General features: G+C 49.2%; 1 pseudogene; it reads left to right on the top strand.

Annotated features, from left to right (window-relative positions):
• ORNANAV1R-PS3736 (vomeronasal 1 receptor ornAnaV1R-ps3736 pseudogene) lies at positions 7,734 to 8,158 on the top strand (annotated as a pseudogene).

The following is a 144,179-nucleotide window of genomic DNA, read 5'->3' as shown; positions in this document are numbered from 1 at the left end:
TCACCTTCACAACATTGCCCAGATCTGCCCTTTCCTCTCCATCCAAACTGCTACCTTGCTGGTACAAACTCTCATAATAACCTGACTGGATTATTGCATCAGCCTTCTCTCTAATCTCCCACCCTCCTGTCTCTTCCCGCTTCAGTTCATGCTTCAGTCCTCTGCCCGGATCATCTTCCTACAGAAACACTCTGGGCACATTACTCCCCTCCTCAAAAACCTCCAGTGGTTGCCTATCAACCTTCGCATTAAGCAAAAACTCTTCATTCTTGGCTTCAAAGTTTTCCATCACCTTGTCCACTCCTACCTCACCTCCCTTCTCTCCTTCTACAGCCCACCCCGTACACTCCACTCTTCTACCTTTAACCTCCTCATGGTGCTTTGCTCTTGCCTGTCCCGCTGTCGACCCCTGGCCCATGTCCTACCACTGACCTGGATTGCCTTCCCTTCTCATATCTGCCAAACTAATTCTCTTACCTTCTTCAAAGCTCTACTGAGAGCTCACCTCCTCCAGAGGCCTTCCCCAACTGAGCCCTCCCTTTCCCTCTGCCCCTCCTCCCCTCCCCATTCCCCCTACTCCCACCCTCTGCTCTACCCCCTTCCCCTCCCCACAGCACTTGTGTATATTTGTATATATTATTTATTACTCCATTTATTTTATTAATGATGTGCATATATGATTCTATTTATCTATTTTGATGGTATTGATGCCTGTCTACTTGTTTTGTTTTGCTGTCTCCCCCTTTTTAGACTGTGAGCCTGTTGTTGGGCAGGGATTGTCTCTATCTGTTGCCAAATTGTACATTCCAAGTGCTTAGTACAGTGCTCTACACATAGTAAGCTCTCAATAAATGCGATTGAATGAATGAATGAAAGAGCAAAGGGAGCAAGTCAGGGTGATGCAGAAGGTAGGGTGAGATGAGGGTAGCAGCGTGGCTCCGTGGAAAGAACCTGGGCTTCGGAGTCAGAGGTCATGGGTTCGACTCCCGGATCTGCCACTTGTCAGCTGTGTGACTGTGGGTGAGTCACTTAACTTCTCTGTGCCTTAGTTACCTCATCTGTAAAATGGGGATTAATGGTGAGCCTCACGTGGGACAACCTGATTACTTTGTATCTCCCCCAGTGCTTAGAACAGTGTTCTGCACATAGTAAGCGCTTAACAAATACCAACATTATTATTATTATTATGAGGAAAAATGGGGCTTAATCTGGAAAGTCTATTGGAGGAGATGTGCCTTCAATAAGGCTATGAAGAAGGGGAGAGTAATTGTAGCTTTTGAGGAGGGAGGGTATTACAGGTCAGAGGCAGGATAAGGGCCTAGGGTTGATGACGAGACAGGCAAGATCAAGGCACAGTGGGAAGATTAGCAATAGATGAACAAGATGTGTGGTCCGGGTTGTAGGAGAGTAGCAAATTGAGGTAGGAGGGGTCAAGGTGGTGGAGTGTTTTAAAACCAATGATGAGGAGTTTTTGTTTGATGCAGAGGTTGATAGGCAACCGCTGGAGTTTTTAGAGGAGTGGGGTGACATGTCCCGAACGTTTTTGTAGAAAAATGATCCGGGAAGCAGAGTGAAGTATGGACTTGAGTGGGGAGAGACAGGAGGCTGGGTGGTCAGCAAGGAGAGTGATGCAGTAATCCAGGAGGGGTAGGATGAGTGATTGTATTAACATGGTAGGAGTATGAATGGAGAGGAAAGGACAGATTTTAACAATGTTGTGAAGGTAGGACTGACAGAATTTAATGATGGATTGAATACATGGGTGGAATGAGAGAGAGGACTCAAGGATAATACCAAGTTTATGGGCTTGTGAGATGGGAAGGATGGTGGTGCCATCTACGGTGATGGGAAAGTCTAGGGGAGGACAGGGTTTGGGAGGGAAGATAAGGAGCTCTTTTTTGGACATGTTAATTTTGAGGTTCTGGGAGCACATTCAAGTAGAGATGTCTTGAAGGCAGGAGGAGATGCGAGACTGGAGAGAGGGAGATCAGGGCTGGAGATGTAAATTTGGGTATCATCCACATAGATGTTGTAGTTGAAGCCATGGGAGTGAATAAGTTCTCCAAGGGAGTGGGTGTAGATGGAAAATAGAAGGAGCCCTAGAAATGAAGCTTTCAGGGACCCCCACAGTTAAGAAGTGGGAGGCAGATGAGGAGCCTCTGAAGGAGACTGAGAATCAAAAGAATCAACATCCAGAGAGTTAAGAGGAGAACCAGGAGAGGACAGAGTCAGTGAAATCAAGGTTCTCACACCACCTTGCCCCCCTTCCATACCTGGAGCAGTGTGCTCTTCTCCTAATGGGACAGGGAACAATGGTGCAGGGGAAAAGGGATGGGGTTGACATCCCTTGTCCAAGTCTGGGGGAAGAAGGAGGGAATAATTGCTGTCTCTCTCTTTCTGTTTCTCTCTCACACAAACTCTCTTCTCCCTAGATCCTGGAGTTAAAGGAGTCTTTCTTCCAAATATCTAACAGATAACCAAACCACAGACACGCACATGCACACACACTCACACATCCAAGGTCTGGAGAGCAAACTGTGGTTGTGGGTTTTTCTTCTAACAGGAGAACACTGGTGTTTGAGTCATTTTCTGGATTATACTATCCTCAGATATCCTCCATAAGAAGTATTTACTTTATATTTTTAAATGAACCCTTAGAGTAAGGGCTTTAAGTAGATTCAATCAATCTTTTAGACTGTCTTTACCCTCTGGGTGATCATCTTAGAGAATTTGTTCTCTTTGTATTCTTCTCACTCAGTACTGGTAATTTTCCTATTTCCCCTAGGCTCCAACAGTATATGGAGTATCCTCATTTGTCTTCCTGGAGTGCTGTTCCTTCTAAAACCCTGTTGTCTACTCTCATTGCTATAAGCTTGTTGTGGAAGGGGACTGTGTCTATCAAACAGGAGAGGAGAGTATCAACGAACAGCAGAAATGTAGGCATTTGTGCGTGAGGGAGCTTAAAGTTGCAAGACATAAAATGCTTATGTGTCTTTGGGGAAGGTACTATTGTCTATTAAACACTGGGAGTACAGACTTGGTATGAATCTTATCCAAAGTCAACAATCAATGGCAGACTTGATTAAAACAAACAACTTTAACAAAATAGGCTGGCACAATCACCCCATATAGGAGACTATATGTCATTGTTAGACTGTGAGCCCCATGTGCGACCGTGTTCAACCCGATTTGCCTGTATCCACCCCAGCGCTTAGAACAGTCCCTGGAACATAAGTAAGCACTTAAATACCACAATTTTTTTTTTTCCGGTGGAATAAGTACCTTCCAGTCAGAATTCACGCAAATGTGTGACACAAAACACATGCAATCAGGAAAATAGTAGCCTCAGTTATCTTAATATACTCAAAGTACTATAAGTGCTCTCTTGTTCTTACAACCCATTCTCCTAAAATACGAGGGTGCGTTCTTGCAAGATCTTTTCGTAAGGAGAACTCGTTCGGTAGTGACCACCTATTCCAACACCATCGCCGTGCAGGAATCGCTTCTTCCCATAACAAGACGCACCAAGCCCAAGTAGGCTTTGCCCCACCAGAAAGTCATTTCCTAGTGTGCTGGTGGAAATTAGTGTACTTAATTTTTGTGAAACTAAGAAAAATCATCATTCTTCCCCAGTAAAGATCAAAAAGGGATTCTTTGTAAATAAAATTCATTTTAGAATTAGCCGACTCTCTGCCTGGGAGAAATTGAAACAGAGAAAAATGTTTCTGTGGTTTTTAGTGAACACCAACTTGGTTCTGAGCTACCTTAATTGAGAATCAATTGGATGCAATAGCTATAATGGGATTTCTGACATGAAAACCATCTGGAATTTAATTCAAATGCACACACAAAGACACCCATAAAACTACTTGATCGTCTAACTTTGTGATTCAAGGACCACTCATAGTTTTCAGACATTACTGATTCAAAGCTGAATATCATCCTTAGAAATCATTAAAACTGTTTTGGGTTGCAAACATCTTTCTAATCTTGCTGCACCATATATTTGATGGAAAAATTTAGGAGTCCTTGGGGGACAACAAGTGAGGTTGTTAAAATGCACATAACATAAACCAGATGGTAATATACAGCTATTGTATCGGGGTGAATGGGGAGACATGGATTGAATGGTTTTGTAGAAAAATGATCCAGGCAGCAGTATAAACTCAAGTAGGGAGAGACAGGAGGCAGGCAGGTTAGTTAAGGAAGCTGAAGCAATAATCAAGTTAGGATAAAATAAATGCCCAGAGTAATGTGGAAACAGCTTGGATGGAGAGGACGAATCAGACCACCATTGACGTATACGTTTGGGGGAAACTGAATAATGATAAAATGATTGAATGCTTACTTTGAGCCAAGTGCTGTGCGGAGCACTGAGGTAGATATAAGATCATCAAATTGGACATGGAATGGATTTTACCCCTAATGCTTTTCAACTGCAAAGTCCAAAGAAGAATAGAAGTATCTTAGATAGGGAGTGTAGCTGGAGGTCTATTTTGCTTATTTTTAAACTAGGGTAGAAGCAATTTTGTTTTGTTTTCCCTCTGCGGAAAGGTTTACTTCCTCCATATATTGAACTTTCAGTTTCCATTGTGTTCCACTGTGTTTCATTGAAGGGAGAAACTCTTTGTAATAAAATGGTTACTAAAACAGCTTTAAGATCAAAATAAACAAAAGGAAACATTTCTTCACCCCCGGGGGTAGATAGCAAATGATGTCTGGAAGTTGGTTGAGGCCTCAAATATCCATAGGTTCAAGATGAATTATGATATATTCTGGAATGACTGGAGGGAAACGTAGGTATGTTAAATGATATATTCAAACCATTAAGATGGCTATTAATTATGGTATTTGAGAGCGTACTATGTGCCAAGTACTGGGGCAGATACAGGTTAACAGGTCCCACAAGGGGCTCAAGGTTTAAGTTGGAGGGAGTAGGGTCAAAGCCCCATTTTCAGATGAGGTCACTGAGGCTCCGAGAAGTGAAGTGACCTGCCTAAGTTTATACAGCAGACAAGTGGCAGAGTCAGGATTAGAACCCAGGCTCTCTGAGTCCTAACCCATTCGCTTTCCAATGAGTCATGCTGCTTCTCCACTGTTTCTCCAAGAATCCTGTTGCCACTAGGAAATCCAGACTCCTGGGCTAGAAGGACCATTTTTCCATCTTGGTGATGGCATTGTTAACATTCTTAAGTAGTTCTCCCTCTAATCCCATTTATTTCCCTTTGGTAGCATTATTGATGGGGACCATATTATCTCTGAGGAGCAGAGAAGGTGCAGAGCTAAGCAAGTCGGTAGTAAAGCTGAAAAAACTGCCTGTTCATCAGGCAGGCAGTTATGCCCTGACAGGCAAGGAGGTGGAATTAATTGTGTCTATGAAAAGCAGACCTCCAAAGATATCCATCTGGCACCAACGGGAAGAGTTTTTTGGAAGATTTTTGACAAAAATTAATTTTTCCACAGCCGAAATCTCTTCCCCAAACACTCCTAGAGTGCGCATTCTTGGCCAGCCTTGCTCTTCCCAAACTAATCAATTTGCACAATCAAGGGGATGAGGGGGATGAGGGGAGATATGCACTTTAATGTTGGTATTTGTTAAGCGCTTACTATGTGCAGAACACTGTTCTAAGCGCTGGGGTAGACACAGGGGAATCAGGTTGTCCCACATGGGGCTCACAGTCTTAATCCCCATTTTACAGATGAGGGAACTGAGGCACAGAGAAGTTAAGTGACTTGCCCACAGTCACACAGCTAAGTGGCAGAGCTTGGATTCGAACTCATGAGTCCTGACTCCAAAGCCCGTGCACTTTCCACTGAGCCACGCTGCTTGTCTACCCACTAGTGCTTGGACAGCAGGTGACTTATCTGTGTGGGACACACCATCATTATGGAAGTCAGAAAGACTTGGGCTCAAAGCCCTGCTCTGCTACCCTTCCATTGTGTGTCCTTGGGCGAGTGACCTTATCTCTCTGTGCCTCAGTTCTCCTATCTGCAAAATGGGGATTAACACCCTGATCCTCACCTTGCTCATGAACTGCATCCAACCCCATTTGTTTGCAACCAGCCTAACACTCAGTATGCTGCCTGGAACATAGTAAATGCTGAACAAATAAGCTCACTGTGAGCAGGAAACAACATGTCTGTTTACTATTGTATTGTACTCTCCCAAGCGCTTAGTACAGTGCACTGCACACAGTAAGCACTCAATAAATACGATTGATTGATTGATGGATGATTATGACTTTTGAATGCCTTGGCATCATTATCACATAATGGCCCTGCTGATTTAAGCAGCCCTTGGGCCAGCTCTGAAAACATCCCCTTCCTCCAGCCTTGTTAATTAATGAATTAATTATGGTACTTATTAAGTGCTTACTATGTGTCAGAAACCATACCAAGTACTGGGATAGGTACAAGCCAATCAGGTTGGACACAGTTTGTGTCCCACATGGGGCTCACAGTCCCAATCCCTAATTTACAGTTGAGGTAACTGAAGCCCAGTGAAGTGAAGTGGCCTGTCTAAGGTCATACAGCAGAAAAATGGCAGAATGGGGATCAGAACCCAGGTCTGTCTGACTCTCATCACGATAGCATCCCACTCGAATAAGCCACCTGTTGTCCAAGCACTAATGAGCGTTGGCGAGAGATGGGAGGACCTCCCCTGAGCTGAAGGAGCTGAGAAACGAAATATTTGGTAGCTGTTCTTTCCAGATGTTTTCCCTGGCCTGAAACAATGTCCCAAAGCTCTCCCCTCACCTCCTCAGTGATATCAGCAGTACTTCAGGGGCTGAGGGAAAGAGGATGAATGAGGGGGCAGGGCATAGTGGATAGAGCACAGACCTGGGAGTCAGAAAGTCAGCGACTTGTCTGCTGTGTGATCTTGGACAAGTCATTTAACCTCTGTGCCTCAGTTCTCTCATCTGCAAAATGGGGATTAAGACAGTGAGTCCCACATGGGAGAGGGCACTAACAGGTGCCTACATGCTTACTGACTGTAAGCTCATTGTGGACAGGGAATTTATCTGTTTATTGTTATATTGTACTCTCCCAAGCACTTAGTACAGTGTTTTGCACACAGTAAGAGCTCAATAAATACGATCCAATGAATGAATGAATGAACATAGATTGTGTCCAACCTTATTAGCCCCCTCCTCCCCTTCTCTTCCTCTCCCTCTCACCTCCTTCTTCTTGTTCTCCTTCTCCTCCTTCTCCTCCCTGTTATCTTCATCCTCCTCCTCCCTTTTCATTCTTTCTTCTTTGTCTTCATTCTGTCTTCTCCTTCATCCTGACTTCTTCCTCATTCTGTCCTCTTAAGCACTTGTGTATTTACTCCAGTTCCACAACACTCAGATAAACCTCTTTCTACTCTGTTACTAACCTTACCTGTAATTTATTTTAACACTTGTCTCCCTTACTAGACCATAAGCTTCTTGAAGGCAGGGATCCTGTCTATAATATAATACTGTACATATAATAAGCACCCAACAAATCCCATTAATTTATCACTCACTGATTGATTGATATATATTTTCTGCTCTTAATCACTCCATCAACCCCTGAGAGTTCAGCACACAGAAACTTTAATACCACCTTGATTGTTTGGTCTCTAAATTTATTTTAGATCCTTTGCCTTTTTTTCTTCTGGATTTGATTATGTTTGACTATGCATTGTTTTCCTAGTTCCTGTACTATCCACTTTCCACCAGCCTCACTGCAGAACTTTGTTCCTGGAAATGATGAGCACTGATTTAATCAAAAGCATCTGTTTTCTCTCTCACACTGGATTGGGCATTTTGGCGAACTCCCTCCTCTTCACATTCTATTTTTCCACGTTCCTCCTGGGTCTCAAAGCAAAGCAGATCTGATCGTCATCCACCTAGCCCTGGTCCATATCATGATGCTACTCCCCTGGAGAATCATCACATCTGCTAAGATGTTTGGGTTGCAGCTCATCCACAGCAACGTCGGGTGTGCGATTCTCTCCTATCTGAGCCGCTTTAGCTGTGGCCTCTCCATCTGCAGCAGCTGCTTGCTGAGCGTTGTTCAGGCCATCACCTTCAGTCCCAGCAACTCCCACCTATTCCAGCTCAAAGTTAGCATCCCAAAGTTCATCTTCCCCGTGTCAGTTATCTTGTGGATCTTCAACCTGCTGATAAGCACCAACCTTCTCTTCCAATTAGCCATTTCTGGCAGTGTCACCAGCATTCATGCCAATTGTTTGATTGTGCCCATCAACGCTTTCCTCCAGGGCCGTTTCTCATCCTCATGACTCTCCGTGATGTCCTTTCTATGGGGTTTATGAGCTGCTCCAGCAGTCACATGGTTCTCCACCTCTTCTAACATCACCACCAAGTCCAACATCTCCACTACCCCTGCCTCTCCTCCGAGAACTCCCCATGGAGAGGAGCCACCAGAGCTATCATGCTGCTGGTTACCTGCTTTGTGTCCTTTTACTCTGGAGATTTTATCCTCACTATATTTACAGGGACCCCATGAAAAATGATGCCTCCCTTTCTAATGCTAACACATTTGTGGTCAACAGCTATGCCATTCTCAACCCTTTTGTGCTGCTCACCTGTGACACAAGAGTCATCAAGTTCCTAAGGTAAATTTTTCAGGTAAAAGTCCACATAGACTCTGATACTCTCTGCAAAACCTCTTCTCCACACCAGGAGCCCTTGTGAAGCTCCTGCTTGAATGTAGAAGACTCTGAAAGGCACAGGTTCAAAAACATCTGCCCCTGATTTCTCTCCCTAGCCCTTAAAAGTAACCTGGATGCCCATCCACTTCCGCATCAAGGAAAAACTCCTCACCATTTGCTTTAAAGCAATCACCTTAGCCCTCCCATATAATACAGTGCTTATAACACTTTGCTCTTCAAATGTTAGCCTTCTCACTGTCCCTCGATCTCATCTATCTTGCCACTGACCTCTTTCCCGTGTCCTGCCTCTGCCTGGAACACGATCCCTCCTCATTTCCAACAGACAATTACTCTCCCCACCTTCAAAACCTTACCGAAAACACGTCTCTTTCTGGGAGGTCTTCCCTAACTAAGCTCTCCTTTCCTCTTCTCCCACTCCCTCTGTGTCACCCTGACTTGCTCCCTTTACTTATCTCCCCTTCCAACCTCACAGCACTTATGTACAAATCTGTAATTTATTTATTTATATTAATGTCTGTCTCCCCCTCTAGACTCTAAGCTCACTATGGGCAGGGAATGTGTCTGTTGATTGTTATATTGTATTCTCTCTAGCGCTTAGTACAGTGCTCTGCACACAGTAAGCACTCAATAAATATGATTGACTGACTGACTGATCTGGCTTTCACTGAGGGAGACAGATTGAAGTACTGAGAAACTGACTCTCCTGAATCTAATCCTTCCGTTCAGTCTAGCAAGTCCGAGAACACTTTACTAAATCTCTCTGTGGCCACTGTTGTTTGGCTCTATATGCATAAATAGAAGCAGCATGACTTAGTGGAAAGAACACGGGCTTGGGAGTCAGAGGACTTGGGTTCTAATGCTGACACCGCTGCTTGTCTGCTGTGTAACCTTGGGCAAGTCACTTAACTTCTCTGTGCTTCAGTTACCTCATCTGTAACATGGGGGTTAAAGTGTGAGCCCCACATCGGGCAACCTGATTACCCTGTGTCTACCCTAGCACTTAGAACAGTGCTTGGCACATGTAAGTGCTTAGCAAATACCATAATTATTATTGTTATTATTATTATTGTCTATTTCTGTCTACACAGTTCACTATCAACAAAATTCAGGTGGGACCTATGAAAGTCATCAGATTTTCACCTTCTCCTCGGTCTCCCATTTCCCCAGCTCACATGGCTTTAACTAACACCTTGATGTGGAAGACTCCCAAATCTACTTCTCCAACCCTAACCTCTCACATAATCTACAATCCGGCTTTTCCTCTTGCCTTCATGACATAACTATAGGGCTGTTCCCTAACAACACAACCTCAAATATGAAATCCTCATCTTCCCTCTTAAAATCCTTATTTCTGTTGATAACATCAACGTCATCCCTGTCCTGGGAAATCACTATTTTGACATCATCCTAGATGCTTCCCTGTCTTTTAGCCCTCACATTCAATCACTGATTCTTTCTCCATAACATTTCCCAAGTCGATCTCTTGTTCTCCAGTTAAACACTATCACCCTGGTCCAGACTTCCATCATAACATGATTAGAGTACTGTGCCAGTTTACTCATGAGCATCACTGGTTACAGCTCTTCCCCCTTCAGTCCTGACACAAATAATTTTTCTATAGGAAAGCTTAGCACACGTACTGCACTCCTAAAAAACTTTCAGTGGTGGCCTGTCTCCCTCCTTATGTAGCAAAAACTTCTTCAAAGTTCTCCACTAGCTTTCTCCAGTTAAAATATCTGCTCTCTTTACCTGCTACTACCCCAACCCACAATCCTCACTCTTTTATCAATCAATCTATCCTGAGCTCACATTCTAACTATACCCCTCTCTCAACTCTCCTGTCTCCAATACCTTATCCTGAGCTGTCAGCCTGGAATTGCCTCTCCTGACAAATCTCCCGGGAAACAGATCTCCCAATATTGAAAGCTATCCTGAAATCACACCTTCTCCAAGATGTCTTCCCTGATTAATCTGTAACACTCATATCATCCCAACCCTCAACCTTAGCAACTGGGTATTTTATTCTACCCTCAACAGCTGTGTACATAGACATTATTGGGTGGTGGTATGTAAGATTTGCAGGGAGAAACTCTGTGGGCAATATAACAAATAAGCAGAAAGAAAAGGTGAGGCAGCTGTAAGGGAACAAAGATGAGTGTTTTTGTGGTTAGTAAATTGTGAACAGTGAATACAGACTGAAAGAGTAAGAATAGCGAGAGATTGCCTTAAAGATCAGCAGAAGATTATCCTCAGCAAAAAGGAGGACAGAAGCACAGGACATCAACTACGAAGAATCAAGCAAACAAGCAAAGAGAGGAAGAGAAAGACGTTGGGTAAGGAGGAAACCTCACCTATGAAGGGGTTCCATAAAGGCGATGCTTGATCACAAAGATAAGATACCAGTTGACCGAGGGTGGCCTTGGAGAGGACTGCACAGAGTCCCTGAGAAGGGAGATGGGGAAGATGAAATCACAGCAATTTCCTCCACACGTGATCAACATCCTGAAACCCCCAGGCGATAGGTCAGACGAGAGGATGCCCACCCTGAGGTTGGAACTGGGGAGCAGCGTGGAATCTTGGAGGGGTTAAACCTGGAAAGATTGAGAGTGAAATGAGACAAGAGGCAGGGAGGCTATCAAGGAGGCTGAAAAAATAGTCAGGGCAGGATAGCATAAATACTTGGATCAACTTGGTAGTAGTTTATATGGAGAAGAAAGGAAAGGATTTTTGAGGAGGAGGTGACATTCCCAGAACGTTTCTGTAGAAAGATAATCCAGGCAGTGAAGTATGGACTGAAGTGGAGAGAGACAGGAGGCTGGGACGTCAGAAAGGAGGCTGATGTAATAATAATAATGTTGGTATTTTTTAAGTGCTTACTATGTGCAGAGCACTGTTCTAAGCACTGGGGTAGATACAGGGTAATGAGGTTGTCCCACGTGAGGCTCACAGTCTTAATCCCCATTTTACAGATGAGGTACCTGAGGCCCAGAGAAGTGAAGTGACTTGCCCACAGTCACACAGCTGCCAAGTGGCAGAGCCAGGATTTGAGCACATGACTCCCAAGCCTGTGCTCTTTCCACTGAGCCACACTGCTTCCCTAGGATGAGTGATTGTACTAGCATGGCAGCGGTTTGGATGGAGAGGAAGGGGTGTATCTCAGCGATTTTGTAAAGGTGAGACCCGCAGGCTTTGGTGATGGATTGGATATGTGGGGTGAATGGGAGAGCAGAGTCAAGGATGACACCGAGGTTGCCGGCCTGTGAGATGGGAAGGATGGTCGTGCCATCCACAGTGATGGGAAAGTCAGGGAGAGAACAGGGTTTGGGAGGGAAGATAAGGAGCTCAGTCTTGGACATGTTGAGTTTTAGGTGGCGGGAGGACATCAGTCCCAGAAGAGTTGTGGTCCCTCCCCCTAGTTGTCCCAAAAGAACTGCAGCTCCTTCCCTTTCTACATTCCCAGGAGAGCTGCGGATCCCTCTCCTACATTTTTAAGAGAGGTGGAGTCCTCTCATCATAGAGTTTCTTGAGATACTGGCAGCAGCCATAGCAGCAAGAGCAGCTTTCCATTACAAGCCCGAGCCCCCTGGCTGCAGTGGCCCAGATGGGGTTCCCCTGGCCTCGGGGTTCAATCACACATGTTCAGGCAGTGCAGACCTTCCGGAGGGATGGGAGAACTTCAGGTGGAGTGGCCCATTCTGCTGCCAGAGTCAGCTCCAGCTTCACTCATACGCACTTCTGTTTCAGAGGAAACCGCGTGAGCATCCGGGGTTGCCCTGTTACCTTCCTCCCCATCTTTAGGGAAAGTCCTTCTCCCTCTTTCCTGACACTGCTCCCTGTTCTGTAGATCGGGTCACTTAGTAACTATGAAAAGATCAATGTTAGCTTTGAAAAGGCACTTGTTACTCTAATCAACTTGATGGATTTCATCTGAGTAATTTTTTGTAGAGCAAAATGTCCCAACTTATCGTGGAACCATCCAAAGCCCACCTCCTCCAACTTCCCTTTCCGAATTCCCAAGTTGTAGAAAATCATCAGCCACCTCTCGCACTGCTCAGCGTGGCTCAGTGGAAAGAGCACGGGCTTGGGAGTCAGAGGTCATGGGTTTGAATCCTGGTTCTGCCACTTGGCAGCTGTGTGACTTTGGGCAAGTCACTTAACTTCTCTGTGCCTCAGGTACCTCATCTGTAAAATGAGGATAAAGACTGTGAGCCTCATGTGGGACAATCTGATTACCCGATATCTACCCCAGCGCTTAGAACAGTGCTCCGCACATAGTACCAACATTAAGTTTCTAATTATTCTCATTCTCAGCACCTATGTAACACGGCCATTCAATCCAAAATTCAACTATTTGCATTGATTACTCTGAATATTCTTTATGCCTATCTCCTCCACTAGAGTGGAAGTTTTTTGTTTCCAGGGATTCCGTCACTTGAGTGTTTGTTTCTTCCCAGACACTCAGTCCAATGCATTATACCCAGTGAGTATTCTACAAATGCTACTTCTCCTGCTGAGTGATTTCCTCGTGGCAGAAGGGAATCTGATGGGGTCAGGATGTCAGGGATTGCTTAGGGAGCTGGTCGGGATGGAAAGGGATGAAGCCTCCTTTGAGATTCCCAGTCAAAAAACCAACATGCATCACCATCATTTCCCCCAGCAGGAAGAACCCCACCTCGATTTTCTGCTCTAAAAGAAGTTTTATTGCCGAGGGGAAGAAGAGAAGGCCCCTGTGGCTCAGGGTGACAACTCTGGAGAGGAAAGGAGGGCTATTATTCTCTTCCCTCACCTTGGATGACTGGTCCCCAATTCTCTCCCAGCAAGGGTAAGTCCCCTGCCTCGCTGGTGGGATCCCACGGTTCAAGTTCACAATTCTCTGTCGAGGGCACAGCTGGTCTCATCCATGGGTCCTCTCCTCGGAGTGGTGGGAGAAGTGGGGTGGAGACAGAAGGGCCGAGGGGCAGAAGCAGGGCTTGGGAATGGTCCCTTAGCCCCTCCACCCCCTACTGAGATTCCCCCGTCATTTAGGGGAGCCAGTGTGGGGATTAGGGAGTGGCGATTGTAGCCCGGGGCGGCAGTACTGTGCCTATGTACACCCACAATTCAGAGAATAGAGCCCCATCCATCCGCCTCCTAGAAATGAGTTTTTTTCCTTTCAGGATAGGGTTGGGGTGGGGTGACACGTGGTCAGCATTACTTTCTCTTGGGCGGGCACTTCTGCTGGCAGCAGGGAGGAGGGGGTTGCACTGGTGGGCATTTCGGCTGGCAGGGGGGTGGGCACAGAGATGGGCACTTCAGCCAAAGGAAAGTGGGACGAGAGATGGGCACTTGGGCAGGCATGGGGGCTGGCATGGTGGAGGCTGGCACAGAGGTGGCTGGCATGGCTGCTTACACCGCTGTTGGTTCTGATGAGGCATTTTTTCTGGGGTTAAGGGATAAAGCTGGAAGCCCTGGAGGAGATGGGTTGGGAAGAGGGAAGAATAGTAGTTACAAGCAAGACTGACTCCACTCACAATTTTATTCTCCCATCCCAGGAGTTTAAGCACTTAGTACAGGGCACTGCATTCAGCAGGCACTTAGTAGACACCACCACACCATTACTCCACTTCTCCATTTTAGCTCCAGCTTGTCGTTTGGGAATGCTTTGGGAAGTGTTTCTTATTCTGGGCCAGGGTTAACTACCATACTCCCAGGAGCCTGGAACTTCCCCCAACCCGTACTTTAGGGACATCCCAACTGCTCAACCTGACACCACCTGGGGTTCCTGGGGCCAAGGAGTCACTGCCATTAGCAGAAGCAGCATGGCATAGTGGATAAAGCATGGGCCTGGGAGTCAGAAGGTCATTGGTTCTAATTCCGGCTCTGCCACTTTTCATTCATTCATTCAATAGTATTTATTGAGCGCTTACTATGTGCAGAGCACTGTACTAAGTGCTTGGAATGAACAAGTCGGCAACAGATAGAGACAGTCCCTGCCGTTTGACGGGCTTACAGTCTAATCGGGGGAGACGGACAGACGAGAACAATGGCAATAAACAGAGTCAAGGGGAAGAACATCTCGTAAAAACAATGGCGACTAAATAGAATCGAGGCGATGTACAATTCATTAACAAAATAAATAGGGTAATGAAAATATATACAGTTGAGCAGACGAGTACAGTGCTGTGGGGATGGGAAGGGAGAGGTGGAGGAGCAGAGGGAAAAGGGGAAAATGAGGCTTTAGCTGCGGAGAGGAAAAGGGGGGATGGCAGAGGGAGTAGAGGGAGAAGAGGAGCTCAGTCTGGGAACGCCTCTTGGAGGAGGTGAGTTTTAAGTAGGGTTTTGAAGAGGGAAAGAGAATCAGTTTGGCGGAGGTGAGGAGGGAGGGCGTTCCGGGACCGCGGGAGGATGTGACCCAGGGGTCGACGGCGGGATGGGCGAGACCGAGGGACGGTGAGGAGGTGGGAGGCAGAGGAGCGGAGTGTGCGGGGTGGGCGGTAGAAAGAGAGAAGGGAGGAGAGGTAGGAAGGGGCAAGGTGATGGAGAGACTCGAAGCCTAGAGTGAGGAGTTTTTGTTTGGAGCGGAGGTCGATAGGCAACCACTGGAGTTGTTTAAGAAGGGGAGTGACACGCCCAGATCGTTTCTGCAGGAAGATGAGCCGGGCAGCGGAGTGAAGAATAGACCGGAGCGGGGCGAGAGAGGAAGAAGGGAGGTCAGAGAGAAGGCTGACACAGTAGTCTAGCCGGGATATAACGAGAGCCCGTAACAGTAAGGTAGCCGTTTGAGTGGAGGGGAAAGGGCGGATCTTGGCGATATTGTAGAGGTGAAACCGGCAGGTCTTGGTAACGGATAGGATGTGTGGGGTGAACAAGAGGGAAGAGTCAAGGATGACACCGAGATTGCGGGCCCGAGAGACGGGAAGGATGGTCGTGCCATCCACGGTGATAGAGAAGTCTGGGAGAGGACCGGGTTTGGGAGGGAAGATGAGGAGCTCAGTCTCGCTCATGTTGAGTTTTAGGTGGCGGGCCGACATCCAGGTGGAGACGTCCCGGAGGCGGGAGGAGATGCGAGCCTGAAGGGAGGGGGAGAGGACAGGGGCGGAGATGTAGATCTGCGTGTCATCTGCGTAGAGATGGTAGTCAAAGCCGTGAGAGCGGATGAGTTCACCGAGGGGGTGAGTGTAAATGGAGAACAGAAGAGGGCAAAGAACTGACCCTTGAGGAACTCCAACAGTTAAAGGATGGGAGGGGGAGGAGGCTCCAGCGAAGGAGACCGAGAATGACCGGCCAGAGAGGTAAGAGGAGAACCAGGAGAGGACAGAGTCCGTGAAACCAAGGTGAGATAAGGTATGGAGGAGGAGGGGATGGTTGACAGTGTCAAAGGCAGCAGAGAGGTCAAGGAGGATTAGAATGGAGTAGGAGCCATTAGATTTGGCAAGAAGGAGGTCATGGGTGACCTTAGAGAGAGCAGTCTCGGTAGAGTGGAGGGGACGGAAGCCAGATTGGAGGGGGTCTAGGAGAGAATGGGAGTTAAGGAATTCTAAGCATCGATTGTAGACGATCGTTCTAGGATTTTGGAAAGGAAGGGTAGTAGGGAGATAGGATGATAACTGGAGGGGGAAGTGGGGTCAAGAGCGGGTTTTTTTAGGATGGGGGAGACGTGGGCATGTTTGAAGGCAGAGGGGAAGGAGCCCTTGGAGATTGAGTGGTTAAAAATAGAAGTTAAGGAAGGTAGGAGGGCAGGGGCGATGGTTGTCAGCTGCGTGACTGTGGGCAAGTCACTTCACTTCTCGGTGCCTCAGTTACCTCATCTGTAAAATGGGGATTGACTGTGAGCCTCACGTGGGACAACCTGATGACCCTGTATCTCCCCCAGCGCTTAGAACAGTGCTCTGCACATAGTAAGCGCTTAACAAATACCAACATTATTATTATTATCATTAATCTTGGCTCTGCCGCCTGTCAGCTCTGTGACATTGGGCAAGTCACTTCACTTCTTTGTGCCTCAGTTACCTCATCTGTAAAATGGGGATTGAGACTATGTGCTCCACATGGGACAGGGACTGTGTCCACCTTGATTTACTTCTATCTACCCCAGTTCTTAGTACAGTGCTCGGGACATAAGTGCTTAACAAAAACCATCATTATTATTGTTATTACCCACTCTCCGCAGCCCCAAACCCTCAGAGTCCTGGAGAATCAGTCCTGGTTCCCCCTTCTGAGGTGTCTTCTGAGCCCTAACTCTTGCTTTGGTGGGGATGGTCCTTCTGTGGAAGACAGGGCCCAGGACACACAAACCACCCCCCGTCATACAGGAAGAAATGCCGCATTTCACTCAAGCTAGTGACCAGCGTTCCCTTGTTAAGGCCTCAAAGAGCCTTCCAAAGCAAGTGACTCCCTGTCCCCGTAAACCAAAGGGTAACTAGCAGCCACCAGTCCAAGATGAGAAAGAGCATCCAATTAGAGCTCTTCTCTCCTTCATCTTGTCCCGGTTCCCAAACTGAAGTCCCCAAATCTTTCCCCAATGCAGATCTGTCGTATCGACTCAGCCCTCAACACACCCTTCTTCTGACTCCTTAGGAGTGGCTGTGTCTCCGCATTCGCCAGCTCCTTTCCCTAGGGGCCAGGCATTGGTCTTTTGAAAATGGGAATCCACCTCCCTCTCCTGCCCAGCCAACCGTGATATGTGTAAAGGGGTGGTTCAGGATGGGAGAAAAGTCCGCCAATGATATTAGGATTGAGAACCCTGGAGTGGGATTCAGATGCCCCAGATCTAATCCCAGCTCTGCCTGGGGCCTGCTGCTGTGGGACCCGTGGCAAGTTGCTCAGCTTCTCTGGACCTCATCTGTTTTCTCATCTGGTAAATGGGGATGAGGCCTGCATTTCCTGCCTTTTAGGTTCTGAGCCCCATGGGGGACAGGGTCCATGGCCAGCTTGAGTATTAGCATTACATTAGCATGATACTAGATACACAGTAACCAGTGTGGTCTAGTGGAAGGACCATGGGCCTGTGAATCAGAGGACCTAGATTCTAATCCCGGCTTCGCCAGTTGCCTGTTGTGTGAAATGGGCAAGTCACTTAACACTGTAAGCCCTGTGTGGGACAGGGACTATGTCCAACCAATTATTTTGCACCTACTCCAGCGCTTTGAACAGTGCCTGGCTTAGCAAATACCATAACGATGATCTTCTCAGTTGCCTCAACTGGAAAATGGGGATAATAATAATGTTCATATTTGTTAAGCGCTTACTATGTGCAGAGCACTATTCTAAGCACCGGGGTAGATACAGACTAATTAGGTTGTCCCACTTGAGGCTCACATTCTTAATCCCCATTTTACAGATGAGGTAACTGAGGCATGGAGAAGTTAAGTGACTTGCCCACAGTCACCCAGCTGCCAAGTGGCAGAGCGGGGATTTGAACCCATGACCTCGGACTACCAAGCCCGTGGTCTTTCCACTGAGCCACGCTGCTTCTCAGCCACTCTGGAAATTCTTGTTCTCTCTTCTTCTTGACTGTGAGCCCCATAACGGACAGGGACTTTGTCCTACCTGATTGGCTTGTATCTGCCCTGGTGCTTAGAACAGTGCTTGATACAGAGTACGCACTTAACAAATGAAGCAGCGTGGCTCAGTGGAAAGAGTCCAAATGTGGGAGTCAGAGGTCATGGGTTCGAATGCCGGCTCTGCCACTTGTCAGCTGTGTGATTGTGGGCAAGTCACTTAACTTCTCTGTGCCTCAGTTCCCTCATCTGTAAAATGGGGATCAACTGTGAGCCTCAAGTGGGACAATCTGATTACCCTGTATCTACCCCAGTGCTTAGAACAGTGCTCTGCACATAGTAAGCGCTTAGCAAATACCAACATTATTATTATTAAATACCATTCAAAATAAAAAATTAAAAAATGCACCAGAACTAAACTTAACTCAGACTTTTCTGATGCTTTAGGGACACTGGTGAATGCGTAGGCTCATTCACCACTCTTAAATACACTCATTTCAATACACTCTTAAATACACTCTTAAAGACCTAAGGAGGCTTCCATACTCTTCCTTTCCCCTTCCCTCTACCTTGTCTTCCACTTCTTCTCCATCCCTTCCATCAGAAAGTGTGAGACCCAAGACCAGAGCTGAGCCAGACAAATAAATGAAGCCCGAAGCAAAAACAATGGAAAGAGCAGTGGCTGAGGGAAGGACAGGATGGGAAGGTGGGGCAGGAGAAAGTAGGGATCAATCAGTGAAGTCCCTCCTGGAGGAGGCAGCTTTGTTAGAAGGATTTTGCAGGATTTTGAGGGAGAGGGTGTGAGTGGTAGGGCCGTGATGGAAGAATTCAGAATGATGGATGGTGACAAAAGGGAAAGTCTGGGAAGAGGGCAGAGCCCTGGAAAGGTGGAGAAGGAGGATGAGGACCCTGGCAGCTCTTTCTCTCCCCCTTGAAAAGGTGGACATAACGGAGTGAAGTAGGCTGCCGGAGTGAAAAGGTGGAGGCCAGCAGGGGGCACCTCCACCCAGGCTCTCTGTCCTCTGGGCCCAAGGCAGGGGACTGGACCAAATGACCTTGGAGTGGAGGGGTGAGGCAGATGAGAGACTTCTTGTTCCATCATCATTTGACTTACCTATTCCTGGACCTGGAAGTGCAGCAAGAGAGATGTCGGGGGTCTGTGGGAGTTGTATGGCAGGGGCTCTGTTTATCTGGCCCCAGCTGGGCCCTCCCTCTAGCCCTGAACGACTGTGGCCTGGCCCAACCGGTTCAACCTGCCTGGCTAGGCCCAGCCCCAGGGGTGGAGGTGCTGGATGAATCATGTCTGTGAAATTCCTGCGTCTTCCCAACTGTCAGAGAGACATCCTGCCCATTCCTGCCAGGAGTTGTCAGGGCTCTAACACTCTCCTGGAATCCCCGGAGTCCCCAGGAGGGATGGAGGAGATGAGGGGAGGAAGGGGCTGAAGGGTGGGGGTGGGATGAAGGTGTGCAGGGAGGAATCAGGGTGACTGGCTAAAGGGACTACCTGACCCGGCCCACTCCTTCCATGGACACAGTCTGACTACCAAGAAGATGATGTGGCCCAGTGCCCTGGGGTGGCTCAGGTCAGACACTCTTTCCGCTCTGGAACCTTCGAGGAACACTGAATCCTCTGGCGTGAGTTTCTGGGATTACGCCTCTAAACACAGACACACATACACCCAGACACACACAAACACCCTCACACAGACACAGGCATACAGACGCAACAATACAGTAACACCCACCCACAAACAGACAGACAGAAATACAAATACCTTGATCCAGACACACAAACAATCAAGGGCCCGAGGGTCACAGATACACAGGCACACACATTTCCATACACATGTACACACACACAAACTCTCAGGTAACCCAGAATATATCGACATTCAGATAAACAGATACACAGTTACACCCAGAGCCACACACACAAGGGTTACCGGGCACGTGTTTACATAAGGACAACATGCATGTGCACACACACCCCCACGGATTACCTGGTGCATGCATACATAAGGACACACATGCACTCACACAGGCATAAACAGATATTCAGACACACAGAGTCATGCAGAGAAGCAGTGTTGCCAGTGGAAAGGGTGAGAACATTGGATTCAGGGGACCTGGCTTGTAGTCCTGGCTCCCCCACTTGCTTACATTGTAACATTGGGGAAGTCTTTTAGCTTCTCTGTCCCTCAGTTTCCCCATCTGTAAAATGGGAGTTCAGTACCTGTTCTTTCCTCCCCCTTAAACTATGAACTTCATGAAGGAGGGTCTGTGTTTGATCTAATTTTTTTTGTATATGCCCCAGTGCTTAATTCAGTGCAGATAGTAAGAATGAATATCACCATTAATAATAGTAATAATAATAATAATGGTGGTATGTGTTAAGCACTTACTATGTGCAAAACACCGTTCTAAGCACTGGAGGGGATACAAGGTCATCAGGTTGTCCCATGTGGAGCTCACAGCTTTAATCCCCATTTTATAGATGAGGGAACTGAGGCACAGAGAAGTGAAGTGACTTGCTCAAAGTCACACAGCTGGCCAGCGGCAGAGCTAGGATTAGAACCCATGACCTCTGACTCCCAAACCCAGGCTCTTTTCACTGAGCCACGCTGCTTCAGAGTCAGACACACAGACACATAAGGATACAGGGATAGACACCAACAGGCACGCAGACGTACAGACACATGGAGACACACAGACAAATGCAGATACACAGACATGCAGAGTCAGAGGCTCATAAAGGGAAACTCACAGGCATAGCTGGGTTACCAGATATACATACAAACTGGGGAACACACAGGCACACAGATACACAAGTGCGCACAAACCCAGGTACTCACAGGTTCACAAACACGTAGACACTCACAGACACACATACAAACACACAAGAACACACCCAGGCACTTCTCCAAAATGCAGAAACCACAGATTCATTCATTTGTTCATTCAATCGTATTTATTGAGCGCTTACTGTGTGCAGAACATTGTACTAAGCGCTTGGAAAGTACAATTCGGCAACAGATAGAGACAATCCCTGCCCAACAATGAGCTCACAGATGTAAGGGCTGGGTGATCACACCACTCACCCAAATTCACATGCAGACACACAAAGACATACAAAGTCACATACAAGCACACAGATATACAGACTCACATGCACAAGGAAACACAAGGATGCACACAAAACTTAAAGTCGCACACAAATTCCCACCCTCATTTGTAGAAACGCCAAGACACACAGATTCATAAACACACCCTGCAGTCACAGAGGTACACAGATCCAGAATAATAAAAATAAAGATTCATTATACTAATAGTATAATAATAATATAATATTATAATGTTATAATAATGAATAATAATAATCGTTAAGTGCTTACTAAGAGCTGAGGTAGATACAAGGTAATCAGGTTGTCCCACGTGGGGCTCACAGTCTTCATCCCCATTTTATAGATGAGGCAACTGAGGCACAGAGAAGTGTGTTGCCCAAAGTTGCACAACTGACAAGTGGCAGGGGGGGGATTAGAACCCACAACCTCTGACTTCCAAGCCTGTGCTTTTTCCACTAAGCCACGCTCCTTATGTACCTATATCCATCTGAATCCACAGACATCTAGGCAGACAATGCAGGCAATCCTTAAGCCTATAGCAAAATAGAATACCCAGGCCTACATCGTAAGTGGGAACCAGTTTTCCCCAGGGAGCATCCTATCAGTGGAGGCATGATTCCTAAACCAAGGTCTGATTTCCTGTTTACATCACAGTTTCCCAGAGCTGATGTCTCAGTCCATTATCAATGAGTAGTGAAGCTCCATCAGCATGTTCATACTGAGTCAGAGAAGCTCACACTAGTGGAGTCAGCTTCTACATCATCGGAAATAAATGGACGTCTCGACCCTCCCCGGTGAGTCTTTCTAGAGATCAGGTACCCTTCCCCACCTTACAACCCGCCCCCGAGCTGCTCTCATTCCCTCCCCCATCCCCCCATCTAACACCCTGTTTCAACGTTTCCCCCCCTACTCCCACATGCCGATTTGTGAAATCGCTTCCTCACTTCCCAGTGGCTGCTGTGCCCCCGCCATTCCACCGACACCTATCCTCCACCATCGTCAGCTCTCGAGCTAGAATCATAAAGGAGGTTGGCTTTGGAAAGTCAAAACCAACGTACTGACAAGCTGAAATGGGGGGAAATATAGATATGTTGGAAATCCCCATCACTACATTATCAAGGATTGTCTATATACATACCCAAGTCCCAAGTACACACCGATGCACAGATATTCATATGCAACTATTCCCCCTGCCCTCTCCCTGCCCTGCAACCCACAAAGTGATGTCAGGATCAGAAACGTGAGGGTATTAAGCAATGGAAGGCTTCCTGGAGGAGATGGCTTTGATGGCCCGGACTGAAGGTGTCCCCTCACCCCCAGAGAAGGTTTCTGCTACTGCTCAGGAGATGTGGGAAGGCACTGGTGAGGTCACAGTGAGGTCATGCAACAAAGTGTCCCAGACAGGACTGGAGGGGTGAGGCAGGCAGGTTATTGCAGGGGATGAATTTTTCTTCCTGTACTAATATTATTTATTAAGCATTTACTTTGTACACAGAGCTGGGAAAGAATACACTGGTGAGTCTTAGACATGGTCCCTAGCCCTCATGAGGCTTAAAATATAAGAATAAAGGAGACGAACACATAAAAATGAAACAATAAAAGCACAAAATCAAGGTACAAGATAGGGCCATCAATTAGTGGTATCTATTGAGTGCTTACTAGGTGGAGAACACTGTACTAAACACTTTGGAGAGCACTGTGCAGCAGAATTCGCAGGCATGTTCTCTGCCCATTAGGGACTCACCATCTAGAGGGGGAGGCAGATATTGATACGAATAAATAGGCAATTTATAATATATAATTTAAAAATGCATAAGTGCTGTGAGTTTGGAAGTGGGACGAGTTGTGAATGTCCACAGGTCACAAATCCAAATGCATAGATGACGCAGAAGGGAGAGTGAGCGGGGAAAGAGGTCTTAATTGGGGAAGGCCTCTTGAAGGAGATGTGACCTTGATGTCTCAAAGGTGGAGAGAGTGACGGTCTAGCGAGTATGGAGGGGGAGGGAGTTCCAGGCTAGAAAAGGGGTCAGCGGTGAGATAGACAAGAGTGAGGCAGAGTGAGGAAGATGGAGCTAGAGGAGCGGAGGGTGAAGGTTGGGCTGTAATAGTTCAGTGAGGTGAAGTAGGATGGGGAGAGCAGATAGAGTATTTGAAAGCCAATTACAGGAGTTTCTTTTGGAAGTAGAGATGGATGGGCTCTCATTGGAGGTTCTCGAGGAGCGCAGAGACATGAACTGAACGTTTGTGTTGAAAAATGACCCGGACAGCAGAGTGAAATATGGACTGGAGTGGGGAGAGGCAGGAGGCCCAGAGGGCTGTGAGGAGACAGATGCAATAGTCAAGATGGGATAGGATAAGTGCTGGCTGGATGGAGAGGAAAGGGCAGATTTTTGAAATGTTGTGAAGGTAGAACCAATGGAATTTGGTGACCGATGGACATGTAGGTGGAATGAGAGAGTTGACAAAGCCAAGGTTGCAAAATAAAATGAAAGCTGTAGGGTTGTGCTCTCAGCTGTTCTTCCTGGGAGAGAGGGAGGGGGGATTCTCAGAGACTGAAGATTAGCTTCCTGCTGCCCCAGCCACTCTTCCCTACTTAGCCCACCCTCACACCTTCTGAAATGGCCTTGCGGCATGGCTCAGTGGAAAGAGCCTGGGCTTGGGAGTCAGAGGTCATGGGTTCGAATTCCACTCTGCCGCTTGTCAGCTGTGTGACTAGTGAGCAAGTCACTTCACTTCTCTGGGCCTTAGTTACCTCATCTGTCAAATGGGGATGAAGACTGTGAGCCTCACATGGGACACCCTGTATCTAACCCTGCACTTAAAACAGTGCTCTGCACATAGTAAGCGCTTAACAAATACCAACATTATTATTCTCCGAGTCGTGGCTCCCTAAGGACCCAATTATTCATTCAATAGTATTTATTGAGCGCTTACTATGTGCAGACCACTGTACTAAGTGCTTGGAATGTACAAATCAGCAACAGATAGAGACAGTCCCTGCCCATTGACGGGCTTACAGTCTAATCGATTAAAACCCACTCTGTCACCACCAGGCAGCCTCCCCAGATTGCCCCTATCTAAGTTAAGTGACCAAGGTCACCCTCTGACATCTGTTTCCACAGCTGGGAAATCTTGCTTTCATCCCCCGATTAGACTGTAAGCCCGTCAATGGGAAGGGGTTGTCTCTATCTGTTGCCAAATTGTACATTCCAAGTGCTTAGTATAGTGCTCTGCACATAGTAAGCACTCAATAAATACTATTGAATGAATGAATGAATCTTTACACCTTTGAATGTATAAAAGGTGTCTTCCAGTGGATCGGCAGCCCTCTGTCTCCCTGTCCCTAATTCCCCATAAAATATATGTAGTTGTGTTTATTTCTGTGCGTATGTATGGGTGGATATGTATGTTTTGTCTCCTCCACCAGATCTGCAACCCCTGGAGGGCAGAGAGTGAGTCTCTGCTTCCCTCTGCCTCCGTCCCGAAGAAAGGGGGGCACATATTTTTGATAGATAATATTCAGCATTTTTTAAGCGAGTACTATATGCCAAGGAAAGAAGCAAGTTCTGAGGTAGATATACCATAATCAGGTTCACATGGGCCTCACTGTCTAAGTAGGAGGGACAACAGGTATTGAATCCCCCCTTGGTGAACTCATTTGCTCCCACGGCTTCAACTATCATCTCTATGCAGATGACACCCAAATCTACATCACCTCCCCTGTTCTCTCCTCCTCTCTCTGTGCTCATATCTTCTCCTGCCTCCAGGACATCTCCACCTGGATACCCGCCACCTAAAACTCAACATATCTAAAACTGAGCTCCTTATCTTCCCTCCCAATCTCTCTCCTCTCCCTGACTTCCCTGTCTCTGTGGACGGCACCACCATCCTTCCCGTCTCACAGGCCCGCAACCTTGGTGTCATCCTTGACTCAGCTGTCTCATTCACCCCCCACATCCAATCTGTCACCCACACCTGCCGGTCTCACCTTTACAATATTGCCAAGATCCGCCCTTTCCTCTCCATCCTAACGGTAATCGTGCTGGTACAAGCTCTCATATTATCCCGACTGGATTATTGTGTCAGCCTCCTCTCGGATCTCCCTTCCTCCTGTCTCTCCCCACTCCAATCTATTCTTCATTCCTCTGCCTGGATCATCTTCCTACAGAAATGCTCTGGGCATGTCACTCCCCTCCTCAAAAACCTCCAGTGGTTGCCTATCAACCTTCGCATGAAGCAAAAACCCCTCACTCTTGGCTTTAAAGCTCTCAATCACCTTGCCCCCTCCTTCCTCACCTCCCTTCTCTCTTTCTACTGCCCACCCTATACACTCCGCTCCTCTGCCGCTCACCTCCTCACGGTCCCCCATTCGCATCTGTCCTTCCACAGATCCCCTGGCCCACATCCTACCGCTGTCCCAGAATGCCCTCCCTCCTCACATCTGCCAAACTAACTCTCTTCCCCTCTTCAAAGCCCTACTGAGAGCTCACCTCCTCCAGGAGGCCTTCCCAGACTGAGTCCCCCTTTCCCTCTGCTCTCCCTCCCCTCCCCTCCCCCCTGCCACCCTCTGCTCTTCCCCTTCCCCTCAGCACTGTGCTCATTTGTATATATTATTCGTATATATTATTTACTACCTTATTTATTTTGTTAATGAGGTGTACATCCCCTTGATTCTATTTATCTTGATGATGTTGTTTTTGTTTTGTTCTGTTTTGCTTTGCTGTACGTCCCCCCCCCCCCGTTTAAACTGTGAGCCTGTTATTGGGCAGGGATTGTCTCTGTTGCCGAATTGTACATTCCAAGCGCTTACTACAGTGTTCTGCACATAGTCAGTGCTCCATAAATACTATTGAATGAATGAATGAATTTTGCCAGTGAGGGCACTGATGTACAGAGGAGTCAATGACTTGCCCAAGGCCACACAGCAGTAAGTTGTGGGGCCCCACATCACACTGCCCCTTGTCCCCTGCAAGGGACCCCCGCCTCCTGGTCTCAATTGGTTTCAACTAGAGGCTTGTGGGGCATTCTTTCTTCCACACCTCCTGACTCAGAGACTTCTCTCCTTTGGGTGATCAGTATCCTTTCCTCCACAGCTGATTTTCCACCCATTTCACACATCCATCTCTTCTTCTTCTACCCAGACTTCCAGTTTCAGTTTATTTGCATTCCTGGTTTTTCATCTGGCCCCTTCATTATAATCCATCAATTCCTCTCCATTCAGGCCGCTCCCACATTAATACAATCACTCATCCTATCCCGCCTGCATCAGTCTCCTTGTTGATCTTCCAGCCTCCTGCCTCTCCCCACTCCAGTTCATACTTTACTCTGCTGCTGGGATCATTTTTCTACAAAACGTTCAGGACATTTCATCCCGCTCTTCAAAAACCTCCAGTGGTTGCCCATCCACCTCTGCGCCAAACAAAAAATCCTCACCATTGTTTTCAAAGCACTCCACCACCTTGCCCCCTCCTACCTCACCTCACTACTCTTTCTACAACTCAATCCGCACACTTCGCTCCTCGAATGCTAATCTCACTGTGCCTCCCTCTTGCCTATCTCACTGCCTACCCCTTGTCCACGTCCTGCCTCTGCATTGGAACACCCTCCCTCCTCAAATCTGACAGATAATTACCTTCCCTGCCATTCAAAGTCTTATTGAGGGTACATCTCCTCCAAGAGGCCGTCCCAGACTAAGCCCCTCCTTTCCTCTTCTCCCACTCCCTTCTGCATGACCCTGACTTGTTCCCTTTGCTTGTTGTCCCCTCTCAGCTCCACAACACTTATGTATATATATATATATATGTAATTTGTTTATTTGTATTGATGTCTGTCTCCCCCTCTCTAGACTGTAAGCTCATTTTAGGTAGGGAATGTCTCTGTATTGTACTCTCCCAAAGCAGTTAGTACAGAGCTCTGCACATAGTAAATAATAAATATGATAGAATGAATGAATGAACCTGGCCCTCCACCCTACATTCTATAGTCTTATTCATTCATTCAATAGTATTTATTGAGCACTTACTATGTGCAGAGCACTGTACTAAGTGCTAGTCTTACTGGGCTCATCCAGACCCAGCTCTTATTGTCCCCCCTTTTTTTGTCTGAGACTTTCTTACCACCAGTAACAGAGACCATTGGTTGTTACCACTGCTGGCAGGTCCAAGGCTGCTCCCATATTCCCATACACAGTAGGCTCTGAGTCCAGGAGACACCCACCCCCCACCCACAAGCACAGTTTATCCCCAGGATCAGTGGTTCTAATAGGTTGGTGGCGGGAGGGATGAGGAATCACGTTGAGACCCACCTTTCTGCTCCTCGTGTAAGCATGCTGAGAGGATGGATAAGATCCACATCCCCAGCTCACCTATGAAGATTTGAGTAGCTGGAGGGGATCGGATCCTTTAGAAACTCCCAGGTGAGTGTTTGTGGGGTCAGAGTTCCATTAGAAATATCCAGAAGGGGTGGGACCATTGTATCACTCTGCAGGGGGTGGTGTCAAACCGTGGTCCCCCACAGACCTATAGGAGAGTGACTTTGGGGTTGGGGAGGGTTAGCAGAGGGGATGGGGACCAGGAAAGGGAGGAGGAAGACAAGATGGATGCTCTTGGACCTGGGCAGCCCTGGTACATGGATCATCCCAGATGGGCACGTACTTCCATCTGAGAGCGAGCAGAAAACCCTGCAGGCATAGAAGGGGGATGGGTTGGAGACGAGACAGTCATGGCTGCTTCATAGAGAAGCAGCATCTCTCAGTGGAAAGAGCACGGGCTTGGGAGTCAGAGTTCATGGGTTCTAATCCCTGCTCCACCGCTTGCCAACTGTTAGACTTTGGGCAAGTCACAACTTCTCTGTGCCTCAGGTACCTCATCTGTAAAATGGGGATTAAAATTGTGAGCCCCATGTGGGACAACCTGATCACCTTGTATCCCCCAGCGCTTAGAACAGTACTTTGCACATAGTAATCGCTTAACAAATATCACCATTTATTTTTATTTTATGGCTAGAGGTCAGCGAGTGACAGCCCGAGGGTCCCGGGAGGTGCAGCTGAGGGAGAAGGGATGGGGAGGTGAGGGACTGGAATGGAGAATAAAATGGAGAGAACATTCGGGGGACCGGCTGGGTACTGGTCTCTCCACTGCTGTTCTGGAGGCAGGGGGATGGGAGAAGGATAAAGGGAAGGAGAAGACCTAATCTCTGACCTCAAGGGGATGTCAAGCTAGTCATGGAGACAGGACCCATGCACCCAAATAAATACACACACACACTATGCAGAGCTCTGGAAGAGGGACACAGTCCCTGCCCCCAAAGGGTTGCCAGTTTGGGCAATATTTTGGTACGCAGAGATTTGAAAGCTTGGGCACACAGAGATTGGGACAAAGAACTGAAACGCTCTCAGGGCATCTCATCAGGTCCTCACCATCTCCTGGGGACTCAGTGATGCAGGTTCAGGAGCTGGCAGAGAGGCATAGATCCAGCCCAGCGATGTGTATGCCCTGGTCGTGTGCGGGGGAAATCCCGCCCTCTTCCTCCTGACCCTACTCCATTTGAAACCCTTCTGGACAGCCAAGTGTGGTTCTTCAAGTCTCTCTGCACTCCCTCTGGCTGCAAGTTTAAATTGGCCAAAGTCAAATAGCATTCCAAGGGCAGATCCAGAATCAGCAGGCCAAGGTTTCTGGACTCTGGGTGGTAGGATGTCGTAGCTGGTTCCACTGCCCTGTCTAGTCCAACGTAGTCAGCTCAAAGATCATCCCCTGGCTCAAAGATCATCCCCCGGCCCTAGCCTCGACCCCAGCCTGAGGACAACGCTTGTACAGAGGAGGCGGGCCAGGCCTGACTGGGTTTTGGTGAGGGGTCATGGGTGGGGCACAGGAGCAGGACATGACCCCCTTCACCCAGTTTGGTGGTGATTGAGTGCACAGTTACCCAAGAGGATGTGGCCTCCTTGGTCTGGTGTCCCAGGGCCACTGGGCTGACCACGTGGAACAGGTTGGAAAACAGAGGAACCTGGCCTCATGGGCATTCCCCAGCTTCATGCCCCCACCCCTGCACCTCCCACTGTCCCCCTTGCCCTTCTAGTGACCTCAGGTAAAAGCACTTCACTCCAAGGTGCCCACCACCCGCCTACCCCATCGTCGGAATGCTCGGCTCTTTAACTGAGGCCTGTGATTTTGGATCCCTGTGGGGCCCTGCTCCAACCCCACCAGTCTGGGGGTATGGTTTGGGGGATCCAGCCGGACAAGAGGAGGGACTTAGAAGTTTGTGGATATGGATAAGGTTGGAGCCTGGCACCCTCCTGCCCCCGCCGAGGTTTCTGAATCCGGACGTGGATGGGGAAAGAGTGGGGTCTAGCCTCACCACTCTCCCTCCCACTGCAGCCAGAGGACTTGCTGCCAGTGGGTAGGGATTTGGGGGTGGGGATGTGTGAGTGCAAGACTGCCAGTGGTGGGTGGGCTGTGAGTTTAATTTGGGATGGGTGTTCTCTATTGGTAAAATTGTCATTGAGACTGTGAGCCCCAAGTGGGACAGGGACTGTGTCTGACCAGATTTTCTTCTATCTACCCCTGAATCAATCCCTTTGCTTGGTACATAGTAAGCACTCAACAAATACACAGTTCTCATTCTCTCCCCAAGAGACTGTAAGCTCATAATGGGCAGGGATCACATCGACTAATTCAGTTGTACTTTACTATCCCAAACGCTTAGTAGGCTGTGTTGTACCCTACTAAGTGCTCAATAAATAGGGTTGATTGATTGTGTGATCAGCGCGGCAATAATGAAAGCAGACTGAAGGTTACAGAAAATGGACAAGAAAGCAGGCTGAGGGTAAGGAAAGCAGGCTGAGGGTCAAGAGTGTGTGCTGCAAGTCAAGAGATCAGACTGAGGAAGAAGAAAGCAATCTGAAGATTAAGGAAAGCAGGGTCATGATCCAATAATAATAATAATTATGATTATTATGGTATTTGTTAAGCACTTATTATGTGCTAGGCACTGTACTAAGCCCTGGGGTGGATATAGACAAACTGAGGTGGACACAGTCCCTGTCCCACATGGGGCTCACAGTCTCAGTGACCATTTTACTGATGAGGTAACCAAAGCCTAGAGAAACGAAGTAACTTGCCCAAGGTTAGACCCCAGACAGGGAGTGGAGCTGGGATGACCTTCTGACTCCCAGGCCCATGCTCTATCCACTATGCCACTATCTCCCTACTACCCTTCCTTTCCAAAATCCTAGAACGAGTCGTCTACAATCGATGCCTAGAATTCCTTAACTCCCATTCTCTCCTAGACCCCCTCCAATCTGGCTTCCGTCCCCTCCACTCTACCGAGACTGCTCTCTCTAAGGTCACCCATGACCTCCTTCTTGCCAAATCCAATGGCTCCTACTCCATTCTAATCCTCCTTGACCTCTCTGCTGCCTTTGACACTGTCGACCATCCCCTCCTCCTCCATACCTTATCTCACCTTGGCTTCACGGACTCTGTCCTCTCCTGGTTCTCCTCTTACCTCTCTGGCCGATCATTCTCGGTCTCCTACGCTGGAGCCTCCTCCCCCTCCCATCCTTTAACTGTTGGAGTTCCTCAAGGGTCAGTTCTTGGTCCTCTTCTGTTCTCCATTTACACTCACTCCCTCGGTGAACTCATCCGCTCTCACGGCTTTGACTACCATCTCTACGCAGATGACACGCAGATCTACATCTCCGCCCCTGTCCTCTCCCCCTCCCTTCAGGCTCGCATCTCCTCCTGCCTCCGGGACGTCTCCACCTGGATGTCGGCCCGCCACCTAAAACTCAATATGAGCAAGACTGAGCTCCTCATCTTCCCTCCCAAACCCGGTCCGCTCCCAGACTTCTCTATCACCGTGGATGGCACGACCATCCTTCCCGTCCCGCAGGCCCGCAATCTCGGTGTCATCCTTGACTCGTCCCTCTCGTTCACCCCACGCATCCTATCTGTTACCAAGACCTGCCGGTTTCACCTCTACAATATCGCCAAGATCCGCCCTTTCCTCTCCACCCAAACGGCTACCTTACTATTACGGGCTCTCGTTATATCCCGGCTAGACTACTGTGTCAGCCTTCTCTCTGACCTCCCTTCCTCCTCTCTCGCCCCGCTCCGGTCTATTCTTCACTCCGCTGCCCGGCTCATCTTCCTGCAGAAACGATCTGGGCATGTCACTCCCCTTCTTAAACAACTCCAGTGGTTGCCTATCGACCTCCGCTCCAAACAAAAACTCCTCACTCTAGGCTTCAAGGCTCTCCATCACCTTGCCCCTTCCTACCTCTCCTCCCTTCTCTCTTCTACCGCCCACCCCGCACGCTCCGCTCCTCTGCCGCCCACCTCCTCACCGTCCCTCGGTCTCGCCTATCCCACCGTCGACCCCTGGGTCACGTCCTCCCGCGGTCCTGGAACGCCCTCCCTCCTCACCTCCGCCAAACTGATTCTCTTTCCCTCTTCAAAACCTTACTTAAAAATCACCTCCTCCAAGAGGCATTCCCAGACTGAGCTCCTCTTCCCCCTCTACTCCCTCTGCCATCCCCCCTTTACCTCTCCGCAGCTAAAGCCTCATTTTCCCCTTTTCCCTCTGCTCCTCCACCTCTCCCTTCCCATCCCCACAGCACTGTACTTGTCCGCTCAACTGTATATATTTTCGTTACCCTATTTATTTTGTTAATGAATTGTACATCGCCTCGATTCTATTTAGTTGCCATTGTTTTTACGAGATGTTCTTCCCCTTGACGCTGTTTAGTGCCATTGTTCTCGTCTGTCCGTCTCCCCCGATTAGACTGTAAGCCCGTCAAACGGCAGGGACTGTCTCTATCTGTTGCTGACTTGTTCATCCCAAGCGCTTAGTACAGTGCTCTGCACATAGTAAGCGCTCAATAAGTACTATTGAATGAATGCCATGCTGCTTCTCTGCCGGTAAAGTAGACAGTGGGAACAGGGCCATCTCTAACCACCCCTCAGCCTGGGGTCCCTTTCAGAGTCCATCCATACCAGGAAAATGTTTTTCCAGCAGGACCAGTGCAAAGAGGTGTTCCAGGCTGAAGCCCAAAATCCCTGAACCATGCCAGCCCCCATATCCTGAGTCGTGCCCACCACAAAGCCCAGAACTGTGCTCTTCCAGGCACCAGAACTGGCAACCCAAATGCCTACTGGGGTCATGCCCTTTGCAGAGCTCTAAACTATGCCGACCACCACCTTAGAAGTGGAAGGGCCCTCCCCTGAAGAGAAGTACCTGCAGGAGTATAAATCAAAGAGATCAGACCTGCCCCACCTCCACGTTCAACAGAGTCCCCACCCCACTGAACAAGCCCCTAACCAGTCCCCTGTGTACACTTCTCTTCACCCCCATTTCTCCGAGGGAGACAACACCGTCTCCCCATCCACCTTGGCCCTGTCCAGGTGGCCAGTAGTACAGAGAGGGTGGGAGAAGGGAAAGTTGTGGGCAGGGTGTTGTGTGGAGGTGGGAAGATCACTGAGTCCTGCAGCCTGACACCTCCCCTATTCCTGTTCCCATCACGGCTTCTTTCCCTAACTGTATCCCTGTCTCTCCCCTTATCCCTCTGCTCTGTACTGTCATTAAATCCATTTGAAAGAGAATGCGCTTTCAGAGAGGTGCTTCTTGAGAGACAGATAAACACACACACACACACACACACACACACACACACACACACACAAACTCTGCTGAGAACTGTGGGGAGGGACAGAGAATATTTATTGAGCACTTTCTAAAAAAACAAGCACTGTGATTGGAGCTATGGTAAATAATCAGATTAAACCTAATCTCTGTCTCGCAGTCCAAGAGGTAGGTAGAGCAGAGAGTAGTAGTAATAGAAGTCATAGTAATAAAAGTAATAGAAATAATATTAATGGTACTAATAGCATTAATAGTAATAGAGGTGCTATTAATAGTATTTATTTGATTAATTGTGCCGATTGAGAGCTCACTGCATGCAGATCACTGTAATAATAATAATATTAATGATGGCATTTGTTAAGCGCTTACTATGTGCCAAGCACTGTTCTAAGCACTGGGATAGGTACAAGCTTATCAGGTTGTCTCACATGGGGTTTACAGTCTTAATCCCCATTTTTTTACAGTTGAGGTAACTGAGGCACAGAGGAATGAAGTGACTTGCCCAATGTCACACAGCTGATATGTGGCCAGCCAGGTTTAAAACTCACAACATCTGACTCCCAATCCCGTGCTCCTTCCACTAAGCCACGCTGATTTTCTGTACTAAGCATAGGGGAGACTATAGTATAACGGAGTTGAGAGTCTTGTTTCCTGCTCCAAATGAGTTTACAGTCTGGGGGGGTGTTATAGGCACTAATATAAATAAATAATGGATATAAACATTAGTACTGTGGTGATGAGGGAGGTGTGAATAAAGAGTACAAATCCAAGTGCAAGCGTGATGCAGAAGGGAGTGGGAGAAGAGGAAATGAGGGCCTAGTCAGAAAGGCCTCTTGGAGGGGCTGTACCTTTGATAAGGCTTTGAAAGTGTGGAGAGTGATCCTCTTTCAGCAATGAAAGAGGAAGGGCGTTCCAGGCCAGAGGCAGGACGTGGATGAGAGGTTGGCGGTGAGATTTATTGAGTCTTCACTGAGCACCATACTAAGTGCATGGGAAGTACAGAATAAAGAAGTGGCACATTCCCTGCTCACAAGTATCTTATCCCTATATTATATATGAGCAAATGGAGTTAAGAAGAGGTTAAACGACTTGTCCAATGTCACACAACTGTACGGCAGCTGAGCTGGGACTAGAGTCCATGTCCCTTGATTTCCAGCCCAAGGTTTCTTCCCCTAAACCAGACTGCTTCTCACTTGGGTTGGTAACTTAAGGGGGCATTTAAAAATGGGTGGTGGGGAGAACTAAAAAAAATGAGAGAGGGAAGAGGGAAGGGATAAAGGAAGGGAGTCAAAGGAGAAAAAGGAGGGGAGGAGGGAGGGAGTAAAAGGGAAGATGGAGGAAAAGAAAGATAAAAGCAATTGACAATACTACAATGCTTTTCTCGTTCTCTTCGTTACTATTCCACCCCTCCAATTTACTAGAATATCATTTAGTTTGTTTCCCAGAAGGGTCTGTATAACAGCTTTTCCCTTTCCCTTCCAAATCCATCATTAGCAGTACTAATTAGCAACTGGCCTACTGCCTGGATTTCTTCCAACAGCACCCCACTGCACAAGCTCATGAATGGAGGAGTGATCCAGTGCTGGGGGTCGGTGGTACAAAATCAACAGAGGAACAAAGGTGTCAGGGAGTTAAATTTGGTGGAAGGGGTGGAGTTGAGGGCGTGGATTTGTGCATCAAGATAGGGAAGGGTAAGTAAGCAGTACAAATGCAGCAAGATGGCCTGACAGAGAGGGTCAAGAGACAGAGATCTCTGTAAGGGCAGAGGATATTTTAGGGGGAAATTGATGGATGGGAGGGAAGATAATGGTAAGAGGGTGGTATGGTGAGGTTACGGTGTGCAGTAGCTAGTGATGTGGTGATCCAGCCTGTCTGTGAGTGAAGTGAGCTGGAGCAGATCAGCAGAGTAGAATAGTTTCAGGAAGAAGACACTGAGAGATCATCGGGAACATCCTTGAGGATATTGAAGTCCTAAAGAATCAGTGTAAGGGTGGAGAAGGAGAGAAGCGAACTAATAAGTCAAAATCACTCAAAAAAGTAGAGGGGGAGCAGTAGATGACAGCAACTAGTAATTGAGGTAGGTAGAGGCAGCAACTGAAATGGGCTGTAAAGGAAGAGGAGAGAAGAAGGAGAAGGAGAGGGATGGAAAAGATACAGTGGTGCAAAAGTGGCATTTGAGGGCAAGAAGTAGGCCTATTGAGTTTGGAGGAATGGAAGAAGATGAGACCACCTTGGGAGGGAATGGTAAGAAAAGTAGTCTAGAGTGAGTCAGATTTTGGTGATGGTCAAGTGGGGCAGTGACTGAGACAGGACTAGATCAAGGATGAAGGGGAGTTTGTCACTGACGGAGCAGGAGTTCCACTGGCCCCATTTGAATGGGGTTGTGGGACGGAAACCAGGAGACGGCATGAGGAGATTCAGGATGGAAGTAAGCTGATGGAATGCAGTGCTGGGAATAAGGGTTTTCGGGCAATGTTTTAGAAAGACAGGAAGCAGAATGACCTAGTGAAAAGACCATGGGTCCTCCCTTCCTCGTGTCCCAGAACAACTGCCATCTCTCCCCACCTAGAGTCCCAGTAGACCTGGGGTCCCCTGCCCTCCAACAGTTTTCCAAAGTGCTGTGGCTCAGTCCCCCACTACAGTTTCAGGAGACCTGTGGCTCCCTTCCTTTCTACAGCCCCAGAAGTTCCCTTCTCCCTCTGAAATCCCAAGAGAGCTGCAGGTCCTAATGGTCCCTGGAGAACTTGATCACACTCCCCACCTACAGTCCCAGAAAAGCTGCAACACCCTTCCTTCAAACAGTTTTAGGAGAGCTGTAGCTCCCACCCCTCATACAGTCCCCGGAGAGGTGCCGTGCCTTCCCATGCTATAGTTGCAAGAGAGCTCTAGTCCTTCCCCTACAACAGTCTAAAGAGAGCTGAGACACCCTCTCCTCCTACAGACCTCGGAGAGCTGCAGTTCTTCCTTTCCTACAGAGTCCCAAAGAGGCCACTTACCTCCTACAGTCCCAGGCCAGTTGTGACTCCCTAACCTCCAAAGTCCTAGTAGACCTCTTGTCCCTCCCCACCTACATACTCAGGAGAGCTGTAGATCCCTCCCCTCTACAGTCCGTGGAGCTCTGTAGTGCCTCCCCCTTACAGTTTCCAGGAGAGCTGTGGCTCCCTCCACTTTCTACACTCCCAGCACAGCTAAACTTACCTTTCCTTCTATAGTCACAGAAGAGTTATGGCTTTTTTCCGGCTGTAAAATTCCAAGAAGGCTGCAGGTTCATTCCCTCCTAAAGTGCCTGGAGAACTGCACCACCCTTCCCTAGAACAGTTGAGAAGGGCTGTGGTCAGGAGAACCATGGCTCTCTCCCCTCCTACAGTCCCAAAAGAGCTGTGATTCCTCTTCTACAGTCCCAGGAGAGCTGCAGTTAATAATGTTGGTATTTGTAAAGCGCTTACTATGTGCCGAGCACTGTTCTAAGCGCTGGGGTAGACACAGGGGAATCAGGATGTCCCACGTGGGGCTCACAGTCTTAATCCCCATTTTACAGATGAGGTAACTGAGGCCCAGAGAAGTAAAGTGACTTGCCCACAGTCACACAGCTGACAAGTGGCAGAGCTGGGATTCGAACTCATGAGCCCTGACTCCAAAGCCCGTGCTCTTTCCACTGAGCCACGCTGCAGTTACCTCCCCTCCTATAATTCTGGGAGAGCAGCTGCTCCATTCCTCCCTATAATCCCAGGAGAGCTGCGACTTCCACTGGATCCTACAGTTTCCAGGAGACCTGCAGTTTCCTTCCCTCCTACAGTCCCAGGAGAGCTGTGACTCATTCCTCTCCCAGAATCCAAGGCGAGCTGTGGCTCCCTCCCCTCCTACAGTCCCAGGAGAATTGTGGGTCACTTGATCAATCACTCTTATGTACTGAGTATTTATTTATCGGGCACTTTACTAAATGCTTGGGAGAGTACAACAAAACAGTGTAACAGATGCATTCCCTGTCCAAAGGAGCTTACTGTCCAGAGGGGAAGACAGACATTAATATAAATAAATGAATTACTGTTATATACTCAAGTGCTCTGGGGATGGGTGGAGGTGGGTGGTGAATAAAGGGAGCAAGATGGGAGTGAAATGCCCCTTCAGAAAGGCTTTCTGGGTGAGAAGAGCAATTGTCTGTCGGATTATGAAATGGAACAGCGGTACAGGCCAGTGGCAGGACATGGGCGAAAGGTCAAAAGGAAAATAGACAAAATAGAGGTACTATGATTAGGTTGACATTACAGGAGTGAAGTGTGCGGGCTGGGTTGTAGTGGGAGAGAAGTGAGGTGAGGTAGGAGAGGGCAAAGTGAGTGAGAGCTATAAAGCCAATCATTAAAAGACTGTTTGATATGGAAGAGGATGGCCAACCACTGGAGGTTCTTGAGGAATGGGGAAACCTGGACCAACCTTTTCTTAAAAAAGGATCTGGGCAGCAGAGTGAAGTGTGGACTGGAGTGGGCAGAGACAGGAGGCAGGGAGGTAGCAAGGAGACTAATACAATAATCAAGGCAGGATAAAATAAGTGTTTGGATTGATGTGGTAGCGGTATGGATGGAGAAGGAAGGACTGATTTTAGCCATTCTGTGAAGGTTGAACTGACAGGATTTAGTGATAGATTGAATATTTAGGTTGAATGGGAGAGAAGAGTCTAAGGTACAGCCAAGGTTATGGGGTTGTGACACAGGAAGGATGGTGGTGCTGTCTCTCTTCTCCTCCTACAGTTTCCAGGAGAGCTGCAGATCCCAACCATCCTAAAGTCCCAGGAGAGCAGGGGTCCTTTCCCTCCTACAGTCCCAGGAGAGCTGGGGTCTCCAATCCAACAGTTCCATGACACATTGGCAGCAGTTCTTCATGACCAGTTGGAGACCCCTGCCTTCAGTGGCTCAGGTTGGGGTCCCCCCAGACACATGGTCAGCTTCTGGATCCAACCCCCCAACATGTTTGGTTCCAGAAGAAGCAGTCTGCGCACCCATGATCTCCCGATCTTTATGGAAAGTCCCTCTCCCCCTTCCCAACAGCGCTATCTGCTTGCAAAATCAGGTGACTTAGTAACTATGAATGGATGGATTTTAGCTGTTAAAATGCATGCGCTTCTCTCATCAGTCTTGATGGATTTAATCTGGATAACATTTCATAGAGCAAACCTACTGTGGAACCAGTGAGTGTTCCATAAACCCTACCACTACTGCTGAGTGATTCTCTCTTGGTGGAAGGGACTTGGATGGGATCGGGATGTCAGAGATTGCTCAGGGAGCTGGTTGGAGTGGAAAGGGAAGAGGCCTGGCTTCCCTGTCAAAATCCAACATATTTTGCCACCATTTCCCTCAGCATAAACAACCCAAATCAAATTTCTCCTCCAAAAAGGAGTTTTATTGCAGAGGGAAAGAGGAGAAGCGCCCCCTTGGCTCAGGGCACCAACTCAGGAGAGGAAAAGAAGGCTGTTACTCTTCCCTCATCCAAGATGCCTGGGCCCCAGTTTCCTCCCAGCAGGGGTAAGCCACCTGCCTCCCTGGTGGGTCCCCACAGTCCAAATCCACAATTCTCTGTCAACGGCGCAGCGGGTCATCCAGCGGTCTTCTCCTAGGAGAGGCGGTAGAAGTGAGGTGTGGGCAGGAGAGTGGTGGGGCAGAAGCAGGCCCGGAGAATGGTCCCTTAGCCCATTCATCCACCTACTGAGATGCCCCTGTCAGCCAGGGGAGCCAATGTGTGGTTGGGAGGGAGGGCATAAGGGAAGACATTTTTAAGCAATAATAGTATGGGGAGGATTGCGCTAGGCCTAAACAGTCCCCCAAAACCCCAAGAGAGGGACCCCCTCCTAGAAATGATTTTCTTTCCATTTCTGGGTGGAGGAGGGGATGGGTGGCATTTGGTCAGCATTACTACTTTCTCTTGGGTGGGCACTTCTCCTGGCAGCAGGGAGGAGGGCGTTGAACTGGTGGGCATTTTGGCTGGCAGAGGGGTGGGCATGGGGATGGGCATTTTGGATGGCAAGGGGGAGGGCATGGGGATGGGCATTTTGGCTGGCAAGAGGGAGGGCATGGAGATGGGCATTTCTGCTGACAGGGGGGTGGGACGGGAGATGGGCACTTAGGCAAGCATGGTGGCTGGCAGGGTGGAGGCTGGCACGGAGGTGGTTGGCACAGCTGTTTACACTGCTGTTGGTTCTGGTGCAGCATCTTTCCCAGGCTGAGCGGCAAAGCTGGAAGACTAGAAGGAAATGGGTTGGGGGAAGGAGACAGAAAGCAAGACTCTAAGTTACCTAAAACCAAGACTTCCCTTCCCTTCCCAAAAACAAATTTGTTCCCCCACCCTGAGGTTTTTAGCACTAAATAGAGGACATTGCATTCATTAGGCACTCAGTAGATATCACCACCACCATCTCCGCCACTTCTCCATTTCCAATTCATAGTTTTGGAATGGTCTGAAACCAAATCCCCTCCTTCCTGACAAGATTCTCCAGTCCTGAGCCAGAGTTACCTACCATGTCCGCAGGAATCTGGAACTTCCCCCAATCCATACCTGGGAATGCCCCATCCTCTCACACCTCCACCCCCAGCTAGACCACCCAGGACTCCTGGGGGCAAAGGGCCACTGACATTACCCACTGACCCACTGACCCATGGTCCCAGATCACCTGAGGCCTGGAGAATCAGTCCCTGTTCCCCTGTCTGGCCCCGCTCTATGCCTGTGGGAAGAGGATGTTCTCAGCTCTTCTCTTAATAGAGGTGGCTCCTCTGTGGTAGAAGGGGCCCAAGACACCCAAATCATCCCCCTTCATATAGAAGGAATTGCCATGTTTCACTCAACCTACCCACTAGCAATCCCCTTATCAAGACCTCAAAGGATCTTCCGAACAGGGAGAGCTCCCAGCGGGTAACTGGAACTCACAGTCTAAGATGAAAAGGGCATCAAATCAGAGCTCAACTCTCCCCTATCCTGTCCCACTTCCCAACCTGAGGTCCCCGAGTCTTTTCATTCTTCATTTCCTTCTCTGGCTCAGCTCTGGTTTTTAGTCTTACACTTCCTGCTGGAAGGTACTTGAGAAGAGGTGGAAGTCAAGGTAAGGGGAGAGGGGTTAAGAGAAAGTATGGAAACCTCCTTAGATCTTAAAGAGTGGCTATTCTGCCTACCCATTTACCAGTGTCCTCAACAGACCCTTCTTCTGACTTCTTGGGAGTCAGAACCTTAGTTGTTCTTTCTTGTGGCCTCAGAGTTGTGACCCCAACTCCTGCCAAATCTCTGCCTCCTGGAAGTTTTCTCCTGCACCCAGTTCCTTCACTAACACCCTCCAATGTTTTGTCCCCAAGTGGAACACAATTCCCAGACTGACATTAATTTGGCTGCAGTGGTCTCCCCCCCAATCACCAGCTCCCTTCCCTGGGGCCTGGGCATTGCTCTCCTGAGAACAGGAACACACCACCCTCTCCTGTCTAGCTACCTGTGATATTTGTAGCAGGTTGGACCCGGATGGGAGGAACGTGCACCTTTGAAATTTAGATCAAGAGAATGGGACTAGGAAGCAGGAGATCCAGGTCCTAATCCTAGTTGTGTCCACGGCCTGCTGTGGAACCCAAGGTAAGTTGCTGAACTTCTCTGCTGACTTCATCGATTTTCCCATCTGGTAAATGGAGATGAGGATTCCTGCACTCCTCCCTTTTAGATACTAAGCCCTGTGGAGGACAGGGACCATGTCTGATTTGATTATTGGCCTTGCCCTCACCCTAACATGGTGCTAGGTACACAGTAAGCAATGTGGCCTAGTGGAAAGACCATGGGCTTGGGAGTCAGAAGAGCTGTGTTCTAATCCCAGCTTTGCCAATTGCCTGTTGTGTGACCATGGGCAAGATGCTTATCCTTCTGGTGTCTCAGTTACCTCATCTGAAAAATTGGGATTGGATCCCTGTTCTCTCTCCTCCTTGGACTGGGAGCCACATAAGATATAGGGACTATGTCCCACCTGACTGGATTGCATCTGCCGCAGTGCTTAGAACAGTGCTTGACCCATAGTATACACAATAAATACCATTAAACATTAAAATGGGCACCAGAACTAAACTTAACTCAGACTTTTCTGATGCCTTAAGGACACTGGTGAATGGGTAGGCAGAATAGCCACTCTTTAAGATCTAAGGAGGTTTCCATACTTTTTCTTAACCCCTCTCCCCTTACCTTGCCTTCTACCTCTTCTCCAGTACCTTCCAGCAGGAAGTGTAAGACTAAAAACCAGAGCTGAGCCAGAGAAGGAAATGAAGAATGAAGCAAATACAACTGGGGGAGCAGTGACTGAGGGGAGGACAAGGAGGGAAAGGTGGCAGTAGGGATCAATCATGGAAGGCCCTCCTGGAGGAGACAGCTTTGTTAGCAGATTTTGTAGGAGGGGAAAGATGGAAGCTGAGCTGGGGGGCGAGGGCGAGAGTGATAGGATATTCATTCATTCAATAGTATTTATTGAGCGCTTACTATGTGCAGAGCACTGTACTAAGAGCTTGGGATGAACAAGTCGGCAACAGATAGAGACGGTCTCTGCTGTCTGACGGGCTTACGGTCTAATCGGGGGAGATGGACAGACGAGAACAATGGCGATAAATAGAGTCAAGGGGAAGAACATCTCATAAAAACATTGGCGACTAAATAGAATCGAGGCGATGGACATTTCATTAACAAAATAAATAGGGTGATGAAAATATATACAGTTGAGCAGACGAATACAGTGCTGAGGGGATGGGAAGGTAGAGGGGGAGGAGTAGAGGGAAATGGAGGGAAAAGAGGGTTAAGCTGCAGAGAGGTGAAGGGGGGGGCGGTAGAGGGAGTAGAGGGAGAAGGGGAGCTCCGTCTGGGAAGGCCTCTTGGAGGAGGTGAGTTTTAAGTAGGGTTTCGAAGAGGGGAAGAGAATCAGTCTGGCGGAGGTGAGGAGGGAGGGCGTTCCGGGACCGCGGGAGGATGTGGCCCGGGGGTCGACGGTGGGATAGGCGAGACCGAGGGACAGTGAGGAGGTGGGCAGCAGAGGAGTGCAGCGTGCGGGGTGGGCGGTAGAAAGAGAGAAGGGAGGAAAGGTAGGAAGGGGCAAGGTGATGGAGAGCCTCGAAGCCTAGAGTGAGGAGTTTTTGTTTGGAGCGGAGGTTGATAGGCATGCCCAGAGTGACATGCCCAGATCGTTTCTGCAGGAAGATAAGCTGAGCAGCAGAGTGAAGAATAGACTGGAGTGGGGCGAGAGAGAAGGAAGGGAGATCAGAGAGAAGGCTGACACAGTAGTCTAGCCGGGATATAACGAGAGCCCGTAGCAGTAAGGTGGCTGTTTGGGTGGAGAGGAAAGGGCGGATCTTGGCGATATTGTAAAGGTGAAATCGGCAGGTTTTGGTAACGGATAGGACGTGTGGGGTGAACGAGAGAGACGAGTCAAGGATGACACCGAGATTGCGGGCCCGAGAGACGGGAAGGATGGTCGTGCCATCCACGGTGATAGGGAAGTCTGGGAGAGGACTGGGCTTGGGAGAAGCTCAGTCTTGCTCATGTTGAGTTTTAGGTGGCAGGCAGACATCCAGGTGGAGACGTCCTGGAGGCGGGAGGAGATGTGAGACTGAAGGGAGGGGGAGAGGACAGGGGCAGAGATGTAGATCTGCGTGTCATCTGCGTAGAGATGGTAGTCAAAGCCGTTAGAGCGGATGAGTTCACCGAGGGAGTGAGTGTAAATGGAGAACAGAAGAGGGCCAAGGACTGACCCTCGAGGAACTCCAACAGTTAAAGGATGGGAGGGGGAGGAGGCGCCTGCAAAGGAGACCGAGAATGACCAGCCGGAGAGGTAAGAGGAGAATCGGGAGAGGACGGAGTCCGTGAAGCCAAGGTGAGATAAGGTGTGGAGGAGGAGGGGATGGTCGACAGTGTCAAAGGCAGCAGAGAGGTCGAGGAGGATTAGAATGGAGTAGGAGCCATTGGATTTGGCAAGAAGGAGGTCACGGGTGACCTTAGAGAGAGCAGTCTCAGTAGAGTGAAGGGGACGGAAGCCAGATTGGAGGGGGTCCAGGAGAGAATGGGAGTTAAGGAATTCTAAGCAGCGATTGTGGATGACTCGTTCTAGGATTTTGGAAAGGAAGGGTAGTAGGGAGATAGGGTGCTAACTGGAAGGGGAAGTGGGGTCGAGAGTGGGTTTTTTTAGGATGGGAGAGACGTGGGCATGTTTGAAGGCAGAGGGGAAGGAGCCATTGGAGATTGAGGATAGAGGAGGAAGAGTTCAGAATGAGGGATGGTGAAGAAGGGACTAGTCTGGGAAGAGGGCAGAGGGAGTGTCGGAGCAGAGGGAGGATGGGAGTAGCATCCTGGTAGACCTTTCTCTCCCCTCTAAAAAGGTGGGTCTAACAGAGAAAAGGGGCTGGAGAGAAGAAGTTTGATCTTGCTCTGAATGGAAATTTTTGTACTACTACAACTAATGATAATGGTGAGAAGTAAGCACTGGTGTAGAGACAAGATAATTGGGTTGAACATTGTCCCTGCCCACATAGGGCTCCCAGTTTCAATCTCCATTTTACACTTGAGGTAGCTGAGGCCCAGAGAAGTTAAGGAACTTGCCAAGGTCACAGAGCAGACAAGTGGCAGAGGTAGGATTAGGACCCAGATCCTTCTGACTCTCAGGCCCATACTCTATTGACTAGACCATGCTACTTTTCTCAGATTCACTAAAGTTCACCCCAACCCACATCAACCTCCAACCCCCACTCCTTTGCCAGAGAAGGCCAGCAGGGCCCACCTCCACCCGGGCACGCTGTCTTCTGGCTCCTAGGCAGGAGGATAGACCAAATGACCTTGGCGTGGAGGGGCAGATGAGAGATTTCTCACTCCATCCCCTGGGAGAGGCATTGGACTTACCAATTCCTGGATCTTGGAAGTGCAGCAAAAGTGATGTCGGGTGTCTGTGGGACTTGGGCTTTGGGGCTCCATTTATCTGGCCTCACACACACACACACCCAAACACACAGAGGCACCTAGAGAAGCAAGGTTGCTTAATGGCAAGAGCACGAGCATTAGCGGCAGCTGGGTTGTAATTCCAGCTCCACCACTTGCCTACTCTGTGATACTGGGCAAGTCATTTAACTATCTCTGCCTCAGTTTCCGCATCTGGAAAATGGGATTCATACCCACATTCAGAGAAATGTTTGGACACACAGATGCATAGACACACACTCCAGTCAGAGTTACACAGACACAGAAACACACAGCTATCCATCCATATGCAGACAATTCTTGGGCATAAAGCAAAAAATAATTCCTAGAATTGCATCATAAGTGAGAACCAGTTTCTCCCAAGTAGCATGCCATCAATGGAGACTGCTTCCTGAACCAAGTTTTGATTTCTTGTTTGAGCCACAGTTTTCCAGAGATGGTGTCTCAGTTCATTAATAACAATTAGTGAAGCTCCGTCAGTGTATACTTATTGAGTAAGAGAGGCTCACACTAGTGGATTCCATGTCTGCATCATCAGAGATAAATGGACATCTTGATCCTACCTGGTGACTCCTCCTGGAGATCAAGGGACCACACCTCCTCCCACTTTGCAACACAGAAGCAGCATGACATAGTGGATAGAACACAGGCCTGACAGTCAGAAGGTCATGGGTTCTAATCCAAGCTCCGCCACTTGTCTGCTGTGTGACCTGGGACAAGTCACTTAACTTCTCTGTGCTTCGGTTACCTCATCGGTAAAATGAGGATTGAGACTGTGATACCCAGGTGGTGCCGGGACTGTGTCCACCCCAATTTGCTTGTATCCATCCCAGTGCTTAGTACAGTGCCTGGCACATAATGGCGCATAATGAGTACATCCCACCACCTCACTGCTCCCACTCTGTCCCCTTCCCCAACCCAATTGAACAATCTGCCTCCACATTTCCCCTTTCACCTCCATATGACAATTTGGAAAAGTTTTTCCTCATTTCCCAGTGACTGCTGTGAAGCCTCTACACCACCAACACCTGTTCCCCACCATGGACACCCCTCAGAATAATATCATAAAGGAGGATGGCTTTGGAAAGTCAAAACAGATGTACTATCAAGGTAAAATGCGGGAGGAGATGTGGTCCCTACCCTGGAAAAACTGTCACTCTGGCAGGAAGACAGGCTGCATTAAAATACATGCACAAAAACATACACCCTATGCTGGGTGGTCAGAAAGGGATGGAGGGAGGAGACATGGCTTCTGCCTTCAGGAGAAAGCCGGTCTGGTGGGAGAGACTGGAGTCCAACGCACATATGGCCTAGAGGGTAGAGCCCAGGCCTGAGAGTCAGAAAGTCATGAGTTCTAATCCCAGCTCTGCCACTAGTCTGCTGCGTGATCTTCAACAAGTCACTCCACTTCTCTGGACCTCAGTGACTTCATCTATAAAATGGGGATTAAGGCTGTGAGCATCATGTGGGACATGGACATTATCCAATCTCATTACTTTGTAACTGCCCCAGCGCTTAGAACAATGTGAGAAGCAGTCTGGTTTAGTAGATAGAACATGGATCTGGGAGTCAGAAGGACCTGGGATCAAATCCCAGGACTGTCACATGTCTGCTGTGAGACCTTGAGCGAGTCACTACAGTTCTTTGGGCCTCAGGTATCTCCATTTTGTAATATGGAGATTGATACTGTGAGCCACATGTAGGACAGGGACTGATTAACTTGTATAAAATTAGAACAGTGCTTGACACATAATAAGTGCTTAGTAACATAATTATTTTTTCTAGAAGCAGCGTGCCCCAGGGGATAGAGCATGGACCTGAGAGTCGGAAGGACCCGGCTTCTAATCCCGGGTCCATCACATTTCTGCTGTGTGACTTTGGGCAAATCACTTTACTTCTCTGTGCCTCAGTTACATCATCTGTAAAGTGGAGATTAAGATTGTGAGCCTCATGTGGGACAGGGACTGTGTCCAACCTGATTTAGTTGTATGTATTCCCAACATATAGTACAGTGCCTGGCACATAGTAAGTGCTTAAAAACAATACAACAGTGCCTAGCATATAGGAAGCACTTAACAAATACCATTAAAAACACCCACAGGGATGACAGGACCGATGGAAGGCCTCATGGGGGAGATGGCTATGATGGTGCAGATCAAGGTGACCTCTCGCTCCTAAGGAAGGGTTTCTGCTACTGCCCAGGGGATGCAGAAAGGCACTGGTGATGTCACAGTGAGGTCATGCGACAGACAGTCCCAGCGAGGCCTGGAGGGGTGTGGCAAAAAGGTCATTGCATGGGATGAATTGTTCTTCCTGTACTAATATTTGCTCTTAAGCAAAACACTGTGCAAATCACTGGGAAAGAAAAATCTGGTGAGTCTTAAACATGGTCCCTAGCCCTCATTATACTCAAAATCTCAGAAAAAGAGAGTAAGGGTGTTTGTGAGGGACACACAAGAATAAAAAAAGCAATAAAAACACCAAATCCGTATACCAGGCAGGAACGGGGAAAAATACAAAACAAAATCAAGAGCTACAGGGCTGTGTTCTCAGGAGTCCTTCCTGGGAGATAGGTATGGGGAGATCCTCAGAGGCTGAAGATAGGTTTCCTGCTGCGTCAAACAACTCTTCCCTCCCTAGACCAACCTCATACCATTTCTTCACCCTGAAATCCCCCTCCTTTCTTTGGGTCAGGGTCCCTTAAGGGCTCAGATAAATCCCTACTCTGTCCCCTCTCCAGATTGCCTCTACCTAAGTTAAGTGACCATGGTCACCTTATGATATTCATTTTCACAGCTGGGAAATCTGCTTTTCATTTTTATACCTTGCTATTTGTCCTGTGTCTTCCAGGGGATTGTCAACCCTGTGTCTCCTCTTCCCTCTGTCCCTGCCCCAGTCCCCAGTGAAGTGAATGTTTTTGTTTGTTCATTCAGTAGTATTTATTGAGTGCTTACTATGTGCAGAGGACTGTACTAAGTGCTTGGAATGTACAATTCAGCAACAGATAGGGACAATCCCTGCCCAATGAAGGGCTCACAGTCTAACCGGTGTCTGTGTGTGTGTATGTGAGAGATTGTCTTCTGTCTCCCCAACCAAACTCTCAGCCCCTGAGGAATAGGGACCGATGTGTGCAAAGCAGTGTATAATAAAGTAGCGTGGCTTAGTGGCTTGTACATCAGTGATCATGGGTTCTAACCCAGGCCCTGCCACCTGTCAGCTGTGTGACTTTGGGCAAGTCACTTCACTTCTCTGAGCCTCAATTACCTCATCTGTAAAATGCGTATAAAGACTGTGAGCCCTACGTGGGACAACCTGAGTACCTTGTATCTACCCCAGTGCTTTGAACAGTGCTTGGCACATAATAAGTACCACCTAATAAATACCACTGTTATTCCACCCCATACACTCTGTTCCTCTGCCGCTAACCTTCTCACTGTGCCTCGTTCTTGCCTGTCCAGCCATCGACCCCTGGCCCACATACTACTGCTGTCCTGGAATGCCCTCCATCCTCACATCTGCTGAACTCTCTTCCCCTCTTCAAAGCCCTAATGAGAGCTCAGCTCCTTCAGGAAGCCTTCCCAGACTGAGTCCTCCCTTTCTCTCTGCCTCTCCTCCCCTCCCATTCCCCTGCTTTCCCTCCCTACCCCCAAACAGCTCTTCCCTCCCTAACCCACCCTCACACCATTATCTCACCCTGCCACTTCTTTGTGTCATGGCTCCCAATGGATCCCGATTGAAACCCCTTCTGCCTCATTCAGGCAGCTGCCACAGATAGCTCCTACCTAGGTTAAGTGACCAACATCATCCCCTGACATTCATTTCCACAGCAGAAAAATCAGGTTTTCATTTTTATACCATTATATGTGTCCTGTGTCTTCTAGTGGATTGGCAACCCCATTTCTCCACCACCCTCTGTCCTGCCGTATTTCCCAGTGAAATATATGTAGCTGCTTATATTTCACTCTTTGGGAGTGTGTGTGTATTGTCTCCCCCTCCAGACTCATACCCTGGAGGAATCTCTGCTTCCCTCTGCTTCTCCCCTAGCATAGTGGGTGTACATGTTTTTTATTGGTAATAAATGTTATATTTGTTAAGAGCATACTACAAGCCAAATCTGGTATTAAGAACTGGAGTAGACACTAGATAATCAGGTCCCACTTGGTCCTCACAACCTAGGTAGGAGGAATAAGAGGTATTGAATCCCCATTTTACTGATGAGGGAAATGAAATACAGTAAAGCCTTCAATAAGGCTTTTGATGGCTGGCGGGGAGTGATTCTCTGTCAGATTTGAAGATGGAGGGTGTTCCAGGCCAGAGGCAGGATCTGGACAAAGTGTCCGCAGCGAGATAGGTGAAAGTGAGGTCCAGTGAGAATGTTAGCATTAGTGGAGTGAAGTGTGCAGGCTGGGTTGTAGTAGGAGAGTAGTGAGGTGAGGAAGGAGGGGGCAAGATGATTGACTGCTTTGATGCTAATGGTGAGGAGTTTTTGTCTGATGTGGAGGTGGATGGGCAACCACTGGAGGTTTTTAGGAGTGGAGAGACATGTCCTGAACGTTTTAGAAGGAAAATGATCCAAGCATCAGAGTGAAGCATGGAATGGAGTGAGGAGAGACAGGAGGCTGGGAGATCAGCAAAGAGACTGATGCAGTAATGCAGGAGGAATAAGGTGAGTGATTGTATTACTGTGGTTGCAATTTGGATGGAGAAGAAAGGGCAGATTTTAGCAATGTTGAAAAGGTGGAACGGACAGGATTTAGTGATGGATTGAGCATGTGGGTTGAATGAGAGAGAGGAATCAAGGATAACACAAAGCATAGGGACTTGTGAAACAGGAAGGATGGTGGTGCCGTCTAGAGTGATGGGAAAGTCAAGGGGAGACACGGTTTGGGTGACAAGATAAGAAGTTTTGTTTTGGACATGTTAAGCTTGGATCTGGCTCCTGGAATCCCCACATTTTTTGGCTGAGATCTTCTTACCAAAAGAAACAGAAACCATTGGTTTTTCCCATTACTGGCAGGGTCAAGGCTGCTCCCATATTCCCAAAACACAGTAAGGTCTGAATCCAGGAGACTCTGTCACACAAGCACAGTTTATCACCAGGATCAGTGGCTCTATGCATTAGGGTGGGTGGAGAGTTGGGTTGAGAGCAGACTTTGTGTCCCTAGTGTGAGCAAGCTGATGGGATGAGAAGGGTCTACACAGATTTGCGTAGCTGGAGGGGATAGAATCCTTTACAAATTCCCAGATGTGTGCCTTGGTAGGGACAGAGCACCATTAAAATATACCTGGTCGGGGTGGGGGTGTCAGCCCACTGTATCCCGTCTCTGCAGCGGGTGGTGTCAAACCTTGGTTCCCCACAGGTCTATAGGAGAGTGACTTTGGGGCTGGAGAGGGGTCAGCTGGGAGGAGGCTGAGGAGATGGGGACTAGGTCAGGGAAAAGAGAGACGTGACAGAGGCCCTCACATGTCATCCCCAATTGACTGGCCTTCAGCTCAGCAAGCAGAAATCAGTCCAGGCATGGAAGGGGGATGGGTTGGAGCTGAGGCAGCCAAGGGAGCAGGAAAGGATGAGTGGTCATGTGCTGTGTGATGGTGGACAAGTCACCTAGCCCCTCTGTGTCTCATGACCTCATCTGTAAAAATGGGGATTAACACTTTGAGCGATCTGAGGAGGGTCTTGGGAGATGTGGCTAAGGGAGAGGGTGGGCGAGGGGTTGGACTGGGTAACTGGGAGAGGGAGAGAGAAAGCATTCAGGGGGACAGGTTGGGGTCCCCATGACTCCACTGCAGGCCTGGAGGGAGGGGGGTTAGAGGAGGGAGGAGAGGGAAAGGGAGGGCTCAGTCTGGGAAGGCTTCTTGGAGGAGGTGACCTCTCAGTAGGACTTTGAAGAGGGGAAGAGAGTTAGTTTGTCAGAGGTGAGGAGGGAGGACATTCTAGGATAGCAGTAGGATGTGGGCCAGGGGTCAACTGAGAGATAGGCGTGAACGGGGGACATTGAGGAGGTGAGAGGCAGAGAAGTGAAGTGTACAGGGTGGCCAGTAGAAAGAGAGAAGGGAGGTGAGGTAGGAGGGGACAAGGTGATGGAGACCTTTGAAGCCAAGAGTGAAGTGTTTTCGTTTTGTGTGAAGGTTTATAGGCAACCACTGCAGGTTTTTGAGGAGGCGAGTAACATGCTCAGAGCGTTTCTGTAGGAAGATGATCCGGGCAGCGGAATGAAGAATAGACTGGAGTGGGAAGAGACAGGACTAAGGGAGATCAGAGAGGAGGCTGACACAGTAATCCAGTCGGGATATTATGAGAGCTTGTACCAGCAAGGTAGCAGTTTGGATGGAGAGAAAAGGGCGGATCTTGGCGATATTGTAAAGGTGAGATAGGTAGGCATTGGTGACGGATTAGATATGTGGGGTTAATGAGAGAGCTGAGTCAAGGATGACACCCAAGTTGTGGGCCTGTAAGACGGGAAGGATGGTCATGCCGTCCAGAGTGACAGGGAAGTCAGGGAGAAGGCAGGGTTTGGGAGGGAAGATAAGGAGCTTCGTTTTAAACCATGCTCTGAAGATGGGGTGACTTAGTAACAATGAGAACATCAATGTTATCCATTTAAAAGCACGTATTTGTTAATCATGTATATCATCTTGACAGATTTCACTGGAATAATGTCTCATAAAACAAACCTGCTGCGGAACCACCCATACAAGTTCCAACAAGTCGTTCCAGATTCACTCCCAGCATCCCAAGTCATAGAAAATCATCAGCCATCTCTAGCCCTTGCGTCCCTGCTCATACACATTCTCAGGACCGATGTAGACATGATTATTTCACTGAACATTCAATGATTTACTTTGATTACTCTGTAAATATTTTTATGCCTATGTCTTGCACTAGAGTGGAAGTTTTGGTGGAAGGGATTCGGTCACTTGCTTGATTGTGTCTTCCCAGTCACTAACTACAGTGCATTATACCCGTAGAGTGCTGCATAAATGCCAATACTACTGCTGAGTGATTCCCTCAGGGCAGAAGGGATTCTGATGGGGTCAGGATGTCAGGGATTGTTTAGGGACCTGGTTGGAGTGGAAAGGGATGAGACCTCACTTGACTTTCTCTGTCTAAAGCCACCATGCGTCACCACTATTTCCACCAGAATAAACAACCCCACATCAATTTTCTGCTCTGAGAGAAGTTTTATTGCAGAGGGAAGAAGAGAAACATCCCATGGCTCTGGGGAGGAAAGGCGGCCTGTTATTCTCTTCCATCAACCCAGATGCCCGGGCCCCAGGGGTGAGCCCCCTGCTGCTCTGGCAGGACTCCACAATTCAAGTCCGCAGTTCTCTGTTAAGGGCACAGTTGGTCAGATCCAGAGATCTTCACCTCCATGCGGTGGTAGAAAGGGGTGGGGGCAGGATGGTCGTAGGGTAAGAGCAGGCCCGGAGAATCATCCCTTAGCCCATTCTTCCCCCCTACTGAGATTCCCCATCACCCAGAGGAGTCAATGTGGGATTTGAAGGTGACAGGGGAAGAAACTCTGAAGTGAAAACAGTGTGGAAGGGGTTTTGCAAGGCCCGCACATACCCACCAAACACCAAGAGTGGAGCCTGTGAGACAGGAGGATGGTGTTTCCAGCAGAGGTGCAGCTCCCAACCCTCCTACAATTCCAGAACAGCTGGGGTCCCTCCCATCCAACAGTTCCATGAGGCATTGGTGCCCTGGCAGCAGATCTCTATGACCAGGCTGGAGACCCCTGACTCTAATCACCTGGATCGGGGTCCCCCCCCAGCCTCAAGGTCAGCTCCTGGATCCCCTCCACATTTTCGAGCAGCACAAACTATGCAGAGGGATCAGGAGAACTTCAGGTGCAGCAACCCACAATGGGCACTCCCTGATGCCAGGGTCAGCTCCACCTTTACACGCACGTACTTCTCTTCCAGAAGAAACTGTCTACATGCCCATGATCTCCCCGATCTTTTTTGAAAGTCTCTCTCCCACTTCCCCAACAGCGTTCTCTGCCTGGAAAATAGGGTGACAGTAACTATGAATGGATGGATTTTAGCCATTGAAATGCATGCACTTTTTTCATCAGTCTTGATGGATTTCATCTGAATAACGTTTCATAGAGCAAGCCCACTGTGGAACCAGTGAGTCTTCCACAAATGCTACCAATACTGCTGAGTGATTCCCTCTTGGTGGAAGGGACTCCGATGGGATCGGGATGTCAGGGATTGCTCAGGGAGCTGGTTGGAGTGGAAAGGGAAGAGGCCTCACCTGAGCTTCCATGTTAAGAACCAACATGTTTTGCCACCATTTCCCCCAGCATAAACAACCCAAATGAAAGTTCTGCTCTGAAAGGAGTTTTATTGCAGAGGGAAAGAGGAGAAGCCCCACGTTAGCTCAGAGCACCAACTCAGGGGAGGAAAGGAAGGCTGTTACTCTTCCCACACCTTGATGCCTGGGCTCCAGTTTCCTCCCAGCAGGGGTAAGCCACCTGCCTCCCTGGTGGGTCCCCACAGTCCAAATCCACAATTCTCTGTCGACGGCACAGCGGGTCATCCAGCGGTCTTCTCCTTGGAGTGGTGGTAGCTGTGTAGTGGGGGCAGGAGAGTCGTGGGGCAGGAGCAGGCCTGGAGAATGTTCCCTCAGCCCATTCATCCACCTACTGAGATGCCCTGTCAGCCAGGGGAGCCAATGTGGGGTTGGGAGGGAAGGCATAAGGGAAGACATTTTGAAGCGATAATAGTGTGGGGAGGATTGCGCTAGGCCTAAACAGTCCCCCAAAACCTCAAGAGAGGGGCCCCCTCCTAGAAATGATTTTCTTTCCATTTCCGGGTGGAGGAGGGGATGGGTGGCATTTAGTCAACATTACTACTTTCTCTTGGGTGGGCACTTCTCCTGGCAGCAGGGAGGAGGGCGTTGAACTGGTGGGCATTTTGGCTGGCAGAGGGGTGGGCATGAGGATGGGCATTTTGGTTGGCAAGGGGGAGGGCATGGGGATGGGCATTTTGGCTGGCAAGGGGGAGGGCATGGCGATGAGCATTTTGGCTGGCAAGGGGGAGGGCATGGGGATGGGCATTTTGGCTGGCAAGGGGAACGGCATTGGGATGGGCATTTTGGTTGGCAAGGGGGAGGGCATGGGGATGGGCATTTTGGCTGGCAAGGGGGAGGCATGGGGATGGGCATTTTGGCTCGCAAGGGGGAGGGCATGGGGATGGGTATTTTGGCTGGCAAGGGGGAGGGCATGGAGATGGGCATTTCCAGTGACGGGGGTGGGATGGGTGATGGGCACTTAGATAGGCATGGTGGCTGGCAGGGTGGAGGCTGGCACGGAGGTGGCTGGCACGGCTGTTTACACTGCTGTCGGTTCTGGTGCAGCATCTTTCCCAGGCTGAGCAGCAGAGGTGGAGGAAATGGGTTGGGGGAAGGAGAGAGAAAGCAAGACTCTAGGTTACCTGAAACAAGACTGCCCCCCTTCCCTTCTCCCCGCAAAAATATGTTCCCCCACCCCGGGGGTTTTAGCACTTAACAGAGGGCATTGATATAGGTAGGCACTCAGAAGATATCACCACCACCATCTCCTCCACTTCTCCATTTCCAATTCATAGTTTTGGAATGGTCTGAGACCAAAGCCCCTCCTTCCTGACAAGATTCTCCAGTCCTGAGCCAGAGTTACCTACCATGTCCACAGGAATCTGGAACTTTCCCCAACCCACACCCGGGAACGGCCCATCCTCTCACATCTCCACCTCCAGCTAGACCACCCAGGATTCCTAGTGGCAAAGAGCCACTGACATTACCCAACTGACCCACGGTCTCAGATCTCCAGAGGCCTAGAGAATCAGTCCCTGTTCCTCTGTCTGGCCCCATTCTATGCCTGTGGGAGAGGGATGTTCTGAGCCCTTGCCTTAATTGGGGTGGCTCCTCTGTGGAAGAGGAGCCCCAGGACCCACAAACCATCACCCTTCATCTAGAGGAATAGCCATGTTTCACTCAACCTACCCACCAACGATCCCCTTATCAAGACCTCAAAGGGTCTTGCAAACAAGGAGAGCTCCCAGCGGGTTACTGGCGCCCACAGTCCAAGACAAAAAAGGCATCGAATCAGAGCTCACCTCTCCCCATCCGGTACCAATTCCCCACCTGAGGTTCCCGAGTCTTTTCTGGTTCCCATTCTGTTCATTGGCTCAGTCCTCAACAGACTCTTCTTCCGACTCCTTGGGAGTGGACGGCCTTAGTGGTTTTTTCTTATGGCCTCAGAGTTGTGACCCCAACGCCTGCCAAAACATGTACAAAGAGTTAGTCGGTCAGTCAGTCAATCACATTTACTGAGCGCTTACTGTGTCCAGAGCACTGTACTAAAAACCTGGGAGAGTACAATCCAACAATATATCAGAAACCTTCTCTGCCCACAAAGAGCTTACAATTGAGAGGAGGAGATGGGTTTAATATAAATGAATTAATTAGAGATATGGACATAAGTGTCATGGGACTGGGGGGGGGATAAATAAAGGAAGAAAGTCGGGGCGACGCAGAAAGGAGTGGGAGAAGTGGAAAGGAGGGGTTAGTCAGGAAGGCCTCTTAGAGGAGATGTACCTTCAATAAGGCGTTGAAGGTGGGGAGAATAATTGCCTGTCGGGTATGAGGAGGGAGGGAGTTCCAGGCCAGAAGCAGGACATGGGCGAGAGGCCGGTAGCGAGATAGACAAGATCGAGGTGCAGTGAGAAGGTTGGCATTAGTGGAGGAAATTTTGCAGGCTGGGTTGTAGAAGGAGCGCAGTGAGAGGAGGTAGGAGAAGGCAAGGTGATTGATTGCTTTAAGCCCATGGTAAGGAGTTTCTGTTTGATGCAGAGGTTGTTGGGCAACCCCTGGAGATGGCTGAGGAGAAGCTAAGCATGGCCAGAATGATTTTGTACAAAAATGATCCTAGCAGCAGAGTCAAGTATGGACTGGAGAGGGGAGAGACAGGAGGCTGGGGGCCCAGCAAGGTGGCTGATACAGTAATCAAGGTAAGATAAGGATAACTTATTGAATTAACCTGATAGGAGTTTGGATGGAGAGGAAGGGAAGGATTTTAGTGATTTTAGTTAAGATCGATTGACAGGAATCAGTGATGGACTGAATATTTGGGTTGAATGAGAGAGAGGATTCAAGGATAATGCCAAGGTTAGGGGCTTGAGAGGTAGGAAGGATGGTGGTGACCAGACATATCCACAGTCCGGGGTCCTGAGGATCACAGATACATAGGCACACACAGATACACAGAGAAATAACACACAAATGCAGATATAAAGACACACACATAGAACCCCACAGATTCACACAGAAATGAAGACCCAGACACACCCAGACACATGGAGGCCGCTAGAGAAGTGGTGTTGCCTAATGGCAAGAGCACGAGCAATAGCGGGAGCTGGGTTGTAATTCCAGCACCACCATTTGCTTACTCTGTGATACTGGGCAAGTTATTTAACTTATCTCTGCCTCAGTCTTCACATCGGGAAAATGAGATTCATACCCACATTCAGAGAAATGTTTGGACACACAGATGCATAGACACACACTGGAGTCAGTTACACAGACACAGAAACACATAGCTACCCATCCATATGCATATTTGGGCATGCACCTGCAGACAATTCTTGGGCATACAGCAAAAGAGAACCCCTAGAATTGCATCATAAGTGAGAACCAGTTTCTCCCAAGTAGCATGTCGTCAATGGAGTCTGTGTCCTGAACCAAGGTTTGATTTCCTGTTTAAGTCATGGTTTTCCAGAGTTGGTGTCACAGTTCATTAATAACAGTTAGTGGAGCTCCATCAGTGTGTACTTTTTGAGAAAGAGAGGGTCACACTAGTTGAGTCCGCATCTGCATCATCAGAGATAAATGGGCATCTTGATGCTCCCTGGTGACTTCTTCTGGAGATCAGGTCACCAAACCCTTCCCACTGTAGAACAGAGAAGCAGCATGGCAGTATAGAAATAACGCAGGCCTGGCAGTCAGAAGGTCATGGGTTCTAATCCCAGCTCCACCACTTGTCTGCTGTGTGACCTTGGGCTAGTCACTTTAATTCTTTATTCTTCAGTTACCTTGTCTGTAAAATGAGGATTGAGACTGTGGACCCCAGGAGGGACAGAGACTGTGTCCAACCCAGTTTACTTGTATCAGCCCCAATGCTTAGTACAGTGCCTGGCACAGAATGAGTACTTAACAAATACCATAATCATCATTATTATTATCATCCTTACACCTGGCCACTCCCACTCTGCCCCTGTCTCCAATCCAATCTAACACCCTGCCTCCACATATGCCCCTTCACCCCGATATGACAATTTGGAAAATTGTTTCCTCATTTCCCAGTGACTGCTGTGACCCCTCTACCCCACCAACATCTGTTCCCCTCCATCAACAGCCCTCAGAATACTATCATAAAGGAGGATGGCTTTGGAAAGTCCAAACAGATGTACTGTCAAGGTAAAATGGGGGAGGAGGTGACATGGACCCTACCCTCAAAAGGCTGTGTCTCTGGTGGGAAGACAGGACCCATAAAAAAACATGCATAAAAACATACACCCTATGCTGGGTGGTCAGGAAGGGATGGAGGGAGGAGACATGGTTTCTGCCTTCAGGAGAATGCTGGTCTGGTGGGGGAGACTGGAGTCAAATGCACATATGGCTTAGTGGATAGAGCCCAGGCCTGAGAGTCAGAAAGTCATGTGTTCTAATCCCACTTCTGCCACTTGTCTGCTGCGTGACTTTGGACAAGTCACTGACTTTTCTGGGCCTCAGTGATCCCATCTCTAAAATGGGGATTAAGACTGTGAGCCACATGCGACCCGTGGACATTATCCAATCTCATTACTTTGTAACTCCCCCAGTGCTTAGAACAATGTGAGAAGCAGTCTGGTTTAGAGGACATAACACGGATCTGGGAGTCAGAAGGACCTGGGATCTAATCCCAGGACTGTCACATGTCTGCTGTGAGACTTTGAGTGAGTCGCTACACTTTTTTGGACCTCACTTACCTCATCTGTAAAAAGGAGATTAAAACTGTGAGCCACTTTTAGGACAGGGACTGTGGCCAATCCGATTAACTTGCCTTAACTTAGAACAATGCTTGGCACATAATAAACGTTTAACGAGTACCATAATTATTTTTTATAGAAGCAGCGTGGCCCAGTGAATACAGCATGGACCTGAGAGTCGGAAGGACCCGGCTTCTAATCCTGGGTCCATCACATGTCTGCTGTGTGACTCTGGGCAAGTCACTTTACTTCTCTGGGCCTCAGTTACCTCACGTGTAAAATGGGGATTAAGACTATGAGCCCCATGTAGGACAGGGATTGTGTCTAACCTGATTTACTGGTACATATCCCAAGATTTAGTACACTGCCTGGCACATAGTATGTGCTTAAAATATAACACAACAGTGCCTAGCATATAGAAAGCATTTAAAAAATACCATTAAAAACACACACAGGGATGACAGGACCAATGGAAGGCCTCATGGAGGAGATGGGTTTGATGGCGCAGATTGATGGTGACCTCTCGCTCCTGAGCAAGGGTTTCTGCTATTGCCCAGGGGATGCAGGAAGACACTGGTGAGGTCACAGTGAGGTCATGCGACAGTCCCACAGAGGTCTGGAGGGGTGTGGCAAAAATGTCATTGCAGGGGATGAATTGTTCTTCCTGTACTAATAGTATTTATTAAGCAAAGCATTGTGCCAAGCACTGGGAAAGAAAAAGCTGATGAGTCTTAGACATGGTCCCTAGCCCTCATTAGACTCAAAATCTCAGAAAAACAGAGTAAGGGTGCTTGTGAGGAACACACAAGAATTAAAAAAGCAATAAAAAACACCAAATCCGTATACTACGCAGGGATGGGCATAAATACAAAATCAAAACAAGAGCTACAGGGCTGTACTTTCAGGTGTCCTTCCTGGGGATTCTCTGGATATGGGGGGATTCTCAGAGGCTGAAGATTGATTTCCTACTGCGTCAAACAACTCTTCCCTCCCTAGCCCACCCTCATACCATTTCTACACCCTGAAATGCCCCTCCTTTCTTTGGGTAAGGGTTTTTTAAGGGCTCAGATTAAAACCCATTCTGCCCCCTCTCCAGATTTCCTCTACCTAAGATAAGTGACCATGGTCATCTTCTGCTATTCATTTCCACAGCTGTGAAATCTGGTTTTCATTTTTATACCTTGGTATTTGTCCTGTGTCTTCCAGGGCATTGTCAATCCTGTGTCTCCACTTTCCTCTGTCCCTGCGCCAGTCCCCAGTGAAGTGTATGTTTGTGTCTCTGTGTGTGTGAGAGAGATTGTCTCCTGTCTCCCCTACCATACTCTCAGCCCCTGAAGGGTAGGGACTGATGTGTGTGAAGCACTATAAACAGAGCTGGGAAAGAATTCATTGGTGAGTTTTAGACATGAGGCTCAAAATCTAAGAATAAAGGAGAAAGGAGGAGGCTTGTGAGGAATCGATAAGAATAAAACAAACATCAAAAACGGAAAATCAACCTACAATATAGGATCTTGGATAAATACAAAATCAGTCAATGGTATTTATCAAGGAATTACTATGTGCAGAGCACTGTACTAAGCACTTTTGGAGACTACAACAGAATTAGCCACACGTTCCCTCCCCATAACCAGCTCACAGTCCAGAGTGGGGACAGATCTTGATCTGACTAAATAAGCAATTTATAAATTGTAATTTAAAGATACACAACTGCTGTGAGTTTGGGGGTTGGGCAAATATCAAATGTCCTAAGATCACAGATGCAGATGTAGAGATCAGCAGAGAAAAGAGGTTAATTAGTGAATACCTCTGAGAAAATGGGACTTTAATGTCTGGAGTGTGGAAAGAGTGATGGTCTGGTGTTATATGGATGGGGAGGGAGTTCCAGGCTAGGAAAGGGTCCTTCGGTGATATAGACAAGACCAGGGTACCGTGAGAAAACTGGCTTTAGAGAAACAAAGGGTGAGGGCTGGGCTGTAGTAAGAAATCAATGAGGTGAGGAAGGCTGGGGAGAGCTGATGGACTACTTTAAATAATGAGGAGTTTCTGTTTGAAGGGGAGATGGATGGGCAGCCATTGGAGGTTCTTGAAAAGTGAGAAGATATGGACTGAAAGTTTTTGCTGAAAAATGATCCATGCAGCAGAGTGAAGTATGGACTGGAGTGGGGAGAGTAAGCTGGGAAGTAAGCGAGGAGGCAGATTCAGCAGTCAAGGCTTGGATCAGCATGGCAACAGTTTGGTTGGCGAGGAAAAGGTGGATTTGCACAATCTTGTGAAGGTAGAACAGACAGAATTTCGTGACAGACCAAATATGCGGATGGAATGAGAGAGATGAGTCAAGGACAACACCAAGCTTTCAAAATAAAATAAAAGCTGTAGGGCTGTGCTTTCAGCTGTTCTTCCTGGGGGAGAGGTATGGAGGGATTCTCAGAGCCTGAAGATTAGTTTCTGCTGTCCCTCCCCGCCCACAAACAACTCTTCTCTCCTTAGCCCACCCTCACACCATTTCCTCATCCTGAAATGCCCTCCCTGCCACTTCTTTATGGACCTCAATTTAAGCCCATTCTATCTCCTTCAGGCAGCTGCCCCAGATTTCCCTTCCCCAAGTTAAATGATCAAGGTTATCCCCAGAAATCTGGTTTCCATTTTTATATCATCGTATGTTTCCTGTGTCTTCCAGTGCATTGGAAACCCCATTTGTCCACCACCCTCTGTCCCCCCCTTATTTCCCAGTGAAATATACATAGCTGCTTATATTTGCTCTGTGTGTGTGTGTGTGTGTGTGTGTGTGTGTGTGTGCCTCGTCTCCCCCACCAGACTTAGCCCCTGGAGGAGTCTCTGCTTCCCTCTGCTTCTCCCCTATCATAATGGGTATGCATATTTTTTATTGATAATAATCCTTGTATTTGGTAAGAGCATACTACAAGCCAAATCTGGTACTAAGAGCTGGAGTAGATACAAGGTAATCAGGTCCCAATTTGTCCTCACAACCTAGGTAGGAGGAAGAAGAGGTATGGAATCCCCATTTTACTGATGAGGGAACTGAGGTACCGTAAAGCCTTCAGTAAGGCTTTTGATGGCAGGGACCGAGTGATTCTCTGTCAGATTTGAGGTTGGAGGGTGTTCCAGGCCAGAGGCCGGCTGTGGACAAAGTGTCCACAGTGACATAGGAGAGAGTGATGCACAGTGAGAATGTTAGCATTAGAAGAGCGAAATGTGTGGGATGGGTTGTAGTAGGAGAGTAGTGAGGTGGGGGGGGAGGGGCAAGATGATTGACTTCTTTGATGCCAGTGGTGAGGAGTTTTTGTTTGATGTGGAAGTGGATGGGTAACCACGGGAGGTTTGTAGGAGTGGAGAGACATGCCCTGAACATTTTAGAAGGAAAATGATCCAGGCATCAGAGTGAAGCATGGACTGGAGTGAGGAGAGACAGGAGGCTGGGCGATCAGCAAGGAGGCTGATGCAGTAATGCAGGTAGGATAGGATGAGAGATTGTATTAACGTGGTTGCAATTTGGATGGAGTTGAAAGGGCAGATTTTAGCGATGTTGTGAAGGTGGAGCCAACAAGATTTAGTGATGGATTAAGCATTTTGGTTGAATGAGAGAGAGGAGTCAAGGATATCACCAAGGTTATGGATTTGTGAGACAGAAAGGATGGTGGTGCCATCTAGACTGATGGGAAAGTCAAGAGGAGGACAGGGTTTGGGTGACAAGATTAGAAGTTCTGTTTGGGTCACGTTAAGCTTGGACCTGGCTCCTGGAGTCCCCTGATTTTTTGGCTGAGACCTTCTTACCCACAGTAACAGAGACCACTGGTTTTTACTGGCAGGTCCAAGGCTTCTTCCATATTCCCAAAACACAGTAAGGTCTGAATCCCGGAGACTCTGTCACACAAGCACAGTGTATCACCAGGAACAGCAGATCTATGCATTAGGGTGGGTGGGGAATTGGGTTGAGAGCCACCTTTGTATCCCTAATGTGGGCAAGCTGAGGGAATGAGAAGGGTCTCACTTGGAAAGATTTGGGTAGCTGGAGGGGATAGCATCCTTTACAGATTCCCAGGCATGTGTTGGTAGGGAAAGAGCACCGTTAAAGCATACCTGGGAGGGGTGAGGGTGTCAGCCCACTGGATTCCATCTCTGCAGGGGGTGGTGTCAAACCATGGCTCCCCACAGGTCTATAGGAGAGTGACTTTGGGGCTGGAGAGGGGTCAGCCGGGAGGAGGCTGAGGAGTTGGGGACCAGGTCAGGGAATAGGGAGACATGACAGAGGCCCTCGCATGTCATACCAAATGGGCAGACCTCCAGCTCAGCAAGAAGAAACTGGTCCATGCATGGAAAGGGAATGGGTTGGAGCTGAGGCAGCCAAGGGAGCAGGAAAGGAGGAGTGGCCATGTGCTGTGACAGTGAGCAAGTCACCTAGCCTCTCTGTGTCTCAGGACCTCATCTGTAAAAATGGGGATTAACACTATGAGCGATCTGAGGAGGGTCCTGGGAGATGAGGCTAAGGGAGAGGGTGGGGGAGGGGTTGGACTGGGGAACTGGGAGGGAGAGAGAAAGCTTTCAGGGGGACAGGTTGGGGTCCCCATGAATCCACTGCAGGCCTGGAGGGAGGAGGATGAGAGGAGGGTCAGGGGAAGGAGGAGATCTGATCTCTGCCCTCAAGAGGATGACAGGCTATGGGGGAGACAGGAAACACTCGAACACGCACTCACACACACACACACACACACACAATGCTGGGCTCTGGGTCAAGGACATGGTCCCTCCCCCAAAGACTTGCCAAGTTGAAGTCTTGGACCCACAGAAATAGCGATAAAGAACTGAAACTCCCTCAGTGAAGCTGGCCAGGTCCTGAGCGTCTCCCAGGAGCTTTGAGACTCGGGTTCGGGTGCTGGAAATGCATAGATCCAGCCCAGACACGTGTGGGCCCTGCTCCTTTATGGGGGACGTCCTGCCCTCTTCCTCCTGGCATTATTCCATTAAAATTCCATTTGGAAAGCCAAATCCAGATCTTTATGCCTAACTGCAGTTCCTCCTGCTGTTGCGTAAAAGTTCCTGGCATGGCAGCTCAGTGAAAAGAACATGGGCTTGGGAGTCGGAGATCATGGGTTCTAATCCCGGCTCTGCCGCTTGCCAGCTGTATGACCTTGGGCAAGTCACTTAATTTCTCTGTGGCTCAGTTCCCTCATCTGGAAAATGGGGATGAAGACTGTGAGCCCTACGTGGGACAACCTGATTACCTTGTATCTACCCCAGCGCTTAGAATAGTGCTTGGCACATAGTAAGCGCTTTACAAATACCGACATTATTATCATTATTATTATTATTACCATTATTCAGACTGGGCTCTGAGGTGCACAGCCCTAACTACTCCTGTCTTCAACCCCCCGGTCCTTGATTGGACGGATTATGGGGACTCCCCCACCCCCACAGAACACACCTAAACCTTCTCCTCTCAGGTTCACCAACCCTTACCCTTGTTCTCCCTCCTCACCATCCTGGAATCAATGATGTTAAACCAGCTCCAGACCCCAGACCTTGGTGTATGGTGGAGGGGGTCTTGTCTGGCTGACTGGCCCCTAGGCAGGTCTGAAGCTTGGGGCACTGGATCCCAGACAAGTTAAGCAAATTAACCCAAGTCACACAGCATGCCAAGGACAGAGCCAGAACCAGCAGGCCGAGGTTTCCGGACTGTGGACAACAGGATACCATTCCTGGATGCACTGCCCTGTCCAGTCCAATGGGGACAGTTCTGAGTCTCAAAGATCATCTTCTTAGCCCCAGACCCGACCCTAGCCTAATAAAAACACTCATAGGAGGGGGCGGGCCAGGCGGGGCCGGACTAGGGTCTTGTGAGGGGTCATAGGCTGGGTACAAGTGCAGAAGAGGACAACATGTCCCCTGGCTTTGCAGTGTGTCAGAAGCCACAGTCGCCCCAGAGGATGTGGCCTCCTGAGTCTCATCTCCCTGGGCAGCCCTGAGGTGTCTGCATTGATCAGGTTGGGAAACAGATGCCAACACATTCAATAGTATTTTATTTATTGAGCGCTTACTATGTGCAGAGCACTGTACTAAGTGCTTGGGATGAACAAGTCAGCAACAGAGACAGTCCCTGCCGTTTGACGGGCCGGTGTCCATTCACCGGGCTTAGGCCCCCACCCCTGCACCTCCTGGGGGAGCCCTTCCCTTCTAGTGCCATCAGATAAAATCACTTCACTCCAAGATGGCGGCCAACTGTCCACTCCATTGCCCAGAACATACCACCCCTTCTCTGAGGCTGGTGAGTTTGGATCCCTGAGGGGCCCTATCCCACACACCACTAATCTGGGGATCTGGTTTTGGAGGTCAGATATGGATTGGGGGAGGGACTTAGAAGATCGTGGATGTGGATCTGGATCTGCCCCCTCCCCGGTTTCTGAACCTGGAGATGGATGGAGGACAAGCGGGGAATCAGAATCCAGCTTCACCACTCTCCCTCTCGCTGCAACTCGAAGAAATTGCTGCCAGTGGGTTAGGGATTTGGGTGTGGTGTGGGGAGGTATGAGTGAGAGAGTGCTTGTGGTTGGGTGAGCTTTGATCTTAATTTGGGAGTGGTTTTCTCTCTATGTTGGTGGTGAGTGTGTTGAGAGTTATTTGACAAGTGGTCTTCATAGTATGAAGGGGGAGGTGTTGAATTCTTGAAGCGGGATGGGAGTCAAAGAAAACAGGCTGAGGGTCCTAATAGCAGGCTGACTGTCAGGAGAGGGAGTGAGAGTCAAGGGATCAGGGTGAGGACAAAGACTGCAGCCTGAAGGTCACAGAAAAAGGGCCAGATTAACAAGAAAGCAGTTTGAGGGTCAAGAGAGAGGGCTGCAAGTGAAGAGATCTGGCTGAGCAGGAAAAAATGCATTTGAGGATTAAGGAAACAGGATGAGGGTCCAATAAAGCAGACAGGGGGGGACTCTATGCACTCTCAAGCCTGGCTGCCTTTCAGAGTCTGTCCACACCAGGAAAGATGTCTTCCCAGCAGTACCAGTGCAATCAGGTGTGCCAGTCTTCATCTTTGGGCCAAGAAGCAATCTCTGAGCCTTGCCAGCCATGCTTCCCCGAGCCCTGCCTACCACAGTACCCTGATCCAGGCCAATGGCCATATCCAGAACCATGGCAGCCAAGACACCTGGAGCCATCCCTGGTCTGATACCCAGAGCTATGCTCACCAAGAAGCCCAGAACCATTCCACCTCCCCCATCCCTTTCTTTCCCTTCCTTTGAAGCCCATATCATCAACCTCTACCTCCCACTCCAGATTCTAGTAACTGTCACCTACTGCCCCCACGTCTCACCTCCATTATCTTTAACCATTTTGATCCCTTTCTCACATTTCTTCTTTCTCCAAGCCCACATTGATCCTTGGGGACTTCAATACCCACATAGCTGTTCCTGATGACCCTGTTGCTCACCTCCTTTTATCGCTCCTCAACTCCAGTGACTTCCTGCTCCACCCCAACTCACCCACTCACTAATGTGGGTATATATCATCTCATCAACTCATCATCTCATCATCTCAAACCACTGCATAATCTCTACCCTCACCAACTCTGAAATCCCTCTATCTGACCAGCACCTCTTGACTTGCTTTCTCTCCCACACACCTCTGTCCCATAAATCTGTACTATTCCCTCACCTAGACCTCCATTCCTTTGACCCCATCCAATTTTCTCAGCTCATCATGCCTCACGTAGCCTCCATACGCAAACTACGCTCCCTTGATGATAAAATAGACATTCTCAACACCACTCTCTCTTCTGAACTCAACTCATTCACTCCCCTATCCCTTCATCGATCTTTGTACTATTAACACACAGCCCAGGATCACCTGCACAGTCCACCTTCTTTGCTCTTGTACTCGAGCCGCTGTACGGTGCTGGCAGAAATCCTGAGCTCTGACTCAGTCAATCAATCAATCGATTAATCAATCATATTTATTGAGTGTTTACTGTGTCAAGGGCGGTATATTAAGTTCTTGAGAGAATACAACACAACAATTCGAAAGACACATTCCCTGTCCAAAATGAGCTTGCAGTCTAGAGGGGGAGACAGACATTCATATAAATGAAGAAGTTACAAATAGGCACATTAGTTCTGTGTGTCTGGGTGAGGGTGGGTGGTGATTAAAGGGAACAAGGCAGGGCAACACAGAAGGCAGAGGGGAAGAGAGGAATAAGGGCTTAATCAGGGAAGGCCTCTTGGAGGAGATGACCCTTCACTAAGGCTTTGAAGATGAGGAGAGTAATTGTCCGTGGGATATGAAATGAGAAGGCGTTCCAGGCCGGAGGCAGCATGTGAGCCAGAGGTCGGCAGCGAGATGGACAAGATCGAGGTACAAGTGAGTTGGTTGGCATGAAAGAGCGAAATGTGCCGACTGGATTGTAGTAGGAGAATAGCTAAGTGAAGTAGGAGGGGGCAAGGAGATTGAGTGCTTTAAAGCCTAAGGTGGAGAGTTTTTGTTTGATGAGGACGAGGACGGGCAACTATTGGAGGTACTTTGAGGAGAGGGGAAACGTGGACAGAATGTTTCTGTCGAAAAATGATCCAGGCATCCAGGGTGAAATGCTAACTGGAGTGAGGAGAGAAAGGAAGAAGGGAGTTAAGCAAGGAGGCAGAGCACTGTACTAAGAGCTTGGAATGTACAATTTGGCAACAGACAGAGACCATCCCTGCCCAATGATGGGCTGACAGTCTTAACAACGGAGACAGACAGCAGAGCAAAACAGAACAAACAAAAAGACAACATTATCAGCCTATATAGAATCAAGGGGATGTACACCTCATTAACAAAATGAATAGGGTAATAAATGATATATACAAATGAGCACAGTGGTAGGAGTAGAGGGTGCTTGGGAGGGGAACAGGAGGAGAGGGAAAGGGAGAGGTCCATCTGGGAAGGCTTCTTGGACGAGGTGACCTCTCAGTAGGACTTTGAAGAGGGGAAGAGAGTTAGTTTGGCAGAGGTGAGGAGGTAGGACATTCTAGGATAGCAGTAGGATGTGGGGCAGGGGTCAACTGCGAGATAGGCATGAACAGGGGACAGTGAGGAGGTAAGTGGCAGAGAAGTGAAGTGTACAGGGTGGCCAGTAGAAAGAGAGAAGGGAGGTGAGGTAGGAGGGGTGATGGAGACCTTTGAAGCCAATAGTGAAGTGTTTTTGTTTTGTGTGAAGGTTAATAGGCAACCACTGCAGGTTTTTGAGGAGGGGAGTATCATGCCCAGAGCGTTTCTGTAGGAAGATGATCCAGGCAGCGGAATGAAGAATAGACTGGAATGGGGAGAGACAGGATGAAGGGAGATCAGAGAGGAGGCTGACACAATAATCCATTCGGGATATTATGAGAGCTTGTACCAGCAAGGTAGCAGTTTGGATGGAGAGGAAAGGGCGGATCTTGGCAATATTGTAAAGGTGAGATAGGTAGGCATTGGTGACGGATTAGATGTTTGGGGTGGATGAAAGAGCTGAGTCAAGGATGACACCCAGGTTGTGGGCCTGTAAGACGGAAAGGATGGTCATGCCGTCCAGAGTGACAGGGAAGTCAGGGAGAGGGCAGGGTTTGGGAGGGAAGATAAGGAGCTTAGTTTTAGACATGCTCTGAAGAGGGGGTAACTTAGTAACTATGAGAAGTATGAACAGATTTCACCGGAATAATGTCTCATAAAAGAAACCTGCTGCGGAACCACCCATAGCCCATTTCCTCCAACAAGTCTTTCCAGATTCACTCTCAGCATCCCAAGTCATAGAAAATCATCAGCCATCTCTAGCCCTTCTGTCCCTGCTCATACACATTCTCAGGACCGATGTAGACATGATCAGTCAGTCATAATGTTCAGTTATTTCACTGAACATTCAACGATTTACTTTGCTTACTCTGTGAATATTTTTATGCCTATGTCTTTCACTAGAGTGGAAGTTTTGGTGGAAGGGATTCGGTCACTTGCTTGATTGTGTCTTCCCAGTCACTAACTACAGTGCATTATACCCGTAGAGTGCTGCATAAATGCCAATACTACTGCTGAGTGATTCCCTCAGGGCAGAAGGGATTCTGATGGGGTCAGGATGTCAGGGATTGTTTAGGGACCTGGTTGGAGTGGAAAGGGATGAGACCTCACCTGACCTTCTCTGTCTAAAGCCACCATGCGTCGCCACTATTTCCCCGAGAATTAACGACCCCACATCAATTTTCTGCTCTGAGAGAAGTTTTATTGCAGAGGGGAAGAAGAGAAACGTCCCATGGCTCTGGGGAGGAAAGACAGACCCAGATGCCTGGGCCCCACGGGTGAGCCCCCTGCCTCTCTGGCAGGACACCACAATTCAAGTCCACACTTCTCTGTTAAGGACACAGTTGGTCAGATTCAGAGGTTTGCACCTCGGAGCGGTGGTAGAAAAGGGTGGGGGCAGGATGGTCGTAGGGTAGGAACAGGCCCGGAGAATCGTCCCTTATCCCATTCATCCTCCCTACTGAGATTCCCTGTCACCCAGAGGAGTCAATGTGGGATTTGAAGGTGACAGGGGAAGAAACTCTGAAATGAAAAGAGTGTGGAGGGGGTTTTTAAAGGCCCACACGTCCCCATTAAACACCAAGAGTGGAGCCTGTGAGACAGGAAGGATGGTGTTTCCAGCAGAGGTGCAGGTCCCAACCCTCCTACAGTCCCAGGACAGCTGGGGTCCCTCCCATCCAACAGTTCCATGAAGGATTGGTGCCCCGGCAGCAGATCTCTATGACCGGGCTGGAGAGCCCTGCCTCCACTCTCCTGGATCGGGGTCCCCCCAGCCTCATGGTCAGCTCCTGAATCCCCTCCACATTTTCGGGCAGCACAAACTATGCAGAGGGATCAGGAAAACGTCAGGTGCAGCGACCCACAGTGGGCCCTCCCTGCTGCTAGGGTCAGCTCCAGCTTCACGCGCACATACTTCTCTTCCAGAAGAAACTGTCTACACACCCATGATCTCCTCGATCATTTTTGAAAGTCTCTCTCCCACTTCCCCAACAGCGTTCTCTGCCTGGAAAATCAGGTGACTTAGTAACTGTGAATGGATGGATTTTAGCCATTGAAATGCATGCACTTTTCTCATCAGTCTTGATGGATTTCATCTGAATAACATTTCATAGAGCAAAGCCACTGTGGAACCAGTGAGTGTTCCACAAACGCCACCACTACTGCTGAGTGATTCCCTTTGGTGGAAGGGACTCCGATGGGATCGGGATGTCAGGGATTGCTCAGGGAGCTGGTTGGAGTGGAAAGGGAAGAGGCCTCACCTGAGCTTCCATGTTAAGAACCAACATGTTTTGCCACCATTTCCCCCAGCATAAACAACCCAAATGAAAGTTCTGCTCTGAAAGGAGTTTTATTGCAGAGGGAAAGAGGAGAAGCCCCACGTTAGCTCAGAGCACCAACTCAGGGGAGGAAAGGAAGGCTGTTACTCTTCCCACACCTTGATGCCTGGGCTCCAGTTTCCTCCCAGCAGGGGTAAGCCACCTGCCTCCCTGGTGGGTCCCCACAGTCCAAATCCACAATTCTCTGTCGACGGCACAGCGGGTCATCCAGCGGTCTTCTCCTTGGAGTGGTGGTAGCTGTGTAGTGGGGCAGGAGAGTCGTGGGGCAGGAGCAGGCCTGGAGAATGTTCCCTCAGCCCATTCATCCACCTACTGAGATGCCCTGTCAGCCAGGGGAGCCAATGTGGGGTTGGGAGGGAAGGCATAAGGGAAGACATTTTGAAGCGATAATAGTGTGGGGAGGATTGCGCTAGGCCTAAGCAGTCCCCCAAAACCCCAAGATAGGGGCCCCCTCCTAGAAATGATTTTCTTTCCATTTCTGGGTGGAGGAGGGGATGGGTGGCATTTGGTCAACATTACTACTTTCTCTTGGGTAGGCACTTCTCCTGACAGGAGGGAGGAGGGCGTTGAACTGGTGGGCATTTTGGCTGGCAGAGGGGTGGGCATGGGGATGGGCATTTTGGTTGGCAAGGGGGAGGGCATGGGGATGGGCATTTTGGCTGGCAAGGGGGGGCATGGGGATGGACATTTTGGCTGGCAAGGAGGAGGGCATGGAGCTGGCCATTTTGGTTGACAAAGAGGACGGCATGGGGATGGGTATTTTGGCTGGCAAGGGGGAGGGTATGGGGATGGGCATTTTGGCTGGCAAGGGGGAGGGCATGGGGATGGGCATTTCCGATGACAGGGGTGTGGGATGGGTGACGGGCACTTAGGTAGGCATGGTGGCTGGCAAGGTGGAAGCTGGCACGGAGGTGGCTGGCACGGCTGTTTACACTGCTGTTGGTTCTGGTGCAGCATCTTTCCCAGGCTGAGCAGCAGAGGTGGAGGAAATGGGTTGGGGGAAGGAGAGAGAAAGCAAGACTCTAGGTTACCTAAAACCAAGACTGCCCCCCTTTCCTTCCCCCCCAAAAAAGATGTTCCCCCACCCCGGGGTTTTAGGACTTAACAGAGAGCATTGCATTAGGTAGGCACTCAGAAGATAACACCACCACCATCTCCTCCACTTCTCCATTTCCAATTCATAGTTTTGGAATGGTCTGAGACCAAATCCCCTCATTCCTGACAAGATTCTCCAGTCCTGAGCCAGAGTTACCTACCATGTCCACAGGAATCTGGAACTTCCCCCAACCCACACCCGGGAACGGCCCATTCTCTCACATCTCCACCTCCAGCTAGACCACCCAGGACTCCTAGTGGCAAAGGGCCACTGACATTACCCAAACTGACCCACGGTCTCAGATCTCCAGAGGCCTAGAGAATCAGTCCCTGTTTCCCTGTCTGGCCCCGCTCTATGCCTGTGGGAGAGGGATGTTCTGAGCCCTTGCCTTAATTGGGGTAGCTCCTCTGTGGAAGAGGAGCCCCAGGACCCACAAACCATCACCCTTCATCTAGAGGAATGGCCATGTTTCACTCAACCTACCCACCAGCGATCCCCTTATCAAGACCTCAAAGGGTCTTGCAAACAGGGAGAGCTCCCAGCGGGTAACTGGCGCCCACAGTCCAAGATGAAAAAGGCATCGAATCAGAGCTCACCTCTCCCCATCCTGTCCCACTTCCCAACCTGAGGTCCCCGAGTCTTTTCTGGTTCCCAGTCTGTTCATTGGCTCAGTCCGCAACAGACCCTTCTTCCGACTCCTTGGGAGTGGACGGCCTTAGTGGTTTTTTCTTATGGCCTCAGAGTTGTGACCCCAACCCCTGCCAAATCTCCGCCTCCCGGATGTTTTCTCCTGCACCCAGTTCCTTCACTACCACCCTCTAATGTTCCATCCCCAAGAGGAACACAATTCCCAGACTGATATTAATTTGGCTGCAGACCTCTCCACCCGAATTGCCAGCTCCCATACCTGAGGGTTGGGCATTACACTCCTGAGAACGGAAATCCACCTCCCTCTCCTGTCTAGCTAACCGTAATATGTGTAGAAAGTTGGGCCCAGATGGGAGGAACGTGCACCCTTGAAATTTAGATCAAGAGCATAGGACTAGGAATCAGGAGATCCAGGTCCTAGTCCTAGTTGTGCCCATGGCCTGCTGTGTGACCCAAGGTAGGTTGCTGAACTTCTCTGGACCTCATTGATTTTCCCATCTGGTAAATGGGGATCATATGCCTGCACTCCTCCCCTTTAGATACTAAGCCCCGTGGGGCAGAAAGACCTTGTCTGATTTGATTATTGGCCTTGCCCTCACCCTTAACATGGTGCTAGGTACATAGTAAGCAGTGTGGCCTCGTGGAAAGACCATGGGCCTGGGAGTCAGAGGACCTGGGTTCTAATCCCAGCTTTGCCAATTGCCTGTTGTGTGACCTTGGGCACGACATTTATTCATTTGGTGTCTCAGTTGCCTCCTCTGAAAAATTGGGATTGGATCCCTGTTCTCTCTCCTCCTTGGACCGGGAGCCCCATAAGATATAGGGACTGTATCCCACCTGATTGGTTTCCAACTGCCATAGTGGTTAGAACAGTGCTCAACCCATAGTATACACTTTAAAGACCATTAAACATAAAAATGGACACCAGAACTAAACTTTAACTCAGACTTTTCTGATGCTTTAAAGACACTGGTGAATGGGAAGGCAGAATAGCCGCTCTTTAAGATCTAAGGAGGTTTCCATACTTTCTCTTAACCCCTCTCCCCTTACCTTGTCTTCCACCTCTTCTCCAGTGCCTTCCAGCAGGAAGTGTAAGACTAAAAACCAGAGCTGAGCCAGAGAAGGAAATGAAGAATGAAGCAAAAGCAACTGGGGGAGCAGTGGCTGTGGGGAGGAGAGGGAATGGAAGGTGGGGCAGAGGGAGTAGGGAACAATCATGGAAGGCCCTCCTGGAGGAGACAGCTTTGTTAGCATGATTTTGTAGGAGGTGAAGGATGGAAGCTGTATTGGGGTCGAGGGTGTGAGTGATAGGATAGAGGAAAAACAGTTCAGAATGAGGGATGGTGAAGAAGGGGCTAGTCTGGGAAGAGGGCAGAGGGAGTGTCTGAGCAGAGGGAGGATGGGAGTAGCATCTTGGTAGACCTTTCTCTCCCCTCTAAAAAGGTGGGTCTAACAGAGAAAAGTAGCGGGCTGGAGTGAAGAGGTTTGATCTTGCTCTGAATGGAAATTTTAGTAATAATAATAATAATAATAATAATGGTAAGAATAATGTGTAGATACAAGATAATTAGGTTAAACACTGTCCCTGTCCCACACAGGGCAAACAGTATCAATCTCCAGTTTACAGATGAGGTAGCTGAGGGCCAGAGAAGTTAAGTGACTTGCCAAGGTCACAGAACAAACAAGTGGCAGAGGCAGGATTAGAACCCAGATCCTTCTGATTCTCAGGCCCATACTCTATTGACTAGACCAGGCTACTTTTCTCAGATACACTAAAAACCAACCATACCCTCAGCCATACCCAACTTCCACTCCTTTGCCAGTGAAGGCCAGCAGGGCCCACCTCTGCCCGGGCACACTGTCCTCTGGCCCCTAGGCAGGAGGCTAGACCAAATGACCTTGCGGTGGAGGGGCAGATGAGAGATTTCTCACTCCTTCCCCAGGGAGAGGCATTGGACTTACCTATTCCTGGATCTGGTAGTGCGGCAAGAGCAAAGTTGGGCGTCTGTGCGAGTCATGCTCTGGGCCTTCATTTATCTGGCCTCCTTGGCCCGGCCCTCCCTCAAGCCCCGCCCCCAAATGGTCTAGCATGACTAGCTAGCGGGAGGCGGGGGGGGGGCGGAGGAGTGGAAGGAGGAAGCAGGGTGACTGGCTAATGGGACTACCCGGCTGGGCCCAACCCCTTCGTGACTACCAAGAGGAGGGAGTGTCCCAGCGCCCCATGGCCGGATCAGATCAGATGCACCTCCAGTCTAGTGCCTTTGAGGAACACGGAAATCCTCTGGCATAAGGTCCCGGGACTACAATCCACACACACAAACATGCACCACTGAGACCCACATAGACACACAGGGACACCCAGATGCAACCAGATAAGAACACATACCCACAAACAGGTACACGTACCGACAAACCTATAGGAAAACCAGTACAAAGAGTCAGTCGGTGAGTCGATCAATCTCATTTACTGAGCGCTTACTGTGTCCAGAGCACAGTACTGAGAGCCTGGGAGTACAGTCCAACAATATAACAGACACATTCTCTGCCCACAAAGAGCTTACACTCAAGAGGGGGAGACGGCTTAGTACAAATGAATTAATTATAGATACATAAGTGTCATTGGGCTGGGAGGGGGAATAAATAAAGGAGGGATGTCGGGGCGACCTAGAAAGAAGTGGGAGTATGGAAAGGAGGACTTAGTCAGGGAAGGTTTCTTAGAGGTAATGTACCTTCAATAAGACTTTGAAGCTGGGGATAGTCGGTTATGAGGTGGGAGGGCGTTCCAGGCCGGAAGCAGGACGTGGGCGATAGGCCGGCAGCGAGATAGACAAGATCGTGGTGCAGTGAGAAGGTTGGCATTAGTGGAGTGAATTTTGCAGGCTTGGTTGTAGAAGTAGAGCAGCGAGAGAAGGTAAGAGGGGGCAAGGTGATTGATTGCTTTAAAGCCCATGGTAAGGAGGTTCAGTTTGATGCAGAGGTGGATGGGCAACCACTGGAGATGGCTCAAGGCATGAGCATGGCCAGAATGCTTTTGTACCAAAATGATCCTGGCAGCAGAGTGAAGTATGGACTGGAGTGGGGAGAGATGGGAGGCTGGGGGCCCGGCCAGGAGGCCGATACAGTAATCAAGTCCCCTCCCCTCAGCTGAGCCGCCTTTCCCTCTGCTCCCCCTCCCCCTACCCCATCCACCGTACCCTCTACTCTTCCCCTAGGCACTGTGCTCATTTTTATATATTATTTATTACTCTATTTACTTTGTTAATGAGGTGTACATCCCCTTGATTCTATTTATCGTGATAATGTTGTCCTGTTTTTGTTTCGTTCTGTTTTGCTCTGCTGTCTGTCTCCCCCGATTAGATTGTCAGCCTGTCCCTGGGCAGGGATTGTCTCTCTCTGTTGCCGAATTATACATTCCAAGCACTGAGTACAGTGCTCTGCACATAGTAAGCGCTCAATGAATACTATTGAATGAATGGATTGATAAGGATAAGTAATTGAACTAACGTGGTAGCAGTTTGGCTGGAGAGGAAAGGAAGGATTTTAGTGATGTCGTGGAGGTCGAACTAACGGGAATTAATGATAGATTAAATATTTGGGTTGAATGAGAGAGAAGATTCAAGGATAATGCCAAGGTTAGGGGCTTGAGAGGTGGGAAGGATGGTGGTGACCAGCGGCATCCACTATCCGGGGCCCTGAGGATCACCGAAACGCAGGCACACACAGATACACAGAGAAATAACACACAAATGCAGATATAAAGACACACCCATAGAAGCCCCCAGATTCACGCAGAAACAAAGACTCACACACACCCAGACTCAGAGAGGCAGCTAGAGAAGTGGTGTGGCCTAATGGCAAGAGCATGAGTAGTAGCGGGAGCTGGGTTGTACTTCCAGCACCACCACTTGCCTACTCTGTGATACTGGGCAAGTCATTTAACTTATCTCTGCCTCAGTTTCCGCAGATTCATACCCACATTCAGAGAAATGTTAGGACACACAGATGCATAGACACACACAGGAGTCAGAGTTACACAGACACAGAAACACATAGCTACCCATCCATAGGCACATTTGGGCACACACATGCAGGCAATTCTTGGGCATTCAGCAAAATAGAACCCCTAGAATTGCATCATAAGTGAGAACCAGTATCTCCCGAGTAGCATGTCATCAATGGAGACTGTTTCCTGAAGCAAGGTTTTATTTCCTATTTAAGTCACGGTTTTCCAGAGTTGGTGTCTCTGTTCATTAATAACGATTACTGAAGCTCCATCAGTGTGTACTTATTGAGTAAGAGAGGCTCACACTGGTGGAGTCAATGTTTGCATCATCATAGATAAATGGCCATTTTGATCCTTCCTGGTGACTCCTCCTGGAGATCAAGGGCCCACACCCCTCCCACTTTACAACAGAGAAGCAGCATGGCATAGTGGATAGAAAACAGGCCTGGCAGTCAGAATGTCATGGGTTCTAATCCCAGCTCCACCACTTGTCTGCTGTGTGACCTGGGACAAACCTGGGACAAGTCACTTAACTTCTCTGTGCTTCGGTTACCTCATCTGTACAAGGGGGATTGAGACTGTGAACCCCAGGTGGGACAGGGACTGTGTCTACCCCAATATGCTTGTATCCACCTCTGTGCCTAGTACAGTGCCTGGCACATAATGAGTACTTAACAAATACCATAATCATTACTATTATTATCATCCCACAACCTCGCCTCTCCCACTCTGCCCCCTTCCCCAACCCAATCGAGCAACCTGCCTCCACATTTCCCCCTTCACCCCCATATGACAATTGGGACAATTGTTTCCCCATTTCCCAGTGACTTCTGTGACCCCTCTACCCCACCAACACCTGTTCCCCGCCATCGACACCCCTCAGAATAGTATCATAAAGGAAGATGGCTTTGGAAAGTGAAAATAGATGTACTGTCATGGTAAAATGGGGGAGGAGAAGATGTGGTCCCTACCCAAGAAAGGCTGTCACTCTGGCGGGAAGACAGGCTGCATTAAAATACATGCACAAAACATACACCCTATGCTGGGTGGTCAGAAAGGGATGGAGGGAGGAGACATGGCTTCTGCCTTCAGGAGAACGCCAGTCTGGTGGGGGAGACTGGAGTCAAACGCACATATGACCTAGAGGGTAGAGCCCAGGCCTGAGAGTCAGAAAGTCATGAGTTCTAATCCCAGCTCTGCCACTAGTCTGCTATGTGAGTTTGGAGCAGTCACTCCACCTCTCTGGGCCTCAGTGACTTCATCTATAAAATGGGGATTAAGGCTGTGAGCATCATGTGGGACATGGACATTATCCAATCTCATTACTTTGTAACTGCCCCAGTGCTTAGAACAATGTGAGAAGCAGTCTGGTTTAGTGGATAGAACATGGATCTGGGAGTCAGAAGGACCTGGGATCGAATCCCAGGACTGTCACGTGTCTGCTGTGAGACCTTGAGCGAGTCACTACATTTCTTTGGGCCTCAGGTATCTCCATTTTGTAATATGGAGATTGATACTCTGAGCCACATGTAGGACAGGGACTGATTAACTTGTATTAAATTAGAACAGTGCTTGACACATAGTAAGTGCTTAGTGAGTAACATAATTATTTTTTCTAGAAGCAGCATGCCCCAGGGGATAGAGCATGGACCTGAGAGTCGGAAATATCCGGCTTCTAATCCGGGTCCATCACATTTCTGCTGTGTGACCTTGGGCAAATCACTTTACTTCTCTGTGCCTCAGTTACCTCATCTGTAAAGTGGGGATTAAGGTTGTGAGCCCCATGTGGGACAGGGACTGTGTCTAACCTGATTTAGTTGTATGTATTCCCAACATGTAGTACAGTGCCTGGCACATAGTAAATGCTTAAAAAATAATACATCAGTGCCTAGCATATAGGAAGCACTTAACAAATACCATTAAAAACACCCACATGGATGACAGGACCAATGGAAGGCCTCATGGAGGAGATGGCTGCTACGGCACAGATCAAGGTGACCTTTCGCTCCTAAGGAAGGGTTTCTGCTACTGCCCAGGGGATGCAGAAAGGCACTGGTGATGTCACAGTGAGGTCATGCGACAGACAGTCCCAGGGAGGCCTGGAGGGGTGTGGCAAAAAGGTCATTGCATGGGATGAATTGTTCTTCCTGTACTACTTGAGAAGCAGCGTGGCTCAGTGGAAAGAGCATGGGCTTTGGAGTCAGAGGTCATGAGTTCGAATCCCAGCTCTGCCACTTGTCAGCTGTGTGACTGTGGGCAAGTCACTTAACTTCTCTGTGCCTCAGTTACCTCATCTGTAAAAGGGGGACTAAGACTGTGAGCCCCATGTGGGACAACCTGATTCCCCTGTGTCTACCCCAGCGCTTAGAACAGTGCTCTGCACATAGTAAGCGCTTAACAAATACCAACATTATTATTATTATTATTATTACTAATATTTTCTATTAAGCAAAACACTGTGCAAATCACTGGGAAAGAAAAATCTGTTGAGTCTTAAACACGGTCCCTAGCCCTCATTAGACTCAAAATCTCAGAAAAACAGAGTAAGGGTGCTTGAGAAGGACACACAAGGATAAAAAAAGCAATAAAAACACCAAATCCGTATACTAGGCAGGAACGGGGAAATATACAAAACAAAATCAAGAGCTACAGGGCTGTGCTCTCAGGAGTCCTTCCTGGGAGATGGGTATGGGGAGATTCTCAGAGGCTGAAGATAAGTTTCCTGCTGCGTCAAACAACTCTTCCCTCCCTAGACCAACCTCATACCATTTCTTCACCCTGAAATCCCCCTCCTTTCTTTGGGTCAGGGTCCCTTAAGGGCTCAGATAAATCCCTACTCTGTCCCCTCTCCAGATTGCCTCTACCTAAGTTAAGTGACCATGGTCACCTTATGGTATTCATTTTCACAGCTGGGAAATCTGCTTTTCATTTTATACCTTGCTATTTGTCCTGTGTCTTCCAGGGGATTGTCAACCCTGTGTCTCCTCTTCCCTCTGTCCCTGCCCCAGTCCCCAGTGAAGTGAATGTTTTTGTTTGTTCATTCAGTAGTATTTATTGAGTGCTTACCTGCCCAATGAAGGGCTCGCAGTCTAACCGGTGTCTGTGTGTGTGCGTGTGTGAGAGTGTCTTCTGTCTCCCCCACCAGACTCTCAGCCCCTGAGGGGTAGGGACCCATGTGTGCAAAGGAGTGTATAATAAAGCAGCGTGGCTTAGTGCCTTGTACATCAGTGGTCATGGGTTCTAATCCAGATCCCCGCCACTTGTCAGCTGTGTGACTTTGGGCAAGTCACTTCACTTCTCTGAGCCTCAGTTACCTCATCTGTAAAATGGGGATAAAGACTGTGAGTTCCATGTGGGATAACCTGAGTACTTTGTACCTACCCCAGGGCTTCGAACAGTGCTTGGCACATAGTAAGTGCTTAATAAATACCACTGTTATCCCACCCCATACACTCCATTCCTCTGCCACTAACCTTCTCACTGTGCCTCGTTTTTGCCTGTCCAGCCGTCGACCTCTGGCCCACGTCCTACCGCTGTCCTGGAATGCCCTCCATCTGCACATCTGCCAAACTAACTCTCTTCCTCTCTTCAAAGCCCCCACTGAGAGCTCAGCTCCTCCAGGAAGCCTTCCTAGACTGAGTCCTTCCTTTTCCTCTGCCCCTCCTCCTGTCCCCATTCCCCAGCTTTCCCTCCCTACCCACACACAACTCTTCTCTCCCTAACCCACCCTCACACCATTTCCTCATCCTGAAAGACCCTCCCTGCCACTTCTTTGTGTCTTAGCTCCCTATGGATCCCGATTAAAACCTGCTCTGTCTCGTATAGGCAGCTGCCCCAGATTGCTCCTAACTAAGTTAAGTCATCAACATCATCCCCTGACATTCATTTCCACCGCAGAAAAATCAGGTTTTCATTTTTATACCATTATAAGTGTCCTGTGTCTTCTAGTGGATTGGCAACCCCATTTCTCTACCACCCTGTGTCCCTGCCTTATTTCCCTGTGAAATATATGTAGCTGCTTATATTTCACTCTTTGGCCGTGTGTGTGTATTGTCCCCCACCAGACACAGACCCTGGAGGAGTCTCTGCTTCCCTCTGCTTCTCCCTTATCATAGTCGGTGTGCATATTTTTTATTGATAATGATCGTTGTATTTGTTAAGAGCATACTACAAGCCAAATCTGGTACTAAGAGCTGGAGGAGATACAAGATAATAAGGTCCCACTTGGTCCTCACAGTTTAGGTAGGAGGAAGAACACTCATTGAATCCCCATTTTACTGATGAGGGAAAGGTACAGTAAAGCCTTCATTAAGGCTTTTGATGGCTGGGGGGGAGTAATTCTCTGTCAGATTTGAGGTTGGAGGGTGTTCCAGGCCAGAGGCAGGTTGTGGACAAAGTGTCCACGCGTGATAGGTGAGAGTGATGACCAGTGAGAATGTTAGCATTAGTGGAGTGAAGTGTGCGGGCTGGGTTGTAGTAGGAGAGTAGTGAGGTGAGGTAAGAGGGGCCAAGATGATTGACAGCTTTGATGCCAATGGTGAGTTTTTGTTTGATACGGAGGTGGATGGGCAACCATTGGAGATTTTTAGGAAAAAACCTGTCCTGAAAATTTTAGAAGGAAAATGATCCAAGCTTCAGAGTGAAGTGTGGACTGGAGAGAGGAGAGAGAGGAGGCTGGGAGATCAGCAAGGAGGCTGATGCAGTAATACGGGGGGGGGGAGGGTAGGATGAATGATTGTATTAACGTGGTTGGAATTTGGATGGAGAGGAAAGGGCAGATTTTAGCGATGTTGTGAAGGTGGAATCGACAGGATTTAGAGTTGGACTTTGTGGGTTGAATGAGAGGAGTCATGGATAAAGCCAAGGTTATGGACTTGTGAGACAGGAAGGACGGAGGTGTCGTCTAGAATGATGGGATAGTCAAAGGGAGGACAGGGTTTGGATGACAAGATAAGAAGTTCTGTTTTGGACATGTTTAGCTTGGATCTGGCTCCTGTAGTCCCCCAATTTTTAGGCTGAGATCTTCTTACCACCAGAGACAGAGACCATTGGTTTTTCCCATTACTGGCAGGGCCAAGGCTGCTCCCATATTCCCATACACAGTATGGTCTGAATCCAGGAGACTGTGTCACACAAGCACAGTTTATCACCAGGATCAGTGGGTCAATGCATTAGGGTGGGTGGGGAGTTGGGTTGAGAGCCGCCTTTGTGTCCCTAGTGTGAGCAAGCTGAGGGAATGAGAACGGTCTCACTTGGGAAGATTTGGGTACCTGGGGGGAATAGGATCGTTTACAGTTTCTCAGATGTGTGTGTTGGTAGAGACAGAGCACCATTAAAGCATACCTGGAAGGGGTGGGGGTGTCAGCCTATCTGTATCCCATCTCTGCAGGGGGTGGTGTCAAACCATGGTTCTGCACAGGTCTATAGGAGAGTGACTTTGGGGCTGGAGAGGGGTGGCTGGGAGGAGGTAGAGAAGATGGGGACCAGGTCAGGGAAGAGGGAGACAAGACGGAGGCCCTCGCACATCATCCCAAAGGGGCAGGACTCCTGCTCATTAAGCAGAAACTAGTCCAGGCATGGAGGGCGATGGGTTGGAGCTGAGGCAGCCAAGGGAGCAGGAAAGGAGGAGTGGTTATGTGCTGTGTGATGGTGGGCAAGTTACCTAACCTCTCTGTGTCTCATGACCTCATCTGTAAAAATGGGGATTAAGACTATGAGTGATCTGAGGAGGGTCCTGGGAGGTGTGGCTAAGGGAGAGGGTGGGGAAGGGGTTGGACTGGGGAACTGAGAGAGAGAGAAAGCATTCACGGGACAGGTTGGGGTCCCCATGACTCCACTGCAGGCCTGGAGGGAGGGGGATTGAAGGAGGGTCAGGGGAAGGAGGAGACCTGATCTCTGCCCTCAAGGGGATGAAAAGGTATGGGAGAGACAGCACACAACACACACACACACACACACACACACACACACACACACTGTGCTGGGCACTTGGACAAGGACACAGTCCCTCACCCGAAGAGTTGCCAGGTTGAAGGCTTGGTCACACAGAAATCGAACTGAAACATCCTCAGTGCAGCTGATCAGGTCCTGAGCGTCTCCCAGGAGCTTTGAGACTTGGGTTCGGGAGCTGGAAGTGCATAGATTCAGCTCAGACATGTGTGCACCTTGCTTCCTTGTGGAATCTATTATTCCATTAGAATGCCATTTGGAAAGCCAAATGCCTATATCCTCCTGCTGTTGCGTATAAGTTCCCTGGCCTTCAGTCTGGGCTCTGAGGCACACAGCCCTAACTGCTTCTGTCTTCAACCTCCAGGTCCTTAATGGGAGGGATCATGGGGACTACCTCCCCTCTCCCCTGAGAACGCACCTAAACCTTCTCCTCTCAGGGTCACCCACCCTTACCTCTGTTCTCCCTCCTCACCATCCTGGAATCAATCGTGTTAAACCAGCTGCAGACTCCAGATCTTGGTGTATGGTGGAGGGAGGGGGTCTTGTCTGGCTGTCTGGCCCCTAGGAAGGTCTGAAGCCTGGGGCACTGGATCCCAGAGAGGTTAAGCAAATTGACCCAAGTCAAACAGCATGCCAAGGACAAAGCCAGAACCAGCAGGCCGAGGTTTCTGGACTGCGGACAGCAGGATACCATTCCTGGATGCACTGCCCTGTCCAGTCCAATGTGGATAGTTCTGAGACTCAAAGATCGTCCCCGTAGCCCCAGACCCGACTTCAGCCTGATAAAAACACTCCTAGGAGGGGGCGGGCCAGGCGGGGCTGCACTAACGTCTGGTGAGGGGTCATAAGCGGGGTCCAAGGGCAGAACAGGACAACATGTCCCCCGGCTTTGCAGCTTGTTATTACACAGTTGCCCAAGAGGAAGTGGGCTACTGGGCCTGGTCTCCCTGGTCGGCCTTGAGGTGTCCGCATGAACAGGATGGGAGACAGAGGCAAACACAGCCCGATGCCCATTCACCGGCTTTGGCCCCCACCCCTGCACCTCCTGGGGGCCCCCTTCCCTTCTAGTGCCATCAGACAAAATCACTTCACTCCAAGATGGTGGCCAACTGTCCACTCCATTGTCCGGAACATTCCACCCCTTCTCTGAGGCTGGTGAGTTTGGATCCCTGTGGGGCCCTATCCCACACCCCACTAGTCTGGGGGTCTGGTTTTGGAGGTCGGGTACGGATTGGGGGAAGGACTTAGAGGATCATGGATCGGGATCTGGATTTGCGCCCTCCCCGATATCTGAACCTGGAGATAGATGGAGGACAAGCGGAGAATCAGAATCCAGCTTCACCACTCTCCCTCTCGCTGCAGCTTGAAGGAATTGCTGCCAGTGGGCTACAGATTTGAGGGTGATGGGGGGAGATATGAGTGAGAGAGTGCTTGTGGTGGGAGGGCTTTGAGGTTATTTTGGGAGTGGTGTCCTGTGTATGTTTGGTGGTGGGTGTGCTGAGAGTTAATTGGAGAGTGGTCTTCACAATACGAAGGGGGAGGTGTTGAAATCTGAAAGGATAGCTGTCAAAGAAAACCTGTTGAAGGTCCTAATAGCAAGTTGACTGTCAGGAGAAGGGGCTGAGAGTCAAGGGATCAGGGTGAGGACAAAGAAAGCAGCCTGAAGGTTACAGAAAAAGGGCCAGGTTGACAAGATAGCAGGCTGAGGGTCAAGAGGGGGGCTGCAAGTCAAGAGATCTGGCAGAGGAGGAAAAAGCAAACTGAGGATTAAGGAAAACAGGATGAGGGTCCAATAATGCAGGCAGAGGGGACTCTAGCCACTCTATCCCCAGCCTGGTCTCCCTTTCAGAGTCTGTCCACACCAGGAAAGATGTCTTCCCAGCATTACTAGTGCAATCAGATGTGCCAGGCTTCATTTCAGGGCCAGCCAAAAATCTCTGAGCCATGCCAGTCATGCTTCCCTGAGCCCTGCCTACCACAGTGCCCACCAAGAAGCCCAGAACCATTCCACTTCCTCCAACCCTTTCTTTCCCTTCCTTTGAGGCCTATATCATCTACCTCTACCTCCCGCTCCAGATTCTAGTGACTGTCACCTACTGCCCCTCAGGTCTCACCTCCAATTTCTTTAACCATTTTGATCCCTTTCTCACATTCCTTCTATCTTTCTCCAAGCCCACATTGATCCTTGGGGACTTCCATATCCACATAGTTGTTCCTGATGACCCTGTTGCTCACCTCCTTTTATCATTCCTCAACTCCAGTGACCTCCTGCTCCACCCCAACTCACCCACTCACTAATGTGGATGCACATCATCTCATCAACTCATCATCTCGTCATCTCTTCATCTCAAATCACTGCATAATCTCTACCTCACCAACTCTGAAATCACTCTATCTGGCCACAACTTCTTCACTTGCTTCCTCTCCCACACATCTTTGTCCCATACATCTGTACAATTCCCTCACCTAGACCTCCATTCTTTTGACCCATTCCATTTTCTCAACTCATCTTGCCTCACTTAGCCTTCATATGCCAACTATGCTCCCTTGATGATGAAATAGACGTTGTCAACACCACCTTCTCTACTGAACTCAACTCATTCACTCCCCTATCCCTTCATTGGTATTGTATCACTAGCACACAGCCCTGGATTACCTGCACAGTCCACCTTCTTTGCTCTTGAACTCAAGCTGCTGAATGCTGCTGGCAGAAATCCTGAGCTATGACTCAGTCAATCAATCATATTTATTGAGTGTTTACTGTGTCGAGGGCACTGTATTAAGTTCATGGGAAAGTGCAACACAACAATTTGTAAGACACATTCCCTGTCCAAAATGAGCTTGCAGTCTAGGGGGGAGACAGACATTTATATAAATGAAGAAAATTACAGATAGGCACATTAGTTCTGTGTGGCTGGGTGAGGGTGGGTGGTGAATAAAGGGAACAAGGCAGGGCAACGCAGAAGGGGGTCCCATCATCTCACACCTCCACCCCTATCTAGACCACCCAGCACACCTGGGAGCAAAGGGCCACTGACATTACCCACATTGACCCACGGTCCCAGATCTCCAGAGTCCTGGAGAATCAGTCCCTGTTCCCCTGCTTGGCCCCACTCTAAGCCTGTGGGAGAGGGATGTTCTGAGCCCTTGCCTTAATGGGGGTGCCTCCTCTGTGGAAGAGGGGCCCCAGGACCCGCAAACCATCACCCTTCATCTAGAGGAGTGGCCATGTTGCACTCAACCTACCCACCAGCAATCCCCTTATCAAGACCTCATAGGGTCTTGCAAACAGGGAGAGCTCCCAGTGGGTAACTGGCACCCATAGTCCAAGATGAAAAGGGCATCAAATCGGAGCTCACCTCTCCCCTATCCGGTCCCACTTCCCACCCTGAGGTCCCCGAGTCTTTTCTGGTTCCCAGCCTGTCCATTAGCTCAGTCCTCAACAGACCCTTCTCCCACCTCCTTGGGAGTGGAAGGCTTTAGTGGGTCTTTCTTGTGGTCCCAGACTTGTGGACCCAACGCCTGCCAAATCTCTGCCTCTCGGAGGTTTTCTCCTGCACCCGGTTCCTTCACTCTCATCCTCTAATGTTCCATCACCAAGTAGAACACCAATTCCCAGACTGACATTAATTTGGCTGCAGTGGTCTCCCCTGCATTGCCAGCTCCCTTCCCTGGGGGCTGGGCATTGCTCTCCTGAGAATGAGAACCCACCTCCCTCTCCTGTCCAGCTAACTGTGATATGTGTAGCAGGTTGGACCCAGAGGGGACAAATGTGCACCTTTGAAATTTAGATCAAGAGAATGGGACTAGGAATCAGGAGATCCAGGTCCTAATCCTAGTTTGCCCATGGCCTGCTGTGAGACCCAAGGCAAAGGGCTGAACTTCTCTGCACCTCATCGATTTTTGCATCTGTTAAATGGGGATGCGATGCCTGCACTCCCTGCCATTTAGACATTAATCCCTGTGGGGGACAGGGACCATGTCTGATTTGATTATTGGCCTTGCCCTCACCCTAACATGGTGTTAGGTACACAGTAAGCAATGTGGCCTAGTGGAAGGACCATGGGCCTGGGAGTCAGAGGACCTGGGTTCTAATCCCAGCTTTGCCTATTGCCTGTTGTGTGACCATGGGCAAGATGCTTATCCTTTTGGTGTCTCAGTTGCCTCATCTGAAAAATCGGGATTGGATCCCTGTTCTCTCTCCGACTTGGACCGCGAGTCCCATAGGATATAGGGACTGTGTCCCACCTGATTGGTTTGTATCTGCCGTAGTGCTTAGAACAGTGCTCGACCATAGTACACACTTAATAAATACCATTAAACAGTGAATTAGTTTAGTTCTGGTGCCCATTTTTATGTTTAATGGTATTTAATGACTTTTCTGATGCTTCAAAGACACTGGTGAATGGGTACACAGAATAGCCAGTCTTTAAGATCTAAGGAAGTTTCCATACTTTCTCTTAACCCCTCTCCCCTTACCTTGCCTTCCACCTCTTCTCAAGTACCTTCCAGCAGGAGGTGTAAGACTAAAAACCAGAGCTTAGCCAGAGAAGGAAATGAAGAATGAAGCAAAAACAAGTGGGGGAGCAGTGACTGAGGAGAAGACAAGGAGGGGAAGGTGGCAGTAGGGATCAATCATGGAAGACTCTCTTGTGGGAGACAGCTTTGTTAGTAGGATTTTGTAGGGGAGGAGGATGGAAGCTGCGTTGGAGGGCGAGGGCGGGAGTGATAGGATAGAGGAGGAAGAGTTCAGAATGAGGGATGGTGAAGAAGGGGCTAGTCTGGGAAGAGGGAAGAGGGCAGAGGGAGTGTCGGCGCAGATGGAGGTTGGGAGCAGCATCCTGGTAGATCTTTCTCTCCCCTCTAAAAAGGTGGGTCTAACCGAGAAATGTAGGGGGCTGGAGTGAAGAGGTTTGATCTTGCTCTGAATGGAAATTTTAGTAATGATAATAATAATGATGATGGTAAGAACTAAGCACTGGTGTGGATACAAGGTAATGGGGTTGAACACTGTCCCTGCCCCACATAGGGCTCCCAGTCTCAATCTCCATTTTACAGATGAGGTAGCTGAGGCCCAGAGAAGTTAAGTGACTTGCCAAGGTCACAGAGCAGACAAGTGGCAGAGGCAGGATTAGAACCCAGATCCTTCTGACTCACAGGGCCTTTCTCAGTAGACTAAACCATCCTACTTTTCTCAGATACACTAAAGTTCAACCCAATCCACATCAACCTTCAACCCCCACTCCTTTGCTAGTGGAGGCCAACAGGGCCCACCTCCTCCCAGGCACGCTTTCCTCTGGCCCCTAGTCAGGAGGCTAGACCAGTTGACCTTGGAGTGGAGGGGCAGATGAGAAATTCCTTGCTCCATCCCCCGGGAGAGGCAGTGGATTTACCCAATCCCGGATCTGGAAGTGCAGCAAGAGCGACGTCGGGTGTCTGTGGGAGTCTTGCTCTGGGGCTCCATTTATCTGGCCTCCCTGGCCCGGCCCTCCCTCAAGCCCTGTCCCAAAGTGGTCCAGCCTGACTAGCTCGGCCCGCCTGGTCCAGCCTAACCCTGGGGTGGTGGAGGTGATGGATGAAATTCCTGTGTTTTCCCAACCGGTGGAAAACTGTCCTGTCCAATCCCACCAGGAGCTGCTGAGGTGCCAACACTCACCCAGAGTCCCAGGAATCCCCATGGGGGATGGGGAATAGGAAGTGGGAGGGAGGAAGAGAGCGGGGGCGGTGGGGGGAGGGCAAGTGGAAGGAGGAAGCAGGGTGCTGGCTAATGGGACTACCCGGTTGGACCCAGCCCCTTTGTGACTACCAAGAGGAGGGAGTGTCCCAGAGCCCCATGGTCGAATCAGGCCAGACACAGATCCAGTCTAGGGCCTTCGAGGAACACGGAAATCCTCTGGTGTAAGGCCCTGGGATTACAATCCACACACACAAACACATACCCTTGAGACCCACATCACAGAGGCACCCAGATGCAACCAGATATGAACACATACCCACAGACAGGTACAAGTACTGACAAACATATATGAAAACATGTACAAAGAGTCAGTCGGTCAGTCAGTCAATCACATTTACTGAGCGCTTACTGTGTCCAGAGTACTGTACTAAAAACCTGGGAGAGTACAATCCAACAATATAACAGAAAACTTCTCTGCCCACAAAGAGCTTACAGTTGAGAGGAGGAGATGGGTTTAATATAAATGAATTAATTAGAGATATGGACATAAGTGTCGTGGGACTGGGAGGGGGGATAAATAAAGGAAGCAAGTCGGGGCGACGCAGAAAGGAGTGGGAGAAGTGGAAAGGAGGGTTTAGTCAGGGAAGGTCTCTTAGAGGAAATGTACCTTCAATAAGGCGTTGAAGGTGGGGAGAATAATTGCCTGTCGGGTATGAGGAGGGAGGGAGTTCCAGGCCAGAAGCAGGACATGGGCGAGAGGCCGGCAGCGAGATAGACAAGATGGAGGTGCAGTGAGAAGGTTGGCATTAATGGAGGAAATTTTGCAGGCTGGGTTGTAGAAGGAGCGCAGCGAGAGGAGGTAGGAGAAGGCAAGGTGATTGATTGCTTTAAAGCCCATGGTAAGAAGTTTCTGTTTGATGCAGAGGTGGTTGGGCAACCCCTGGAGATGGCTGAGGAGAAGCTAAGCATGGCCAGAATGATTTTGTACAAAAATGATCCTAGCAGCAGAGTCAAGTATGGACTGGAGAGGGGAGAGACAGGAGGCTGGGGGCCCAGCAAGGTGGCTGATACAGTAATCAAGGTAAGATAAGGATAACTAATTGAATTAACCTGACAGAAGTTTGGATGGAGAGGAAGGGAATGATTTTAGTGATTTTAGTTAAGATTGATTGACAGGAATCAGTGATGGACTGAATATTTGGGTTGAATGAGAGAGAAGATTCAAGGATAATGCCAAGGTTAGGGGCTTGAGAGGTAGGAAGGATGGTGGTGACCAGACATATCCACAGTCCGGGGTCCTGAGGATCACAGATACATAGGCACACACAGATACACAGAGAAATAACACACAAATGCAGATATAAAGACACACGCATAGAACCCCACAGATTCACACAGAAATGAAGACCCAGACACACCCAGACACATGGAGGCCGCTAGAGAAGTGGTGTTGCCTAATGGCAAGAGCACGAGCAATAGCGGGAGCTGGGTTGCAATTCCAGCACCACCACTTGCTTACTCTGTGATACTGGGCAAGTCATTTAACTTATCTCTGCCTCAGTCTTCACATCTGGAAAATGAGATTCATACCCACATTCAGAGAAATGTTTGGACACACAGATGCATAGACACACACTGGAGTCAGTTACACAGACACAGAAACACATAGCTACTCATCCATATGCATATTTGGGCATGCACCTGCAGACAATTCTTGGGCATACAGCAAAAGAGAACCCCTAGAATTGCATCATAAGTGAGAACCAGTTTCTCCCAAGTAGCATGTCGTCAATGGAGGCTGTGTCCTGAACCAAAGTTTGATTTCCTGTTTAAGTCATGGTTTTCCAGAGTTGGTGTCTCAGTTCATTCATAGCAGTTAGTGGAGCTCCATCAGTGTGTACTTCTTGAGAAAGAGAGGGTCACACTAGTGGAGTCCGCATCTGCATCATCAGAGATAAATGGGCATCTTGATCCTCCCTGGTGACTTCTTCTGGAGATCAGGTCACCAAACCCTTCCCACTGTAGAACAGAGAAGCAGCATGGCAGTATAGAAATAACACAGGCCTGGCAGTCAGAAGGTCATGGGTTCTAATCCCAGCTCCACCACTTGTCTGCTGTTTGACCTTCTGCTAGTCACTTAAATTCTTTATTCTTCAGTTACCTTGTCTGTAAAATGAGGATTGAGACTGTGAACCCCAGGAGGGACAGAGACAGTGTCCAACCCAGTTTACTTGTATCAGCCCCAATGCTTAGTACAGTGTTTGGCACATAATGAGTACTTAACAAATACCATAATCATTATTATTATTACCATCCTAACACCTGGCCACTCCCACTCTGCCCCTGTCCCCAAACCAATCTAACACCCTGCCTCCACATATGCCTCTTCACCCCGATATGACAATTTGGAAAATTGTTTCCTCATTTCCCAGTGACTGCTGTGATCCCTCTACCCCACCAACACCTGTTCCCCGCCATCAACAGCCCTCAGAATACTATCATGAAGGAGGATGGCTTTGGAAAGTCAAAACAGATGTACTGTCAAGGTAAAATGGGGGAGGAGGTGACGTGGCCCCTACTCTCAAAAGGCTGTGTCTCTGGTGGGAAGACAGAACCCATAAAAAAACATGCACAAAAACATACACCCTATGCTTGGTGGTCAGGAAGGGATGGAGGGAGGAGACATGGTTTCTGCCTTCAGGAGAATGCCGGTCTGGTTGGGAAGACTGGAGTCAAACGCACATATGACTTAGTGGATAGAACCCAGGCCTGAGAGTCAGAAAGTAATTTGTTCTAATCCCACCTCTGCTGCTTGTCTGCTGCGGGACTTTGGACAAGTCACTGACTTCTCTGGGCCTCAGTGACCCCATCTCTAAAATGGGGATTAAGACTGTGAGCCTCATGTGGCCCATGGTCATTGTCCAATCTCATTACTTTGTAAACTGCCCCAGTGCTTAGAACAATGTGAGAAGCAGTCTGGTTTAGAGGACAGAACACGGATCTGGGAGTCAGAAGGACCTGGGATCTAATCCCAGGACTGTCACATGTCTGCTGTGAGACCTTGAACGAGTTACTACGCTTTTTTGGACTTCAGTTACCTCATCTGTAAAATGGAGATTAAAACTGTGAGCCACTTTTAGGACAGGGACTGTGGCCAATCCGATTAATTTGCCTTAACTTAGAACAGTGCTTGGCAGATAATAAATGCTTAATGAGTACCATAATTATTTTTTATAGAAGCAGCGTGGCACAGTGTATACAGCATGGACCTGAGAGTCAGAAGAACCCGGCTTCTAATCCTGGGTCCATCACATGTCTGCTGTGTGACTCCGGGCAAGTCATTTTACTTCTCTGGGCCTCGGTTACCTCATGTGTAAAATGGGGAGTAAGACTGTGAGCCCCATGTGGGACAGGGACTGTGTCCAACCTGATTTAGTGGTACATATCCCAAGACTTAGTACACTGCCTGGCACATAGTATGTGCTTAAAATATAACACAACAGTGCCTAGCATATAGAAAGCATTTAAAAAATGCCATTAAAAACACACATAGGGATGACAGGACCAATGGAAAGCCTCATGGAGGAGATGGGTTTGATGGCGCAGATTGAAGGTGACCTCTCCTTCCTGAGCAAGGGTTTCTGCTATTGCCCAGGGGATGCAGGAAGGCACTGGTGAGGTCACAGTGAGGTCATGCGACAGTCCCACAGAGGTCTGGAGGGGTGTGGCAAAAATGTCATTGCAGGGGATGAATTGTTCTTCCTGTACTAATAGTATTTATTAAGCAAAGCATTGTGCCAAGCACTGGGAAAGAAAAAGCTGGTGAGTCTTAGACATGGTTCCTAGCCCTCATTAGACTCAAAATCTCAGAAAAACAGAGTAAGGGTGCTTGTGAGGAACACACAAGAATTAAAAAAGCAATAAAAACACCAAATCTGTATACTAGGCAAGGATGGGCATAAATACAAAATCAAAACAAGAGCTACAGGGCTGCACTTTCAGGTGTCCTTCCTGGGGATTCTCTGGATATGGGGGGATTTTCAGAGGCTGAAGATTGATTTCCTACTGCGTCAAACAAGTTTTCCCTCCCTAGCCCACCCTCATACCATTTCTTCACCCTGAAATGCCCCTCCTTTCTTTGGGTCAGGGTTCCTTATGGGCTCAGATTAAAACCCACTCTGTCCCCTTTCCAGATTGCCTCTACCTAAGATAAGTGACCATGGTCACCTTCTGCTATTCATTTCCACAGCTGAGAAATCTGGTTTTCATTTTTATACCTTGGTATTTGTCCTGTGTCTTTCGGAGCATTGTCAAGCCTGCGTTGCCACTTTCCTCTGTCCCTGCCCCAGTCCCCAGTGAAGTGTATCTTTGTGTCTGTGTGTATGTGTGTGAGAGATTGTCTCCTGTCTCTCCCACCAGACATTCAGCCCCTGAAGGGTAGGGACTGATGTGTGCGAAGCACTATAAACAGAGCTGGGAAAGAATTCATTGGTGAGTTTTAGACACGAAGCTCAAAATCTAAGAATAAAGGAGAATGGAGGCTCATGAGGAATAGATAAGAATAAAACCATCAAAAATGGAAAATCAACCTACAATATAGGATCTTGGATAAATACAAAATCAATCAATGGCATTTATCAAGTAATTACTATGTGCAGAGCACTGTACTAAGCCCTTTTGGAGACTACAACAGAATTAGCCATACGTTCCCTCCCCATAACCAGCTCACAGTCCAGAGTGGGCACAGATCTTGATCTGACTAAATAAGCAATTTATAAATTGTAATTTAAAGATACACAACTGCTGTGAGTTTGGGGGTGGGGCAAATATCAAATGTCCCAAGATCACAGATGCAGATGTAGAGATCAGCAGAGAAAAGAGAGCTTAATTAGTGAATACCTCTGAGAAAATGGGAGCTTAATGCCTGGAATGAGGACGGAGTGATGGTCCGGAGTTATATGGAGGGGGAGGGAGTTCCAGGCTAGGAAAGGGTCCATTGGTGATATAGACAAGACCAGGGTACCGTGAGAAAGCTGGCTTTAGAGAAACAGAGGGTGAGGGCTGGGCTGTAGTAAGAAATCAATGAGGTGAGGAAGGCTGGGTAGAGCTGATGGACTACTTTAAAGCGAATAACGAGGAGTTTCTGTTTGAAGGGGAGATGGATGGGCAGCCATTGGAGGTTCTTGAAGAGTGGAGAGATATGGACTGAAAGTTTTTGTTGAAAAATGATCCATGCAGCAGAGTCAAGTATGGACTGGAATGGGGAGAGTAAGCTGGGAAGTAAGCGAGGAGGCAGATTCAGCAGTCAAGGCTTGGATCAGCATGGCAACAGTTTGGTTGGAGAGGAAAAGGTGGATTTGCACAATCTTGTGAAGGTAGAACGGACAGAATTTTGTGACAGACCAAATATGCGGATGGAATGAGAGAGATGAGTCAAGGACAACACCAAGCTTTCAAAATAAAATAAAAGCTGTAGGGCTGTGCTTTCAGCTGTTCTTCCTGGGGGAGAGGTATGGAGGGATTCTCAGAGCCTGAAGATTAGTTTCTGCTGTCCCTCCCCACCCACAAACAACTCTTTTCTCCTTAGCCCACCCTCACACCATTTCCTCATCCTGAAAGACCCTCCCTGCCACTTCTTTATGGACCCCAATTTAAGCCCACTCTGTCTCCTTCAGGCAGCTGCCCCAGATTGCCCCTCCCCAAGTTAAATGATCGAGATTATCCCCTCTCATTCATTTCCACAGCTGAGAAATCTGGTTTCCATTTTTATACAATCGTTTGTTTCCTGTGTCTTCCAGTGCATTGGAAACCCCATTTGTCCACCACCCTCTGTCCCACCCTTATTTCCCAGTGAAATATACGTAGCTGCTTATATTTTGCTCTGTGTGTGTGTGTGTGTCTCTGTGTGTGTGTTTGTGTGTGTGTCTTGTCTCCCTCACCAGACTTAGCCCCTGTAGATATCTCTGCTTCCCTCTGCTTCTCCCTTATCATAGTGGCTGTGCATATTTTTTATTGATAGTAATCCTTGTATTTGTTAAGAGCATACTACAAGCCAAATCTGGTACTAAGAGCTGGAGTAGATACAAGGTAATCAGGTCCCAATTTGTCCTCACAACCTAGGTAGGAGGAAGAAGAGGTATGGAATCCCCATTTTACTGATGAGGGAACTGAGGTACCGTAAAGCCTTCAGTAAGGCTTTTAATGGCAGGGGCCGAGTAATTCTCTGTCAGATTTGAGGTTGGAGGGTGTTCCAGGCCAAAGGCAGGCTGTGGACAAAGTATCCACAGTGACATAGGAGAGAGTGATGCACAGTGAGAATGTTAGCATTAGAAGAGTGAAATGTGTGGGATGGGTTGTAGTAGGAAAGTAGTGAGGTGGGTGGGGGGGAGGGGCAAGATGATTGACTTCTTTGATGCCAGTGGTGAGGAGTTTTTGTTTGATGTGGAGGTGGATGTGTAACTACTGGAGGTTTTTAGGAGTAGAGAGACATGCCCTGAACGTTTTAGAAGGAAAATGATCCAGGCATCAGAGTGAAGCATGGACTGGAGTGAGGAGAGACAAAAGGCTGGGTGATTGGCAAGGAGGCTGATACAGTAATGCAGGCGGGATAGGATGAGTTATTGTATTAATGTGGTTGCAATTTGGATGGAGTTGAAAGGACAGATTTTGGTGATTTTGTGAAGGTGGAGCCAACAAGATTTAATGATAGATTGAGCATTTGGGTTGAAAGAAAGAGAGGAGTCAAGGATATCACCAAAGTATGGACCTGTGAGACAGAAAGGATGGTGGTGCCATCTAGACTGATGGGAAAGGACAGGATTTGGGTGACAAGAGGAGGACAGGGTTTGGGTGACAAGATGAGAAGTTCTGTTTGGGTCACGTTAAGCTTGGACCTGGCTCCTGGAGTCCCCTGATTTTTTGGCTGAGACCTTCTTACCCACAGTAACAGAGACCATTGGTTTTTACTGGCAGGTCCAAGGCTTCTTCCATATTCCCAAAACACAGTAAGGTCTGAATCTAGGAGATTCTGTCAAACAAGCACAGTGTATCACCAGGAACAGCAGATCTATGCATTAGGGTGGGTGGGGAATTGGGTTGAGAGCCACCTTTGTATCCCTAATGTGGGCAAGCTGAGGGAATGAGAAGGGTCTCACTTGGAAAGATTTGGGTAGCTGGAGGGGATAGCATCCTTTACAGATTCCCAGGCATGTGATGGTAGGGAAAGAGCACCGTTAAAGCATACCTGGGAGGGGTGGGGGTGTCAGCCCACTGGATTCCATCTCTGCAGGGGGTGGTGTCAAACCATGGCTCCCCACAGGTCTATAGGAGAGTGACTTTGGGGCTGGAGAGGGGTCAGCGGGAGGAGGCTGAGGAGTTGGGGCCAGGTCAGGGAATAGGGAGACATGACAGAGGCCCTCTCATGTCATACCAAATGGGCGGACCTCCAGCTCAGCAAGAAGAAACTGGTCCATGCATGGAAGGGGAATGGGTTGGAGCTGAGGCAGCCAAGGGAGCAGGAAAGGAGGAGTGGCCATGTGCTGTGACAGTGAGCAAGTCACCTAGCCTCTCTGTGTCTCAGGACCTCATCTGTAAAAATGGGGATTAACACTATGAGCGATCTGAGGAGGGTCCTGGGAGATGAGGCTAAGGGAGAGTGTGGGGGAGGGGTTGGACTGGGGAACTGGGAGGGAGAGAGAAAGCTTTCAGGGGGACAGGTTGGCGTCCCCATGACTCCACTGCAGGCCTGGAGGGAGGAGGATGAGAGGAGGGTCAGGGGAAGGAGGAGATCTGATCTCTGCCCTCAAGAGGATGACAGGCTATGGGGGAGACAGGAAACACTCGAACACGCACTCACACACACACACACACACACAATGCTGGGCTCTGGGTCAAGGACATGGTCCCTCCCCCAAAGACTTGCCAGGTTGAAGTCTTGGACCCACAGAAATCGCGATAAAGAACTGAAACTCCGTCACTGCAGCTGGCCAGGTCCTGAGCGTCTCCCAGGAGATTTGAGACTCGGGTTCGGGTGCTGGAAATGCATAGATCCAGCCCAGACACGTGTGGGCCCTGCTCCTTTATGGGGGACGTCCCGCCCTCTTCCTCCTGGCATTATTCCATTAAAATTCCATTTGGAAAGCCAAATCCAGATCTTTACGCCTAACCGCAGTTCCTCCTGCTGTTGTGTAAAAGTTCTTGGCATCGCAGCTCAGTGAAAAGAGCGTGGGTTTGGGTGTCGGAGGTCATGAGTTCTAATCCCGGCTCTGCCGTTTGCCAGCTGTATGACCTTGGGCAAGTCACTTAACTTCTCTGTGACTCAGTTCCCTCATCTGGAAAATGGGGATGAAGACTGTGAGCCCTACGTGGGACAACCTGATTACCTTGTATCTACCCCAGCACTTAGAATAGGGCTTGGCACATAGTAAGCGCTTTACAAATACCAACATTATTATCATTATTATTATTATTATTATTGTTATCATTATTCAGACTGGGCTCTGAGGTGCACAGCCCTAACTGCTCCTGTCTTCAACCCCCTGGTCCTTAATTGGATGGATGATGGGTATAATAATGTTGGTATTTGTTAAGCGCTTACTATGTGCCCAGCACTGTTCTAAGCGCTGGGGTAGTCACAAGGGAATCAGGTTGTCCCACGTGGGGCTCACAGTCTTAATCCCCATTTTACAGATAAGGTAACTGAGGCACCGAGAAGTTAAGTGACTTGCCCAAAGTCACACAGCTGACAAGTGCCCGAGCCGGGATTTGAACCCATGACCTCTGACTCCAAAGCCCGTGCTCTTTCCACTAAGCCACGCTGCATTCCCCCAACCCCCCAGAACACCCCTAAACCTTCTCCTCTCAGGGTCACCCACCCTTACCCTTGTTCTCCCTCCTCACCATCCTGGAATCAATGATGTTAAACCAACTCCAGACCCCAGATCTTGGTGTATGGTGGAGGGGGTCTTGTCTGGCTGACTGGCCCCTAGGCAGGTCTGAAGCTTGGGGCACTGGGTTCCGGACAGGTTAAGCAAATTAACTCAAGTCACACTGCATGCCAAGGACAGAGCCAGAACAAGCAGGCCGAAGTTTCTGGACTGTGGACAAGAGGATTCCATTCCTGGATGCACTGCCCAGTCCAATCCAATATGGACAGTTCTGAGACTCAAAGATGGTCCCCGTAGCCCCAGACCCGACCCTAGCCTGAAAAAATACTCATAGGAGGGGGCGGGCCAGGCGGGGCCAGACTAGGGTCTGGTGAGGGGTCATAGGCTGGGTCCAAGGGCAGAAGAGGACAACATGTCGCCCGGCTTTGCAGTGTGTCAGGAAGCCACAGACGCCCCAGAGGATGTGGCCTCCTGAGTCTCGTCTCCCTGGGTGGCCCTGAGGTGTCTGCATTGATCAGGTTGGGAAACAGAGGCTAACACAGCCCGGGGTCCATTCAACGGCCTTAGGACCCCACCCCTGCACCTCCTGGGGGCCCCCTTCCCTTCTAGTGCCATCAGATAAAATCACTTCACTCCAAGATGGCGGCCAACTGTCCACTCCATTGCCCAGAACATACCACCCCTTCTCTGAGGCTGGTGAGTTTGGATCCCTGAGGGGCCCTATCCCACACACCACTAATCTGGGGATCTGGTTTTGGAGGTCAGATATGGATTGGGGGAGGGACTTAGAAGATCGTGGATGTGGATCTGGATCTGCCCCCTCCCCGGTTTCTGAACCTGGAGATGGATGGAGGACAAGCGGGGAATCAGAATCCAGCTTCACCACTCTCCCTCTCGCTGCAACTCGAAGAAATTGCTGCCAGTGGGTTAGGGATTTGGGTGTGGTGTGGGGAGGTATGAGTGAGAGAGTGCTTGTGGTTGGGTGAGCTTTGATCTTAATTTGGGAGTGGTTTTCTCTCTATGTTGGTGGTGAGTGTGTTGAGAGTTATTTGACAAGTGGTCTTCATAGTATGAAGGGGGAGGTGTTGAATTCTTGAAGCGGGATGGGAGTCAAAGAAAACAGGCTGAGGGTCCTAATAGCAGGCTGACTGTCAGGAGAGGGAGTGAGAGTCAAGGGATCAGGGTGAGGACAAAGACTGCAGCCTGAAGGTCACAGAAAAAGGGCCAGATTAACAAGAAAGCAGTTTGAGGGTCAAGAGAGAGGGCTGCAAGTGAAGAGATCTGGCTGAGCAGGAAAAAATGCATTTGAGGATTAAGGAAAACAGGATGAGGGTCCAATAAAGCAGACAGGGGGGGACTCTATGCACTCTCAAGCCTGGCTGCCTTTCAGAGTCTGTCCACACCAGGAAAGATGTCTTCCCAGCAGTACCAGTGCAATCAGGTGTGCCAGTCTTCATCTTTGGGCCAAGAAGCAATCTCTGAGCCTTGCCAGCCATGCTTCCCCGAGCCCTGCCTACCACAGTACCCTGATCCAGGCCAATGGCCATATCCAGAACCATGGCAGCCAAGACACCTGGAGCCATCCCTGGTCTGATACCCAGAGCTATGCTCACCAAGAAGCCCAGAACCATTCCACCTCCCCCATCCCTTTCTTTCCCTTCCTTTGAAGCCCATATCATCAACCTCTACCTCCCACTCCAGATTCTAGTAACTGTCACCTACTGCCCCCCACGTCTCACCTCCATTATCTTTAACCATTTTGATCCCTTTCTCACATTTCTTCTTTCTCCAAGCCCACATTGATCCTTGGGGACTTCAATACCCACATAGCTGTTCCTGATGACCCTGTTGCTCACCTCCTTTTATCGCTCCTCAACTCCAGTGACTTCCTGCTCCACCCCAACTCACCCACTCACTAATGTGGGTATATATCATCTCATCAACTCATCATCTCATCATCTCAAACCACTGCATAATCTCTACCCTCACCAACTCTGAAATCCCTCTATCTGACCAGCACCTCTTGACTTGCTTTCTCTCCCACACACCTCTGTCCCATAAATCTGTACTATTCCCTCACCTAGACCTCCATTCCTTTGACCCCATCCAATTTTCTCAGCTCATCATGCCTCACGTAGCCTCCATACGCAAACTACGCTCCCTTGATGATAAAATAGACATTCTCAACACCACTCTCTCTTCTGAACTCAACTCATTCACTCCCCTATCCCTTCATCGATCTTTGTACTATTAACACACAGCCCAGGATCACCTGCACAGTCCACCTTCTTTGCTCTTGTACTCGAGCCGCTGTACGGTGCTGGCAGAAATCCTGAGCTCTGACTCAGTCAATCAATCAATCGATTAATCAATCATATTTATTGAGTGTTTACTGTGTCAAGGGCGGTATATTAAGTTCTTGAGAGAATACAACACAACAATTCGAAAGACACATTCCCTGTCCAAAATGAGCTTGCAGTCTAGAGGGGGAGACAGACATTCATATAAATGAAGAAGTTACAAATAGGCACATTAGTTCTGTGTGTCTGGGTGAGGGTGGGTGGTGATTAAAGGGAACAAGGCAGGGCAACACAGAAGGCAGAGGGGAAGAGAGGAATAAGGGCTTAATCAGGGAAGGCCTCTTGGAGGAGATGACCCTTCACTAAGGCTTTGAAGATGAGGAGAGTAATTGTCCGTGGGATATGAAATGAGAAGGCGTTCCAGGCCGGAGGCAGCATGTGAGCCAGAGGTCGGCAGCGAGATGGACAAGATCGAGGTACAAGTGAGTTGGTTGGCATGAAAGAGCGAAATGTGCCGACTGGATTGTAGTAGGAGAATAGCTAAGTGAAGTAGGAGGGGGCAAGGAGATTGAGTGCTTTAAAGCCTAAGGTGGAGAGTTTTTGTTTGATGAGGACGAGGACGGGCAACTATTGGAGGTACTTTGAGGAGAGGGGAAACGTGGACAGAATGTTTCTGTCGAAAAATGATCCAGGCATCCAGGGTGAAATGCTAACTGGAGTGAGGAGAGAAAGGAAGAAGGGAGTTAAGCAAGGAGGCAGAGCACTGTACTAAGAGCTTGGAATGTACAATTTGGCAACAGACAGAGACCATCCCTGCCCAATGATGGGCTGACAGTCTTAACAACGGAGACAGACAGCAGAGCAAAACAGAACAAAACAAAAAGACAACATTATCAGCCTATATAGAATCAAGGGGATGTACACCTCATTAACAAAATGAATAGGGTAATAAATGATATATACAAATGAGCACAGTGGTAGGAGTAGAGGGTGCTTGGGAGGGGAACAGGAGGAGAGGGAAAGGGAGAGGTCCATCTGGGAAGGCTTCTTGGACGAGGTGACCTCTCAGTAGGACTTTGAAGAGGGGAAGAGAGTTAGTTTGGCAGAGGTGAGGAGGTAGGACATTCTAGGATAGCAGTAGGATGTGGGGCAGGGGTCAACTGCGAGATAGGCATGAACAGGGGACAGTGAGGAGGTAAGTGGCAGAGAAGTGAAGTGTACAGGGTGGCCAGTAGAAAGAGAGAAGGGAGGTGAGGTAGGAGGGGTGATGGAGACCTTTGAAGCCAATAGTGAAGTGTTTTTGTTTTGTGTGAAGGTTAATAGGCAACCACTGCAGGTTTTTGAGGAGGGGAGTATCATGCCCAGAGCGTTTCTGTAGGAAGATGATCCAGGCAGCGGAATGAAGAATAGACTGGAATGGGGAGAGACAGGATGAAGGGAGATCAGAGAGGAGGCTGACACAATAATCCATTCGGGATATTATGAGAGCTTGTACCAGCAAGGTAGCAGTTTGGATGGAGAGGAAAGGGCGGATCTTGGCAATATTGTAAAGGTGAGATAGGTAGGCATTGGTGACGGATTAGATGTTTGGGGTGGATGAAAGAGCTGAGTCAAGGATGACACCCAGGTTGTGGGCCTGTAAGACGGAAAGGATGGTCATGCCGTCCAGAGTGACAGGGAAGTCAGGGAGAGGGCAGGGTTTGGGAGGGAAGATAAGGAGCTTAGTTTTAGACATGCTCTGAAGAGGGGGTAACTTAGTAACTATGAGAAGTATGAACAGATTTCACCGGAATAATGTCTCATAAAAGAAACCTGCTGCGGAACCACCCATAGCCCATTTCCTCCAACAAGTCTTTCCAGATTCACTCTCAGCATCCCAAGTCATAGAAAATCATCAGCCATCTCTAGCCCTTCTGTCCCTGCTCATACACATTCTCAGGACCGATGTAGACATGATCAGTCAGTCATAATGTTCAGTTATTTCACTGAACATTCAACGATTTACTTTGCTTACTCTGTGAATATTTTTATGCCTATGTCTTTCACTAGAGTGGAAGTTTTGGTGGAAGGGATTCGGTCACTTGCTTGATTGTGTCTTCCCAGTCACTAACTACAGTGCATTATACCCGTAGAGTGCTGCATAAATGCCAATACTACTGCTGAGTGATTCCCTCAGGGCAGAAGGGATTCTGATGGGGTCAGGATGTCAGGGATTGTTTAGGGACCTGGTTGGAGTGGAAAGGGATGAGACCTCACCTGACCTTCTCTGTCTAAAGCCACCATGCGTCGCCACTATTTCCCCGAGAATTAACGACCCCACATCAATTTTCTGCTCTGAGAGAAGTTTTATTGCAGAGGGGAAGAAGAGAAACGTCCCATGGCTCTGGGGAGGAAAGACAGACCCAGATGCCTGGGCCCCACGGGTGAGCCCCCTGCCTCTCTGGCAGGACACCACAATTCAAGTCCACACTTCTCTGTTAAGGACACAGTTGGTCAGATTCAGAGGTTTGCACCTCGGAGCGGTGGTAGAAAAGGGTGGGGGCAGGATGGTCGTAGGGTAGGAACAGGCCCGGAGAATCGTCCCTTATCCCATTCATCCTCCCTACTGAGATTCCCTGTCACCCAGAGGAGTCAATGTGGGATTTGAAGGTGACAGGGGAAGAAACTCTGAAATGAAAAGAGTGTGGAGGGGGTTTTTAAAGGCCCACACGTCCCCATTAAACACCAAGAGTGGAGCCTGTGAGACAGGAAGGATGGTGTTTCCAGCAGAGGTGCAGGTCCCAACCCTCCTACAGTCCCAGGACAGCTGGGGTCCCTCCCATCCAACAGTTCCATGAAGGATTGGTGCCCCGGCAGCAGATCTCTATGACCGGGCTGGAGAGCCCTGCCTCCACTCTCCTGGATCGGGGTCCCCCCCAGCCTCATGGTCAGCTCCTGAATCCCCTCCACATTTTCGGGCAGCACAAACTATGCAGAGGGATCAGGAAAACGTCAGGTGCAGCGACCCACAGTGGGCCCTCCCTGCTGCTAGGGTCAGCTCCAGCTTCACGCGCACATACTTCTCTTCCAGAAGAAACTGTCTACACACCCATGATCTCCTCGATCATTTTTGAAAGTCTCTCTCCCACTTCCCCAACAGCGTTCTCTGCCTGGAAAATCAGGTGACTTAGTAACTGTGAATGGATGGATTTTAGCCATTGAAATGCATGCACTTTTCTCATCAGTCTTGATGGATTTCATCTGAATAACATTTCATAGAGCAAAGCCACTGTGGAACCAGTGAGTGTTCCACAAACGCCACCACTACTGCTGAGTGATTCCCTTTGGTGGAAGGGACTCCGATGGGATCGGGATGTCAGGGATTGCTCAGGGAGCTGGTTGGAGTGGAAAGGGAAGAGGCCTCACCTGAGCTTCCATGTTAAGAACCAACATGTTTTGCCACCATTTCCCCCAGCATAAACAACCCAAATGAAAGTTCTGCTCTGAAAGGAGTTTTATTGCAGAGGGAAAGAGGAGAAGCCCCACGTTAGCTCAGAGCACCAACTCAGGGGAGGAAAGGAAGGCTGTTACTCTTCCCACACCTTGATGCCTGGGCTCCAGTTTCCTCCCAGCAGGGGTAAGCCACCTGCCTCCCTGGTGGGTCCCCACAGTCCAAATCCACAATTCTCTGTCGACGGCACAGCGGGTCATCCAGCGGTCTTCTCCTTGGAGTGGTGGTAGCTGTGTAGTGGGGGCAGGAGAGTCGTGGGGCAGGAGCAGGCCTGGAGAATGTTCCCTCAGCCCATTCATCCACCTACTGAGATGCCCTGTCAGCCAGGGGAGCCAATGTGGGGTTGGGAGGGAAGGCATAAGGGAAGACATTTTGAAGCGATAATAGTGTGGGGAGGATTGCGCTAGGCCTAAGCAGTCCCCCAAAACCCCAAGATAGGGGCCCCCTCCTAGAAATGATTTTCTTTCCATTTCTGGGTGGAGGAGGGGATGGGTGGCATTTGGTCAACATTACTACTTTCTCTTGGGTAGGCACTTCTCCTGACAGGAGGGAGGAGGGCGTTGAACTGGTGGGCATTTTGGCTGGCAGAGGGGTGGGCATGGGGATGGGCATTTTGGTTGGCAAGGGGGAGGGCATGGGGATGGGCATTTTGGCTGGCAAGGGGGGGGCATGGGGATGGACATTTTGGCTGGCAAGGAGGAGGGCATGGAGCTGGCCATTTTGGTTGACAAAGAGGACGGCATGGGGATGGGTATTTTGGCTGGCAAGGGGGAGGGTATGGGGATGGGCATTTTGGCTGGCAAGGGGGAGGGCATGGGGATGGGCATTTCCGATGACAGGGGTGTGGGATGGGTGACGGGCACTTAGGTAGGCATGGTGGCTGGCAAGGTGGAAGCTGGCACGGAGGTGGCTGGCACGGCTGTTTACACTGCTGTTGGTTCTGGTGCAGCATCTTTCCCAGGCTGAGCAGCAGAGGTGGAGGAAATGGGTTGGGGGAAGGAGAGAGAAAGCAAGACTCTAGGTTACCTAAAACCAAGACTGCCCCCCTTTCCTTCCCCCCCAAAAAAGATGTTCCCCCACCCCGGGGGTTTTAGGACTTAACAGAGAGCATTGCATTAGGTAGGCACTCAGAAGATAACACCACCACCATCTCCTCCACTTCTCCATTTCCAATTCATAGTTTTGGAATGGTCTGAGACCAAATCCCCTCATTCCTGACAAGATTCTCCAGTCCTGAGCCAGAGTTACCTACCATGTCCACAGGAATCTGGAACTTCCCCCAACCCACACCCGGGAACGGCCCATTCTCTCACATCTCCACCTCCAGCTAGACCACCCAGGACTCCTAGTGGCAAAGGGCCACTGACATTACCCAAACTGACCCACGGTCTCAGATCTCCAGAGGCCTAGAGAATCAGTCCCTGTTTCCCTGTCTGGCCCCCGCTCTATGCCTGGGGAGAGGGATGTTCTGAGCCCTTGCCTTAATTGGGGTAGCTCCTCTGAGGAAGAGGAGCCCCAGGACCCACAAACCATCACCCTTCATCTAGAGGAATGGCCATGTTTCACTCAACCTACCCACCAGCGATCCCCTTATCAAGACCTCAAAGGGTCTTGCAAACAGGGAGAGCTCCCAGCGGGTAACTGGCGCCCACAGTCCAAGATGAAAAAGGCATCGAATCAGAGCTCACCTCTCCCCATCCTGTCCCACTTCCCAACCTGAGGTCCCCGAGTCTTTTCTGGTTCCCAGTCTGTTCATTGGCTCAGTCCGCAACAGACCCTTCTTCCGACTCCTTGGGAGTGGACGGCCTTAGTGGTTTTTTCTTATGGCCTCAGAGTTGTGACCCCAACCCCTGCCAAATCTCCGCCTCCCGGATGTTTTCTCTTGCACCCAGTTCCTTCACTACCACCCTCTAATGTTCCATCCCCAAGAGGAACACAATTCCCAGACTGATATTAATTTGGCTGCAGACCTCTCCACCCGAATTGCCAGCTCCCATACCTGAGGGTTGGGCATTACACTCCTGAGAACGGAAATCCACCTCCCTCTCCTGTCTAGCTAACCGTAATATGTGTAGAAAGTTGGGCCCAGATGGGAGGAACGTGCACCCTTGAAATTTAGATCAAGAGCATAGGACTAGGAATCAGGAGATCCAGGTCCTAGTCCTAGTTGTGCCCATGGCCTGCTGTGTGACCCAAGGTAGGTTGCTGAACTTCTCTGGACCTCATTGATTTTCCCATCTGGTAAATGGGGATCATATGCCTGCACTCCTCCCCTTTAGATACTAAGCCCCGTGGGGCAGAAAGACCTTGTCTGATTTGATTATTGGCCTTGCCCTCACCCTTAACATGGTGCTAGGTACATAGTAAGCAGTGTGGCCTCGTGGAAAGACCATGGGCCTGGGAGTCAGAGGACCTGGGTTCTAATCCCAGCTTTGCCAATTGCCTGTTGTGTGACCTTGGGCACGACATTTATTCATTTGGTGTCTCAGTTGCCTCCTCTGAAAAATTGGGATTGGATCCCTGTTCTCTCTCCTCCTTGGACCGGGAGCCCCATAAGATATAGGGACTGTATCCCACCTGATTGGTTTCCAACTGCCATAGTGGTTAGAACAGTGCTCAACCCATAGTATACACTTTAAAGACCATTAAACATAAAAATGGACACCAGAACTAAACTTTAACTCAGACTTTTCTGATGCTTTAAAGACACTGGTGAATGGGAAGGCAGAATAGCCGCTCTTTAAGATCTAAGGAGGTTTCCATACTTTCTCTTACCCCTCTCCCCTTACCTTGTCTTCCACCTCTTCTCCAGTGCCTTCCAGCAGGAAGTGTAAGACTAAAAACCAGAGCTGAGCCAGAGAAGGAAATGAAGAATGAAGCAAAAGCAACTGGGGGAGCAGTGGCTGTGGGGAGGAGAGGGAATGGAAGGTGGGGCAGAGGGAGTAGGGAACAATCATGGAAGGCCCTCCTGGAGGAGACAGCTTTGTTAGCATGATTTTGTAGGAGGTGAAGGATGGAAGCTGTATTGGGGTCGAGGGTGTGAGTGATAGGATAGAGGAAAAACAGTTCAGAATGAGGGATGGTGAAGAAGGGGCTAGTCTGGGAAGAGGGCAGAGGGAGTGTCTGAGCAGAGGGAGGATGGGAGTAGCATCTTGGTAGACCTTTCTCTCCCCTCTAAAAAGGTGGGTCTAACAGAGAAAAGTAGCGGGCTGGAGTGAAGAGGTTTGATCTTGCTCTGAATGGAAATTTTAGTAATAATAATAATAATAATAATAATGGTAAGAATAATGTGTAGATACAAGATAATTAGGTTAAACACTGTCCCTGTCCCACACAGGGCAAACAGTATCAATCTCCAGTTTACAGATGAGGTAGCTGAGGGCCAGAGAAGTTAAGTGACTTGCCAAGGTCACAGAACAAACAAGTGGCAGAGGCAGGATTAGAACCCAGATCCTTCTGATTCTCAGGCCCATACTCTATTGACTAGACCAGGCTACTTTTCTCAGATACACTAAAAACCAACCATACCCTCAGCCATACCCAACTTCCACTCCTTTGCCAGTGAAGGCCAGCAGGGCCCACCTCTGCCCGGGCACACTGTCCTCTGGCCCTAGGCAGGAGGCTAGACCAAATGACCTTGCGGTGGAGGGGCAGATGAGAGATTTCTCACTCCTTCCCCAGGGAGAGGCATTGGACTTACCTATTCCTGGATCTGGTAGTGCGGCAAGAGCAAAGTTGGGCGTCTGTGCGAGTCATGCTCTGGGCCTTCATTTATCTGGCCTCCCTTGGCCCGGCCCTCCCTCAAGCCCCGCCCCCAAATGGTCTAGCATGACTAGCTAGCGGGAGGCGGGGGGGGGCGGAGGAGTGGAAGGAGGAAGCAGGGTGACTGGCTAATGGGACTACCCGGCTGGGCCCAACCCCTTCGTGACTACCAAGAGGAGGGAGTGTCCCAGCGCCCCATGGCCGGATCAGATCAGATGCACCTCCAGTCTAGTGCCTTTGAGGAACACGGAAATCCTCTGGCATAAGGTCCCGGGACTACAATCCACACACACAAACATGCACCACTGAGACCCACATAGACACACAGGGACACCCAGATGCAACCAGATAAGAACACATACCCACAAACAGGTACACGTACCGACAAACCTATAGAAAACCAGTACAAAGAGTCAGTCGGTGAGTCGATCAATCTCATTTACTGAGCGCTTACTGTGTCCAGAGCACAGTACTGAGAGCCTGGGAGTACAGTCCAACAATATAACAGACACATTCTCTGCCCACAAAGAGCTTACACTCAAGAGGGGGAGACGGCTTAGTACAAATGAATTAATTATAGATACATAAGTGTCATTGGGCTGGGAGGGGGAATAAATAAAGGAGGGATGTCGGGGCGACCTAGAAAGAAGTGGGAGTATGGAAAGGAGGACTTAGTCAGGGAAGGTTTCTTAGAGGTAATGTACCTTCAATAAGACTTTGAAGCTGGGGATAGTCGGTTATGAGGTGGGAGGGCGTTCCAGGCCGGAAGCAGGACGTGGGCGATAGGCCGGCAGCGAGATAGACAAGATCGTGGTGCAGTGAGAAGGTTGGCATTAGTGGAGTGAATTTTGCAGGCTTGGTTGTAGAAGTAGAGCAGCGAGAGAAGGTAAGAGGGGGCAAGGTGATTGATTGCTTTAAAGCCCATGGTAAGGAGGTTCAGTTTGATGCAGAGGTGGATGGGCAACCACTGGAGATGGCTCAAGGCATGAGCATGGCCAGAATGCTTTTGTACCAAAATGATCCTGGCAGCAGAGTGAAGTATGGACTGGAGTGGGGAGAGATGGGAGGCTGGGGGCCCGGCCAGGAGGCCGATACAGTAATCAAGTCCCCTCCCCTCAGCTGAGCCGCCTTTCCCTCTGCTCCCCCTCCCCCTACCCCATCCCACCGTACCCTCTACTCTTCCCCTAGGCACTGTGCTCATTTTTATATATTATTTATTACTCTATTTACTTTGTTAATGAGGTGTACATCCCCTTGATTCTATTTATCGTGATAATGTTGTCCTGTTTTTGTTTCGTTCTGTTTTGCTCTGCTGTCTGTCTCCCCCGATTAGATTGTCAGCCTGTCCCTGGGCAGGGATTGTCTCTCTCTGTTGCCGAATTATACATTCCAAGCACTGAGTACAGTGCTCTGCACATAGTAAGCGCTCAATGAATACTATTGAATGAATGGATTGATAAGGATAAGTAATTGAACTAACGTGGTAGCAGTTTGGCTGGAGAGGAAAGGAAGGATTTTAGTGATGTCGTGGAGGTCGAACTAACGGGAATTAATGATAGATTAAATATTTGGGTTGAATGAGAGAGAAGATTCAAGGATAATGCCAAGGTTAGGGGCTTGAGAGGTGGGAAGGATGGTGGTGACCAGCGGCATCCACTATCCGGGGCCCTGAGGATCACCGAAACGCAGGCACACACAGATACACAGAGAAATAACACACAAATGCAGATATAAAGACACACCCATAGAAGCCCCCAGATTCACGCAGAAACAAAGACTCACACACACCCAGACTCAGAGAGGCAGCTAGAGAAGTGGTGTGGCCTAATGGCAAGAGCATGAGTAGTAGCGGGAGCTGGGTTGTACTTCCAGCACCACCACTTGCCTACTCTGTGATACTGGCAAGTCATTTAACTTATCTCTGCCTCAGTTTCCGCAGATTCATACCCACATTCAGAGAAATGTTAGGACACACAGATGCATAGACACACACAGGAGTCAGAGTTACACAGACACAGAAACACATAGCTACCCATCCATAGGCACATTTGGGCACACACATGCAGGCAATTCTTGGGCATTCAGCAAAATAGAACCCCTAGAATTGCATCATAAGTGAGAACCAGTATCTCCCGAGTAGCATGTCATCAATGGAGACTGTTTCCTGAAGCAAGGTTTTATTTCCTATTTAAGTCACGGTTTTTCCAGAGTTGGTGTCTCTGTTCATTAATAACGATTACTGAAGCTCCATCAGTGTGTACTTATTGAGTAAGAGAGGCTCACACTGGTGGAGTCAATGTTTGCATCATCATAGATAAATGGCCATTTTGATCCTTCCTGGTGACTCCTCCTGGAGATCAAGGGCCCACACCCCTCCCACTTTACAACAGAGAAGCAGCATGGCATAGTGGATAGAAAACAGGCCTGGCAGTCAGAATGTCATGGGTTCTAATCCCAGCTCCACCACTTGTCTGCTGTGTGACCTGGGACAAACCTGGGACAAGTCACTTAACTTCTCTGTGCTTCGGTTACCTCATCTGTACAAGGGGGATTGAGACTGTGAACCCCAGGTGGGACAGGGACTGTGTCTACCCCAATATGCTTGTATCCACCTCTGTGCCTAGTACAGTGCCTGGCACATAATGAGTACTTAACAAATACCATAATCATTACTATTATTATCATCCCACAACCTCGCCTCTCCCACTCTGCCCCCTTCCCCAACCCAATCGAGCAACCTGCCTCCACATTTCCCCCTTCACCCCCATATGACAATTGGGACAATTGTTTCCCCATTTCCCAGTGACTTCTGTGACCCCTCTACCCACCAACACCTGTTCCCCGCCATCGACACCCCTCAGAATAGTATCATAAAGGAAGATGGCTTTGGAAAGTGAAAATAGATGTACTGTCATGGTAAAATGGGGGAGGAGAAGATGTGGTCCCTACCCAAGAAAGGCTGTCACTCTGGCGGGAAGACAGGCTGCATTAAAATACATGCACAAACATACACCCTATGCTGGGTGGTCAGAAAGGGATGGAGGGAGGAGACATGGCTTCTGCCTTCAGGAGAACGCCAGTCTGGTGGGGGAGACTGGAGTCAAACGCACATATGACCTAGAGGGTAGAGCCCAGGCCTGAGAGTCAGAAAGTCATGAGTTCTAATCCCAGCTCTGCCACTAGTCTGCTATGTGAGTTTGGAGCAGTCACTCCACCTCTCTGGGCCTCAGTGACTTCATCTATAAAATGGGGATTAAGGCTGTGAGCATCATGTGGGACATGGACATTATCCAATCTCATTACTTTGTAACTGCCCAGTGCTTAGAACAATGTGAGAAGCAGTCTGGTTTAGTGGATAGAACATGGATCTGGGAGTCAGAAGGACCTGGGATCGAATCCCAGGACTGTCACGTGTCTGCTGTGAGACCTTGAGCGAGTCACTACATTTCTTTGGGCCTCAGGTATCTCCATTTTGTAATATGGAGATTGATACTCTGAGCCACATGTAGGACAGGGACTGATTAACTTGTATTAAATTAGAACAGTGCTTGACACATAGTAAGTGCTTAGTGAGTAACATAATTATTTTTTCTAGAAGCAGCATGCCCCAGGGGATAGAGCATGGACCTGAGAGTCGGAAATATCCGGCTTCTAATCCGGGTCCATCACATTTCTGCTGTGTGACCTTGGGCAAATCACTTTACTTCTCTGTGCCTCAGTTACCTCATCTGTAAAGTGGGGATTAAGGTTGTGAGCCCCATGTGGGACAGGGACTGTGTCTAACCTGATTTAGTTGTATGTATTCCCAACATGTAGTACAGTGCCTGGCACATAGTAAATGCTTAAAAAATAATACATCAGTGCCTAGCATATAGGAAGCACTTAACAAATACCATTAAAAACACCCACATGGATGACAGGACCAATGGAAGGCCTCATGGAGGAGATGGCTGCTACGGCACAGATCAAGGTGACCTTTCGCTCCTAAGGAAGGGTTTCTGCTACTGCCCAGGGGATGCAGAAAGGCACTGGTGATGTCACAGTGAGGTCATGCGACAGACAGTCCCAGGGAGGCCTGGAGGGGTGTGGCAAAAAGGTCATTGCATGGGATGAATTGTTCTTCCTGTACTACTTGAGAAGCAGCGTGGCTCAGTGGAAAGAGCATGGGCTTTGGAGTCAGAGGTCATGAGTTCGAATCCCAGCTCTGCCACTTGTCAGCTGTGTGACTGTGGGCAAGTCACTTAACTTCTCTGTGCCTCAGTTACCTCATCTGTAAAAGGGGGACTAAGACTGTGAGCCCCATGTGGGACAACCTGATTCCCCTGTGTCTACCCCAGCGCTTAGAACAGTGCTCTGCACATAGTAAGCGCTTAACAAATACCAACATTATTATTATTATTATTATTACTAATATTTTCTATTAAGCAAAACACTGTGCAAATCACTGGGAAAGAAAAATCTGTTGAGTCTTAAACACGGTCCCTAGCCCTCATTAGACTCAAAATCTCAGAAAAACAGAGTAAGGGTGCTTGAGAAGGACACACAAGGATAAAAAAAGCAATAAAAACACCAAATCCGTATACTAGGCAGGAACGGGGAAATATACAAAACAAAATCAAGAGCTACAGGGCTGTGCTCTCAGGAGTCCTTCCTGGGAGATGGGTATGGGGAGATTCTCAGAGGCTGAAGATAAGTTTCCTGCTGCGTCAAACAACTCTTCCCTCCCTAGACCAACCTCATACCATTTCTTCACCCTGAAATCCCCCTCCTTTCTTTGGGTCAGGGTCCCTTAAGGGCTCAGATAAATCCCTACTCTGTCCCCTCTCCAGATTGCCTCTACCTAAGTTAAGTGACCATGGTCACCTTATGGTATTCATTTTCACAGCTGGGAAATCTGCTTTTCATTTTTATACCTTGCTATTTGTCCTGTGTCTTCCAGGGGATTGTCAACCCTGTGTCTCCTCTTCCCTCTGTCCCTGCCCCAGTCCCCAGTGAAGTGAATGTTTTTGTTTGTTCATTCAGTAGTATTTATTGAGTGCTTACCTGCCCAATGAAGGGCTCGCAGTCTAACCGGTGTCTGTGTGTGTGCGTGTGTGAGAGTGTCTTCTGTCTCCCCCACCAGACTCTCAGCCCCTGAGGGGTAGGGACCCATGTGTGCAAAGGAGTGTATAATAAAGCAGCGTGGCTTAGTGCCTTGTACATCAGTGGTCATGGGTTCTAATCCAGATCCCCGCCACTTGTCAGCTGTGTGACTTTGGGCAAGTCACTTCACTTCTCTGAGCCTCAGTTACCTCATCTGTAAAATGGGGATAAAGACTGTGAGTTCCATGTGGGATAACCTGAGTACTTTGTACCTACCCCAGGGCTTCGAACAGTGCTTGGCACATAGTAAGTGCTTAATAAATACCACTGTTATCCCACCCCATACACTCCATTCCTCTGCCACTAACCTTCTCACTGTGCCTCGTTTTTGCCTGTCCAGCCGTCGACCTCTGGCCCACGTCCTACCGCTGTCCTGGAATGCCCTCCATCCGCACATCTGCCAAACTAACTCTCTTCCTCTCTTCAAAGCCCCCACTGAGAGCTCAGCTCCTCCAGGAAGCCTTCCTAGACTGAGTCCTTCCTTTTCCTCTGCCCCTCCTCCTGTCCCCATTCCCCAGCTTTCCCTCCCTACCCCCACACAACTCTTCTCTCCCTAACCCACCCTCACACCATTTCCTCATCCTGAAAGACCCTCCCTGCCACTTCTTTGTGTCTTAGCTCCCTATGGATCCCGATTAAAACCTGCTCTGTCTCGTATAGGCAGCTGCCCCAGATTGCTCCTAACTAAGTTAAGTCATCAACATCATCCCCTGACATTCATTTCCACCGCAGAAAAATCAGGTTTTCATTTTTATACCATTATAAGTGTCCTGTGTCTTCTAGTGGATTGGCAACCCCATTTCTCTACCACCCTGTGTCCCTGCCTTATTTCCCTGTGAAATATATGTAGCTGCTTATATTTCACTCTTTGGCCGTGTGTGTGTATTGTCCCCCACCAGACACAGACCCTGGAGGAGTCTCTGCTTCCCTCTGCTTCTCCCTTATCATAGTCGGTGTGCATATTTTTTATTGATAATGATCGTTGTATTTGTTAAGAGCATACTACAAGCCAAATCTGGTACTAAGAGCTGGAGGAGATACAAGATAATAAGGTCCCACTTGGTCCTCACAGTTTAGGTAGGAGGAAGAACACTCATTGAATCCCCATTTTACTGATGAGGGAAAGGTACAGTAAAGCCTTCATTAAGGCTTTTGATGGCTGGGGGGGAGTAATTCTCTGTCAGATTTGAGGTTGGAGGGTGTTCCAGGCCAGAGGCAGGTTGTGGACAAAGTGTCCACGCGTGATAGGTGAGAGTGATGACCAGTGAGAATGTTAGCATTAGTGGAGTGAAGTGTGCGGGCTGGGTTGTAGTAGGAGAGTAGTGAGGTGAGGTAAGAGGGGCCAAGATGATTGACAGCTTTGATGCCAATGGTGAGTTTTTGTTTGATACGGAGGTGGATGGGCAACCATTGGAGATTTTTAGGAAAAAACCTGTCCTGAAAATTTTAGAAGGAAAATGATCCAAGCTTCAGAGTGAAGTGTGGACTGGAGAGAGGAGAGAGAGGAGGCTGGGAGATCAGCAAGGAGGCTGATGCAGTAATACGGGGGGCAGGGGGTAGGATGAATGATTGTATTAACGTGGTTGGAATTTGGATGGAGAGGAAAGGGCAGATTTTAGCGATGTTGTGAAGGTGGAATCGACAGGATTTAGAGTTGGACTTTGTGGGTTGAATGAGAGGACTCATGGATAAAGCCAAGGTTATGGACTTGTGAGACAGGAAGGACGGAGGTGTCGTCTAGAATGATGGGATAGTCAAAGGGGGGACAGGGTTTGGATGACAAGATAAGAAGTTCTGTTTTGGACATGTTTAGCTTGGATCTGGCTCCTGTAGTCCCCCAATTTTTAGGCTGAGATCTTCTTACCACCAGAGACAGAGACCATTGGTTTTTCCCATTACTGGCAGGGCCAAGGCTGCTCCCATATTCCCATACACAGTATGGTCTGAATCCAGGAGACTGTGTCACACAAGCACAGTTTATCACCAGGATCAGTGGGTCAATGCATTAGGGTGGGTGGGGAGTTGGGTTGAGAGCCGCCTTTGTGTCCCTAGTGTGAGCAAGCTGAGGGAATGAGAACGGTCTCACTTGGGAAGATTTGGGTACCTGGGGGGAATAGGATCGTTTACAGTTTCTCAGATGTGTGTGTTGGTAGAGACAGAGCACCATTAAAGCATACCTGGAAGGGGTGGGGGTGTCAGCCTATCTGTATCCCATCTCTGCAGGGGGTGGTGTCAAACCATGGTTCTCCACAGGTCTGTAGGAGAGTGACTTTGGGGCTGGAGAGGGGTCGGCTGGGAGGAGGTAGAGAAGATGGGGACCAGGTCAGGGAAGAGGGAGACAAGACGGAGGCCCTCGCACATCATCCCAAAGGGGCAGGACTCCTGCTCATTAAGCAGAAACTAGTCCAGGCATGGAGGGCGATGGGTTGGAGCTGAGGCAGCCAAGGGAGCAGGAAAGGAGGAGTGGTTATGTGCTGTGTGATGGTGGGCAAGTTACCTAACCTCTCTGTGTCTCATGACCTCATCTGTAAAAATGGGGATTAAGACTATGAGTGATCTGAGGAGGGTCCTGGGAGGTGTGGCTAAGGGAGAGGGTGGGGAAGGGGTTGGACTGGGGAACTGAGAGAGAGAGAAAGCATTCACGGGGCAGGTTGGGGTCCCCATGACTCCACTGCAGGCCTGGAGGGAGGGGGATTGAAGGAGGGTCAGGGGAAGGAGGAGTCCTGATCTCTGCCCTCAAGGGGATGAAAAGGTATGGGAGAGACAGCACACAACACACACACACACACACACACACACACACACTGTGCTGGGCACTTGGACAAGGACACAGTCCCTCACCCGAAGAGTTGCCAGGTTGAAGGCTTGGTCACACAGAAATCGAACTGAAACATCCTCAGTGCAGCTGATCAGGTCCTGAGCGTCTCCCAGGAGCTTTGAGACTTGGGTTCGGGAGCTGGAAGTGCATAGATTCAGCTCAGACATGTGTGCACCTTGCTTCCTTGTGGAATCTATTATTCCATTAGAATGCCATTTGGAAAGCCAAATGCCTATATCCTCCTGCTGTTGCGTATAAGTTCCCTGGCCTTCAGTCTGGGCTCTGAGGCACACAGCCCTAACTGCTTCTGTCTTCAACCTCCAGGTCCTTAATGGGAGGGATCATGGGGACTACCTCCCCTCTCCCCTGAGAACGCACCTAAACCTTCTCCTCTCAGGGTCACCCACCCTTACCTCTGTTCTCCCTCCTCACCATCCTGGAATCAATCGTGTTAAACCAGCTGCAGACTCCAGATCTTGGTGTATGGTGGAGGGAGGGGGTCTTGTCTGGCTGTCTGGCCCCTAGGAAGGTCTGAAGCCTGGGGCACTGGATCCCAGAGAGGTTAAGCAAATTGACCCAAGTCAAACAGCATGCCAAGGACAAAGCCAGAACCAGCAGGCCGAGGTTTCTGGACTGCGGACAGCAGGATACCATTCCTGGATGCACTGCCCTGTCCAGTCAAATGTGGACAGTTCTGAGACTCAAAGATCATCCCCGTAGCCCCAGACCCGACTTCAGCCTGATAAAAACACTCCAATGAGGGGGCGGGCCAAGCGGGGCTGCACTAACGTCTGGTGAGGGGTCATAAGCGGGGTCCAAGGGCAGAACAGGACAACATGTCCCCCGGCTTTGCAGCTTGTTATTACACAGTTGCCCAAGAGGAAGTGGGCTACTGGGCCTGGTCTCCCTGGTCGGCCTTGAGGTGTCCGCATGAACAGGATGGGAGACAGAGGCAAACACAGCCCGATGCCCATTCACCGGCTTTGGCCCCCACCCCTGCACCTCCTGGGGGCCCCCTTCCCTTCTAGTGTCATCAGATAAAATCACTTCACTCCAAGATGATGGCCAACTGTCCACTGCATTTCCTGGAACGTTCTACCCCTTCTCTGAGGCTGGTGAGTTTGGATCCCTATCCCACACCCCACTAGTCTGGGGGTCTGGTTTTGGAGGTTGGGTACAGATTGGGGGAAGGACTTAGAGGATCATGGATCGGGATCTGGATTTACGCCCTCCCCGATATCTGAACCTGGAGATGGATGGAGGACAAGCGGAGAATCAGAATCCAGCTTCATCACTCTCCCTCTCGCTGCAGCTTTGAAGGAATTACTGCCAGTGGGGTAGGGATTTGGGGGTGATGTGGGGAGGTATGAGTGAGAGAGTGCTTGTGGTGGGAGGGCTTTGAGGTTATTTTGGGAGTGGTGTCCTGTGTATGTTTGGTGGTGGGTGTGCTGAGAGTTAATTGGAGAGTGGTCTTCACAATACGAAGGGGGAGGTGTTGAAATCTGAAAGGATAGCTGTCAAAGAAAACCTGTTGAAGGTCCTAATAGCAAGTTGACTGTCAGGAGAAGGGGCTGAGAGTCAAGGGATCAGGGTGAGGACAAAGAAAGCAGCCTGAAGGTTACAGAAAAAGGGCCAGGTTGACAAGATAGCAGGCTGAGGGTCAAGAGGGGGGCTGCAAGTCAAGAGATCTGGCAGAGGAGGAAAAAGCAAACTGAGGATTAAGGAAAACAGGATGAGGGTCCAATAATGCAGGCAGAGGGGACTCTAGCCACTCTATCCCCAGCCTGACGTCCCTTTCAGAGTCTGTCCACACCAGGAAAGATGTCTTCCCAGCAGTACCAGTGCAATCAGATGTGCCAGGCTTCATTTCAGGGCCAGCCAAAAATCTCTGAGCCATGCCAGTCATGCTTCCCTGAGCCCTGCCTACCACAGTACCCTGATCCAGGCCAATGGCCATACCTAGAACCATGGCAAATAAGACACCTGGAGCCATCCCTAGTTGGATACCCAGAGCTATGCCCACCAAGAAGCCCAGAACCATTCCACTTCCTCCAACCCTTTCTTTCCCTTCCTTTGAAGCCCATATCACCTACCTCTACCTCCCGCTCCAGATTCTAGTGACTGTCACCTACTGCCCCTCAGGTCTCACCTCCAATTTCTTTAACCATTTTGATCCCTTTCTCACATTCCTTCTATCTTTCTCCAAGCCCACATTGATCCTTGGGGACTTCCATATCCACATAGTTGTTCCTGATGACCCTGTTGCTCACCTCCTTTTATCATTCCTCAACTCCAGTGACCTCCTGCTCCACCCCAACTCACCCACTCACTAATGTGGATGCACATCATCTCATCAACTCATCATCTCATCATCTCTTCATCTCAAATCACTGCATAATCTCTACCTCACCAACTCTGAAATCACTCTATCTGGCCACAACTTCTTCACTTGCTTCCTCTCCCACACATCTCTGTCCCATACATCTGTACAATTCCCTCACCTAGACCTCCATTCTTTTGACCCCATTCCATTTTCTCAACTCATCTTGCCTCACTTAGCCTCCATATGCCAACTACGCTCCCTTGATGATGAAATAGACGTTGTCAACACCACCCTCTCTACTGAACTCAACTCATTCACTCCCCTATCCCTTCATTGGTATTGTATCACTAACACACAGCCCTGGATTACCTGCACAGTCCACCTTCTTTGCTCTTGAACTCGAGCTGCTGAATGCTGGGGCAGAAATCCTGAGCTTTGACTCAGTCAATCAATCAATTATATTTATTGAGTGTTTACTGTGTCGAGGGCGCTGTATTAAGTTCATGGGAGAGTACAACACAACAATTTGAAAGACACATTCCCTGTCCAAAATGAGCTTGCAGTCTAGAGGGGAGACAGACATTTATATAAATGAAGAAATTACAGTTAGGCACATTAGTTCTGTGTGGCTGGGTGAGGGTGGGTGATGAATAAAGGGAACAAGGCAGGGCAACGCAGAAGGGGGGCGGGGAAAGAAAAAATAAGGACTTAATCAGGGCCTCTTGGAGGAGATGACCTTTCAGTAAGGCTTTGAAGATGAGGAGAGTAATTGTCTAGGCCGGAGGCAGCATGTGAGCCAGAAGTTGGCAGCGAGATAGACAAGATCGAGGAACAGTGAGTTTGTTGGCACGAAAGGAGTGAAGTGTGCCAAGTGGGTCGTAGTAGGAGAGTTGCCAGGTGAAGTAGGATGGGGCAAGGAGATTGAGTGCTTTAGGGCCTACGGTAAAGAGTTTTTGTTTGATGAGTATGAGGATGGGCAACCACTGGAGGTACTTTGCGGAGAGAGGAAACACGGCCATAACGTTTCTGTCAAAAAAAGATCCAGGCAACAGAGTGAAATGCTAACTGGAGTGGGGAGAAACAGGAAGAAGGGAATTGATCAAGGAGGCTGATAAAAGTCATCAAGGCAGGCTAGGATAATTGCTTAGACTAATGTGGTAATAGTTTGGATGGAGAGGAAAGGATGGATTTTAGTGTTGTAAATTTTGTCCCTACAGGATTGAGTGATAGATTGAATACGTGGGTTGAATGAAAGAGAAGAGTCAAAGATAACACAAAGGTTCCGGCTTGTGAGTCAAGAAGGATAGTGGTGTTGTCACTCTTTTTCTCCTATGGTTTCCAGGAGAGCTGCAACTCCCAACCCTCCTGCAGTCCCAGGAGAAGCGGGGTCCCTCCCAAACGACATTCCCATGCAACATTGTAAGCAGCAGTGGCTGCGGCATGATCTCTTTACAGCCAGCTGTATATCCCTGGCTGTGGTAGCCCGGTCTGGGGTCCCCCAGATTTGGGGTCAGCTCCAGGTTCACCCACTCACATTCAGGTAGCAAGAATCCCCCCGAGGGGCTTGGAAAACCTCAGGTGCAGCAACCCAGGATGGCCCTTCCCTCCTGCCAGGGTCAGCTCCAGCTTCACTCACACACACTTCGGTTCCAGAAGAAACTGCATGTGCACCCATGGTCCCCCTGATGGGAAGTCCCTCTCCCTCTTCCCTGACACCTCTCCCTGCTCATTCATTGGTTCATTCAATAGTATTTATTGAGCGCTTACTATTTGCAGAGCACTGTACTAAACGCTTGAAATGTACAATTCAGCAACAGACAGAAACCATCCCTGCCCAGTGATGGGCTGACAGTCTAAACAGCGGAGACAGACAGCAGAGCAAAACAGAGCAAAACAAAAAGACAATATTATCACGATAAATAGAATCAAGGGGATGTACACTTCATTAACAAAATAAATAGGGTAATAAATAATATGTATAAATGAGCACAGTGGTAGGAGCAGAGGGTGTTTGGGAGGTGAACAGGAGGAGAGGGAAAGGGATAGCTCCATCTGGGAAGGCTTCTTGGAGGAGGTGACCTCTCAGTAGGACTTTGAAGAGGGGAAGAGAGTTAGTTTGGCATAGGTGAGGAGGGAGGACATTCCAGGATAGCGGTAGGATGTGGGCCAGGGGTCGAAGGCGGGATAGGCATCAACGGGAGACAGTGAGGAGGTGAGTGGCAGAGAAGTGAAGTGTACGGGGTGGGCAGTAGAAAGAAAGAAGAGAGATGAGGTAGGAGAGGGCAAGGTGAAGCAGACCTTTGAAGCCAAGAGTGAAGAGTTTTTGTTTTGTGCAAAGGTTAATAGGCAACCACTGGAGGTTTTTGAGGAGGGGAGTAACGTGCCCAGAGCGTTTCTGTAGGAAGATGATCTGGGCAGCGGAATGAAGAATAGACTGGAGTGGGGAGAGTCAGGAGGAAGGGAGATCCGAGAGGAGGCTGACACAATAATCCATTCGGGATATTATGAGAGCTTGTATCAACAAGGTAGCAGTTTGGATGGAGAGGAAAGGGCGGATCTTGGCGATAATGTAAAGGTGAGATCGGTAGGCAATGGTGACGGACTGAATGTGTGGTGTTAATGAGAGAGCTGAGTCAAGGATGACTCATCCTTGACTCGTCCCTCTCGTTCACCCCACACATCCTATCCGTTACCAAGACCTGCCGGTTTCACCTCTACAATATCGCCAAGATCCGCCCTTTCCTCTCCACCCAAACGGCTACCTTACTATTACGGGCTCTCGTTATATCCCGGCTAGACTACTGTGTCAGCCTTCTCTCTGACCTCCCTTCCTCCTCTCTCGCCCCGCTCCGGTCTATTCTTCACTCCGCTGCCCGGCTCATCTTCCTGCAGAAACGATCTGGGCATGTCACTCCCCTTCTTAAACAACTCCAGTGGTTGCCTATCGACCTCCGCTCCAAACAAAAACTCCTCACTCTAGGCTTCAAGGCTCTCCATCACCTTGCCCCTTCCTACCTCTCCTCCCTTCTCTCTTTCTACCGCCCACCCCGCACGCTCCGCTCCTCTGCCGCCCACCTCCTCGCCGTCCCTCGGTCTCGCCTATCCCGCCGTCGACCCCTGGGTCACGTCCTCCCGCGGTCCTGGAACGCCCTCCCTCCTCACCTCCGCCAAACTGATTCTCTTTCCCTCTTCAAAACCTTACTTAAAAATCACCTCCTCCAAGAGGCCTTCCCAGACTGAGCTCCTCTTCCCCCTCTACTCCCTCTGCCATCCCCCCTTTACCTCTCCGCAGCTAAAGCCTCATTTTCCCCTTTTCCCTCTGCTCCTCCACCTCTCCCTTCCCATCCCCACAGCACTGTACCCGTCCGCTCAACTGTATATATTTTCGTTACCCTATTTATTTTGTTAATGAATTGTACATCGCCTTGATTCTATTTAGTTGCCATTGTTTTTACGAGATGTTCTTCCCCTTGACGCTGTTTAGTGCCATCGTTCTTGTCTGTCCGTCTCCCCCGATTAGACTGTAAGCCCGTCAAACGGCAGGGACTGTCTCTATCTGTTGCCGACTTGTTCATCCCAAGCGCTTAGTACAGTGCTCTGCACATAGTAAGCGCTCAATAAATACTATTGAATGAAAGGATGACACCCAGGTTGTGGGCCTGTAAGAAGGGAAGGACGGTCGTGCCGTCCACAGTGACAGGGAAGTCAGGGAGAGGGCAGGGTTTGGGAGGGAAGAAAAGGAGCTCAGTTTTGGACATGCTATGAAGATGAGGTGACTTAGTAACTATGGGAACATCAATGTTATCCATTTAAAAGCACGTATTTGTTAGTCACGTATATCATCTTGGCAGATTTCACCGGAACAATGTCTCGTAAAACAAACCTGCTGCAGAACCACCCATAGCCCATTTCCTCCAACAAGTCTTTCCAGATTCACTCCCAGCATCCCAAGTCATAGAAAATCATCAGCCATCTCTAGCACTTATGTCCCTGCTCATACACATTCTCAGGACCGATGTAGATGTGATTATTTCACTGAACATTCAACGATTTACTTTGATTACTCTGTGAATATTTTTATGCCTACATCTTTCACTAGAGTGGAAGTTTTGGTGGAAGGGATTCGGTCACTTGCTTGGTTATGTCTTCCCAGTCACTTACTACAGTGCATTATACGTGGAGAGTGCTCCATAAATGGCACTACTATTGCTGAGTGATTCCCTAAAGGCAGAAGGGATTCTGATGGGGTCAGGATGTCAGGGATTGTTTAGGGACCTGGTTGGAGTGGAAAGGGATGAGACCTCACCTGACCTTCTCAGTGTAAAGGCACCATGCGTCGCCACTATTTCCCCCAGAATAAACAACCCCACATCAATTTTCTGCTTTGAAAGAAGCTTTATTACAGAGGGGAAGGTGAGAGTGGCTCAGGTTACTATTGATGGGGAGGAAAGGTGGCCTGTTATTCTCTTCCCTCAAACCAGATGTCCGGGCCCCCTGAGTAAGCCCCCGGCTACTCTGGCAGGACTCCGCAATTCAAGTCCACAATTCTCTAAGGGCACAGTTATTCACATCCAGAAATCTTCACCTCATAGCAGTGGTAGAAAGGGATGGGAGCATGAAGGTCGTGGGTTAGGAGCAGGCCCGGAGAATCATCCCTTAGCCTTTTCATTCCCCCTATGAGATTCCCCATCAGCCCGAGGAGTCAATGTGGGATTTGAAGGTGACAGGAGAAGAAACTCTGAAAGGAAAACAGTGTGGACGGAGTTTTGCGAGGTCCACACACCCCCACCAAACACCGAGAGTGGAGCCTATGAGACAGGAAGGATGGTGGTGGTGTCTCTCTCTCCTCTTCCAGTTTCCAGGAGAGCTGGGATCCCTCCCATCCAACAGTTCCCTGAGGTATTGGTGCCGTGGCAGCAGCTCCTGCCTCCAGTCATCCAGATCGAGGTTCCCCCCAGCTTTAAGGTCGGCTCCTGGATCTCCCCCAACATGTTCGGGCAGCACAGACTATCCTGAGAGATCAGGAGAACTTCAGGTGCAATGACCCAGAATGGGCCCTCTCTGCTGCTAGGATTGGCTCCAACTTCACTCACACATACAAGAGAAACTATAGGTGCACCCATGGTTGCCCGGATCTTTATGGAAAGTTCCTCTCCCTCTTCCCCAACAGTGCTCTCTGCTTGCAAAATCAGGTGACTTAGTAACTATGAACGGATGGATTTTAGCCGTTGAAATGCATGCACCTCTCTCATCAGTCTTGGTGGATTTCATCTGAATAACATTTCATAGAGCGAACCTACTGTGGAACCCGTGAGTGTTCCATAAACACTACCACTACTGATGAGTGATTCCCTCTTGGTGGAAGGGACTCCCATGGGATCGGGATGTCAGGGATTGCTCATGGAGCTGGTTGGAGTGGAAAGGGAAGAGCCTTCACCTGGGCTTCCCTGTCAAACCCCAACCTGTTTTGCCACCATTTTCCCCAGCATAAGCAACCCAAATCAAATTTCTCCTCCAAAAAGGAGTTTTGTTGCAGAGGGAAAAAGGAGAAGCGCCCCCCCACCCTTTAGCTCAGGGCACCAACTCATGGGAGGAAAGGAAGGCTGTTACTCTTCCCACACCTTGATGCCTGGGCCCCAGTTTCCTCCCAGCAGGGATAAGCCACCTGCCTCCCTACTGGGTCCCCACAGTCCAAATCCACAATTCTCTGTCGACAGCACCACGGGTCGTCCAGTGGTCTTCTCCTAGGAGAGGTGGTAGAAGTGTGGTGTGGTCAGGAAAGTGGTGGGGCAGGAGCAGGCCCAGAGAATGGTCCCTTAGACCATTCATCCACCTACTGAGATACCCCTGTCAGCCAGGGGAGGCAATGTGGGTTTGGGAGAGAGGGCACAACGGAAGACATTTTGAAGCGATAATAATGCGGAGAGGATTGTGCTAGGCCTACACACACCTGAGAGAGGGGCCCCCTCCTAAAAATGATTTTCTTTCCATTTCCGGATGGAGAAGGGGATGGGTGGCATATGGTCAGCATTACTACTTTCTCTAGGGTGGGCACTTCTCCTGGCAGCAGGGAGGAGGGGGTTGAACTGGTGGGAATTTTGGCTGGCCGGGAGGTGGGCATTGGAATGGACATTTTAGCTGGCCAGGGGGAGGGCATGGGGACGGGTATTTTGGCTGGCAAGGGGGAGAGGATGGAGATAGGTATTTTGGCTGGCAAGGGGGAGGGCATGGGGATGGGTATTTTGGCTGGCAAGGGGGAGGGCATGGGGATGGGCATGTCTGCTGACGGGGGGTGGGATGCGATATGCGCACTTAGGCAGGCATGGCGGCTGGCAGGGTGGAGGCTGGCACGGAGGTGGTTGGCACGGCTGTTTACACTGCTGTTGGTTCTGGTGCGGCATCTTTCCCAGGCTGAGCAGAAAAGCTGGAAGACTGGGAGGAAATGGGGTGGGGGAAGGAGACAGAAAGCAAGACTCTAGGTTACCTAAAACCAAGACTGACCCCCTTCCCTTCCACCCCAAAAAATATGTTCCCCCACCCCGGGGGTTTTAGCACTTAACAGAGGGCATTGCATTCACTAGGCTTTCAGTAGATATCCCCAACACCATCTCCTGCACTTTTCCATTTCCCATTCATAGTTTTGGAATGGTCTGAGCCCAAGTCCCCTCCTTCCTGACAAGATTCTCCAGTCCTGAGCCAGAGTTACCTACCATGTCCGCAGGAATCTGGAACTTCCCCCAACCCATACCCAGGAACGTCCCATCCTCTCACACCTCCACCCCTATCTAGACCACCCAGCACACCTGGGAGCAAAGGGCCACTGACATTACCCACACTGACCCACGGTCCCAGATCTCCAGAGTCCTGGAGAATCAGTCCCTGTTCCCCTGCTTGGCCCCACTCTAAGCCTGTGGGAGAGGGTTGTTCTGAGCCCTTGCCTTAATGGGGTGCCTCCTCTGTGGAAGAGGGGCCCCAGGACCCACAAACCATAACCCTTCATCTAGAGGAGTGGCCATGTTGCACTCAACCTACCCACCAGCAATCCCCTTATCAAGACCTCATAGGGTCTTGCAAACAGGGAGAGCTCCCAGTGGGTAACTGGCACCCATAGTCCAAGATGAAAAGGGCATCAAATCGGAGCTCACCTCTCCCCTATCCGGTCCCACTTCCCACCCTGAGGTCCCCGAGTCTTTTCTGGTTCCCAGCCTGTCCATTAGCTCAGTCCTCAACAGACCCTTCTCCCACCTCCTTGGGAGTGGAAGGCCTTAGTGGGTCTTTCTTGTGGTCCCAGACTTGAGACCCCAACCTCTGCCAAATCTCTGCCTCCCGGAAGTTTTCTCCTGCACCCGGTTCCTTCACTCTCATCCTCTAATGTTCCATCACCAAGTAGAACACAATTCCCAGACTGACATTAATTTGGCTGCAGTGGTCTCCCCCGCATTGCCAGCTCCCTTCCCTGAGAACCCACCTCCCTCTCCTGTCCAGCTAACTGTGATATGTGTAGCAGGTTGGACCCAGAGGGGACAAACGTGCACCTTTGAAATTTAGATCAAGAGAATGGGACTAGGAATCAGGAGATCCAGGTCCTAATCCTAGTTTGCCCATGGCCTGCTGTGAGACCCAAGGCACCTCATCGATTTTCACATCTGTTAAATGGGTATGCGATGCCTGCACTCCCTGCCATTTAGACATTAATCCCTGTGGGGGACAGGGACCATGTCTGATTTGATTATTGGCCTTGCCCTCACCCTAACATGGTGTTAGGTACACAGTAAGCAATGTGGCCTAGTGGAAGGACCATGGGCCTGGGAGTCAGAGGACCTGGGTTCTAATCCCAGCTTTGCCTATTGCCTGTTGTGTGACCATGGGCAAGATGCTTATCCTTTTGGTGTCTCAGTTGCCTCATCTGAAAAATCGGGATTGGATCCCTGTTCTCTCTCCGACTTGGACCGCGAGTCCCATAGGATATAGGGACTGTGTCCCACCTGATTGGTTTGTATCTGCCGTAGTGCTTAGAACAGTGCTCGACCATAGTACACACTTAATAAATACCATTAAACAGTGAATTAGTTTAGTTCTGGTGCCCATTTTTATGTTTAATGGTATTTAATGACTTTTCTGATGCTTCAAAGACACTGGTGAATGGGTACACAGAATAGCCAGTCTTTAAGATCTAAGGAAGTTTCCATACTTTCTCTTAACCCCTCTCCCCTTACCTTGCCTTCCACCTCTTCTCAAGTACCTTCCAGCAGGAGGTGTAAGACTAAAAACCAGAGCTTAGCCAGAGAAGGAAATGAAGAATGAAGCAAAAACAAGTGGGGGAGCAGTGACTGAGGAGAAGACAAGGAGGGGAAGGTGGCAGTAGGGATCAATCATGGAAGACTCTCTTGTGGGAGACAGCTTTGTTAGTAGGATTTTGTAGGGGAGGAGGATGGAAGCTGCGTTGGAGGGCGAGGGCGGGAGTGATAGGATAGAGGAGGAAGAGTTCAGAATGAGGGATGGTGAAGAAGGGGCTAGTCTGGGAAGAGGGAAGAGGGCAGAGGGAGTGTCGGAGCAGATGGAGGATGGGAGCAGCTTCCTGGTAGATCTTTCTCTCCCCTCTAAAAAGGTGGGTCTAACCGAGAAATGTAGGGGGCTGGAGTGAAGAGGTTTGATCTTGCTCTGAATGGAAATTTTAGTAATGATAATAATAATGATGATGGTAAGAACTAAGCACTGGTGTGGATACAAGGTAATGGGGTTGAACACTGTCCCTGCCCCACATAGGGCTCCCAGTCTCAATCTCCATTTTACAGATGAGGTAGCTGAGGCCCAGAGAAGTTAAGTGACTTGCAGACAAGTGGCAGAGGCAGGATTAGAACCCAGATCCTTAATAATAATGTTGGTATTTGTTAAGCGCTTACTATGTGCCGAGCACTGTTCTAAGCGCTGGGGTAGACATAGGGGAATCAGGTTGTCCCACGTGGGGCTCACAGTCTTCATCCCCATTTTACAGATGAGGGAACTGAGGCACAGAGAAGTTAAGTGACTTGCCCACAGTCACACAGCCGACACTCACAGGCCCTTTCTCAGTAGACTAAACCACGCTACTTTTCTCAGATACACTAAAGTTCAACCCGACTCACATCAGCCTTCAACCCCCACTCCTTTGCTAGTGGAGGCCAACAGGGCCCACCTCCTCCCAGGCACGCTTTCCTCTGGCCCCTAGTCAGGAGGCTAGACCAGTTGACCTTGGAGTGGAGGGGCAGATGAGAGATTCCTTGCTCCATCCCCCGGGAGAGGCAGTGGATTTACCAAATCCCGGATCTGGAAGTGCAGCAAGAGCGATGTCGGGTGTCTGTGGGAGTCTTGCTTTGGGGCTCCATTTATCTGGCCTCCCTGGCCCGGCCCTCCCTCAAGCCCTGTCCCAAAGTGGTCCAGCCTGACTAGCTCGGCCCGTCTGGTCCAGCCTAACCCTGGGGTGGTGGAGGTGATGGATGAAATTCCTGTGTTTTCCCAACCGGTGGAAAACTGTCCTGTCCATTCCCACCAGGAGCTGCTGAGGTGCCAACACTCACCCAGAGTCCCAGGAATCCCCATGGGGGATGGGGAATAGGAAGTGGGAGGGAGGAAGAGAGCGGGGGCGGTGGGGGCAGGGCAAGTGGAAGGAGGAAGCAGGGTGCTGGCTAATGGGACTACCCTGTTGGACCCAACCCCTTTGTGACTACCAAGAGGAGGGAGTGTCCCAGAGCCCCATGGTCGAATCAGGCCAGACACAGATCCAGTCTAGGGCCTTTGAGGAACACGGAAATCCTCTGGTGTAAGGCCCTGGGATTACAATCCACACACACAAACACATACCCTTGAGACCCACATCACAGAGGCACCCAGATGCAACCAGATATGAACACATACCCACAGACAGGTACACGTACTGACAAACATATATGAAAACATGTACAAAGAGTCAGTCGGTCAGTCAGTCAATCACATTTACTGAGCGCTTACTGTGTCCAGAGCACTGTACTAAAAACCTGGGAGAGTACAATCCAACAATATAACAGAAAACTTCTCTGCCCACAAAGAGCTTACAGTTGAGAGGAGGAGATGGGTTTAATATAAATGAATTAATTAGAGATATGGACATAAGTGTCGTGGGACTGGGAGGGGGGATAAATAAAGGAAGCAAGTCGGGGCGATGCAGAAAGGAGTGGGAGAAATGGAAAGGAGGGGTTAGTCAGGGAAGGTCTCTTAGAGGAGATGTATCTTCAATAAGGCATTGAAGGTGGGGAGAATAATTGCCTGTCGGGTATGAGAAGGGAGAAGTTCCAGGCCATAAGCATGACATGGGCAAGAGGCCGGCAGCGAGATAGACAAGATGGAGGTACAGTGAGAAGGTTGGCATTAGTGGAGGAAATTTTGCAGGCTGGGTTGTAGAAGGAGCGCAGCGAGAGGAGGTAGGAGAAGGCAAGGTGATTGATTGCTTTAAAGCCCATGGTAAGGAGTTTCTGTTTGATGCAGAGGTGGTTGGGCAACCACTGGAGATGACTGAGGAGAAGCTAAGCATGGCCAGAATGATTTTGTACATAAATGATCCTGGCAGCAGAGTCATGTATGGACTGGAGAGGGGAGAGACAGGAGGCTGGGGGCCCAGCAAGGTGGCTGATACAGTAATCAAGGTAAGATAAGGATAACTCTGCCACTTGTCAGCTGTGTGACTGTGGGCAAGTCACTTAACTTCTCTGGGCCTCAGTTCCCTCATCTGTAAAATGGGGATTAAGACTGTGAGCCCCACGTGGGACAACCTGATTCCCCTGTGTTTACCCCAGCGCTTAGAACAGTGCTCTGCACATAGTAAGCGCTTAACAAATACCAACATTATTATTATTAACATTATTATAACTAATTGAATTAACCTGATAACAGTTTGGATGGAGAGGAAGGGAAGGATTTTAGTGATTTTAGTTAAGATCGATTGACAGGAATCAGTGATGGACTGAATATTTGGGTTGAATGAGAGAGAAGATTCAAGGATAATGCCAAGGTTAGGGGATTGAGAGGTAGGAAGGATGGTGGTGACCAGACATATCCACAATCTGGGGCCCTGAGGATCACAGATACACAGGTGCACACAGATACACAGAGAAATAACACACAAATGCAGATATAAAGACACACACATAGAACTCAACAGATTCACACAGAAATGAAGACCCAGACACACCCAGACACATAGACGCCGCTAGAGAAGTGGTGTTGCCTAATGGCAAGAGCACGAGCAGTAGCGGGAGCTGGGTTGCAATTCCAGCACCACCACTTGCTTACTCTGTGATACTGGGCAAATCATTTAACTTATCTCTGCCTCAGTCTCCACATCTGGAAAATGAGATTCATACCCACATTCAGAGAAATGTTTGGACACACAGATGCATAGACACACACTGGAGTCAGAGTTACTCAGACACATAAACACATAGCTACCCATGCATATGCATATTTGGGCATGCACCTGCAGACAATTCTTGGGCATACAGCAAAAGAGAACCCCTAGAATTGCATCATAATTGAGGACCAGTTTCTCCCAAGTAGCATGTCGTCAATGGAGGCTGTGTCCTGAACCAAGGTTTGATTTCCTGTTTAAGTCATGGCTTTCCAGAGTTGGTGTCTCAGTTCATTCATAGCAGTTAGTGGAGCTCCATCAGTGTGTACTTCTTGAGAAAGAGGGGGTCACACTAGTGGAGTCCGCATCTTCATCATCAGAGATAAATGGGCATCTTGATCCTCCCTGGTGACTTCTTCTGGAGATCAGGTCACCAAACCCTTCCCACTGTAGAACAGAGAAGCAGCATGGCAGTATAGAAATAACACAGGCCTGGCAGTCAGAAGGTCATGGGTTCTAATCCCAGCTCCACCACTTGTCTGCTGTTTGACCTTCTGCTAGTCACTTAAATTCTTTATTCTTCAGTTACCTTGTCTGTAAAATGAGGATTGAGACTGTGAACCCCAGGAGGGACAGAGACAGTGTCCAACCCAGTTTACTTGTATCAGCCCCAATGCTTAGTACAGTGTTTGGCACATAATGAGTACTTAACAAATACCATAATCATTATTATTATTACCATCCTAACACCTGGCCACTCCCACTCTGCCCCTGTCCCCAATCCAATCTAACACCCTGCCTCCACATATGCCCCTTCACCCCGATATGACAATTTGGAAAATTGTTTCCTCATTTCCCAGTGACTGCTGTGATCCCTCTACCCCACCAACACCTGTTCCCCGCCATCAACAGCCCTCAGAATACTATCATGAAGGAGGATGGCTTTGGAAAGTCAAAACAGATGTACTGTCAAGGTAAAATGGAGGAGGAGGTGATGTGGCCCCTACTCTCAAAAGGCTGTGTCTCTGGTGGGAAGACAGGACCCATTAAAAAACACGCACAAAAACATACACCCTATGCTTGGTGGTCATAAAGGGATGGAGGGAGGAGACATGGTTTCTGCCTTCAGGAGAATGCTGGTCTGGTGGGGGAGACTGGAGTCAAATGCACATATGACTTAGTGGATAGAGCCCAGGCCTGAGAGTCAGAAAGTAATTTGTTCTAATCCCACCTCTGCTGCTTGTCTGCTGCGTGACTTTGGACAAGTCACTGACTTCTCTGGGCCTCAGTGACCCCATCTCTAAAATGGGGATTAAGACTGTGAGCCTCATGTGGACCATGGACATTATCCAATCACATTACTTTGTAACTGCCCCAGTGCTTAGAACAATGTGAGAAGCAGTCTGGTTTAGAGGACAGAACACGGATCTGGGAGTCAGAAGGACCTGGGATCTAATCCCAGGACTGTCACATGTCTGCTGTGAGACCTTGAGCGAGTCACTACACTTTTTTGGACCTCAGTTACCTCATCTGTAAAATGGAGATTAAAACTGTGAGCCACTTTTAGGACAGGGACTGTGGCCAATCTGATTAATTTGCCTTGATTTAGAACAGTGCTTGGCAGATAATAAATGCTTAACGAGTACCATAATTATTTTTTATAGAAGCAGCATGACTCAGTGGATACAGCATGGACCTGAGAGTCGGAAGAACCCGGCTTCTAATCCTGGGTCCATCACATGTCTGCTGTGTGACTCTGGGCAAGTCACTTTACTTCTCTGGGCCTCGGTTACCTCATGTGTAAAATGGGGATTAAAACTGTGAGCCCCATGAGGAACAGGGACTGTGTCCAACCTGATTTAGTGGTACATATCCCAAGACTTAGTACACTGCCTGGCACATAGTATGTGCTTAAAATATAACACAACAGTGCCTAGCATATAGAAAGCATTTAAAAAATGCCATTAAAAACACACATAGGGATGACAGGACCAATGGAAAGCCTCATGGAGGTGATGGGTTTGATGGCGCAGATTGAAGGTGACCTCTCGCTCCTGAGCAAGGGTTCCTGCTATTGCCCAGGGGATGCAGGAAGGCACTGGTGAGGTCACAGTGAGGTCATGCGACAGTCCCACAGAGGTCTGGAGGGGTGTGGCAAAAATGTCATTGCAGGGGATGAATTGTTCTTCCTGTACTAATAGTATTTATTAAGCAAAGCATTGTGCCAAGTACTGGGAAAGAAAAAGCTGGTGAGTTTAGACATGGTCCCTAGCCCTCATTAGACTCAAAATCTCAGAAAAACAGAGTAAGGGTGCTTGTGAGGAACACACAAGAATTAAAAAAGCAATAAGAACACCAAATCCGTATACTAGGCAAGGATGGGCATAAATACAAAATCAAAACAAGAGCTACAGGGCTGCACTTTCAGGTGTCCTTCCTGGGGATTCTCTGGATATGGGGGGATTTTCAGAGGCTGAAGATTGATTTCCTACTGCGTCAAACAAGTTTTCCCTCCCTAGCCCACCCTCATACCATTTCTTCACCCTGAAATGCCCCTCCTTTCTTTGGGTCAGGGTTCCTTATGGGCTCAGATTAAAACCCACTCTGTCCCCTTTCCAGATTGCCTCTACCTAAGATAAGTGACCATGGTCACCTTCTGCTATTCATTTCCACAGCTGAGAAATCTGGCTTTCATTTTTATACCTTGGTATTTGTCCTGTGTCTTCCAGAGCATTGTCAAGCCTGCGTCGCCACTTTCCTCTGTCCCTGCCCCAGTCCCCAGTGAAGTGCATCTTTGTGTCTGTGTGTGTGTGTGTGAGAGATTGTCTCCTGTCTCTCCCACCAGACATTCAGCCCCTGAAGGGTAGGGACTGATGTGTGCGAAGCACTATAAACAGAGCTGGGAAAGAATTCATTGGTGAGTTTTAGACACGAGGCTCAAAATCTAAGAATAAAGGAGAATGGAGGCTCATGAGGAATAGATAAGAATAAAACCATCAAAAATGGAAAATCAACCTACAATATAGGATCTTGGATAAATACAAAATCAATCAATGGCATTTATCAAGTAATTACTATGTGCAGAGCACTGTACTAAGCCCTTTTGGAGACTACAACAGAATTAGCCATACGTTCCCTCCCCATAACCAGCTCACAGTCCAGAGTGGGGACAGATCTTGATCTGACTAAATAAGCAATTTATAAATTGTAATTTAAAGATACACAACTGCTGTGAGTTTGGGGGTGGGGCAAATATCAAATGTCCCAAGATCACAGATGCAGATGTAGAGATCAGCAGAGAAAAGAGAGCTTAATTAGTGAATACCTCTGAGAAAATGGGAGCTTAATGCTTAAGCCTGGAATGAGGATGGAGTGATGGTCCGGCTTTATATGGAGGGGGAAGGAGTTCCAGGCTAGGAAAGGGTCCATTGGTGATATAGACAAGACCAGGGTACCGTGAGAAAGCTGGCTTTAGAGAAACAGAGGGTGAGGGCTGGGCTGTAGTAAGAAATCAATGAGGTGAGGAAGGCTGGGGAGAGCTGATGGACTACTTTAAAGCGAATAACGAGGAGTTTCTGTTTGAAGGGGAGATGGATGGGCAGCCATTGGAGGTTCTTGAAGAGTGGAGAGATATGGACTGAAAGTTTTTGTTGAAAAATGATCCATGCAGCAGAGTCAAGTATGGACTGGAATGGGGAGAGTAAGCTGGGAAGTAAGCGAGGAGGCAGATTCAGCAGTCAAGGCTTGGATCAGCATGGCAACAGTTTGGTTGGCGAGGAAAAGGTGGATTTGCACAATCTTGTGAAGGTAGAACGGACAGAATTTTGTGACAGACCAAATATGCGGATGGAATGAGAGAGATGAGTCAAGGACAACACCAAGCTTTCAAAATAAAATAAAAGCTGTAGGGCTGTGCTTTCAGCTGTTCTTCCTGGGGGAGAGGTATGGAGGGATTCTCAGAGCCTGAAGATTAGTTTCTGCTGTCCCTCCCCACCCACAAACAACTCTTCTCTCCTTAGCCCACCCTCACACCATTTCCTCATCCTGAAAGGCCCTCCCTGCCACTTCTTTATGGACCCCAATTTAAGCCCACTCTGTCTCCTTCAGGCAGCTGCCCCAGATTGCCCCTCCCCAAGTTAAATGATCGAGATTATCCCCTGACATTCATTTCCACAGCTGAGAAATCTGGTTTCCATTTTTATACAATCGTTTGTTTCCTGTGTCTTCCAGTGCATTGGAAACCCCATTTGTCCACCACCCTCTGTCCCCCCCCTTATTTCCCAGTGAAATATACGTAGCTGCTTATATTTTGCTCTGTGTGTGTGTCTGTGTGTGCGTGTGTGTGTGCCTTGTCTCCCCCACCAGACTTAGCCCCTGCAGGTATCACTGCTTCCCTCTGCTTCTCCCTTATCATAGTGGCTGTGCATATTTTTTATTGATAGTAATCCTTGTATTTGTTAAGAGCATACTACAAGCCAAATCTGGTACTAAGAGTTGGAGTAGATACAAGGTAATCAGGTCCCAATTTGTCCTCACAACCTAGGTAGGAGGAAGAAGAGGTATTGAATCCCCATTTTACTGATGAGGGAACTGAGGTACAGTAAAGCCTTCGGTAAGGCTTTTGATGGCAGGGGGCGAGTAATTCTCTGTCAGATGTGAGGTTGGAGGGTGTTCCAGGCCAGAGGCAGGCTGTGGACAAAGTGTCCACAGTGACATAGGAGAGAGTGATGCACAGTGAGAATGTTAGCATTAGAAGAGCGAAATGTGTGGGATGGGTTGTAGTAGGAGAGTAGTGAGGTGGGGGGAGGGGGAGGGGCAAGATGATTGACTTCTTTGATGCCAGTGGTGAGGAGTTTTTGTTTGATGTGGAGGTGGATGGGTAACTACTGGAGGTTTTTAGGAGTAGAGAGACATGCCCTGAACGTTTTAGAAGGAAAATGATCCAGGCATCAGAGTGAAGCATGGACTGGAGTGAGGAGAGACAAAAGGCTGGTTGATCGGCAAGGAGGCTGATGCAGTAATGCAGGCGGGATAGGATGAGTGATTGTATTAACGTGGTTGCAATTTGGATGGAGTTGAAAGGACAGATTTTAGCGATGTTGTGAAGGTGGAGCCAACAATATTTAGTGATAGATTGAGCATTTGGGTTGAATGAAAGAGAGGAGTCAAGGATATCACCAAAGTTATGGACTTGTGAGACAGAAAGGATGGTGGTGCCATCTAGACTTATGGGAAAGGACAAGGTTTGGGTGACAAGAGGAGGACAGGGTTTGGGTGACAAGATTAGAAGTTCTGTTTGGGTCACGTTAAGCTTGGACCCGGCTCCTGGAGTCCCCTGATTTTTTGGCTGAGACCTTCTTACCCACAGTAACAGAGACCATTGGTTTTTACTGGCAGGTCCAAGGCTTCTTCCATATTCCCAAAACACAGTAAGGTCTGAATCTAGGAGATTCTGTCAAACAAGCACAGTGCATCACCAGGATCAGCAGATCTACACATTAGGGTGGGTGGGGAATTGGGTTGAGAGCCACCTTTGTATCCCTAGTGTGGGCAAGCTGAGGGAATGAGAAGGGTCTCACTTGGGAAGATTTGGGTAGCTGGAGGGGATAGGATCCTTTACGGATTCCCAGGCATGTGCTGGTAGGGAAAGAGCACCGTTAAAGCATACCTGGGAGGGGTGGGGGTGTCAGCCCACACTGGATTCCATCTCTGCAGGGGGTGGTGTCAAACCATGGCTCCCCACAGATCTATAGGAGAGTGACTTTGGGGCTGGAGAGGGGTCAGCCGGGAGGAGGCTGAGGAGTTGGGGACCAGGTCAGGGAATAGGGAGACATGACAGAGGCCCTCGCATGTCATACCAAATGGGCAGACCTCCAGCTCAGCAAGAAGAAACTGGTCTATGCATGGAAGGGGAATGGGTTGGAGCTGAGGCAGCCAAGGTAGCAGGAAAGGAAGAGTGGCCATGTGCTGTGACAGTGAGCAAGTCACCTAGCCTCTCTGTGTCTCAGGACCTCATCTGTAAAAATGGGGATTAACACTATGAGCGATCTGAGGAGGGTCCTGGGAGATGTGGCTAAGGGAGAGGGTGGGGGAGGGGTTGGACTGGGGAACTGGGAGGGAGAGAGAAAGCTTTCAGGGGGACAGGTTGGCGTCCCCATGACTCCACTGCAGGCCTGGAGGGAGGAGGATGAGAGGGGGGTCAGGGGAAGGAGGAGATCTGATCTCTGCCCTCAAGAGGATGACAGGCTATGGGGGAGACAGGAAACACTCGAACACGCACTCACACACACACACACACACACACACACAATGCTGGGCTCTGGGTCAAGGACATGGTCCCTCCCCCAAAGACTTGCCAAGTTGAAGTCTTGGACCCACAGAAATAGCGATAAAGAACTGAAACTCCCTCAGTGAAGCTGGCCAGGTCCTGAGCGTCTCCCAGGAGCTTTGAGACTCGGGCTCGGGTGCTGGAAATGCATAGATCCAGCCCAGACACGTGTGGGCCCTGCTCCTTTATGGAGGACGTCCTGCCCTCTTCCTCCTGGCATTATTCCATTAAAATTCCATTTGGAAAGCCAAATCCAGATCTTTATGCCTAACCGCAGTTCCTCCTGCTGTTGCGTTAAAGTTCCTGGCATCGCAGCTCAGTGAAAAGAGCGTGGGTTTGGGAGTCGGAGGTCATGAGTTCTAATCCCGGCTCTGCCGTTTGCCAGCTGTATGACCTTGGGCAAGTCACTTAATTTCTCTGTGACTCAGTTCCCTCATCTGGAAAATGGGGATGAAGACTGTGAGCCCTACGTGGGACAACCTGATTACCTTGTATCTACCCCAGCACTTAGAATAGGGCTTGGCACATAGTAAGCACTTTACAAATACCAACATTATTATCATTATTATTATTATTATTATTATTGTTATCATTATTCAGACTGGGCTCTGAGGTGCACAGCCCTAACTGCTCCTGTCTTCAACCCCCTGGTCCTTAATTGGATGGATGATGAGTACTCCCCCACCCCCCCCAGAACACCCCTAAACCTTCTCCTCTCAGGGTCACCCACCCTTACCCTTGTTCTCCCTCCTCACCATCCTGGAATCAATGATGTTAAACCAACTCCAGACCCCAGATCTTGGTGTATGGTGGAGGGGGTCTTGTCTGGCTGACTGGCCCCTAGGCAGGTCTGAAGCTTGGGGCACTGGGTTCCGGACAGGTTAAGCAAATTAACTCAAGTCACACTGCATGCCAAGGACAGAGCCAGAACAAGCAGGCCGAAGTTTCTGGACTGTGGACAACAGGATTCCATTCCTGGATGCACTGCCCTGTCCAATCCAATATGGACAGTTCTGAGACACAAAGATGGTCCCCGTAGCCCCAGACCCGACCCTAGCCTGAAAAAACACTCATAGGAGGGGGCAGGTCAGGCGGGGCCAGACTAGGGTCTTATGAGGGGTCATAGGCTGGGTCCAAGGGCAGAAGAGGACAACATGTCCCCCGGTTTTGCAGTGTATCAGGAAGCCACAGTCGCCCAAGAGGATGTGGCCTCCTGAGTCTCGTCTCCCTGGGTGGCCCTGAGGTGTCTGCGTAGATCAGGTTGGGAAACAGAGGCTAACACAGCCTGGGGTGCATTCACCGGCCTTAGGCTCCCACCCCTGCACCTCCTGGGGGCCCCCTTCCCTTCTAGTGCCATCAGTTAAAATCACTTCACTCCAAGATGGTGGCCAACTGTCCACTCCATTGCCTGGAACGTTCGACCCCTACTCTGAGGCTGGTGAGTTTGGAACCCTGAGGGGTACTATCCCACACACCACTAATCTGGGGGTCTGGTTTTGGAGGTCAGATATGGAATGGGGGAGGGACATAGAAGATCGTGGATATGGATCTGGATCTGCCCCCTCCCCGGTTTCTGAACCTGGAGATGGATGGAGGACAAGCGGGGAATCAGAATCCAGCTTCACCACTCTCCCTCTCGCTGCAACTCAAAGAAATTGCTGCCAGTGGGTTAGGGATTTGGGTGTGGTGTGGGGAGGTATGAGTGAGAGAGTGCTTGTGGTGGGTGAGCTTTGATCTTAATTTGGGGTGGTTTTCTCAGTATGTTGGTGGTGAGTGTGTTGAGAGTTATTTGACAGGTGGTCTTCATAGTATGAAGGGGGAGGTGTTGAATTCTTGAAGCGGGACGGGAGTCAAAGAAAACAGGCTGAGGGTCCTAATAGCAGGCTCGCTGTCAGGAGAGGGAGTGAGAGTCAAGGGATCAGGGTGAGGACAAAGACTGCAGCCTGAAGGTTACAGAAAAAGGGCCAGGTTAATAAGAAAGCAGTTTGAGGGTCAAGAGAGGGGGCTGCAAGTCAAGAGATCTGGCTGAGCAGGAAAAAATGCATTTGAGGATTAAGGAAAATAGGATGAGGGTCCAATAAAGCAGGCAGGGGGGACTCTATGCACTCCCAAGCCTGGCTCCCTTTCAGAGTCTGTCCACACCAGGAAAGATGTCTTCCCAGCAGTACCAGTGCAATCAGGTGTGCCAGTCTTCATCTTTGGGCCAAGAAGCAATCTCTGAGCCTTGCCAGCCATGCTTCCCCGAGCCCTGCCTACCACAGTACCCTGATCCAGGCCAATGGCCATATCCAGAACCATGGCAGCCAAGACACCTGGAGCCATCCCTGGTCTGATACCCGGAGCTATGCTCACCAAGAAGCCCAGAACCATTCCACCTCCCCCATCCCTTTCTTTCCCTTCCTTTGAAGCCCATATCATCAACCTCTACCTCCCACTCCAAATTCTAGTAACTGTCACCTACTGGCCCCCATGTCTCACCTCCAATATCTTTAACCATTTTGATCCCTTTCTCACATTCCTTCTATCTTTCTCCAAGCCCACATTAATCCTTGGGGACTTCAGTACCCACATAGCTGTTCCTGATGACCCTGTTGCTCACCTCCTTTTATCGCTCCTCAACTCCAGCGACTTCCTGCTCCACCCCAACTCACCCACTCACTAATGTGGATGCATATCATCTCATCAACTCATCATCTCATCATCTCTCTCTACTGAACCACCCTCTACACCACCCTCTCTACTGAACTCAACTCATTCACTCCCCATCCCTTCATCAATCTTGTACTATTAGCACACAGCCCAGGATCACCTGCACAGTCCAACTTCTTTGCTCTTGTATTCTAGTCGCTGTACGGTGCTGGCAGAAATCCTGAGCTCTGACTCAGTCAATCAATCAATCGATTAATCAATCATATTTATTGAGTGTTTACTGTGTCGAGGGTGGTATATTAAGTTCTTGAGAGAGTACAGCAGAACAATTGAAAAGACACATTCCCTGTCCAAAATGAGCTTGCAGTCTAGAGGGGTAGACAGACAGTTATATAAAGGAATAAATTACAAATAGGCACATTAGTTCTGTGTGTCTGGGTGAGGGTGGGTGGTGAATCAAGGGAACAAGGCAGGGCAACTCAGAAGGCAGAGGGGAAGCGAGGCATAAGGGCTTAATCAGGGAAGGCCTCTTGGAGGAGATGACCCTTCAGTAAGGCTTTGAAGATGAGGAGAGTGATTGTCCATCAGATATGAAATGGGAAGGCATTCCAGGCCGGAGGCAGCATGTGAGCCAGAGGTTGGCAGCGAGATGGACAAGATCGAGGTACAAGTGAGTTGGTTGGCATGAAAGAGCAAAATGTGCTGACTGGATTGTAGTAGGAGAATAGCTAGGTGAAGTAGGAGGGGGCAAGGAGATTGAGTGCTTTAAAGTCTATGGTAAAGACTTTTTGTTTGATGAGGACAAGGACGGGCAACCACTGGAGGTACTTTGAGGAGAGAGGAAACATGGACAGAACTTTTCTGTTGAAAAAAGATCTCAGCAACAGAGTGAAATGCTAACTGGAGTGGGAAGAGACAGGAAGAAGGGAGTTAAGCAAGGAGGCTGATAAAAGTCATCAAGGCAGTGTAAGATAACTGCTTAGATTAATGTGGTAACAGTTTGGATGGAGAGGAAAGGATGGATTTTAGTATTGTAAATTTTGTACCTACAGGGTTGAGTGATAGATTGAATATGTGGTTTGAATGAGAGAGAAGAGTCAAAGATAACACGAAGGTTCCGGCTTGTGAGTCAGGAAGGATAGTGGTGTTGTCTCTCTTTTTCTCCTATGGTTTCCAGGAGAGCTGCAACTCCCAACCCTCCTGCAGTCCCAGGAGAAGCGGGGTCCCTCAAAAATGACATTCCCACACAACATTGTCAACAGCAGTGGCTGTGGCGTGATCTCTCTATAGCCAGTTGTATATCCCTGGCTGTGATACCCCGGTCTGGGGTCCCCCAGATTTGAGGTCAGCTCCAGGTTTACCAACTCGCGTTCAGGTAGCAAGAATCTCCCCGAGGGCCTTGAAAAACCTCAGGGGTAGCAACCCAGGATGGCCCTTCCCTTCTGCCAGGGTCAGCTCCAGCTTCACTTAAACACACACTTCACTTCCAGAAGAAACTGCATGTGCACCCATGGTCGCCTTGGTCTTTATGGGAAGTCCCTCTCCCTCTTCCCTGACACCTTTCCCTGTTCATTCATTGGTTCATTCAATAGTATTTATTGAGCGCTTACTATGTGCAGAGCACTCTACTAAGCGCTTGGAATGTACAATTGGGCAACAGACAGAGACCATCCCTGCCCAATGATGGACTGACAATCTAAACAACAGAGACAGCAGAGCAAAACAGAACAAAACAAATACACAACATTATCAGGATAAATGGAATCAAGGGGATGTACACCTCATTAACAAAATAAATAATATGTACAAATGAGCACAGTGGTAGGAGCAGAGGGTGTTTGGGAGGGGAACAGGAGCAGAGTGAAAGGGGGAGATCAGTCTGGGAAGGCTTCTTGGAGGAGGTGACCTCTCAGTAGGACTTTGAAGAGGGGAAGAGAGTTAGTTTGGTGGAGGTGAGGAGGGAGGGCATTCCAGGATAGAGGTAGGATGTGGGCCAGGGGTCGACGGTGGGATAGGCGTGAAGGGGGACAGTGAGAAGGTGAGCCACAGAGAAGCGAAGTGTACGGGGTGGGCAGTAGAAAGAAAGAAGGGAGGAGAGGTAGGAGGGGGCACGGTGATGGAGATCTTTGAAGCCAAGAGTGAAGAGCTTTTGTTTTGTGCGAAGGTTAATAGGCAACCACTGCAGGTTTCTGAGGAGGGGAGTAACATGCCCAGAGCGTTTCTGTAGGAAGATGATCCAGGCAGCGGAATGAAGAATAGACTGGAGTGGGGAGAGACACGACAAAGGGAGATCAGAGAGGAGGCTGACACAATAATCCATTCGGGATATTATGAGAGCTTGTACCAGCAAGGTAGCAGTTTGGATGGAGAGCAAAGGGCAGATCTTGGTGATATTGTAAAGGTGAGATAGGTAGGCATTGGTGATGGATTAGATGTGTGGGGTGAATGAAAGAGCTGAGTCAAGGATGACACCCAGATTGTGGGCCTGTAAGACGGGAAGGATGGTCATGCCGTCCAGAGTGACAGGGAAGTCAGGGAGAGGACAGGGTTTGGGAGGGAAGATAAGGAGCTTAGTTTTAGACATGCTCTGAAGATGGGGTGACTTAGTAACTATGAGAAATATGAGCAGATTTCAACGGAATAATGTCTCATAAAACAAACCTGCTGCGGAACCACCCATAGCCCATTTCCTCCAACAAGTCTTTCCAGATTCACTCCCAGCATCCCAAGTCATAGAAAATCATCAGCCATCTCTAGCCCTTCTGTCCCTGCTCATACACATTCTCAGACCGATGTAGACATGATTATTTCACTGAACATTCAACGATTTACTTTGCTTACTCTGTGAATATTTTTATGCCTATGTCTTTCACTAGAGTGGAAGTTTTGGTGGAAGGGATTCGGTCACTTGCTTGATTGTGTCTTCCCAGTCACTAACTACAGTGTATTATACCCATAGAGTGCTCCATAAATTCCACTACTACTGCTGAGTGGTTCCCTCAGGGCAGAAGGGATTCTGATGGGGTCAGGATGTCAGGGATTGTTTAGGGACCTGGTTGGAGTGGAAAGGGATGAGACCTCACCTGACCTTCTCTGTCTAAAGCCACCATGCCTCGTCACTATTTCCCCCAGAATTAACAACCCCACATCAATTTTCTGCTCTGAGAGACGTTTTATTGCAGAGGGGAAGAAGAGAAACGTCCCATGGCTCTGGGGAGGAAAGGCGGCCTCTTATTCTCTTCCATCAACCCAGATGCCTGGGCCCCAGGGGTGAGCCCCCTGCCGCTCTGGCAGGACACCACAATTCAAGTCCACAATTCTCTGTTAAGGACACAGTTGGTCAGATCCAGAGGTTTGCACCTCGGAGCGGTGGTAGAAAAGGGTGGGGGCAGGATGGTTGTAGGGTAGGAACAGGCCTGGAGAATCGTCCCTTAGCCCATTCATCCCCCCTACTGAGATTCCTCGTCACCCAGAGGAGTCAATGTGGGATTTGAAGGTGACAGGGGAAGAAACTCTGAAATGAAAAGAGTGTGGAGGGGGTTTTTCAAGGCCCACACGTCCCCACCAAACACCAAGAGTGGAGCCTCTGAGACAGGAGGATGGTGTTTCCAGCAGAGGTGCAGCTCCCAACCCTCCTACAGTCCCAGGACAGCTGGAGTCCCTCCCATCCAACAGTTCCATGAGGCATTGGTGCCCTGGCAGCAGATCTCTATGACCGGGTTGGAGACCCGGGTTGCCAGGGTCAGCTCCAGCCTCACTCACACATACTTCTCTTCCAGGAGAAACTGTCTGCGTACCCATGATCTCCTCGATCTTTATGGAAAGTCTCTCTCCCTGTTCCCCAACAGTGCTCTCTGCTTGGCAAATCGGGTGAGGTAACTATGAATGGATGGATTTTAGCCAATAAAATGCATGCGCTTCTCTCATCAGTCTTGATGGATTTCATCTGAATAACGTTTCATAGAGCAAACCTACTGGAACTAGTGAGTGTTCCACAAGCGCTACCACTACTGCTGAGTGATTCCTTCTTGGTGGAAGGGACTCCGATGGGATCGGGATGTCAGGGATTGCTCAGGGAGCTGGTTGGAGTGGAAAGGGAAGAGGCCTCACCTGAGCTTCCATGTCAAAAACCAACATGTTTTGCCACCATTTCCCCCAGCATAAACAACCCAAATGAAAGTTCTGCTCTGAAAGGAGTTTTATTGCAGAGGGAAAGAGGAGAAACACCCCCTTGTCTCAGGACACCAACTCAGGTGAGGAAAAGAAGGCTGTTACTCTTCCCACACCCCAGATGCCTGGGCCTCAGTTCCATCCCAGCAGGGGTAAACCCCCTGCCTCCCTGGTGGTTCCCCACAGTCCAAATCCACATTTCTCTGTCGACGGCACAGCGGGTCGTCCAGGGGTCTTCTCCTTGGAGTGGTGGTAGAACTGTGGTATGGGCAGGAGAGTCGTGGGGCAGGAGCAGGCCTGGAGAGTGGTTCCTTAGCCCATTCATTCACCTACTGACATGCCCCTGTCAGCCAGGGGAGCCAATGTGGAGTTGGGAAGGAGGGCACAAGGGAAGACACTTTGAAGCGATAATAGTGTGGGGAGGATTGTGCTAGGCCTACACACACCCCCAAAACCCCGAGACAGGGGCCCCTCCTAGAAACGATTTTCTTTCAATTTCCGGATGGAGGAGGGGATGGGGATGGGTGGCATTTGGTCAGCATTACTACTTTCTCTTGGGTAGGCACTTCTCCTGGCAGCAGGGAGGAGGGCATTGAACTGGTGGGCATTTTGGCTGGCAGGGGGGTGGGCATGGGGATGGGCATTTTGGCTGGCAAGGGGGACGGCAGGGGGATGGGTATTTTGGCTGGCAAGGGGAAGGGCATGGGGATGGGCATTTTGGCTGGCAAGGAGGAGGGCATGGAGATGGGCATTTCTGCTGACAGGGGGGTGGGATGGGAGATGGGCACTTAGGCAGGCATGGGGGCTGGCAGGGTGGAGGCTGGCACAGAGGTGGTTGGCACGGCTGTTTATACTGCTGTTGGTTCTGGTGTGGCATTTTTCCCAGGCTGAGCAGCAAATGTGGAAGACTGGGAGGAAATGGGTTGGAGGAAGGAGAGAGAAAGCAAGACTAGGTTACCTAAAACTTAGACTGACCCCCTTCCCTTCCAAAAAAAATATTTTCCCCCACCCCGGGGATTTTGCCACTTATTAGAGGGCATTGCATTTATTAGGCACTCAATAGTTATCACCACCACCAACTCCTCCACTTTTCCATTTCCCATTCATAGTTTTGGAATGCTCTGAGCCCAAATCCCCTCCTTCCTGACAAGTCTCTCCTATCCCCAGCCAGAGCTAGCTACCATGTTGCCAGAAATCTGGAACTTTCCGCAGCCCATACACAGAAGTGCTCCAGCGCCTCACACTACCACTCCCAGCTAGACCACCCAAGACTCCTGGGGGAAAGGGGCCACTGACATGACCCACTGACCCACGGTCCCAGATCTCCAGAGGCCTGGAGAATCAGTCCCGGTTTCCCTATCTGGCCCCGTTCTATGCTTGTGGGAGAAGGATGTTCTGAGCCCTTGCCTTAATGGGGGTGGCTCCTCTGTGGAAGAGGGGCCCCAGGACACACAAACCATCCCCCTTCATAAAGGAGGAATTGCCATGTTTCACTCAGCCTACCACCTAGCCATCCCCTTATCAAGACCTCTAAGGGTCTTCCAAACAGAGACAGCTCCCACCGGGTAACTGGCATCCACATCCAAGATGAAAAGGGCATCAAATCAGAGCTCACCTCTCCCTATCCTATCCCACTTCCCAACCTGAGATCCCCAAGTCTTTTCTGGTTCCCAGTCTGTTCATTGGCTCAGTCCTCAACAGGACCTTCTTCCGACTCCTTGGGAGTGGATGGCCTTAGTGTTCCCCTGCGAAATCTCTGCCTCCCAGAAGTTTTCTCCTGCACCCAGGTCCTTCACTACCACCCTCTAATGTTCCATCCCCAAGTGGAACACAATTCCCAGACTGACAATTTGGCTGCAGATGTCTCCCCCTGCATTGCTAGCTCCCATCCCTGAGGGTTGGGCATTGCTCTCCTGAGAACGGGAACCCACCTCCCTCTTCTGTCCAGCTAACTGTGACATGTGTAGAAGGTTGGGCCCGGATGGAAGGAATGTGTACTCTTGAAATTTAGATCAAGAGCATGGGACTAGGAATCAGGAGATCCACGTTCTATCCTAGTTGTGCCCATGGCCTGCTGTGTGACCCAGGGTAGGGTCTATGGGAAGCAGCGTGGCTCAGTGGAAAGAGCCTGGGCTTCGGAGTCAGAGGTCATGGGTTCGACTCCCAGCTCTGCCACTTGTCAGCTGTGTGACTGTGGGCAAGTCACTTCACTTCTCTGTGCCTCAGTTACCTAATCTGTAAAATGGGGATCAACTGTGAGCCCCACGTGGGACAACTTGATTACCCTGTTTCTATCCCAACACTTAGAACAGTGCTCTGCACATAGTAAGCGCTTAACAAATACCAACATTATTATTATTATAGGTTGCTGAACTTCTCTGGACCTCATCAGTTTTCCCATCTGGTAAATGGGGATGATATGCCTGCACTCCTCCCTTTTAGATACTAAGCCCTGTGGGGGTAGCGACCATGTTTGATTTGTTTATTGACCTTGCCCTCACCCTTAACATGGTACTAGGTACATAGTAAGCAATGTGGCCTAGTGGAAAGACCATGGACCTGGGAGTCAAAGGACCTGGGTTCTAATCCCAGCTTTGCCAACTGCCTGTTGTGTGACCTTGAGTAAGACACATTCATTTGGTGTCTCAGTTGCCTAATCTGAAAAATCAGGATTGGATCCCTGTTCTCTCTCCTCCTTGGACTGGGAGCCCCATAAGATATAGGGACTGTGTCCCACCTGATTGGATTGCATCTGCCACAGTGCTTAGAACAGTGCTCAACCCATAGTATACACTTAAAATACCATTAAACATAAAAATGGGCACCAGAACTAAACAACTCAGACTTTTCTGATGCTTTAAAGACACTGGTGAATGAGTAGGCAGAATAGCCACTCTTTAAGATCTAAGAAGGTTTCCATACTTTCTCATGACCCATTTCCCCTTACCTTGTCTTCCACCTCTTCTCCAGTACCTTTCAGCAGGAAGTATAACACTAAAAACCAGAGCTGAGTCAGAGAAGGAAATGAAGAATGAAGCAAAAGCAATTGGGGGAGCAGTGGCTGTGGGGAGGAGAGGGAATGGAAACTGGGGCAGAGGGAGTAGGGAACAATCATGGAAGGCCCTCCTGGAGGAGACAGCTTTGTTAGCAGGATTTTGTAGGAGGGGAAGGACGGAAGCTGTGTCAGGGGGCTAGGGTGTGAGTGATAGGATAGAGGAGGAAGAGTTCAGAATGAGGGATGGTGAAGAAGGGGCTAGTCTGGGAAGAGGGCAGAGGGAGTGCCTGAGCAGAGGGAGGATGGGAGTACCATCTTGGTAGACCTTTCTCTCCCCTCTAAAAAGGTGGGTTTAACAGAGAAAAGTAGGGGGCTGGAGTGAAGAGGTTTGATCTTGCTCTGAATGGAAATTTTAGTAACAATAATAAATAACAATGGTAAGAACTAAGCACTGGAGTAGATACAAGATAATTGAGTTGAACACTGTCCCTGTCGCACATAGGGCTCTTAGTCTCAATCTCCATCTTATAAATGAGGTAGCTGAGGCCTAAAGAAGTTAAATGACTGGCCAAGGTCACAGACCAGACAAGTGGCAGAGGCAGGATTAGAACCCAGATCCTTCTGACTGTCAGGCCCATACTCTATCGTCTAGACCATGCTACTTTTCTCAGATACACTAAAAATCAACCCACACCCACAGCCACACCCAACTCCCACTCCTTTGCCAGTGAAGGCCAGCAGGGCCCACCTTCCCCCGGCCACATTTTCCTCTGGCCCCTAGGCAGGAGGCTAGACCAAATGACCTTGGGGTGGAGGGGCAGATGAGAGATTTCTCACTCCCTTCCCCGGGAGAGGCATTGGACATACCAATTCCTGGATCTGGAAGTGCAGCAAGAGCAACGTCGGGTGTCTATGGGAGTTGTTCTCTTGGGCTCCATTTATCTGGCCTCCCTGTCCCAGCCCTCCCTCAAGCCCCACCCCAAAGCGGTCCAGCATGACTAGCTCGGCCCGCCTGGCCCGGCCCAGCCCAGTCCTGGGGGTGGAGGTAATGGATGAAATTCCTGCGTTTTCCCAACTGGTGGAAAACTGTCCTGTCCATTCCCACCAGGAGCTGCTGAGGCTCCAACACTCATGCAGAGTCCCAGGAATCCCCATGGGGGAGGGGGAAGGAGGAAGAGGGAGGGAAGAAGAGAGCAGCTGTGGCAACTGGAAGGAGGAAGCAGGGTGACTGGCTAATGGGACTACCTGGCTGGGCCCAACCCCTTTGTGACTACCAAGAGGAGGGAGTGTCCCAGCGCCCATGGCTGAATCAGGCCAGACACACCTCCAGTCTAGGGCCTTCGAGGAACCCAGAAATTCTCTGCCATAAAGCCCTGGGACTACAATCCACACACACAAACACACACACACTGAGACCCACATAGACACACAGGGGCACCCGGATACAAACACATATGAATACATACCCACAAACGGGTACGTGTACTGACAAACCTATTGGTAAACAAGTACACAGAGTCAATCGATCAGACAGTCAGTCACATTTACTGAGCGCTTACTGTGTCCAGAGCACTGTACAAAAAACCTGGGAGAGTACAGTCAAACAATATAACAGATACCTTCTCTGCCCACAAAGAGCTTACAGTTAAGAGAGGGAGATGGGTTTGATATAAATGAATTAATTACAGATATGGACATAAGTGTCGTGGGACTGGGAGGGGGGATAAATAAAGGAAGCAAGTTGGGGCAAAGCAAAAAGGAGTGGGAGAAGTGGAAAGGAGGGGTTAGTCAGGGAAGGCCTCTTAGAGTAGATGTACCTTCAGTAAGGCATTGAAGGTGGGGAGAATAATTGCCTGTCGGGTATGAAGAGGGAGGGAGTTCCAGGCCAGAAGCAGGATGTGGGCGAGAGGCCGGCAGCGAGATAGACAAGATTGAGGTGCAGTGAGAAGGTTGGCATTAGTGGAGGAAATTTTGCAGGCTGGGTTGTAGAAGGAGCGCAGCGAGAGGAGGTAGGAGAAGGCAAGGTGATTGATTGATTTAAAGCCGGTGGTAAGGAGTTTCTGTTTGATGCAGAGGTGGTTGGGCAACCACTGGAGATGGCTGAGGAGAAGCTAAGCATGGCCAGAATGATTTTGTACAAAAATGATCCTGGCAGCAGAGTCATGTATGGACTGGAGAGGGGAGAGACAGGAGGCTGGGGGCCCAGCAAGGAGGCTGATACAGTAATCTAGGCAAGATAAGGATAACTAATTGAATTAACTTGGTAGCAGTTTGGATGGAGAGGAAAGGAAGGATTTCAATGATTTTAGTGAAGATCGACTTGACAGAAATCAGTGATGAACTGAATAT

Source organism: Ornithorhynchus anatinus, chromosome 19 (assembly GCF_004115215.2).
Source record: "Ornithorhynchus anatinus isolate Pmale09 chromosome 19, mOrnAna1.pri.v4, whole genome shotgun sequence".
Lineage (NCBI taxonomy): Eukaryota > Metazoa > Chordata > Mammalia > Monotremata > Ornithorhynchidae > Ornithorhynchus > Ornithorhynchus anatinus.
Note: the sequence above shows the minus strand (reverse complement) of the source record. Positions and strands in the feature narration are given on the sequence as shown.